Source organism: Melopsittacus undulatus, chromosome 3 (assembly GCF_012275295.1).
Source record: "Melopsittacus undulatus isolate bMelUnd1 chromosome 3, bMelUnd1.mat.Z, whole genome shotgun sequence".
Classification (NCBI taxonomy): domain Eukaryota; kingdom Metazoa; phylum Chordata; class Aves; order Psittaciformes; family Psittaculidae; genus Melopsittacus; species Melopsittacus undulatus.
The window spans coordinates 87,932,834-88,075,252 of NC_047529.1; the positions used below are offsets into that span (position 1 = coordinate 87,932,834).

The window sequence follows — 142,419 nt, forward strand, 5'->3', positions numbered from 1 at the left end:
AGCCTGGACTTTAGCATGTAACGTAATTTCAGCATTGCTCCAGGGTAAGTATTCCATTTTTACTTTTTTTCATTCCAGACTAAATGAAACAGATGCCTCTTAATACACTTCTTTGGTAAACACACTCTGAGAATCCTCCATCCAATTGTAAGTGATTAGATGGCTAAAAATGCAGTCTGTAATAGAGAAAACAGATGCAGTGATAATTATCCAAGTGCCCTGCATATCAAACATTAACTATTGGTGGTGGAAAAAAAAGAGCCTGAAATCAAAACAAAGTGGGATTTGCTGCATCAGATCAGACTACCCCTTCAGGTTGTGACATTATCTTCAGATATGGGCTGAGCTTGTCATAATTTATAAAGAAATCAGAAATGCTTCTTTATAATGCTGGGAAGAATGCATAAAGCTTCTCAGGTTCACTACTGGTTATTTGTACATGATTCTTGCTAGTCAGGAATGGAACTCAGAAGGTCTTGAGGCTTCTAATAGTAATTATTTGAGTATTTCAAATCTACAGCCTGAATTTTCCATGCAGTTTTACTGCCCCCAAAAGCAGTTATCCAGCTGTGCTCTGTCTTCAGTAATACAGGAACTGAAATGCCTTGGTTGGACGTTTGAGGTTGCATCACTGAAATAAGTTTTGCCCGTGGCTGTTGTGGAAAATTCCATGTGGATGTGCAAGCTTATCGTCTGATCTTCCAAGATGCTGGTGAGTATAGCACTAGCCAGAGTGACCAGCATGTATGCAAGACCTTAGTCCAGGCTGGAAGGTTTAGTCCTTTGACTAAAATCATTGCAGCTTTTTCTGACTGCTCTTGTTTTGCTATCACATAGCTGATGATGGTTCAATTTTAACATATAAATGTCCAACAAAGAGCTTGCAATATGATCTAATCATTTCTGCTGTTTTATTTTTTCTTCCTATTTTTTTAAAAGGGTTGCAATGCTGAAAATGTGAAACTCCTCTCTGAGGCTGACAAAGGTATTTGGCCCAGATTCCCATCAACTAACTGGAGGCATCTAACCTGAGATGCCTAAGGGTCCTCACCCAGCATTAGCTGTCTGAAAACTGGGCTGCCCCAGATCCAGACTGATAGTCTGTCTTCCTTCTCTTGACAGTCAGGACACAACAGGTATTTTCAGAGGGTAGTTGAGCCCCTCCTAGAATAGGTGGGAAAATTGTCTCCTGCAGGTGCCCGTTTTATCTCTGACTGTAAAGTGAGCCTCAAGTGGTGACATGAGCTAGAAGTCTGATTTTTGGTGGTTTGGTTACCTGAGGTGTTACGCCAGCCAGCCCCATTGTTCCTTCACTTCTGCTCAAGAAAGAGGAAAGACAGTGCCTCGCTGAGGGTTAGTCAGTTCAGCTGAGATCTGAATCTGCCCTTGGGAAGAGCTGCTTTTCCTTTGACTATTAGAAATGGGCAGCTCAGAGAGAGTGTTAGGATGGAACCAGATTGTCTTCCTGCAGTCTTATTCTGGAGGAGAGGGAGAGAGGACTTGTTGCAGAGCCCCAGAGCTCAGCCGGTTCACTGGAAATCACTCTCTCCCGAATAAGAAAGACTGTAAGTGTCACCATCTATGGGACACAAATGCCTTACCCAGAGGCTTTTGACTTACCAAGCTGGTTTCTTCATGAAGTGAAAATATATACTATATTGATTAGGAAATAATTTACTGTGACATCTGAATGCAGACACTTGTGCCTGGAGACTTAACAAAGTGGGCTGCTTTTATTCTGAAAACTAATCATAGTTATATATTGTCAGTTGCCAACACATTTCTCCATAGAAGAATGCTCATGTTAGTCCTAGTCACATTAACACAAGTTAGAAGTATGTGCCACCATCTTCTGATGTACAAATGAATGTGTTCTTGTCATTCAGTCGTCCTAAAAGGTTGGGCAATAAGATCGAGCTGCTGTGCTAGGCCTGTCATTTCAGTTCCTCCTTGGCTGGTCCTTGGCTTTGGTCAGAAGCATGCTCATGGGGTGGACTCATCGATCTGGAGTAGAGAAGCATAACGCTGTAACACAAGGTATGCAGAGGCTGGTGGTTAAAACAGGAAACTCATGTAAACCGCTTATCATTGACAGGTAGGTAAACTTTGGAAACTGAGTTGAGTTCACCTGTGTGATATGTGTGAGAAACAGGTCAAGGCCATGCTGCCTGTTTACCTGCTTTTAATCTCCACCAGGGCACAGCAATTTATCATCTTTCCTAAGTGAAAACCTTGCTCAATACAGAGGAATGGTCTGAAGTTCCATGGCTGAGGATGCTAAGGATACACAAGTGTTCAGGTCAGAAAAACCTAATGGGCTTTCTGGGTTTGAAATATGCCTGTCTAGATGCAGTTCGTTCAGATTATATTTGGCTGTCATTCTGCATATGTCAAATATACTCGTGGGATGGTCTGTAGGTAGCTCCTGGGGCACGGCTGAGGCCAGGTCAGGCTGGACCCAAACACAAGACCCTTCTCTACATTCTCCTGCACTACACACTGAGTGGTAGCAGGAGCAGCCTTTGCTTTGGTTCAGCAGTAATCAGTGGGCTAGCCTTTCATTAGTGTCTGACACTAATTAATATGCCATGTGCTCTTTCAAGAGCACCAGATAAGTACTCACAGCTTTTGCTAGGCAAACGGTAACTTCCATTACTTGACCAGATTTGCTGATCTGTTAGGTATCTCACCCCTTGCAAAACTCTGCAGCCATATCGTAGCAGGCTGCTAAGCATTTCCACCAACAAACAAGAAGGACTCTGATTTTGAAAACCACAGCCTGGGTAAAATCCCATTGCTCTTTTCTGATCCAACTTCTCCTGACATCAACTTTTTGTCTGAATTTGTCCAAACACAGCCAGAAGGACAAGCTGCAGGTTTAAGCTCACAGTGGCCAGCAAATTCCATCCCTCATCTTAAAAGCCTTTTGGTTTCCCATGACTTTGTTGCATCTTTCAGGTCTCAGGAGGGGAACCACAGGTTGTAAATTTATTTACGTGTCCTCTTTTCACACTCCTAGGAGTGAAAAATAAAATGCTGCCCAGCTAGGCCATCCCTCTGCCTCTGAATAAACATTTGTGTCAGGGTTCCCATTCTTGCCAAGGTGTTAGGATAATATTCTCATGCTGATTCCCCTGCCCTCCTTCAGCATCCCAGTGCTGGAGGTCCACTTCCGAGGCTTTGAAATGGCCATGCTCTCACTTCATCTCATACACATGGAAATCAGGTCACCAGAAGGAGTGAGCTTGTAAATCCCCCCTGGGAAGTCAACAGGGCAGGTTAGGAAATTATGACCTTCAGTATACTAATGGTTGAGTGAAGAGCTCCGTGCACCCCAAAGAGGCTGCAACAGAAATGGAGGAGCCAGGGCTGATAGCACTGCCAAAGAGCTTGGGCCTCCTTCCACTGACCATTTTGCCACTGTTTCAGCAAAAGCCAGAGCTGAGTGTTTGAAAATTTTAACTGTTTGCTTGCTTATATACACTGAGGACAAAGGATCTCCTATCATCAGTGACCATTTGTATCAAGGTTCAGAAGCACTGACAGGGGGGCCTTATTGTACGAGGCAGATGCCCAGATTGTCCTTGCCGCAGACTTGACAAACAAGAGATGAAGGGCTACAGCACACAAGTAGTGTGGGTATTGCAGCAACATATTTCTGGCATCAACCACAAGACCAGTTTGTTTCCTTAGTAGTTGTGTAAGACACAGAGAGTGCTTCCTGGTTGTGCAAACGTCTCCTGCTTATGCTGCTTCTAATTAACCAGAGGAATATACTGCCATGTGGTGCTATGGAGGCAGATAGCTCTGGTGACTGCACAGCAACAAGGAAAAGGCTTTGTTTGTGCTTCAGAGGGGATCCTAAGGTATTCCCTGAGCCCACGCTGGAAAGCCCTCCAGCTACTTGCCATCACATACTCTGTCCAGCATCGAACCTGCTCATTTTCTGGGCAGAATTAGCAATGAATCCTCCTGTTCATTTAGATACACCTAAACAGGGTCTTTTTCTGGCAAAATCACAGTGGTAAGAGAAGGAATATTCTCTACCTACTGGGTTCCATAGCTGGTCCAGGCGGAGTTTCCAGTGCAGACCTGGAAATGGGTCTGCAGGCAGGAAGAAGGTTCTGTCAGTCCTCAAGTTTCACAGCTGGGAGCCAGGCACAATTTTTCTCCTCATTACCTTATTACATAGGTAGCTTTATTTGTGAAAGGGATTTATCTTTAGAATTTCCTTGCCTTGTGTACACCAGCCGTGTTCAGGGAAGCACCTGGTCTTTGGCTTGGTTGCACCACCAAGTACCACTGTTTTCTTTTCCATAGATGCACAGCAGTTCAGGAGTTTATGTGTGAACAGATAAGTGTGTTGCTAAACCCACACCTCTGAGAGCTGAACTGAATGCTTCTGTTCACTCCTGACCTCTAAGCCAGTGGTTACATTTGAAGTGTCTCTCTAGTGACTGAAGATAAGGTCAGTGTTGCTTGTTTAGGGTAAGGCAAATTAGGTACAGTGAAAGGCCTGAAGGGAAGGAGGGAAAGCTGTTGTGAGAAAGACCATGCATTCAGTATTGTTCTGTCTCTGTAAAAGAGACAGGGGGCAGTGCCCAAAGCCCTGATCTAGATTAGATCCAGAGGGATTAGATCCAGAGGTCTTGTTGGGACTGCAATAAGATCATCTTCAAAGCTTAAACACTGACTTAAATATTTCTTTTCTAATCTTGAGTAGGAGTTGGTTTGAGGATATCGCTTCAAGAACATCTTGAATACAAAGTATCATGAAATTTGTATTTATCAGTGATCGAAGAAATAGATAGAAATAAGTTGTCAGGGAGGAGAGAACTTCAAACAACAATGAATGAAATGATGCAGAACTCCTGAGATTAATCAAATAGAGTATCTTAATTTACAACTTACTTTAACATAGTTAAATGCCTATTAGTGGGAACAATTGTCTTTTGATACATTAGAAAGAACCAGCAAAAGAACAGTTCTCTTGGCTCTTTGAAAAACTCCGGGGTTTTAAAAACTGAAGTAATAGTTGGATTTCTGCCTGAAATCCTGTGTTATGGACTGTCTCTCCCAGGTGAAACACCGTGTTCAAAAATGTGCTCATCTTTGCTGTACCCAAGCCCTGTTAGGGTTTATTTGTTTTAGAGGTCCCTGAGAGGTTTTGAGTAATTTTCTTAGGGGACACAGTGAAGCATGTGCAGCAGCACTTGAAATGGGAATGTTCCTCTTTCTGTATCAGCTGGCACAATCCCTCCGACGGGCATCTGGTTTGGGCTGTAGGGTTTTTCTACATTGTGTTTGCAGAGCTGTCTTACATCAAAAGAGAACCTAGAGAAAAGGGAACAAAATCTTAAAACCGTTCTCTTTCCTCTACCACTACTGTGAAATATGCTCCCAGGAATGACAGCAGGTCACATCATTATTCAGCGTTGGTATATAAGTGCTTTGGGAAGGGTTACGAGGGCATTTCCATTATTTGCTGTGGTTGTTTGGTGGTTGTGACATTTAGAGGGTACTTTGAAGAAAATAGCCTGGCTGGTAAATGACAGCAGAGAAAGGGGAAGGAAAGCAAATGGAGAGAAGGGAAGTTCACAGAGATTTCCTGACAAGATGAAAGGATGAAGAAAACCCAGTGAGTTCTCATTCAAAAACCGTTTTGGTGGCCTCTGAATGAGAACTGTTTCTTAGCATGCTTAACAACTACTTGGTCTTGTCCAGGAGTGCACTTCACCAAATGTCTGCTGTGTTTAACACCACAGTCAGCTTTGTAATGAGTGATGAGAATTATTTTTACAGCTGAGCTTCTTAAGAGAGGCCCAAATGTGGTGTGTAAATCCTGGCGGGTTTTAACACACCTCAGTTGCACTGAAGAGGGAAATGCTGATCTTCATCAGGATTAATAAGGTACGGAAAAATATCAAAGTTTAAACCAAATGAAAAGCAGCCTGGGAACCTGGTGACTTCTACAGTCTGTGCATGTGGAGGGACAGGGACAATGACAGGACTTTCCCTCATGATTCACAGCACAGTCTTGGTCAAGTCTTCCTTCCCATATGTCCTGCAATGTCACAACCTGCAAAGGAGACAAAACAGTAACCACTACTCCAGATGCACACTGTGGGGAATCAGTGTTTGTACACAGCTTTAATTAAGGATTTAGTAAGTCTCAGTGGCTCTGATATCAGGTGATGGCATAAATTAAATATTGCTAGGTACTTAACTGAAAAAGAGGAGTTTGGAGAAAAAGTATTAGGGTGGCCTGAGAAGAGTCTTGTGGACAAGCACATTCATATTTTGACTGTGACCTTGGGAAGATTGTTTAATCTGTCCTCTGTGTCTTTATTGCCAAACTCTAAACCTGAGACTATGTGTTACAGCCTTATTTGAAGGATTGCATGAGTAAATTAGTCAGCCTCTGAGAGACACTCAACTCCTACATTGGTATAGAGAGAGCTGGCCAGGAAACTTCTTAAATCCTTCAACTTTATTGCACATCAAGATAAAACAAACTTTCAAAGGTTGTTGAGTGGCTTGGTGATTGAAACATACATAGAACAAGCATCATTTTGGTGGTAAGCGTGTTCCTGTGGATGCAGATTAACATTCAAATTACCATTAACTTACTTCATAGAGGTACTTGAACCTAGAGCTTTCCTCTCATGGAAAACTGTTCAGAACTGGGGTGCTTGGTTTAAAAAAAAATCTGTTTGTGTTGAAAAAAGAATAAATGAATTAAAAATCTGACCGGCTCTGAACACAGAACAGGAGGAATGTGATAAATAAGTGCAAAATTTAAATATGGAGGAATCCTTTTAGAAAAGGCAAGGCACAAGAGGGAACAAGAAAAGAAAAAGAGAAAGAGAATATGAAAAGACCTGCATATCTATCACCAAATGTGTCTTTTCCAAAGCATGTGGAAAAAAGCATCACGAAGGGTGCAACACAGCAGGCTATGTGTAGACTGAATGCATAAACCTGTCCCCAGAGTGCTGAATAGTGCAGTGGTAAGGGATAGTGAGGTGTGAAACAGAGCAAATTTAGAGAAAGAAGAGCTATGTCAGCAGCAGCATCAAAACCTAGAGACTAACATAGCCTTGTTTAAGAGAGATTAGAGGCAGGGAGAGAGGGGAGGGAGAAAGTGTTGGTGCACTATAAGATTATCACACATTTCTAAAGAGGTCTCAAAGAGCTGACTTCCTGCTGTGGGGTTCCTCACATATTGGTGTGAACAAGCATCGCACTATCACCTGCAAAGTCTTTAAGTGCAAGTGGTGACACTTCAGCATTCACAGCCTGCCTTAGAAAATCCAAGGGAAGCAAAAGAAAGATGAAAACCATGCAAATCAAAAGGGTGCTGCTCCCATTGTTCATCTTGCTGCTTGGCTAAGTGGGGGCTTTGAGCAACAGAGGTCACATCTCTGCCTGCACCCTAGGGCAGAGCAGCACTACCACTGTGGAAGCAGCTCCCCTGCAAACAACGTTAATGATAACAGTACAGTGATATCACTTTGCTAGGCAGGACACAAATTGTCACCAGGAAAGCATGCTTTTAGCAGAATATATACCTGCAAGCACAAGTACCAGTAGATGATTACCCTGTGACATGGCAGCACAGCCCCTTTGACAGTATAGGCAGAACTGAAACCACCCTGGACTGTCTTGAACCAAACTGGGACTTTATGGGCAGCTGAGAGTCGGTCTGAGTTATCAAAGATAAGAATGGTGCACCTAGACCTTCTCCAGCTAGGACCTTGGGAATGATTACTGCACCCCTGGCCATGAGCTCCTGCTGGTCACAGCTCACTGGCTCAAGGACTGAATGTGCTGTGAAACACATGAAGACCTGAAGCTGAAGGAAGCAGGAGCTTCAGACAAGTATAATAGCAAGGAACAGTTCATGCACCAGAAACTGAAGGAAAATTAACCCAAGATTTTGACACCAGGTAAAATAGTTGATCAATAGGGTCACTGCAGGACCATGCTGAACTCAAGAAAGATGTTAGGCATGTCCACATGCTCCGCTGTGTGCATTTCATACCCTGTAGATGATGTAGCACCAATGAGCTCCCCCAAGGAGAGTTTTGGGCTTCTGTCTCTAGCATGGAACAATGGATTGCCACTGCAGCCTTGTTATGGTACTGTGTTACAAATGTGCAATGAGAATCTGGAATAAGCAGGACTAATCAAAGTCCTTTATTTAGATTATACAATAGGGTTAACAAAGCCTGTCTTATTTGCCAAGAAGGGATGCATGGGAGGGTTTTTTTGGGGGGTAAAGGGAGTATGCTCTGAGGATATGTTTGTCTAGTCTTAATACTTAGTTTTGGTGTGGATAACCTTACTTATTTGATGTCCAAGCCTATGAAAAGGACACAAATAAGATGTGAACTAACTTTGTGATCTGCAAACCCAGAATATCCCACAGCCATTTTCAGCAATAAAGAAACTGTCCGTGTTCTTGGTTCTTTGTGGGAGACAAGACACCTATAACTACCAACAAAAAAATCAGGCAAATTCCAAATGCCTTATTTTTCACTATTACTAAAGCCTCCTCAGCAAGTCAATCCATTTCTCTTTTGAAACAGTGAGATAGCATGCCAGGCTAACACTTAACCACTTAACTAGAGAGCTGTTTGAGCTTGCCTTCCCCACATATCAAGGAAAAAGTTTTTTCCTTCTTTTAATGAAAACTCACTTTTTTTTGTCCTTTATTTACTTCTTTTTTTGAGGCTTTCAACCTCTGTTAACTGTGGGAAAAGGCTTCACTTTGCCAGGGTGCAGCATGCATTGTAAAAGTAATTCAATTTTACACCATAGCAATGACATGATCAAGGGAATTTTGAGCAAGCTTTGTGACCAAGAGCATTTAACAAGTATGTGAAAAGCTTTCGAAGGACCTTCATGAAAGAAAGAAAGGTTATAACAATAGTAGAGGTAGTTTGATAGTGGCAAATTAAGAGTCATAGGAGTGACTCTAATCAGGATAGACTTTAAAGCAAAGCACCTTTATATCTCTTGGGTATAGGCCTGAGTACATTAAGAACTGTTGGGTTTCTGCTGGTAAGTACACAAACGCCTGTGGCATTCAGCACTTGCTTCTCCTCTGGCTGATGAATTCAGCCATGCAAGGACAACGACTTTCTAAACAAAATAAGTAAAACTACGAATTTGGACTGAGTACCTTGGAAGAATAATACTGAATCATTTTTGGGTTTAGTCAGTATCTAGACTTCTTTAGAGGTTTTTACCTTCCGTTTTGTTCCCTGTGGAAACCTCCTGTCAGTTCCAATGCAATCATGGAAACAGTCTTGTGTACAAAAGCAATGATGAACATGTTTCTTGCACATGTTACTGGTTTATAAGGCCTGTGCAGCCTGAGCTAGATTCTGTCCTCAGCTATACACCAGTGAAGCACATGAAGTACCACATGCAAGAAAAGCCATACAAATGATAAATAGTTATATATACTATGTGTATTCATATGCACATTAGGGAGAGTTGTTCTGGGCACATCATTAAAACTTAGGGTTGGTAGGGGACATGTATAGAGATGTATGCTTTAGAGGAGAATCCAGCTATCTAAAAAGGTAATACATATCAAAACAGAATTCCAAGCTGTTAGGCCTAATTTTGTTGTTTCTCAGATGTGGCTTAATCAGCACCTTTTATATATCTGTTACTGTGAAAAATGGTCAGAGTTTATTTTGCCCAGGCAAAAGGTTCCAACTTGTCTTTTTCTCTGCTAGCAAAAAAATAAGAAATGAAAAAGTAGGGCCTGACTCGTTTTTGCAATCGACAGGGACACCTACAGGAAGACAAAATTAACACATTGGCATATTGGGTGTTTTCTGCTTTATTTGTTCACAGCTTGAGCCTATTACCTAATAGAGACACAAGAAAATGGCCCATCTGTTTGCAGTGGGCAAATGTGTGAGTACTACTCTCTGGGGCTGCATGGGAGAAGGGTTGCTTTTCAAGAGCGTATTTACTTTACTCTCTGTTTTCTCAACGGTGTGTATTACTCAATACTAAAAGGCTAATTTGTTTAAGAAAACCAAACCTGACTTCTTCAGTTAATTGCTTACAGAAAAGCTGTAGGTATTGCATGGATTCTGTGTGCTTTGCTGAGTGCACTGGAGTGGCCTCCACTACACAACCAACGAGGAAGCAGAAAAGCCAACTTGATGGCAGCAAACTGCCCATTGTTCCTGGCCTGCTTGGTCTGGTGGGGCGGCAGCTCTTGGAAAAAGATGTGTAAGGAGTAGGAGAGAGATGAAAGTCTTTCTGTCAAGGAATGGAGATGAGGCAGCTGGGAAGGAAAGTCTGCTCAGGGGCACACGGGATTTGAGATATGATTAATGCTTTGGCAACACGTTAATGAAAACAGGATCTGGCAACAGAGAGGAAATGCCTATGTGTTCGCTTATAACCATCCTCGAGCCGGAAGAGGAGCCTACGCTCATGCCAAAGTCATTCCAAGCTTTTGCATGTACATGAGTGGAAACAGGCTGTAATAGAACAATGTGGAATTTAGAGACCTACATCCTGCTGAGCCCATTCCACCAGTGGGAGCTGGGTCTGCTTTCTAGCTGTTTTTATAAGAAGAGGGACAGGGATCATTTTGGCAAACATCAGCATGCTCTCCCAACAACGTCAGCAGTCTCTGCACCTTCTCCCCAGCTCCTTTGCCACTCAGGCTTTCAAAACTTTTTAAAACACCTTAACCAACCCCACTGGTGACAGAGGTAGCTTATACTTCTCTGTAGTCTGCAGGGACAGAACTGCTTGAAGGTATTAGCTATGCTAAGCCTCTTAAATAACTATTAAACACATAAAACTCTTAAATGCACGCAAATCCTGTGTAACAAATGGCAAACAATAAGGAAAAGCTGATCAACCATTATACAGCAATTTAATCTATGCAATTTGCATAATTTTGTCTAACAGAAGGAAGCCATAGCAGAATTGCTTTCTGAAGGAAGGCAGAAATGCTGTGCAAAACAGGTAAACAACTAGGAATGAGGATTTTTCAAGTTCTTGGCAAATTCTTGGCATACAGACAAAGAGAGTGTGATACAATTGCAAGAGATATGATGTAGATGGACTGGAACAGATAAAAGGCAAGTTGGGAGCATAAAGAAAATTTAGGTTTGCAATCAAACTGGTAAATTTAGAACAAAGGTTGAGCAAACCTTTAACTGTGTCCCCCTGTGTCATTTCAGTAGACTTAGGTGTTGGCATCCTGTCCTGAGCTACAGTACTCATAGCTACGACAGGCAGACTGCAGCTACCTGCAACATTTCTGCTTGTTTCATAGCACCCTCATATTTGGAGAGATCAAAGAGTTGTGACTTCTGAGCAGATTGTTTTACACATGACCACAAAGCAAACAAGCCACTGGTACCAGAACTCAGGGACACTCTATGAAATAGCCTGTACCTCGTCTGGGGCTCCTGCAGGAACCATTTTCTCTGGTTTACAGTCTGTAAGTGGTCTCATGTTTCTGGAAACATGCCTAGCACATTGTGGGCTCTGTCGCACTAATCTAAATTCACATACTGAGCATGAAGGTATGTCAGGGATGGGAGATGCACAGGAGCTTACTCCTAAGTAGGTAACTGGAGGCTGCTTGTCACTGCAGAGCCACCTGCTTAGGTACAGCCCCTGCACCCTATGAATTTACACCAGGAGCTCATTAACAACTTAGTGCTGAGCTGAAAATCACCTTTTTTATCCTCTTTTTTCTTTTTTGTTCTTTTTTTTTTCCAGGAATGTCCTCTATTATGTTCCCAGCAATCTGGTGGCCATCAACACCTTGCCGATAAACTGGAAATCTTCACCTTCTTCCATCCTCACCTCTCAAATGACCCATGAAAGAGACTTGGAGATCAAAGAAATCCTCTTCCATCCTTATCCTTCGGACAGAGAGACTGATGGGATTTAGCACCCATGTGGGAGTATGAGCATTGGTAACTGGGGAGTGGGAGAGGTGGAAAATGATTGGGGGAGGTGGTGGTGGAAGAGTGCAGAAGATGAATTATCTGGGGAGGAGGTGCATACTGAATTGTGGTCTCCATAGCAAGTGTGAGAAGGCAGAAGAGAAATTACTTCCTTCTGCCCCAAATAAAGATCAAGGAGTATTTGCATTCAAAGGAGTTGGGTTTTGCACATATCTTTGCAGTCACCTTCTTTTAACTGGAAATCCTCACTAATGAATTGTTCTGCAAATTCTGCTCCTGCACATCATTTGTCTGAAGGGTTTGCTTGTTTTTCCAGTGCTGACAGCATGTGTTCTTTGCCTTCACATTTTGCTGTCCAAAGCCAAATAAAAAGTATAAAGCCAATTAGATGAGGGAATTAGGAGATTCTATGAAATTTTCAAGAGACCTTGCAATTTCAATACGTTAAACTATAGATCTATGTGTTACAGATAACCAAACAAAATGTTCAGTAATGCTGATATTTATCTGTTATTGTTGTTCAGCAATTTTAGGCTTTATCTTGAATTCGTGTTAGCAAACTCAGCAACCTGGGAGCTTTTCACAGCACCTTAAGGCAGTCTAAAGTGGAGCTGATGAATAATCAGTGATGGAACAGCTGTTATCCAGAGATAACAGAGGACTTCAGGCTGCAGATGTGCATGAGGTCAAGGGAGACAATGTTGTGCATGAAAAAGTCATACAATGGAGTTCTGTGTATTTTCTTCAGATTTGAAGAACAAAGAAGCATCGACCTTTTGTCTGCTGCTGTCATCCCCTGCTTCACCATTAAGGTAGTTTTCTTTTCTTCTTTTTTTTTCCCCTAATGGGAGGTATTTTGCAATAGACCCCTGTCAATCATGCCCTGAAAAACATGAGCTCGTCCATGAGCAGAATCTTTTGTAAAAGTTTAAATATTCTGAGGGTCAAAACCATGGCAGGAAGGTTAACACAGCGCTTTGGATACCTGTGATTTGGATGTATTTGTTTCAAAGTCAGGTTAATTTTAATCACTGAGTATGCCAAGTTTCAGAGGACAAATAAAAACCAGAAGAAACAAAACTATACTTCTGCAGTCAGTAAAGATCTTTCCAGCCTCCAACAGTGGTCAGTAGTATGTACATGAACAATAGTGGCAATCTGTGATTTAAGGACTTTCAAGTTGAGGTTGTACCAATGTCTTTGTGTTGAATTGCATTAATGGACTATTCTTATCTACATATTTGTCCTTTTGTTGTTGCTAATCCATCCAAAGTTTCATAATTGACACATTACAGGAAGACGTACTTCCTGTTTTGACCTTGCCATCACATCATTTCAGGTGACGCCAGTTAATATTTGTATTGTGACAAATGGTGAATAACTCTTCCCGTGTTGCCTCTCAAATCTGTCACTATGATACATGTCACTGTTGTTGCCCAGTTAGAATCTCTGACTGCTTAATGTCTCCTTATAAGCTTTTAAGCATCACTGTGCAGTACTGCTCCCAACTTCCAGGGTGGCCAGGGGAGGATGCATGGAGCAAGCGTTGTGCTGTGCCATCATCCTCCAGCACATGCTGAGCTCACCTCTGCCACGGGCAGGTCCCTGGCATCTGCAGGGGAGCAGCAGCTCCTCCTGGCCCCTGTTACAGGAATGCTCAAGCCTCTGAAACATGGTCATGCCAGGGGAAGGCAGGCAGGGAGGAACACTGCAGAATGGTGTGCCATGGGGGCAGCTTGCCAGGGAAGTCAGTGTGCCTCACCTGAGGCTGAACATAAACCACGCTCTTCTTCCTGGCAGGAGCACAGCAGTGTGAGGACAGGAACACAGGAACAGAGCTCTGTGCCAGCTGCATGCCCAGGAGCAGGGCATGCTGCCACCTGCAATCACCCCAGCTCAAAGCTCTCCCCCAACACTGGCCCCAGCCAGCAGCCTGCTTTGGGTGTTTGGCTGCAGGTCCCTGTCCCACATGCCCATTACCCTCCCATGGGGCCCTTATTCACTCCTCACCTGAGAGCCTGGATGAACTAACCATGTTCTAACTGTTGGGATTTTCTTATTTTAAGGAAGGTGAGTGTTCACAGATCATCTCCCCAGCCAGACTCATCCTCTGTGGTGCATCCCTCATGTTCAGTAGAGAGAATGAGTTGGGTTTAGTTGAGAAATGCGAGTTAGAGCAGACAACAGTTATGTTCCCAGCCCAGCTTGTTATTCTTTATGGTTCCCATCCCCAACAGAGCACAATGGCTTCTGTTGCTCTTAGTCCATGGGAAGCTGGTGTTTGACAGTAGTCTCCCAGCACTTCTGTTTTGGTTTTCTGCTTGTGTTGTTACTTTACTGTTGAAGTTAAGATTCCAGTTCTTTCTTGTTGGGTTGGCTTTGGGGTTTTTTGTTGGGTTTTTTTTGTTGTTTGTTTTAATTGTTTTTTCCCCTCCTCCACACTTAATTCTCTTGGCGCAAGGCTGCCACTCACCAGCTGTTCACAATTCCTTCACCCCTTCTGGTTTTCAGTATCACACTACCATGACATAGACTTAAAGGACATTTTCTTCCTCACAGGAAGCTTCCCCTGCCTACTGAATAAATGTAATAAAAATACTTTTCTCTCTTTCCTACCTTGGAGGAAAGTTACTAAATTTGTATTCCTCATGTAATTCAGATTGGACAATCTGTCATCCTCAAATTGCCTGAGTTTGATTTCCTGGCTGGTTTTAGATCCTAGAGTGACTGATCTTCCTTTCTCCTTGATAGAGCAAGCTCATCCACCAAATGAATTACTCTATAATTACTTTTCAACTAAAAGTCCAGTCATTAACTAACAAATCTGGACTCCTCTCTCCTGCCCTTTCCATTTTGTTTTGTGTAATTGGTTTTTTTCTTTCTTCCTAGGCTGAAACTTGACCTAAAATCAGTGCATTCCTACATATCAGCAACTGGTACCCAAAAGAGGCAAACTGGAATGACATTGTGAAGCAATTGGTTACAGCAGAGTCATCTGCTTGAAAGGAGTGAGAATAGCTCTTGCTAGGCAATGTGCAGAGCATGGCAACTCTCACTGCTGCTAATGGGAGAAGAGGCTCCCGAGCTCCTTTCAGGAATGTACTGTTTTAATTTCTAATGGAGTTATTTGTTCACTTGTTAAAGAACTCATCTCTTAGGGCAGAGGCTCTCAGAGACAATAACAGTGGCCACATGCAGCCACCAGGGAATTCATTGCAGCCACAAGACAAAAACTTGCTCTGATTGTTCAGTTCTGTTTTGACTTAAACTGTCAAAACTGTGGCCACCATTAATTTACTGTGATGGCATGTGTCACAGCTGCTCGCCCGAGAGCCACTGGTTAGCCCTGTCTCTCTTTTAGGCACTGGGAGCAGGAGGTCTCAAGCTGCAGAGTAATGTACCAAGTCAAGTAGTCTGCAAAGCCCTGCTAACATTGCACACTGGTATTGTCTCTGTGATATTTCAAAGTGCTTTGAGGTGCAACAGTCTGCAGGAAACACCAGGTTACTCTGTGGCTCCAGAGGAAATGGACCATCAAACTGATAGGTCAGGTTTGCTCTCAGAGCACATCTCTGCCCATCTCCACTCCCAGGTGACCAGTGCCTTCTGCTGGTCTGTTCGTGGCTTGCACCCTTCAGACCCATCCTCTGCCTGTGGAACAACCTCACAGGCATCAAAGCCACCCCCAAACCTGTTTATTTAAGTAACTGGCCATCTCAGACAAAAAGAATCCCTCCAAAGACTCCTAATCCAAGAGCCTCTCATAGCCAAACTGGCTCAAAACAAATCCCCTCCAAAAAAAGTTTCTACTGATGAGATGGCTTTTCTTTCATTGCTGGTAGACAGGAACAAAATTAAACACATCAAACATGCTTAGTTTACAAAGGCAAAGTTGCAAAATGTCACACAAAAGATGTATATTTATCCATTACTTTTACTACTCACCTTTCAGGTCTTTTCTTATGGTCCTTATCCACTTTCTGGAGGAGCCATTGTACAGGGAGAATAAAGAGCAGATTTCTATGGTAGAAAATAAAGGACAAAGTCTTCCCTGTTTGATTGCACAATACTGTTTCCTCACCTTGAATCCTTTTATAAGGACACTATTCCTCACAGGAAACAGTTTTCTCTCCTGTAAATGAACAGCTTTACATTATTTTTTAAATTTATTTGCCAACATGACATCAAACCCCGTGTTTAAACACCCATCCCTCCTTCCAGCTTTATTTGCTTGTATGGATCAGGATAGTACCTGCATGTGGTTCAAGGCTCACAAAAAAAGTAACCAAAAAGAGCAAAAGATACTCAAGTGCTTTGGCTTTAAGAAAAAACTTTGACTATGGACAAATGTTAGTAATATCCTAACCATGAGATAAGAAGGTATTGATTTACTATTGATGGTCTATATAGGAACTGCTTGCAAAAGGTAAATATGGGAACCCTGAAATTCCTGAGACATGACCAAGCAGTCAGTTAGAAATACTCCTTGCAAAACACTGCAGCCCAGGCCAAGCAGACACCCAGGAAGGGGTCCAGGTGAGCTGAGCAACCGCTGACCAAGGAAGGCCAACAACAACACAGGGGGGTCAACAGCAACAGTGGGAAGCAAACTCTGCTCCTTGGGTTTGGGTCTCTTCCCAGGGGGAAGCTGGGCTAAACTCTGTGTAGCCCTGCAGAAGAGATAACAATGTGGGACCAGTGAAGCTTAGATAAGGAGATGTCAAAAGCTGGCATGTGAGTTACTTTGGTTCAGGAAGAGAGTTTGATCTTTCTGGCCTTATGAGGCCTTTCAGTATTCAGAGAGGCAGTACTGGTATGCATGCGTGATCTGTGTAGGACATGTGCAGGGGGATGGATATGCCCTCCATGCACAGACCTGTGGTGTAGTGTGCAGGCTGTGTCTGTTGCTGCTTGAACCTCTGTCTTCTCCATGAGTGCTGGGGAGTATCCAGGGGTATGTGTAGTGAAGGTATCCAGGTCTGCAGCATCTGCAGTGGCTGGTGGAGGTTACTGTCCTGTCTATGAGCAATGAAATATTCATGGACCACTCAGTGGATAAAGAACTGGCTGGATGGCCACACTCAAAGAGTTGTGGTCAACGGCTCAATGTCCAGCTGGAGTCCAGTAACAAGTGGTGTCCTTCAGGGATCAGTGTTGGGACCGGTCTTGTTCAACATCTTTGCTGGTGACATGGACAGTGGGATTGAGTGTGCCCTCAGCAAGTTTGCTGATGACACCAAGCTGTGTGGTTCTGTTGATACACTGGAGGGAAGGAATGCCATCCAGAGGGACCTTGACACACTTGTGAGATGGGCTGATGCCAACCTCATGAAGTTTAACCATGCCAAGTGCAAGGTCCTACACCTGGGTCAGAGCAATCCCAGGCACAGCTGCAGGTTGGGCAAAAAGGAAATTCAGGGCAGCTCTGCAGAGAAGGACTTGGGGGTGTTGGTCAATGAGAAAATGAACATGAGCCAGCTTCAGTGTGTGCTTGCAGCCCAGAAAGCCAACCGTATTCTGGGCTGTATCAAAAGGAGCATGACCAGCAGGTCAAAGGAGGTGATCCTGTCCCTCTACTCTGCTCTTGTGAGACCTCACTTGGAGTATTGTGTGCAGTTATGGTTTCCTCAACATAAAAAGGACATGGACCTCTTGGAACAAGTCCAGAAGAGGGCCATGAGGATGATCAGGGGACTGGAGCACCTCCTATATGAAGACAGGCTCAGAAAGTTGGGGCTGTTCAGCCTGGAGAAGAGAAGGCTGCGTGGAGACCTCATAGCAGCCTTCCAGTATCTGAAGGGGGCCTATAATGATGCTGGAGAAGGACTCTTCATTAGGGACTGTAGTGATAGGACAAGGGGTAATGGGTTAAAACTTAAACAGGAGAAGCTCAGATTAGATATAAGGAAGAAATTCTTTACTGTTAGGGTGGTGAGGTACTGGAATGGGTTGCTCAGGGAAGCTGTGAATGCTCCATCCCTGGCAGTGTTCAAGGCCAGGTTGGACAGAGCCTTGGGTGATATGGTTTAGTGTGAGGCAGTTGGAACTTGATGATCTTAGGGTCCTTTCCATCCCTAACTATCCTATGATTCTATGGTCCACCTGAGTAAAGCCTGTCTGCCTTAAGTCAAAACCTCTTCCTGTTCACATTCCTCCCCAACCCAAACACCATGTAATAAAATTAAGCTGTCTTAAAATAATTGTGTGTTGTTTCCTAAAATGCCCCCTAAGGCCCCACGTCTCCTATGGTAAGTCACTTGCAATGCTGAGACATATATCTGTTTTCCAGGATGCTGTGGACTAGCATTTGACTGGTGGGATATCCTTGGGTATGGAGCTGCCAGGTCAGAGTGTGAATCTTCAACTAAGCAAGTTCACCTTTAGCCAGACCAGCTCCTGCATTGAAGGCAGGTAAAATACTGTGAATATGTGAACAAAACCTAAATCTAGAGGGGTTTTGCCCTATTAAAATTTAGGTTTGAAAATTCACCGAGCCAGCAGTGGCATAAGGGCACAGAGCACCAGCGCATAAACGCAATACAGGGAAATGTGAAATGATTCAGAAGATTAAAGTTTTTTCTTTCAGAAAGATGAAGTTTTCTGATACATTAAACCCAAACCTGATTTTATTTAATCTGTTTCATCACAAATTCACTTTTTTTGTACCTCTTTGCAGCATGTATATAACATGCTGATTAGAAGAACAGCTGTGCTGGAGAAAACAAGCAGCAAAGTAACTGTGTCCCCTGTCTAATGCCGAGCAGAAGGGAGAGGCATGGCAGCTTGTTTCTGAGGTTATCCTAAATCCTTCACTCCCCAGAAGTGCTGGGGTTGTGGGCAAAGCTGGGCTCCAACTAGGTGAGGAGGGCATCAGGGTGTGTTTGCCTGCATGAGTGCAAGGTCTGCAGCGACCCTACCCTTCCATGCAAGGAAGGGAGCTGTGGGGTGCAGCCTCAGTGCTTGTGAATCCATAGCTCTGCACCATCTATTCTGTGCTTCTGTGGCAGTTCTGATATGACCAGCTTTGTTTTCAAGTACTGCTGTGGATGTTTGTCATCAATTTCTTCATTGCATTGTCGTGCTGTCCTCCTCTCCTCCCGTCCCTGCCCTCCATCCCCTTTTGGGTGCCCCCTTCACCTTCCCCCTGCTCCAGCGCACTCAACAGCACAGTCTGGATTTTCTATCTCTACTTTTTCTTTCCTTTCTTTCCCCCCCTCTTTTGTCTTCTGGTAACAGTGTTTGGCATTTCCCGGACAGCCCATACTCCATAAGGCCTCAGTGTCTGAATACGAGGACGGCTTGAACGTTGCCTGCTGAGACTGAAGAAGAACTTGAGTTAAAATAATCCTCTCTTTTGTTCCGCTTGGGTTGCTTTTTGTTTGCCTGACAGATGTTCGGCCCCTGTGCGTGTGCACGGAGCGGCTCCTCCGCCGGGCCCTCTGATCCGCCAGCTTATTGATTTCTGCCTATCTGTGCGGCTTGTCTCCAGCCCTTACAGATGCGAGGGCTGCAGCCCGGGCGGCAGCCCCTCTCCTTTGCACACAAATAGGGCAATCCTCTATTGTGAGGGGCGAGAGCCGGCCCCGCTCCCTCTTGAGCCATTGTGACAAATTCAGGCGGGTTTTGGGGGGCAGAGGGGAGATGTGTGTCAAGCACTGAGCTGTGTTTTGACATGTCGTGACACACTATCGCACAGGTGCCCAATGCAATGGGAAGGAAGAGGCTGTGGGCAGAAAGGTGTCGGAGCCATGCACTATGCCTGTGTGTTAAGTTCATATTTCAGTCGCCTGACTGATGGATGTAGGAATCAAAGCTGTTGACAGGGAAAGCCTTATAACCTATAGTACTTGCTATTGCCCTGCTTCTTCTCCATGGCTCCGCTGCTCTGAGTTTCACTGACTAGCTTAACAACACAGTCACTGTATCTGAGACTTTCATCTTGCAGTTAACAGCCTTGTAAGACACTTGCAATGCTTTTCTTCCATCTTGAGCTTTTGTTTTGGCGTGACTTTCTGCTTCCTGAGTAGTGGCACAAAGACTGTCAGCAGGAAGATGTCAGGGTGCTCTGTGAGGAGGGCACACTGCAGACCTGCATCCATATTTTGGGATACAGTTGTAGGGTCACTTTGCTGTTGACAGCAGTTTGGCTTTTGCTTAACCCCTGACATACGTCTGCAGAGGTCTGACCCATCACTGGCGCTACTGCTTTAGATGGAGTGTGGAAAATGAGGCAGTTGTTTGGCCACACTCAGCTGTCTCCTCTGCATGCCCCTAGAAAGCGGTCATCGTGTGCACTGCTCACCAAAGTCCCTGTGACAGCAGCTCTTCACTGGTGCCAGTAACACACATGGTGCAGATGCACTCTCAAGGTGTACCCTTAGAGGAGCTATAGAGGGGCAGCTGCAGGGTACGTGTCCAACGCTGCCAATCCACTACACACCTTGCACCCACAGTGAGCTCACTCTCTGCAGACCAGCTTTTCTGCTCTGTGCTGTGCTGTCCTGCCTTATCTCCCCTCTCCCTCCTTATCTCCTCTCTCCCTAAAGCATATCATGTATCACTGTGCATGTCAGAGCCTTCGGAGCTTTGACTGCGCTGTGGCAAGGAATGGGACATCATTTGATTTCACTGTTGCTCCTAACTAGGTTGTCATTTAATACCACAGTAGCTGGGCACCAGTTTATTGAAAACTAGTTAGCTCTGTGTTAATGACCTGTTGCTTGGCAAAGTATTCTACCCCACAGAAACAAATGAGGACACAGTTTATAGTGCTACAGAGTTCATCTGTTCTCCTTCTGAAGTGTTGCTCTCTGTTGGCAGGTGAGCTCGGGACTTAGCTTTGCATGTTGTATTCTGGTTGCTCCTGTCTGAGGTTGCCATGCAATGATTTGCAGCATTTGGTTGCTACCGTCTTGTTGGTATTGAATCTTCCTGACTAGGCCTCAGCTCGACTTTCATGCAGTGTAGTCGTGTTTGGCAAGTCTCTTAGAGGCTAGGCGGCTGCATCGGGAGCAGATCACAGCTGCTAGATGTGCATGTGTGCAGCTGTTTCTCACTGAGTCATGTAAGGTATGCTGATTGTTGCGCTGTGGTGGCCTTGCAGTCTGTGGTCTTGCTTCTTTGCAGTCGTATCTGATGTGCTGAACTTAATCTCTCTGTGTGCATGTCTTCTTGTGTCTGATAGCTATTGAGCACTTGGACAGCAGGCTTGCATGCAGGCTGTTCGCTGCGTGCAGAGCAGCCACCATCTGCTCTGTCTCAGTGTTTCAGTTCTGCACATATGACTTGAAGTCCAGTGACAGTCGTTTCCGCAGTATAGAGACGGGCTGACGCAGTACAGGTGAGGCAGGGTGTCATCAGTACTCAGCTCTTGAGCCAGCATGTCCTGCTCTGCCTGTGTAGTGTACAGCATCGGGCAGATGCTTCTCTGCAGGGTATGTGAGATGCATGCTCTTCGACATGCGTCTTTCCTTTCTCTCTCTATCATGTCTGCACAGTCATGCAGGGATGTGTTCTTCTTCATATGATGTGGTAGATGTTGCGATGCATCAGCTCAGGTCTTTCCTTCTCTGATGTGCATGTCATGCAGCTCATGCAGGGGGTGTGTATGAGTCTTTAATTTGGGGAATATTATGCTGACAAGACACAGTAGTATCCGTAGCCAGCAACTTTCATATACTCTATTTGTTAGCCTTGGATCTTCCTTGACACGTATGTAAAAATGAGGAAAAGGGGATAATTTGGAAAGGAAAGGAGTTTTGTAAAAGGCTCTCTGGTTTGATAAGTGGGGCCTTGCCAAGCCTGCTGGATCTTCTATTTGGCCTCTCTTTTGGTCAGCAGGAGAGGACTGTAACTTTGCACAATCTGCATTGGCAACTTTGTCCTTTATTAGCTGGCTTCTGGCTTAGTGGCTCTGTGGCATTTAAGGTGTTGGGCTCAACCTGCTAAATACAAGTGGTCTGGGGCTAAGCACTCACAGAGCTTGCCTGTAGCAAGCTGTGGGGTTGGCCAGTCTCCTAGTTCAGACCAGGAGGGACAGCAGGTATGTATGAATAATTCCTGACTGGAGGACAAAGAGGAGTGAGAATTCCAAAATCCAGATCCATTGATCCTCTGAAATCAGGGGTTGAGATGATAAAAACTTCCTCTGGCTTTCAGGTAGGAAATGCCTTGTGGGTATGGGAGGATCAGTGAATACAGCCCTGTGAATCAGTCAGTACCTGTAGGACAGGGTAACGTACCGCCTGGAACAAGTGATTTTGTACACACACTGTTTTGTGAAGGCCTCATTCTAGTTCTCTGTAGGCACTGTTAGACCAATATTGTGGGAGTTATGGAAGCAGTTATATTCCAGGGATGGTACCCGAAACATAAGCTGTGCCCATGCTGAGTGTTAGAAAGGGAAAATCAGTATTTGGACTAATTCCTTTGACTTGTTTCTGCCTTTACTCTCACAGCCCTTCCCTTGCTCTGCACAGCCTGTGGGTGATGTTGTTGTTTGCAGGGCTGTGTGCGAGCTATTCTGTGACTTTTCTTTTAAAGCAGTTCTTTGAAATGCTGCTGCTTGTGTAATGGGGTTTGAGCACGCTTGCGTCACTGTTGTGATGGTCTGTCAAGCCATCTAATTGGGTTGTCTCATTAAAGCTTACAATCAGCGCTTACAAGGCAGCAATCCTGTAGTCCAACACTGTAGCTAGAGCAACACTGGCTGACCAAGTGCCTGCGCGTGGGCTGGGATGTGAATGCAAAGGGAAGCTGCATCTCTTGTGAACTAATTCTACAGCTTCTAAGGTGAAGCTTGAATGTATGAGACCACCTCCGTCTTTACCTTCTCTATAATGAGACGACCTGGAGCAATGCAGTTAAAATCAACTTTAGTTTTAGTCTCCAGTTCAGAGTCAAGACTACTCCTGGGATCTCCAACTGTACACTCAAGTTGTCCAGTTTGAGATCCACTAGTCTCCTTGGATAGCTTGGCCTCGATGTTCTTTTTGTTACCAAGAGTGGGAGGAGGAAACGGTGCAAGAAAAGGGCAGATTTGTGAAGTCTCTAATAGAAACTAAATTCTTGGAGTAGCTCCAAAATGCTTTAAATGGAAACAGTTTATGAAAAACCCCTCTACCTGTGCAGGTGAAAATGTTAAATGTTAAATCCCTGTAAATGCATTCTCCTATCAGAAATCTACTTTTTATTTTGTTCTAATCTGAACAAACTAGGCAAAAGGACCTCACTAATTTCAGGAGTCTGATTCGCTCTTTTCACTTTAACTGCAATAGCTACTTCTCCATAGCTCCATAGTTAAATTTATCCGGGAGGATGGATTGGAGCTCAGAGCTCCAGGTTTGTGCAGAGTAAAAATGAGCGCAGCTTTTCCGTCAACACCAGCTTTAAACTAAACACAGGATTTAATCTAAACTGACAGAAATCTCTCAAATGTTTCTGTAGGCATTTTATGGGTTAAATTAGGCATGTGAATGCCTGCATATAGATGCTGCTTTGGCCACTGTGGCTCCCCAGCTGCTCAGAGAAGTGCATCTTGGGGCTTTACTGAGTTTGATGGAGAGTGTCCCTTTGATAGAGAAGCATCTTAAGAGAGAAGGGCATCGAGGTCCCTGACTTTAAAGGCTTTAGAGCCAAACAAAATACATTTGATGGTTTAGATGCAATAGCCTGCACTGAACCAAGAGCCACCTGTCTATTCAAGGCTGTGAGCTCCACAGCTCTGCACTGAGGCCTGGAGAAACAAGATGGGAAACTGGGTCCTTGCAAGACCTGTGGAAATGCTTTCAGCTCTGACCAAGTATGTGCTCTGGGTGAAACAGGACAGGGGACACTGGGCACCCAGGTGACATCTTCGGAGATTTAAGGAATTAAGGTAAACTCTGTTATACACTAGTCTAATGATTGTGCAGCCCAATCTGAGCCACATCATACTGGTCTTCATGTAAGCTTGTGTGATACCTGTCCACCAGGATCACTTAACATGCCATGCAGCATGGAAAGCAAAATTTTCCTTCCCCTGTCCCCGTGCTGGGAGTTGTATGAGAAAAATTTGAGTGTCACCATTGAAATCTTCTTGTTTGGTTGGGTTTTTTAAAGAGCAGCTTAATGCAAGAGCTCCACTAAGTACCAGCTGAAAACACTTCGCATCATCCTTTAAAGTGTTTTTACTTCAGATTTTGTGGGTTTGCTCAGGGTGAGCACTTCTCTTGGCTTTTGTGAGAAGCCATAAAACCCCAGACTTTGTGGCTTATTTAATATCCGAGAATGGAAACACACTGCATGGCTCTTCCAAAGACAAATTATCTCTAATTTTTAAAAATCCCATCTAACTGTCATTAATCAACCCATCCCCTGTGCTAATAAGATGGAGGCAGAGAATGGAATGCCATTCCAGCTCAGGCAGCTGTTGTGCATGTCAACCGGTTTCAAAATACTTGGCAAAAGTTGTAAATGCAGTTCTAATGAGATCGACTTGTCTGCAACTAGCAAACAAATACCAGCCTCACCAAAATGTTTGTTTGCCATGGGACTTAATGGAGATTGTGTTAGCCATTCTGCATTCAAGGGTACATGTCAAGAAAAGTTCAGATCAAGCATAAGGCAGCAACACTGGAATGCAGCTTTCTCCAAAGTGGTTGCTCATATAAAACCTGGGATAAAGACACCCCCTTCTCTTCTTTTCCTTTTTCTCCCTTCATGAGGCCTTTTAACTTTCTGGCATCTCAGTGCATGAGGTTCTTTGCAAAGGCTGCATAAGCAAGTTACAAATAGCAGTACGTTTTCTGCTGGAACACTGGGCTCCTGTTAGAAGACAGACTCCTGAGGCACTCTGCAGTATCTTTCACCTCCTAGGTCCCCTCAGCTGGGTACAGCTCCATCAGTAGCCCAGTTGGCTGTGAAGAAGGGAACAGCATTCAGCCGAGTCACCCAGGCTGTCCAGTAGGAGAACACAGTATTGGAAGAACAATAAACAGCTTGATCATCCACCAGGCCTGATTGCCAAGCTACTTACAGCTGGTTTTCAACTAAGCCGGGCTATACAGAGCTTTGGTCCAGAGGGGCTGTAATCCTGTTCAACTAAGCCACTTCAGTGGGTCAGGCACTGCAGATGTCACATATCGACACTTGGGTGGGCACCCAGGTGAACCAGCACATCAGTGTCTTCTTGTAGAACCACCAAGAAGATCACCAAACTAGTGTCTCAATTTCAGAGAAGTCAGGTCTCAGGTAAGCCTAAAGCATTTTACTCCAGCCATGAAATATCTGTAACACTGCAGTACAACTTGTAATCTTTCACCTCTTGTTCCTCTTCCTCAGCAAAAAATGGCAACACTGCTTTTTAACCTTCCTTTTATGCTTCTTTCTTCTTTGATATCAAATGCAAAGGACTGGTTGAATTTCTGGTACTACTCTCTTAGTAGTACCCCTTTATTGTGTGTCTTGTGCCAAACAATATTATCGTAGGCTACGGTGAAGTCCATCCCTACCCCCACTTGAGCCTACTAAAATGAACAGTGAAGTTGAACTTTGCCAGCAACTATTAGGAAAAGGGCCAAGAACAGCCTAACAGGAAAGATACTGAGGATTTTTTGTTTGTTTTTCTGCTAAACCATGTTTTTGTAATTATGAATACTTTGTTGAAATTGCTTACAAAAGGAAGTGCACATAAAACGGTCCATACAATTAAACTAACTACATATTACATTTGAAATTATATAAGGCTGCTCTCACTCTGTTGCACTCACACAGGCAAAACCTCTTCTTTAAAAGGAATTTGGCTTGAGAAGGCAGATCTGGAGACAAATCGTAGTTAGCTTCAGGCCCATGTGCCATATTGTCTGGTTTATGACTACCCCAAATGGCCTAAAAACAAAGGACATTCACACTGAACAAAAGCAATAGCTGAAAGAAAGAGGAATTTGAAAACTGTCATTTCCAAATCCCTTCTACTCAAAAGCTGGTGCAACTCCGATCAAGAACCCTGAACAATGCAGCAATTACTAAAACTATCTTCTAGTATGCTGGGGAGAAACAGGATTGCTTTATTTTGCTTAGATTCACATGAACACTGCTTTAATCATCCCACATTTGCTCCTGCTGCCTCTCCCCAAGCTTAGGTTTGTAAAATCCTGAATCGCTAAACTGAGGTCACTTGCCAGGGCAGCTTTCTCTTGCTTTCCAGGATGAATGATTCTGGGGTATCAAGAACATTTTTCCAGTGTGGGAAAATACAACTTGTCCTCTAAGTAAATAAATAACGTAAAAGAATTAGTTGCAGCAGGACCACTTCAAACTGCTGTACTTCAAATAGTGGTTTATGATTTCCACTTAAATGGTTTTCTCTTGGAAATAGCAATTAAATAGAAGCAAACTGCTCCTGACTCCCATCACACTGAGGAATATGTAGTGTTACATGCATACCTTGCTGTGAAAGGAAAATGTCATCCTAGAGTGAGCAGGCTCAGTATTTGGTTAATAAAGCAACCATTTTATGATTCAGCATTAAGAAAGTTTTGGAGCTAATTGAAGGAAAATTAAACTTCTCCTTGACTGATACAGCTAACTAAACTTTTAGAAGCATATATGCAATATTTATGTCCTATCAAGCACTTTCACTTTCCATAGTAACAAGCCCTCTCTCCTGTACACAAAATGGATTTGATGAATAAACAGTAGTGCTGAAAACATTCAAAATCAAAGCTAGGTCTATTTTAATACAAACCTAGTTTTTAAGGCTGATTCTGACCTTGTACAGTCCCTTATATAAGCAACAGTGTGCTGTCGTTTGGCTGAGGTCAAAATAAAGCCTCCCATCTCCTCAATAAACAGTACTGCAAAGCACATTATAGTGGGAAACTGGTAAAGTATGTATGACTGGTTTTACCCATACGGTGTGTAATTGCGTTGAAGCCTGTGACAACAACTAACTACTGCCATCTTAAGGTGGCCCTTACTATTGCTGCAGATGAAGCTTGAGCTAGCTGATGCTGCTACTGCACACGCTTCTCATTACCCACCCTGTCACTTGCAAGTTCTTGAACAAGATGGTTAGAAGTGCTCCCTCCAAAATTACTCAAGTCCTGCAGCACAGCTCTCCTCTGAAAACACGAGTAACATATTTAATATTAAGAAAAGGCGCTTCAAGATACACATTTTCTTTCTTCTTCCTCTCTTAGATGAAATTGTACTAAAGACATCTAATCCCTGGCCAAGTACATCTGCCAGACCCAGACCTCTGCTTCTAGTGATGCCACCTAAGTGGTATTGTTGCATTTGTTTTGCCCAGCTGTACCTCTACAGCCTACCTGCCTAGGCAGTTCTGTAACTAGATGGTGCTCAAAGTGGTTCATAACATATTAATTTATATTGTAGCCATGGTGTGAGATGACTACTGGCCTGATTTACACATAGGAAGTACAGGCACAGCACTAAGAAGAGCTGAAGACAGTCAGGGCATTCCTACCTTCCAGCCCTTGGCGATGAAAGTCACGAAGTAACTTGGTGGCTTTAAAAAAAAATAATCTTTTTATGCCTTTTATTGTAAGACACATTTGACATCTGTCATTTAAAAATGTGTTTTAATACTATTGAACAAGCCAGCTAACTTCTAGCTGAGCAGCCTCTGAACATTTTGGTACTCACACATCTTCTGCCACTCAAGCAATTCCCAACTGAGCATGAACTGTGATGATAACTACCAGGGCAGGCCATAACTGTGAAGTTAAAAAACAAATTGATGACCAAACCTTCCTACATCACTGGTTTCACATCCATTCACAGAATGAATTAATGCAACGCTACCTAATTCTGTAAAAGAAAACTGGTACTTTCAGTCCAATGGGCCTGTGAAAAACCTTCCATCCCCTGCCGGTCCTTCAGCCAGATGGACTCTGCAGGGAAATGGGAAACTGAAAAGGGTACAAAATGGCCATCCACTGCAAGTGCTCCAACAGGACAATGGCACTGACACATGGCAGGAGGAAAACTTGCATCCCCCGTACCTGCTGCTGTATCTCTTCTGAGATTGAAAATGAGACCTGAACACTTTAATCACCTTGTATTTCTCCCAAAACATCTTACAGAGAAAAGCCTAGATGCCTCAACTGGAGCAAGTAACTCCTAAAATCTGTTGGATATGCATTTGTTTTGGATGTAACTGTTACCCTTAAATATAAAGGCATCCAAAATTCTTTTTTTGTGTGTGTTTTGTTTTTTTTTTAACTGAATCACTGCAACTCTCCCACACATTTGGCATCCTGTAAGAACATTAAATTAATTCAGGTACAAATTAGACAGTTCCCTTTGTTTGTTGCCATTCTCTTCGCAGTTTAGATCTTGCATACTGCAAACGGACAGAGCTCAAAGACAGGCATGTCAATTTGTTACCTTTAGCTGCTTTTCTTTACCACTTAAATAGTATTTAGTTTCAGTAGACTTCATCAACTTCACATGAAGCTGTAACAAGCTGTTGTGAAACCCCTGAGCAATTCAACACAAATATGAAATCAAAGATAGCTGAGGTAAAAGTGCTTTAATTGAATTTTATAAAAGTGAAAGAACACACATTTCATTTGTACTTTAGGTAGACGATAGCTTTCCATTCTTACGATTATTGCAACATGTGCAGTTTGCTCAGTAGAGAACAGAACATAGCTGCGTAGTCATTTATACAACTAACCTTGTCTATTTAAGATGACTTCTACAATTACCTGAACAAGTCTGGAAGTTCTGACTTGTGTGAACAAGTGATGTCAGCCCCACTACTCAAGATTGTCTGAATACCCAGAGATGAGGTGTTCCCTCTTTACTCTGCCCAACAGTGGCACCCAGTGGTCAACAGTTTTCATGAATATTTTGGGAAACGGGCTGCTCTTGCAAGTTCCCACTCACTGGATTTCCTAAACTCAGCTAGAGTCAGTTTAAATGCACTAGCTGTTTCATTACTGAGGTTCAAAATACTACCCACTATTTAAACTGTCCAGAAAACCTATCATTGCTGGTGAAGAGCAGCCAGAGCTAGGAAAAATGCACAGCACCTGAAACAATGCACAGAAGGCAGCCAACCATGCCCAAACCAAAGCCAAGGTTACTATATAGTCATAGAATTGCAGAATAGTTAGGGTTGGAAAGGACCTTAAGATCATCTAGTTCCAAACCCCCTGCCATGGGCAGGGACACCTCAAACTAAAGCATGCCATGCAAGGCTTTGTCCAACCTGGCCTTGAACACCGCCAGGGATGGAGCATTCACAACCTCCCTGGGCAACCCATTCCAGTGCCTCACCACCCTAAAAGGAAAGAATCTCTTCCTTATATCAAATTTAAACCTCTGCTGTTTAAGTTTCAACCCGTTACCCCTTGTCCTATCACTACAGTCCCTAATGAATAGTCCCTCACCAGCATCCTTTAGGCCCCCTTCAGATACTGGAAGGCTGCTATGAGGTCTCCATGCAGCCTTCTCCTCTCCAGGCTAAACAGCCCCAACTTTCTCAGCAGAATTGTTCTTTTAAAAACCAAGTATGCCATCTCAAGCAATAAGATGTTTCATACATCCTGATACAGCTCTGCTTTTCTAAAGGTCCCAGTACTCAAGCCAATTTCCAGAGCACATTAGACAAAATCTACACTTGATGCGATTTCCCAAGAATTAAAAGCAGTATTAAGTCTAACAAAGCCCCCAGATACTAAAGGCATTCAGAAATCTCTATACTAAATTATTTTCCATCATCAGCCAGAAAAAATGCAATGCTCCAGATTTTTGGGCATTAACCAAAAGAAACATGTAGAGGTGAGCCAAGACTAAATTCTGGAAGACTTCATTTAACATTCTTCCCTCTTCCACAGAGAACTTGGTTTCAGGTGACTCATATTTATAGTCTCTGCAAGTACAGGGAGGTCAAATGTCAGGACAGCATTTCATGGAGGTAAAGGAGAAAATCGGAAAAGCAAGTTACAAAGCGCAAAGAAGGCAGCACAAACAGAACAATGCTTTTCTCGCTAAACCAGGCTGAACCAAAAGCATTATCAAGAAAGTCTGTGAACCTAAATTTTAGTAAACTAAACTACGCCATATTGTAGAAGGGGATTGAGACTGGGATTAGATCAATCAATAGATGAAGATGAGATGAACAAAACTGATTTATAATTCTTAGCTGCTTCCTTATCATGAACTGCTCTGGTTTCTAAGACCACTATCCCTTCTAACAAAGAAAATATTCACCATTACAGCAGTCAAGCTTCTTGAAAAATTTTAATAAGACAGATGTCTCCATAATACAGGTAAATAGTACATCACAGATTACATGTTTATAAGCAAGCTGAGTTAGTCTTTTCGTAATTGGACAATTTCCTCTTTAATTCCATCTTTTGTGACAATGCAAATCTTAAGCGCATCCCCAGTGTACACATCTCTCTCAGCAGCAGAAATAAAGACATCTTTAACCAGCTGCAAAGCCTTTTCCAGGGTCAGGGGGAGGTGTTCCACATTTTGCATGTTCTTGAAGCCAATCTAAGAAAAGATGAAAATGCGTTTTAAGGGAAGTACAATTCATCTAGCATGAAAGCTGCTTCAGTCTCCACTAGACTGAGCAGATTTAGACAACTTCAAAAGTGGAAAAGGTTGGCCTGTTTTAGAAATCCAAAGCTGGTAAAAGTTCACAGCTGCATGATCAGCATCAGAACTCTGCTACTCCTGATACTCTTACAAAAGTAACTAGAGGTAGATTCGGTATACAGCCAGTATTGCTCCTCCCACCCATTCAGCATCTACAAGATCACAATGAACATTCAGAACTGAACCCATCTAATTCTTCAGACACTGCTCACTGGGTTAGCAGTATCAGAACTGCACCCAAGCCTTTTATCTGGTCATTGATAGCTGGGAACATTTCTTAAAAGCAAATATTCATCAACATACCTAAAGTTCAAAAATAACAGACTGGAGCATAACTGGTCCTATTAAGCTGCATATATAAAAGCAAATATTCATCAACATACCTAAAGTTCAAAAATAACAGACTGGAGCATAACTGGTCCTATTAAGCTGTGTATTCTAGCTGACAAACTCAAGTGTCCAACTTAAGCACCAGAACAGGAAAAGAAGGAGAAGAGTCACTTTCTTGCCTCAAACTCATAAGTAAGAAAAAGTAACTATGACAACTTCAATTCCACAGAAGATACTTTATTTTCCTCAGTCAATAAAATTCAAAACTAATTCAAAGCTGAGAATCTGGAGTTCTTTAAATAATAACAGTAAATCATCATCATCAATCATCCTTTCTCAGCTAATAAGAACTATAAGAACACTAAAGTTGTGTTGGTATCAGGCTCAACTGACTAAGTACCAACACCAATGTCAGCAAGTAAAATTAGTAAAACAAGCTTTGGTATTTCTCTCACTCAACAATTACCAGCTACAACTAACTGTTCTTCAAGTATTTTAGACAAAATTTTCTATCAGTGTTATGTAAGAACATTCTTAGATAACAGTGTCTAAGTTGTACAAAACTTAAGACTTCTAAATAAGTATATGTTTAGTGATAAAACCTGTTATATACACCTATGAATTCTATCTTCGTAATTTAGTATTATTTCATGCTAAGTAACAGGCATACTTAGGCTGTCAGCTAGAAAAAAAAAATAACCAAATCAAACACACACCACCCCCCAAAAAACAACAAAAAACAAACAAAAAAACCCCTCTAAAGAGAAAAAAACCTGAACTGCTTCAATGGGAAACATAATTCCCCAATTAAAATATTTATCTGTATTTTAAACACGCAGCCCACTGTTTGCAACCTACTAGAAACCTGAACAGATTCTGAAGCAAAACTTTGATTTCTGCTGAGAAGTCCCAAAATTTACAAATGTATGGAGATTAACAGGTCCTACCTGTAATACATTTAAAGCTTTTCCCAAAAGTAATATTCCCCAGAATTAAAGCTGCATTCATTGAGTGTTACAACTGCTTACTGAAATAATGAAAGGGGTGGGGGGGAAGAGAACTATTTTACCTGGTTATCAAGCAAGGGTTGCAGCATTGCACTTGCTGATCCAGCTGCTTTGAAAGAATCTCTCTCGTATGAGCCCACAGGATCAAAGCTATATACTGCTCCCTTCCCTGGGAAAAAAAAAAAAATTAATCACAGTCCAAACATGTCCTCCATAAGCAGTTTCTGGAGTAACGCAGATGTCATCAACCTTTAACCAAACAACACTACAGTATGTCCAGACTGCTTTCTATAGTAGGCTCACCATGGTTTTGGCCTGATACTATATGCAAGGCTATTTTCAATATTTAAATCACAGCCATGCTCTAACAGATGTTTTCTACAGTACTTACCACAGAAAAAGTGCTGAATAATCAAAGCAGGAGAATATACTAGAGCACAGTGCTGCACAAAGGGCTCTGCTCATTCTAAAGTGAACACAGAGGCAGTTTAGCCATCTATACTATCTAGCCATTTAACTACATGTCTTGAATTATCTCCAGAGAGCATGCTCAGATGCCTCTGAACTGCCTTCCCAGAACCAGGGATGATGCTTTGGTCTCTTACACACTCACCTCTGGAGTCAGGCCAAGTTGTGCAAAGTTCATTAGCTTGTGCTGACGTGAGAGATGCAGATGCACTGCAGCTCTGAAGCTTCAGGGTTTGACGAGGACATGCTAGCCAAAATACAGCACCTGGCTAAGCTCAGTTTTTCTATTCAGATGGGCTGCACCCTATTTAATAAACTGGCCAGTGCACTTGCCAGCACAGCACAGGTGGCTGAACAGCCCTGAGAAAGCTAGCAGAAATCCAGAACGTAACGCTAAATCAAAACAGTTTTGCTAGACCCAAATTAAGCCCATGCATGCAAATCTGCACTCTGATTCTTATCAATTGCTACAGCACCCTCATGATCTGAAATTCACCATTATGCAGTACAGACTAATCCCCTTCCAGACTCTACATATCATAGACATGTCTTAGCAAGACTGGGAAAGCAGTTCAACTCAGTAGTAACAAACTGCAGGGAATGGCAGAAATTATTCAAACAAGACCACCTCTGAGCTTCTGCTCAAATCCAGAGACCAGAGTATTTTAGCAACTCAACCAAATCATTGGCCAAGAGCCCAGTAAGTCCCACAAGATCTCTATGTTAAACTGTAGCTTCCACATAAAAGTCATTATTTCATTAAAGGTTAGTTAACACTTAAAGATATCTTCATAGAAACACACCTCTGGAGTAAATCTTCGTATTTAGTAGCTTCTACTACACTCACAGACCTGAGTAAGATATATACAATTTTGCCCCCAGCATCTCCTTTGAAGACATAATTAAGAAATCCAGAAGCTGCTATACTGTTCCAGTCTACAGTAAAGTATGAGAGATTAACAAATTTCAATTGTTATCAAATAATAACATAGTTTTTAGACTTTCAGACATTCAGAAATGGAAGATCCAGTTTGTAGCACAAATTAGATAACAAGTTACACACATAACTTGGATTTGACCCAAGTACTGTAATGCCTAAAGGCAGGTGTTAGGAATAGGAACACAAACTTTGTTATTCCATCAGCACAGCACCCAAGATGTAAAAGGATAGCTATTCACCCACAGGAATTTAGCCCTTCTTTCTTGTTTTGTAATTAAAGTCCTACCTTCTTCGTCAAGTCCACCAATTATGTTGTAAACATAGTAAGGGAAGAAACGCCGAGAATACAGAATTGTAGACAGCATTGCCGCAATAGCTCCAGTAGTCATGGTCTTGTTATTGGAATGCTTGTACATCTGCAAGTGGGATAGCATGTTCAAGAAGAAAGTCAAGCACTAAATCAAAATCACATTTCTGCAACCTCACTACAGAAAAGTCTTATGCCAAGAGTAACTAGCATGATGACTGAAAACACACCAGCCTGCTTAGAAGCTCCAAATTAACATTAACATTTCTCCAAAGATTTGTAAAGAATATATGTTGCCTCATTAACACCTTCCTCTCCATGTCTCCCAGTCTTTCAATTTGTGATGTTACACTTGGAAATACTAGAGCATCTACTTCCCCTGCCTGATCTTTCACCAGCAATACTCTCCACACACCAGGAACACAGCTGTGATACAGACACTTGAAGAAAACCAGCAAAACTTATATTTTAAAACATACCATACTATTGGTCTCAAATGTGATAATAACAATGTAAGTTCTAAAAACAGTAAGATAGATAGTTAGCTACCTTTAATCTTGCCTCAATGATTTTAGTGAGGGTAAGGCAGTCGCCATGGAAACCAGTGCATCCAATGACCGTTTTGTCTGTTCTGTAAAAGGTAAAATTTTGTTGTGATTTTAGATTTAGTATGAACCACGCCACTTACTTACACAGTAGATTGCTATGAATACACCAAATGTACTTTCAGATTCTCTAATGCTGTCAAAAGCAGTTGTCTAATATGTAGTAGTAACAAATATTTTGTTTATGAAAGGTAATGGCAACCTACATCTTGGACAGGACTTGTTAAGTGCAGGACTTCACCGATGTCTATGGATGCTGTAGGTGTTTTTTTGTGACACCAAACAGAAGTTACCTGATTGCGGCTGCATTACAGAAGATCAGCTCATTGCTCAGTTTCCAAATGTTTCATGAATGCTAACTACAGGAGTGCATGTTTGAAATTTAATTTCCAGTAAATTGGTGAGAGTCTACAAACATTCACACACACTTATAGACTAACACAAAGCAGTCATTCAAAACCAGTATAAACTGAAATGTTCTCTCAACCAGTCACTAGAATTACACAAAGTCATCATGTGCAGTATACAGACTGTACTGCAGTAATGTTCATCTGGACAGAATCAGAGGCAAAGATGCAGTAAGGAGGTAGCCAGGAGACATATAAGTTCACATGATCCTGTATCATCAATAAAAATTAAAACACAAACATAACCAAAAAATATTTACATAGCTGATGGCAGCCTAGGTAAGCACCTGCTACAGTCAAAAGAATGTAAACAATATTATCTTTAACTATGTGGATGCTATCTAGGTGGGTTGAGATAAACACAGAATGCGCATAAAAAGTTCAACAATGGAACTACTGAGAGGTTCACCTCTCCTAAAACAAACACTTCTTCAAAGTGCCAGATGGTTGACTAGAGACACAGCACAACTGGCTGCAGTGGGCACATCTGTGTACCAACATCAGCTGTCCTGATAAAGCAGAATGAGTTACCACAGGATGAAGTTTTGCTACTGTTAAGACAAAAGTACTTCTGTTTAACCAGAGCAGACAGATAGATAGATAAATTGATAAATAAATACCAAACAAACAAGAAACCTACTACCCTTATGTGCTTAGTTAGCATCATACTGAATATCCTGTATCACGCTAAAAATATTGTGTTATCAACTAACTTCAACAGCACGAAACAAGAAACCTGGCTATATTTACAACATCACATCACATCTTGCATTACAGCAAGAGTGCCCATAACTCCAGAATCAATTTTCTAACTTATTTTTTTCCTGAAAATTCTGCTTAAAAAAAGCAACAGATCATTACAGGCAGGTGACATGCTCAACACTACAGCTCTTTCTCCATGTTTCGATTCTTACAAGATGTGGACTTACAGTCTGTAGCATTTTGGACTGTCCCGGCAGTGAATTGCATAACCTTCACTCAGTCGTGTGTCAGAGGCAACGATAGAAAAGTCTTCTCCAGCAATTGCCAGCACAGTCCTTGAAGAAGAACATTCATATAATCATGACTTTAAGCACAAATATTTTCTTAGGCACCAGAGGAATACATTATATAGTAGTTTCATACCCAGACTCACATTTTGTCACACATCATATATTCTTTGTTATGTTTCCCACTAAGCACATCCCCAGACGTGACTCAAGACTGGAGAAAGAAGATACTAGACACTGAAGAAAATATACGTATGTGATTCTCTACTTGAACTAAACACTGTATGGAAACTTGATAAAACAAGCCTTCTTCACAATGCAAGAAACATACTCTACAGACTAGTAATTTTAGATGCTTGCTAACGAAAGATTCACCCTTCTGAAAGAATTTGCCTCTCCAAGCAAAAACACTCCAGTCAAGTAATAAACATCAGTATCATTACACTTATCACTTTTAAAATCTGATGTTACTTATTTCCAAATAACTAGTTTTGTCATTGCCACATGTGTGCTACCATTAAGTAACAAACAGATGACCTAAAGGACAACTAGGTATTAGAAAAAAAAACTAAATTAAAAAATCTAAATAACACTATCCTGGCCAAATCCTGTCACCAACTCACTGCAGGTGCCTGTAAAACATCGCCTACCTTTAACAGTTATGACAAGGTAGTTTTCAGCCCAGTTGCAGGTTTAAAGGCTGGTAACACCACCAGTGCATGTGTTTCCTGAGCCACTTACAAACAACCATACGGCGAACGGAAGGTGGTTATTTTAGCCCACGGAAGTTCAGGAAGCCATAGCGTCAAGCAAGAACATGCCCAAGAGCTGCAAGAACTCGCGGGACGCTCGGCCCAGGACAAGGGCGAGACCAGTTCTCCCCGGCACTACCCCTCCTTCTCTACCAAGAGGCGCTCGTAAGGGGAGACGAAAGGCACAGAGAAGAAGCAAGAGCAAGACGAGGAAGATCAAGTGTAACTGCCACCCTCCTCAGGGCCCCTTCCCCCGGGAAAAGGGTGTCCCAGCTTGCCTCGCCCCGCGCCTGCGATTCCTCACCCTCCGTTAAAGGTGTAGGGAGAAAAGCGCTGCTGCACGGGAGCGCCGAGCTCGTAGGCCCTCTCAGATCTGAAGTCCTCATAACCAGCAATAGACAACATCTCGGCGACGCCACTCGCTGCTGTCTCACGGCAAAATGGTGGCACCGGAAGCGGAAATGGTGCATACCGCTCTAGGATGGCAACCGCCTCTCGTCTGCTCTGGAGGACACGCAGGAGGAACAGCACACTCCCCGCCGGCGGACGACTTAAGGGTGTCGCCTGGGCTGGGGCCCTTACAGCCCCTTCCGGGTGGGGTTTTCGCCTGGTCCAAGCGAGTGCCTAGTCACGGCGGACCTGCTTGTCAATTTGAAACTCTGTTGGCGAGTTTGTTCATGGAGTTTTCTCCGAATCAATTTGGCACCCCAGATGGGACCCTCTTTGCTCGGCTGCAGGATCTGCTGAGGACAGAGCTCCCTAGGGAGTTTTGCCGGAGGGACCCCTCGACTCATTGGGATCACTGCGGGAGCAGACAAGGACCATCTTCATAAAAGGTATTCTTTTATATGTAAGGGGGGGTCCTGCAAGACGCAGTGGCAGTAGGCGTCTTGTAGAAAGCATTGTAAATTGGTTTGGTAAGCGTACGTATGGTGAGGAAGCCTTCCGTAAATCGAGATAGGAAATCTCGTGTGTAAAGGCGTATACCCGGCTGCTAGCGTCCGTTTGGTATACACCCACAAGAAGTAGTGGGCATCTTGTGGTATGGGCCCTGCAAGATGCAGTGGCAGTGGGCGTCTTGTAGAAAAGGGTTTTACTGGTATACAGTCACAAGAAGCAGAGGGCATTTTATGGTTTGAGTCCAGCAAGACACAGTGGGTGTCTTATAGGAAGGGTTTTGGATTTTACTGGTATTTGACTTCTATTGTGGCTTGTTACAGTTGTGATTTTGGTCTTGTGATTTTGGTATTGGTGACAGACTGCTATAAATACTTTGTTAATTGTCTCTGTTTCAAGTATTGTAACTGTGGAGTGTCTATTCTGTGGCTTGTTATAGTGATGATTTTGGTCTTGTGATTTTAGTGTTGGTGACAGGTTATAACTATTAATTGTTAGTTTGATACGAATTTAGTCTCTGTCTCAAGTGTTGTAACTGTGGAGTATGTCTGTGGGATACCGTGCGTGTGTGTGAATGCGAGATTGATAATGAGAAATCGGCAGAGTGGAGAGATCTTGAGAAGGAGTCCTTTAGGGTGTATTTTGGCACATTGGAAAGAACTGGGAGGGTTTCCTGGGGGCTCGGTAAATGAGAAAATGTTGATAAAATATTGTAACCAGTGGTGGTCTTTGTATAGTTTGGAAGACCAGGAAAAATGGCCTAAAAATGGAACTTTGAATTATACATTGTTATAATGTTTTTGAGGTGGCAAGGAAAATGGAATTAAGTAATGTATGCAGATATGACAGACGGAATGCAAAACTGATATACCTCCGCCAGATTCCGTAATTTTGGCTTTGGAAGAGGACAGGGAAAAACTTGAAAGCCAAGCTGGAGAGATGTTGTTCAGACCGTGATACTGGGGAAAGATGTTTAAAGTTAAGGAAAACCAAGAGGGAAAGTAGGGGAGCTGGGGCAGCTCCTGTGGTTGAGCGTGGGATGAGTGCTGGGGAGGCAGAGGTGGAGGGATGTCGGGCGGAGGTGGGGGAGTGGGTTTTTCTATGGAAACGGATCGGTGTGTGTTGTGGGGAGTTTGGACGTTGGAAGTGAGACTGCCCTGGGGGAAGTGCATGGGGTGGCTCCGGTGGCTGAATTGGAGCTAGACTGACGGGGACCTGGGTAACCTACTCTAGTAGATCCACTGGTTAAATTAAAACCGGGGACTAGAGGAAATAAAGTGGAATTTTAGTGGATACGGGAGCAACTTGTTCGGCGTTAAATCAGAGGGAAAAGAATTTGCTACGGATGTGGGAGCTACTGGCCACCAAGGAAAAAAAAAATAAAAGAAAAAATAGATTCTTTTGATACAGGGGTAACCAATGTATACAGGGGGGTAATACAGAAATTATACAATGGGGTTAAAGGAATTCCTTTGCTTAAACAAAAGTATTGTCTGTCCTAAGTACCTGCCATTGCCATCTTGCCAAGGCATTGATTACTGCTGGAGGGGGAGAAGCGGATGCTAGTTCTACTGACAAAAGCAGATGATTGATCCTGCTGATAAGCCGGGGAGAGGCAGACTGGGCGACCAAGCCCTAAGACCATGACAAAAGCACAGGTGTTTGGTCCTACTGAGAAGCGGGGGAGAAGCAGACTGGGCGCCGACCAGACCCTAAGGCCATGTCTGAAGGTTAAAAGGTGTAAAGCTTAAGAAGAGGAAGACTCATTTACTTCATCTTGAAGACCCCTACCCACAAGAGGAAGACTCATTTACTTCATCCTGAGACCCCTGCCCATGACCAGAAGGGGCACTGCGCAGGTGCGAAGGATTTTCCGGCTCATTATAATACGAAGCGGGGATAGATAATAAATATGTATAGGTGAACTGAGCAACCTTATGTCTATGTATACCTTAAGAGAATAATTGTAAAGGGAGAACAACCCTGAGGTGTGTATGCTTTGGAGGAGCTATCCCCACGCACCTCAGCGCTGAATAAAAGCATACCTACTTTACAACTTTAACTAGTTGTGGAGTCTATCCGCGCATCACTTTCTGAAACCCTTTCAGTACAAATTTGAAAAACAAACGGGAATGCATAAATATTTATGCATGGTAAGTTCTCCGAAATCTATATTAGGGCTAGAAGAAGCATTTAAAGAAGGTAAAATGGAATTGAGAGTTAAAAATCAGTTAATTTCAGTTTTGAGTTTACATCTTCAACAGAAAAGCGAACAGGAGGACCCCCCTGAAATAGAAGAAATCCTTAATCAGGTATATCTGGGAGTATGGGCATCTGAAGTTCCAGGTAAGGCAAAAAAAAATAAAATAAATGCTCTGCCTGTTAAAGTAGAAATAAAAAGGAGGGCTCCTGCCCAATTAGAATAAAACAGTATCCCCTAAAATTGCAGGGAAAGGGAACTAAAAATCATTGAGAAATTTTAAAATATAAATTATTAATTGAATGTGAATTGGGATACAATACTCTTGCCAGTAAAGAAATAAAGTTGCAGATTGCTTCAAGATCTCAGAGCAATCAACAAATTTGTAGAGGATATTAATCCACTAATAGCTAATCCATCTATGAATTAGAACTAGAATGACAGGATACTAATAAAAAGCTGTAAAGAGAGTTTATCCCCTCGTTGGGAAGGACCTTTCTTGTTCTTTTAACTACAGAAACGGCGATAAGAACTGCTGAAAAAAAGGTGGACACACGCGTCTCGAGTAAAAGGACCCATAAAAGAATGGAAAGTTGTGACTGAACCCTGAGACGCCAAGCTGACCCTCTAGAGGACTTGGATAAGTAACTGAGGGAATTCATATTGACTCCTGTAAATTTGAAATGGGAAATGCAGATATAGTTGAAATTATTTTAAGAGCCAAGTGTCCCAATTGTTTGAAGTATATTATTACTCGTAGGGGAGACCACGAATAATTTTTGAGGAATCAATTAGAGTTCTTTTGCATTCGGTGTGAAATCACCACCTCGTTGGAACAGTTGTTGTGGGTCAGATACTATTGCAGTAATAGCCGACGGGGAGTATACCTTTAACCTACCAGAGAGGGCAAGACCGGAGGGAGTCGGTGCTGCAGCTGAAAAGGTCTGCCGAGGGCTGCAACCCCTGGGGCTGTGACCGCTGAGCACTATGATCCTGACCGGACCTCTTTTGGTGTCGGTTCTGATAGGAACCATATGGGAAAATGCCGTGGCTTCTAAAAACATTCACAACAACTGTAGTGAATGCATTACCACAACTAGACAAGGGAGAGTAACCTCTCGAACGCTGATCTACCACACCGTTTATGAATGCAAAGGAACAAAAATAGGCAGTTGCATATATAATCAAACTCAGTGAGAACAAAGTCATTAGAAGGAAGATTAATTGGAATAAGTTATAATGAAGTTATAACCAATTTGAGTACCTCACTGTCAATAATTTTTGATTTGTGGAAGTTTAGAGTGGAGACGGTACTATAGTAGACAACCAAAATATATTTGCCCAGGTTGGATACCAGCGTCACATAAATCCTGATTATGTACCTAGTCAAACAGCTAGGTATCAGTCATCACACCTGTGGAAGAAAAGGATGGTCTTGTGTATGCTGGAATACTGCAGGCTGGGGATCTGTACAACCCATGCCTGCAGTCCAGTAAATTTAACTCTCAGATTTGAAAAATTGGAAACAGAAAGAAGTAACTAAAATTGAACTTAAGATATATGGAACTGGAGAAGACCCAGGTGTGATTATTAGTATTAAGATCAAAGAAAAATATAGAGAGTCAATACAACATAATTTATTATTCAATTCCTTCTATCATGAAATGGAAACTGGAGTCCAGTATGAAATTCCCACAGTTGCTAAAAATCTCTTTAAATCTTGCTGAACATATAGCTAAAGCATTGAATGTAACTAACTGCTGTGTTTGTGGGGGAACTAACCGGGGAGAGAGATGGCCCTGGGATGCAATGGAGAGTAATATAAGTGACCCTGCAATCTGGAAAAATCTAAAAGGGAACAAATGAACCAGGCCAACAATGGCAAATTGACTTTCTGAAACTGCCAAGGAAAGGGGGGTATAGGCATCTGTTACTAAATTGAATAATAATCAAATGGTTTGCCGTCTTGGATTTAAAGGACTCTTTCTTTTGCTTAACATTGGCCAAAGAAAACCAGAATTTATTGGCTTTTGAATAAGGAAAATCCTGACACAGTAAGGAAAACAACTAATTTGGACAGTATTACCTGAAGGGTTTAAAACCAGTCCAACGAGTTTTGAAATCAGTTAACACTGGAACTAGAAACATGGAATCCACCCACTCAGAGGGACTCTGTTACAATATGTGAATGACCTATTAATTGCTACAGAAACAAAGGAAAAATATGTCTAGTTAATGGTGGGATTATTGAATTTTCTGGGACTGAATGATTATCTGGTATCCAGACAAAAGGCCCAACTAATTCAAACCCGAGTTTCCTACCAAGTGAAACAACAGGAGAACAGAGAAGTTGGAACTGCTAGAAAAGAAGCCATTTGTCAAACGCCATGACCATCAACCATCAAGGAGTTCTGTACGTTCCTGGGAATGACTGGATGATGCAGACTTTGGATGCATGATTATGGTGTTCTGGTAAGACCACTATATGAACTGTTAAAGGAAACCTCTCTCTCTTTGGAATAGACTGATTCTGTAGAGGAGGGCTTTAAAACAGCTAATGAGAACTGCAGCTCTGTGACTTCCGGATGTGACTAAATCATTTTGGCTATATTCCTATGAAGAAGAGGGAATAGCTTTGGTTCTTGCTCAGAAACTAGGACCCTATAAGAGGACAGTGGTGCATTTTTCAAAACAGCTGAATGAAGCAAGCAAAGGATGGCCCAGATGCCTAAGAGCTGTGACTGCAGTTGTCATGAACATTGAAGAGGCTTCCAAATTTACCTTGGGACAAAAGATTACTGTACTAGTGTCCCATGTTGTATTAGCAGTTCTGGAACAGAAAGAAGCCCACTGGTTATCTCCTTCATGTTTTTTAAAATACCAGGCTACCCTTGTGCAACACAACGAATGTTATCAACCCAGCATCCTTTTGCAGGAACAACCAGCAGAACTATTAACACACGTCTGCTTGGCCACTATAGAGACTGTATATTCAAGCTGACCAAATTTGAAAGAAACCTCTGGAACATGCTGAACAAGAGCCCTGGAACTGTCTAAAGACAAAAGGATAAATATTTGGACTGATGCTAAATATGCATTTGTGGTCCATGAACATGGTGACATCTGAAAAGAAAAACACTTGAACACACAGGAAAAAAAAAAAAAAGATTTAAACATGCTACAGAAATTCTATGACTACTGGAAGCTGGTGGTGACTCTGATCAGGAAATTGGAAATAATTTGGCCAATATTGAAGCCAAACAAGAAGATGAACAATCTAAAATCATTCTTTTAATCCCTGATGGCAAACTAACAATTGAGAAATCTAAACCTAGATATTCAAAGGAAGATAGAAAATTGATTGAAGATCTCAAAGGACAGGAAAACAAAGGGAGTTAGGTTCAGATACCTGCTGGGCAAATTGTAATTCCCTGTAATCAACTCTGGAAGATACTTCAGGAGGAACATAATAAAACTCATTGGGGTAAGACAAGCAAATTGTAGGAAGAAATCTATATACCATAGTTCAGTTAGTGACAATGTCAGCTCTGTCTCAAGAATAATCCTAAAAATTGAAAAGAGAAATCAAATTGGTACAACTGTGGAGGAAGCTACTTGGGACAGTACTGGCAAATAAATTTTCCTGAGTTACGGAGAACAGAAGGTTACCAATATTTGTTGGTGTTAACGAATAGCTTTTCAGGGTGGCCAGAAGAATTCCCTTGTAGGCAAGACAAGTAATTGGAACATTGTTGAATGATATACCTTGTTTTGAAGTACCAGAGGCAATTTCTTCTGAGCGAGGCTTGCACTTTAGAGCAAAATAGTTACAAGAAATTAGCAAAAAATTAGAAGTTGATTGGCAACTACATGTACCATACAGGTCTCAGGTCAGTGGGCAAGTAGAAAAGACAGTTCATCTGATCAAACACCAGACTGGTAAAATATGTCAGGAAATAAATTAGCATTGGTACCAAGCCTTACCACTGGCTCTATTAGGAATTTGAACTAAACCTCAGTCGAAAGAAAAGGCTAGACCATGTAAAATTTTATATGGAAGACCATATCAGTCCCAGTTTTAAGGAGAAGGTCTTCTGGAAGTGGGAGAAGGCTATCTCTGAGAGTTTCTGGTCAATTCGGGAAAACAATTAGCAGAAATATTAGGGACAAGAGCGAGAGGTTTGGATTATCCGATTCACACTTTTAGATCTGGAGACTGGGTTTATGTTAAGAATTTTTCAGTAGATCCTCTACAGGAGAAGTGGAACGGACTGTACCAGATATTACTGACCACCTTTACAGCAGTGAAGATAAAGGAACAACCTGCTTGGATACATTATTCAAGAAGAAATAAAGAAAGCACCAGAACCAGAGAAGACGTGGCAGATCAAACCCTCAGGCTCCTTGAATATGAAATAGTGTCGGTCACAATTTGGACTTACATGATAACTGGCATACTAGTTTGGGACCAATACTTATACATTAAATTAATGCAGAATGTTGCTGAAATTGTTAATTGTAGTGGCTGTTGAGTGTGTGCACAGTTGCCTGAATCAGGAGATCAGGGCCTTCCATTAATTTGGTATTCCAATTTCCAACACTATCTCATGGACAAATTTGTGGGTGATAAATGGTATTACAAAACCAAATGGCTCTAGACATGTTATTGGCTTCACAAGGAGGGGTTTGTTCCATAATCAGTGAAAGTTGCTGTTCCTGAAACAAATCTGGAGGAAATTTGGAAATAAACTAAAATCTTTAATAAAATGGCCAAGGATGTTACCTCCTGGGGGTTTAAAGAAATATGGGAAAAGTTAACTTCATGGTTACTTGATCTCTCCTGGTTAAGGCAACTGGTTGCAGGATATTAATATTGTCTTGATTACTTCTGGTATAACAAAATTTTCTTTCTGGCATTGTAAATGATCTATGATAAGTTATGAAGATTGGAAAAAGAAATGAAATTTAAGTATCAAGTAGAAACAGGAAACTATGTCAAAAGACTCTAGATGGTAATGGTATTATATAAAATGTTGCAAAAGAATTTGCAAAAGGACAGAAAAAGGGGGGATTGATACAAGGAGTAACAAAAGCACAAAATGCAATCAGTTCTAAGTAATGATAAGTTTAATGGCTTTGTAATGGAAAATAACCGTGGTGCCTGAGGGTAGTTGACATAGTTTCAGGTCCTCAGAACCTCAGTACAAAAGGTGTGAGAAAAGCAGAATGGAAAACAGGACCTGGGGGTGGGGAGTATCTGGGATTAGCTGAGGGCCAGGATGGGAGCAGTTAAACTAGCTGATAAGTAGAAGGACAGGATGATTGCTATGTCTGTAATGTAAATTGAGCTGGGAAAAGCAAACGACCCTTAAAGACCACCATCACATTTCTTGTATGAATGCGGGAAACTTTCTGGAAATGATGTAATATGCCCGGTAACCATATACGGATGGCCTGTGGAGCAATACGGGGACACACGTTAGGAGGAGCTATCCCCCTTGTCTCCCGGCGCCGCAATACAGAATACCTGCTTGTCAACTTGAAAACTTTGTTGGCGAGTTTGTTCATGAAGTTTTCTCCGAATCAGGAGCAGTGTGGCCCCTGCGCTGGAAAAGGGAGCGCCTTGAGAAACACTGTAGAGAGCAAAGGTCAGAAAGCCCAGGAGGTCCGTAAGGAGGCCTACGGGCGCGGTACCAGGCACCATGGCACCGGTAGAAAGAAGCAGGAAGGGGTTAAAGCGCCAAATAGTGCCGAGGGAGCAGAGGGATGCGTGCGGTCCTCCTCTGCAGGAGGAAGTCTCCATAGGAGCAGTGCACAGCGAGCAGTGGCACCACAGGGTCCGCGACTGCGGCAGAGAGCAAGGGGCAGCGATCTGTACAGCTAGAAAATGGGGCACATCCTTCCAGCGCAGAAGCCTGCGGCCAGGCCTGGCACCGGAGCCGCGAGTGGGAACGACAGTCCATCCCAGCCCCGTCTCACCCTGCCCTGCCAGGCCAAGGAAAGGCGCCAGCCAGCCCCACTCCTCCGTCCCCAACTTATGCCACCCCCTCGCCCTCACTGAAGATGGCGGCGGGGAAGGCGGTGGTGGCGCGCGGCGGAAGTGACGCTTTCGAGGCGCGCCGACGGCAGCTTGTGTCCCGCGGGCGCTGTGCGGCGGCAGGGTGGCGCCGGGAGCGGCAGGTACAGACCGCACCGCGCCCGCCTCTCCCGGGGCCGCTGCTCGTCCCGCTGGCCGGGGCAGAAGGCAACGGGTGCCAGGGCCACTGGGCCGGGCCTGGAGGGTGGGGGCCGGTGCCCCGGGCCGGGCTTGCTCTTCATCTCCCAGCCGGCGCCGCGGCCCTCCCTGCCGGCCTGAGCCGCGAGGGGTGGCGCGAGAAGCGGTGAGGGACCTGCTCCCGCTCACGGGGTCAGCGGCGGCCGTTGGTGTCGGGGGCTGGGTGGCTGCGGGCGGCTGCGCAACTGCAGCGGTGATCGCTGTTCCTTTTGAGGGTGGGCGGGAGGGCCCGGGGGGTCGTGGCGGTGGCTCGGCTCTACTGGCGGGGGTCTGCACGCTGCTGGGGCCGGTGTGAGGGCGGGCCGGGACCTAGACGGCGCAGAGAGGCAGGAGGGGTGACCTCAGCCCGAAACTGGCTCTTGCCGAGAGCTGCTGGGTGTTAGGGGAGAGCTCCTGGAAGCGGGCTCGGAGGTAGGGCCGGGCCTTCTCCGGGGTCTCTTGCCTCTGGACTCTGTTCCTTCGACAAACACGTTCCTCAGCGCTTGTATTGGAGCTGTGAGCAAGCTGTGGTTAGATGGTTACAAGATGGACCTCTTTGTAGGTAGTGTCCTGGCTCCTGGTTCTGGCATGCCTGGTATCTAGATTTATTACTAAACAGCGGGATTGTATCGAGGAGTTTATTTTATTTTAATAGGGTGATGTTCAGGCTTCTATTTATCCCTGCTCTAGGTTGTAAAATTTGGATGCTCTGTTTGATACCTTTGGTGAGGGTAAAGATGATAATATCATATTATGATGGGGGAAAAAGCATGGTTTTCAGCTGCAGTATATTGATGTAGTTCTGAGCTCTCATATCTCACCAGAAAAGGAGAAAAGATAAATAGGCTTTCTTCAAATTTTAAGGTGGTCTATCTCTGACCTAATAATGACATTGAGTATTTCTGGGCAATAGGTCTAGTTAAGAAAACTGTAAGTTGATGGAAAAATATTTGATTTCAAGGTGTAGCATTTAAATTCTCCACTTGTGTTTATTTCAGTAACACAGCAACAGAGGTATAGTTAAAAAGTGATAAAAAAATCATGTGTACATTTCACTTGTGTGCCTGAAATTGGCTTTCACATATTTTTTTCCTCATAACGTGCATGTCATTGTTTGAAAGCTGTTAGTGCTTTATTTTGTGGAAGTGGATGGAAAGAGGGATTCCTAGTTTGGATTTGATCAGTGATGCTTTTCCTATGGAAGAAAACATTTTTGTTTTGTAAGCCCGAGCCTTTAAATTGCCAGGAAGAGACTTCCAAGCAATGTGTCAGTAAGCTTGTTGGTTCATAGTCAGGGGAAGTAAATTCTAAAAACTGCTTTTCTGGCTAAAGCGAATCTTGGACAAGAATGGGCATTAACAGCTTGAGTTGTTTGTGGAGGAGGGTTCAGTAGACAGAGGCCTGCTCATGTGTCAGAGATTTCAGCAGAAGCACGCTGCAAAGTTGCTATAGAATGTGCCTGAAAAAGGTTATATTTATGGATTGTACTTGTGTGTGTGCTTGTGTAAATGTTCTTATATGTATTTGCATGTGGGTGTCTCTTTTGTAACCCAGCAGCTGATAGTTTCTTTGGTTTTGTGTTTAGACATTATTCTCAGAATACTACTTTTTCTCTTTTCAGGTTTTAACTGGGATCCTAGACTCGTAACACACATTTCTCTGGAGCTGATGTCTTCCTAACATTTTCAGCTTGGCTTAAAAAGCTACTTTGCTGGAATGTTTTAAAGGGCTAAAATCCCGCTAGGATTTGAAGTTAATTTAAACTAATTGAAGAAGATACTTCTGGCCATACCAAAGAATAATGGATCAGAACAACAGCTTGCCACCCTATGCTCAAGGCTTAGCCTCCCCTCAGGTAAAAACAAATGATTTAATATGTAATTATCATCTGAATTTCTTTGTGAAAGTGTTTTCTGTTTCTTTCATGTAATTTAACATTTTTTTGTTTGCACATCTGAAAAGTTGTACAAGGTATTGCATAATACTAGTATAAAGCAGAATTTTTAACCCATCAATTTGTAAGTCCAGAGGTATAAGTAACATGAGATATATAGGGTTCTGTTAAGTTGAAACATGACTGACAAGTTGGAAAGAATAATTTAATTTTGGTGGTTGTCCTTTACATTAACATACATAATGGAGTAACACTGTGCTATGAATGCATTTGGTAGGATGGGCACAGTCTTTGTTGAAACAATCACAAGTTAAATTGAGGGTCAGAGTTGAGGCATGCTTGCAAGGTAGTGTGATAAGCATGTTGCATCACTAGCTTGAGATGAACAGTGCTAGAACTGTGTCGTGGTTTAAAACCAAGTCCGCACAGCTTGTTCACTCACTCCCCCCCTTGCTCCCCCAACTCCCAGAGAGTTAGGAAGGAGAATCCAAAGAATGTAGCCCCCACAGGCTGAGATAAGAACAGTTTAATAACTAAGGTATAACACAAATCACTACTGCTACCACTAATAATAGTAATCATGATAAAGCAAATAACAAGTGAAGAGAATACAACATCTCACCAGCCACCGACCCGTAACTCACCCCACCCTGCCCGACCAAGCACCGACTGATACCTCCTCCAACCCTCAGAGCTCCAGCCTTTCCGGGTATTTCCCGGTTACATCCTGGGTATGACATGCTGTGGTATGGAATACCTCTTTGGCTAGCCTGGGTCAGGTGTCCCGTCTCTCCTTCCTCCTGGCCTCCCCTCCTCCCTGGCAGAGTATGAGGCTCACAAAGTCCTTGGTCAGTCTAAGCATTTGAGCAGTAACTCAAAACATCAGTGCTATCAGTACCGTTCCCAGCCTGAAAGTCAAAACACAGCACTGCACCAGCTACCAATAAGGAGAAAAATGACTGCTACTGCTGACCCAGGACAAACTGACAGATCCCGGAAATAATATGTTATCTATAAAAGAACTGCATTTGAAGAACTTTCTGGTTTTAACTAGTCACTACCACATGCATCAGGTTTGATGTAACTTACGTTAGTTTATTTGTAAACTCCTGAAATATTTTTTTTTCTTAAAACCAACATGGTGTCAACAGGACCTGTTGTTTTTATTTCATGCTTTCTTCTGTAGGGTGCAATGACTCCAGGACTTCCAATTTTTAGCCCGATGATGCCATATGGCACAGGACTGACACCACAACCTGTCCAGAGCACCAATAGCCTGTCTATTCTAGAGGAACAGCAGCGGCAGCAGCAGCAGCAACAGGCAGCGCAGCAATCTACATCACAGCAAGCAACACAGGGAACGTCTGGTCAAACTCCTCAGCTCTTCCACTCACAGACTCTTACCACAGCCCCTTTGCCAGGAACCACACCTCTGTACCCCTCTCCAATGACTCCAATGACTCCAATAACTCCTGCAACACCAGCATCTGAGAGCTCTGGAATAGTGCCACAACTACAGTGAGTGCCCTGTGTGTTAGTGCAGCATGCTCTTTTTCAGATGGCCCTTTAAAGGCTTGGGACTAAAGCCACATCAGGAATTGGGTGCTGCATCTCGGTGGGAAGGGAGTTCCTGAGAATTTGTGACTCCTCTAGCATTATGAGCAATTTTTTGCTTTATTTTTAGCTTAGCTTTATTACTAAACCACTTAGTAATAAAAACCGTTTCTTAGTGATTTGTCAACATGCATCTTTTAACCATACCAGTGGAGGATGTTGTTTGTGTCTTCATTTAGCACAATTGTAGCTTTCAACTCCTCTATGTACTTCAGGAGTTCATTATGCTTTAGCTATGAAGTAGTCTGGGTTGATAATCTGGTATTTCAAAATATGCATACTTGGAAACATTCCCATTTGTACTTTACCGGATACTTGCAACATGTTCACAGAAAAGCAAATAGCTCCACTGTGCATAGAACTTTGTTAGTGAGATATTAAAGCAGAAGACAGGAACTGTCACAGCTGAAAGTAATTGGAAGGGTAGAGGGGAAGAAAGTAGTTGCTAGTCTAGGAACTAGAGCTGAGTTATACTTAATATTCTATGTCCCGTTTTCTAGTTCATGTCTATAGCTGAGTTTGTAATGAGAGAGAGGAAAAAGCTAGAACTAATTCTGGGTTTAAGTATGAAAGTACTTGCACTGGACTTCAGTTTAAATAGACTTTTACAGCCATTTATGCAAGGCCCAAAGAGAAGTGGTTGATAACGTGAATTTGTCACTGAGAGAACAGTTCCTCATATTTATTTTTTTCCCCATTAAAGACCTTTATATCTTAGGGTTTTCCCAGAAAACAAATTTTTAGTTAAATTTTGCACCTAGGAGCTTGTTAGACTTTCTAGAGACCTCCTACCCTATTGCCTAGCAATGGGCGTACTTCCCAGGTTGTTCCCACTTAGTCATGCAGCTGTTCTTACCGTACCAAGGAAAGTTCCAGACTGTACTATTGCTACCTTACCTTCTCCTGTCTCCAGCCACTTCCTTGATTGTGGTGGAGGCCCTTAACATCAAGAATACTTCCTGCTAAACTGAAATAGAGCATGATATCTGGCAGATCAGGAGGAATCAGCAGTCATGCCTTAGGAGCTACTGCCCTACAAAAGGTTTCTGAGCCACAATACTCTTCAGCGCTGCTGTCAGTAGGAAGGGTGTCATTCAGACCCACTTGGAGAAACAAATAAAAAGTATATATCTATCTATAAGAATCAAGCTTGGTTAAAAATGCAGAAGACACATCAATTCTTTACTGTATTTTAAATGTATTTTTCTGAACTGTCTTCAGGAATATTGTGTCCACAGTGAATCTTGGTTGCAAACTTGACCTAAAAACTATTGCTCTTCGTGCCCGAAATGCTGAATATAATCCCAAGGTAAGAGAAATGTATTTGAGTTTATCTTATAACACCTATGTCAAAGGCACAGGTTGTGGGTGTACTTTGCTATAATAGATGGAAGAACCTTCCTGCTGTAGGTGCATTTTTGTACTATAGTTAAAAAAGAAGTCTTTCATAGACTTAGAATATTCTGTCAAATTGGTAAAAAGCATTTTAATACTGATGTGGCTGTGTGTTACACCACGTAATTTGGTAGATTTAGACTAAACACAGCACATTTAGGAAGAATCTAACCAACAGTGTCATACACTGGCCAAATTGCTTGTTGTTGAGCTGGCCTCTGCCGCTGCTCATATGGACATGTTTGTTTTGTGGTGCTCAGAAGAGTCCTTTCTCGTGTTACTATGAAATGTCTGATGATGAAGTCTTGTTTCCTGTCTCCCAACAAGGAGAAAGGAATGAAGAATTCAGCTCCTGGGCTCCTGCCAGGGCCATGGTTGTGGCTTCTTCCACTGGGCTGCTCCCCTGGAATTCCTGTGGTCCCAGCACGCTCACACATTTTGTAGTCTCACTTCCCCTCAGCTGTGTTCCTTTATGTTTTCCCCCCGGTACTTGCACCTCCTTACTTCTGATGGCTAGGTTTGGTGGAACAGCAAAATTCAATTGTCTGCGTTTTTTTGTTTGTTTGCTGACTATTAAGTTGCCACTGATTCTAAAGAGGAGTTTGTTAAACAGAGGGATTCTTCTATCTTGGGAAACTAAGCAACAGTAGAGGGCCTTTAGTGTTGATTCAAGAAAATTAAGTCACTTCATTTTTCTTTTGGGTGGCTCCTCTTTGCAACCACCATAGTTGGACACTATTTCTAATAAATGTTTAGATGTTGCGTATGGAATTGAATTGACTTGCCTTGGGAACGCTTCAGTTTTCCTCAGCTGTGGGTGGATGGCTTTGTTTTAGTATTTTGGATTTTGCTGCAGTTTATCTAAACTCTACTCTGGAAAATTAAAGCATGTGTGCAGGTGTATGTGATAAATAACTTACTGTAAGTTTGTACCAGCAATGCATGTAAGATATTAGCACAGCAAAAAATCTGAATATGCCATGGTAATTTAAGGTAGGGGTAGGTGGCTATGAAACTTGTAGGCTAGAATAACCAACACAAAATGCTGTTTTCCACAGCAGAGAGACAGAAGGGTTATGTAACATGCTCTTGACATTCAGTCAGTACATTCATCTATCAAACACGTTGCTTGGCTGTATTATTTCAGCCATATTTTGATAAATGTGCTGGTGGGTAACCCACGTTACCGCCTTGGTTGTGTCAGCAGAACAGCTTATGGGGCTGCATGGTGAGCTGGTCCAAGTTAAATATAACAGACAAACAGGGGTGTGTCCACATCAGTTTTCAGTATCTCTTGCTTCAAAGAGTTTAAGAATGTTTGGAAATGCAGGCAGAGATGTTACAGTACTCAGAATAAACAGCTAGAGCTAACCAGGCTGTTGTGTTCTACTGTGATGGCTGAGGTGGCTTCTGTTTACACAGAACTTTGATCTCCAGCTGTTCTGTTTGCTGGTATTTCACACTGTCTGTTTTTTTAAGACAAAAACAGATCATAAAATATTTGCACATAGTCTTCCATCCTGCTTATAACAGGTCTGATTTCAGGAGATGTGGAGGATTTTAAGATTGTCTCTATTGCTCTGTTGCAAATGTTAACATTATTTATATGTTGCATATAACTTAATGAGAGATGAGCTTAGTAAAATAGGAATGCAATTGTAGATATTCTTCGTGTCTGACTCTACCTCTCTTGTGTGTTTGAAGCTACTTATGATTTAAGCATTTCAAGTAAATTTTCAGTGATCCATAAGTATCTTTGAACTTAGTATTTTTTGGCAATGCAGTGTAACGTGCTACTTAGATTATGGCAAATTTGGTTTTAATGTAATGATCACAACAGTGTATCATCACTAATAGTCTCAACGCTCGCATTTCAGCGTTTTGCTGCTGTTATTATGAGAATAAGAGAGCCACGTACTACTGCACTTATATTCAGCTCTGGAAAAATGGTTTGCACAGGAGCAAAAAGGTATGTTTGGGTATTACAGGTAAACTAATTTAGGCTGTCTATTCTGTTGTACCATGGTGCTTTAGAAATACTATAATTTGTATAAGTACTTATATATATACAACGAGGTTGTGCAGGTATAACTGAGCTTGCTTCCCAGCTATTTCTATTTCAAGTAGACTTGTACACATTGCTACACAAAATGTCCTTTCATGGATGAAAGGGCTTCATGAAGGGGGAAATGGTAGTTCCATTTCTGAAGTTTTCATACAGTCTGATGAACTGGTTTGTGGAGGTTATTGCATTCACTTCTTTGGCTTTGCAGTTATAATTTTTTTTTCTAATTTAAAAATTGCAGTGATTCTGCAGTGGAACTGTGTCAGCTGTGTTAGCTGTAGGGCTGGTGGCAGAAGAGTGATTTTTGTATTTGAATTGTTTAATTCATCACAGACCAACAGCTCCAAGTCTCTGCTCCCTGTAGTCTGATCTCTTAACACGATCATTGAAGCATAAGAATTGAAAACTAAATATAAGCTTACCTCCAGTGGGTGGAATAGAAAGACTGCTCTGAAGAAATCCGTTAGGAATCCAGAAGCAATAAGTGAATGAGCAGAGATGAATGAATAGAGCTGTACAGGAAACGCTTTCTCTGCCTGGTGATACTTGAAATTCAAGTTGTCTTATTCTGTTAGAAACAACTATATCCTGAGTTATTTACAAAACTGAAGCAAACTGAGTTCTGCAATAACACACTGTGTCAAACCCATATTTGAAAACCTGGGCTGAATGAAGAGGAGTGTTTTGGCATTTCACAGATTCTTCTGGAAACACACATTTTCTAGCAGTAGTAGTTCAAAGCTGTTCTGCTTTGAATATTTAAGTAACAGTTTTCACATCCCATTAGGAGACTAAATCAATATTTTAAAAGTGTGAAATGTGTGGATTTGTAATGCTATTTTCTGTGTAAATGAACATTGTGTGTCTAGACCCTAGTATGAAAATCAGCATGCAAACCAGTGCGGGTTGTTAATTTTGGATGTAAAAATTTTGCATGTGACCCTCCCCTCCCCCTCAACACGGATAATTTTTTTTTCCCAGTTACATATTTGTGGTTTAATGGTATTTGTTTTGAGTGATACTTAACTGAGGAAATAATATGTTTATCCTTTTCTCACTTCAGTGAAGAGCAGTCCAGACTGGCAGCAAGGAAGTATGCAAGAGTTGTTCAGAAACTGGGTTTTCCTGCAAAATTTTTGGATTTTAAGATTCAGAACATGGTGGGTAGCTGTGATGTGAAATTCCCCATCAGATTAGAAGGATTGGTACTCACACACCAGCAGTTCAGCAGGTAAAAAAAAAACAAGGCTTGTTTAGGTTTATTCTTGTTGCATATTGACTGTCTTAGAGAGTGACACCTGCTCAGGTTATTCCTTTGCACCAGAGGGAAACCTGCATCTTTGTTCTTGTCACTGCTCTGCCTCAGGTTTAACTGAGGTTGCCCAGTAGGAACTCATCAACATGATCCCTGCTGTGTTCTCCCAGGTTTCAGTGCAAGTCCACATCTGCTCTGCCCATTCCTGCAGATGAAAGACTGGAACATGTGTGTGCAAGCATATTTGAATACTGTCACTCTTTTCTCTTACAGTTATGAGCCAGAATTGTTTCCTGGCTTAATCTACAGAATGATCAAGCCAAGAATTGTTCTGCTTATTTTTGTTTCTGGAAAAGTGGTTTTAACTGGTAAGTGAAGACATTACCTTACTCCAGTAGGTTAGATTTAGACTGTATTACAGAGAACATATAATGACACCCAGAGATATATAGGTTATTTCCTTTTAAGGTGACAGTACTGAGAAAGAACAGATAGTACAGCATTCTGTGGATGAGAATGCACAAACCAAAAGACACGTTTGGCTAAATTCATATAAGCAGCGATCATGAATCCTTATTAAGCATTCAAGTGCCCAAAAAACTGTAAAAGCACAGGTAGTGTTTCCGGCAAATCTGAAAGTGCATTTCTCTGGGCTGGATGTTTATGACTGCACTCGGTGTTCTTTGACAGCTTGGCTGGAGGCTGCTGCTATTCTCTTTTGATATGGCAGCCAAAGAAAGGAAGATAGCCATGCTGTAGGACCACCTCAACCTCAAGCACTTCACCTACACTCTTCCTTTTCCCCTCATACTGAATCTCACGATGGAGGAAAAAAACCCACAAGACTCTCAGGAAAAAGGAGCATGTCCCTGCAGTGTGGCCAGTGGCAGGCGTCTGCAATGGTCTTCAAGGCCAGATCTTGCTTCCCCAGGTTTCACACTCTCAAAAAAAAGTTCCACCAGTGGAGTCTTTTTGCAGCAATGTCCTGTGGGCTGCACTTTGTGGTTGGGTCTCCTGTGGAAGTTGTGCATGGAAGAATCCATTTGCAAATGTAGGATGCACACAAAGATGCTAGTGAAAGTTGTGTCATTTACCAGCATAAACAGTGAGAAGCCTGGTAATACATGCTCTATAAAATGTGTGTTAAAAACAAAGTGATAATAAAACCAGGGATTTATGGATATGCATCAGTTTTATATAGAGTTGTGTACAAATAAACATTCTAAAAGCTAAAATTATTTGGTGAAAAGTACAAGGTAACTTGGTTCCCCCTCTCTTTCTAGGTGCTAAAGTACGAGCAGAAATCTATGAAGCATTTGAAAACATCTATCCTATTTTAAAGGGATTCAGAAAGACAACGTAACAGTTTCTGCATCTTTCGGAGAAATCAGGGGTATATTTTACAAGGTATTGTGTATGGCACGGCAGTAACAAGAGATGGACTTCCAGTGAAGCTGCAACACCAGGACTTGGACTATTTCCCAGTTAGTGCCTACTTTCCCTGATGCTCAAGGGGAACTGTATTCTTGATAATGTCTACTGAGTTACTGTGAGTTGCTTTACTGGGCTGTTCCTGGAGCAGTCCCTCCAAGTTTATTTATATTCTAGCTTTTAGTTTTAATGCCAGTTCTATTAATAGGAAATCCATAAGTTGGTTTAAAGACAAATGCGACTGTGTCACTCAGCGTGTAAACCACTTAAATTGCCATGTATATATGTTCTAACTTCCTTCCATAAGACCACGGTTTTTATAATTTTAAGAACTTAAGCTTTTCAGTTTCTTCCAATTTTAAATTTCTTTGGTGCCAGACACATTCCCTTTTTCCAGTATTAAGCAAGACAGAATAAATTTATTAATGAAAATGGCTCACTGTACATATATAATATATGCCTTCCTTCTCTTTCCTCCTTCAGCTCCACGTGTACAATAAACCCTGTTTATACAACTATGGGAACTGTCTTAATGAATTTTAAAATTACCCAGCTGGTAGAGTGAAAGACATTGAAAACTGTTTTGGGGGATTTTTTTGTTTAATTTAATCTGGATCTTTCACTAGCACATGCACTACTCCAAGTGACCTGTCATTTTGAGTATCTTCACAATGCTCTGGCTTGCTTACCAGCAGTGACATCCTTGGCAATGTCTAGCTTGAATATTTCTTGTATGCTAAAGCAAGAGATGACTGGTTGAAGAAGTGTGTGTCCCAGTATGTGTTGCCTTATCTTCAACACATGCGATTTATGCAAGTCTTAAATAGCTACACTTGACTGAATTGAACAAAAATCCCTGCTTAGCTTCCAGAATTTTTTAAAAATACTACTTTTGTATTTTACCAACTATGACAGCCTCACTATATTAGTATTCCTGTATAGTGTCAAAGACTAGTCAGTATGTACATGATCTTCCCTCTGAACTGTGCTTGACGTTTATAGGCTGAGAACTAAAAATAAACCTTTTCTCCAGTAAATTTCCATAATAGTAACCTCATTTCTATGACTTGCACATTCTTTCACATAGCTTTTATCTAAAACTAACCCAAATGTAACTGTGGTCTCTTTGTTTATGAAGTTGGTCTTCTATTCCAGACAAAGTGAAGTTTTGGTTGGCTTTGCTACTGCTGCTTGCAAATCCTGACTGACCTTAAGCCACAGTCTTCTAGAACTCCTCCCCACATAGCAGTGTACACCACTGTTTCTCCAGGTGTTTCAATAAGTGGTTTCACAGATCTTGCCAGAAAGGTGCTGTTTAGTAATGCAGCTTTGCCAGGGTAAGTTCAAAATAGCCAAACCCTGCATCCCCTCTAGTGCCACACTGCTGTGAGCTAGTGAATGTTACTAAGTGCTCTTAAACATAGCTGTATGGCTGTCCATGCTTTTGCAGGAATGGTTTGGGCAGGACAAGGGAATACCTAAATGAAGTAAATTCTATAGAAAAATCACCTGACCCCCCAAACTCTACCTTCTGCCCCTGCCCATCCTTTCTGCAAACATAGCAATAGCCAAAGGCATAAAGCTGCTGCCACAGTAATTTCAGCATTATGATTTAATTTTTTCTTGCCTCAGCTATATTGCACTCAAGGAGCAAAAGAATCCCTGCAGAGGGCACTTACTTTTAATCTTCACCAAAGATGGCAGACTTAAGGTACCATTCAGCTTGAAAATCTGCTGCTACAGGCAATATGTACCAACACAGACACATTCTGGTAAGGCTGGCTGTGTTTAAACTGCTTCTGCATTAGACAGTCCCATACAGAAATAGTTTAGCTCAGTTAATAGTTTTAAGTCTGATAAAACACTTTTTGTGCATTTTACCTTGAATAAGCACTCAATCACAACATGTAACAACTGCTGAGTTACATTCTGTGTACCTTCTGAGAAACAGAAGTACATTTAAGTTGTATAGTGAAAGGCTACATATCTCTTAGTTATGACTTCCATACTCCTCCTGAGCATAAGCATGCCAGAGATCTTACAGTAGTCTGCTTCTCTCTGTGAATGAATGTTAATTTTTGAGTAGCACAAAGAAAATCCTGGCAGACAACAACCTAAGTTCTTGAAATCCAGTCAGAACAAAAGATACTTTGACCAATTCAAAAATATTTCATCTTTATTTGAACTTAACTTAAATTCACTGAATAAATGCATCTGACTTCATTACTAGGTTGGAGTAAAAGCTCCTGTGGAGTGCAAGAGAGAGGCCATCAAGGTCTTACTTTTAGTTTCTATCAGTCAAAAGATCCACAGCCATCAGCAACTGTAGTTTAACCTGTCTGCAAAGCACAGATGCACTGAAACAAGGCAAGTATTCTATTTAGAAGATTTGGCTTCGTAACCTGAGGGAAGGCAAGCAGAGCCTGCAGAGAAGTCTTGTTTCCATATGAACTCCTCCATGTATTTATTTTCCTCACCACAGTTGTTAGCACAGGTGTACACCACCAGCGTTCCCCAGTCAATGCTCTCTCCAAGGCTGTCAACCTGAAGGTGGTTCAGGAGCTGTGGCATAATCTTTCATAAAGGAAAAACAAAGGTTTAGAGGTAGAGCACAGCCCTCTAGCCTCTCCCTGCATGTCTTCTCAAAGCCGTTCCTGCCTTCATTTATGTTCTCCTACACTAAAATCCCAATCAACTACCTGGTAACAGAGCAGCTCAAATACAATAAATTTGGAATTCCCAACACAGTGTAGTAGATACACAGGGAAACAAAGGCAGGGCCCTACTTGAGATACAGAAGTTTTATCTAAGTGCTGCCTATCTTGCAAGCCTCCTTCCATTTGAAATTACCTTCATAGTTATGTTTTGTCTTTGCACTACATTAAGTGTATTCACCAAATATACACGTTCAGCATTCGAAATTCTACAGCCAAGTGTTTCCAGCCAGATGCATTTCCAAGTCACATCAGGAAAGCTTTTTTATTTTTTAATACACAATAACAGACTCCTATGACTTAAGAGATGACTCCATATTCACCAGTGCACCATTTTATAGATGGTGCAAATTATCAGATGGGAACCTACCTACTGTATGTGAAAGTCTTCAAGGAAAAAGCAGTTACAGTAGTAAATGAGGGTTCTGTACCATTTAACATAGTTAGCTTGTAGCAACTTCAACCACCCCACCCTAAATCAACACCTATGCAATTAGAGCCTGTTAAGTGTCAACTACATTGTCTATATTATCTGTAAATGAATCTACATACCTGGAATTCAAAAACCCTTCTGGCACCACATAAGCAATTTGGGATATCTTTTTCTTCAGGTATATTTTCACCTGATACCCAAATTGGGCCTTCTCCCTCCCGGCAATATCTTATAATCTGAAATAGAGCAGAAGTTAAGTTCTTGAGACTGTCTTTTCATCTTGGTATAGAACTGGTATTTAATGACAAAGCTGTAAGATGGTGCAAAAAAGGTCACTTCCTTGAAGTAATACTGATGGCAAAGTCTATCTGTTGCAAATGTGGTACCTTAAATAAGACAGGCCCTTTATATAAATTTTCTTAACCATCTGAATGATGGAAGTATTCATACAGTTTTTTTTAATGAACCAGGGATAAATTGCAATGATTTGTACTGCTCCTATGATTCTCATTAAGGGACCCAGAAGTGTGAGGTCATGTATTTTATAGTCTTGGGACAAAGGAAGAGCAGATTGATAATTAGCACACAGAAGTGTGCAGAGAAGTCAGGAATGCAACCCAGCTCTTCCTGTTCCCAGTTACTATCTAAGGATTTATACAGGAAATCATGCATTATAAAAATATGAGTCAAGATGGAGATGGTAGGAGTGATGCATCTACTCCAAGCAGAGGTGGGAACAAAGTCTCCTACTTTCTGGTGTACACCTTAACCCCTCAGCTAAACTCCAGGTAAAACACAGAGATAGTATCTTCTTCCTCCACCATGTTAATGGATTCAGCCTGTGTTTCCTCTGAATAGAAGAGAGCCATGTTTCTATTCGACAATGAGGCTTTTTTTCAGCCTCTTGTGTTAGTAAGCAATAGCATGGGGGGAGATTTCTGGTTTAAACAGCTGACATTTTAGAGCCATCACCAATTTCTTCAACCTTAAAAAATCCAAACCACCCCTCCATGCAGCTGGTGACAGTGACAGAGCTCTTCCCTACAGTTTTGCTTCAGCTGAAAAGGGAAGCCAACAGGGCCAAAGGCTGGGGAAGGGTGCAATGGCTCACTACCTCCTTTGGTTAAACTGCCTCCCAGGATGGCAGGTCCCAACCCCACCAATGTTGGCTTCACCCCCCCCCCCCCCGTGCCTGCTCATCCTGACCAACTTCTGTTTTAGACAGGTGAGTAGATGCCAAACTCTTACTTCAGCATGAATCAAGTTCTACCCATAAGGAAGATGAGGGAATACTTCATGAGGGTTAAGGTGTGGGAAGGATGAGGGGCATCCCCACTGCCATATCTAACAGTAGGTACAGAAGGCAGTGAAACATTGTCCAGGTATAGCACAATGCTGGGCCAGAAACTCTTAAGATCTACAGCTGCCTCATCTTCTGACCTGCTCTGGTTCGACTGCTATTCGTTCTTTAAACATCTGGAAAATCCTGTCATCTTCAGTCTCATGTTTTGCCATAGCTTCCAGTGTCTCTTCATCTAAAGATTGACACGCTTCACCTAAAGAAAAAAACCCCAAAAGTTACAGGCTAATGCAAGACAGCCAGAAACTAAAAACAATACTGTACCTGTGAGTGCATTTTGCTCTCAAGAATCATTTCCAGTATTACAACACCAAAATGATTCCAAGACTTTCCCCCAGCCCACTTTTTGTGACAGTCACACACAGATCCATTTACTAGTGTTAGCTGCAGTTTTATACACAGATGTCCAAAGTGGAATGCCTGAAAGGGATGGAGTTGATCTACCACAGTTTGTGGCTCCTAGTGGGTATCACAGAGAATGCTGAACCTTCAGAACGTGACCTCTGGAAAGGCCACCTGTGCTGTGCGTGTGCCCGGCTTCAGTTTCTAGCAGGCAAGAATGCGTCTGTTACACTCCAACATTCACATCAACCTGGTGTACTGAGCAGTCTGAAGATGAACAGCTGGGAGCCCAGCAGCCTTCCCAGTACCACCACAAACAGTGCCTGGGTGTGTTCAAAGCTGCATGGTGAGCTGCAAACACATCATGCATTTGGGGGGAAGAGGGGAAAGTGCCTGCAACTCAGCTGCTTAATTGAAGATCAAATAAAATAGCCTCAGAACAGCTTTCTTTAGCGCAGATAAGCAGGTTTGTTATACATTTTCCATAAAATCAGACAAACTGAACTAAGTCAAGCCAATGTAACTTGTCATGTCAAGCCATGTAACTCAGCCTCCCAATTCCAAGAGTGTCCAAAAGCCCATGCTCAGGGTCCCCTATTTCTCACTTGTGTTGTTTCTTAACCTGCAGGAAGCACAAAGGGACACAGCGTAACTCCCAGCTACCTACAGCTTCACTGCAGCAACAGCCACTTCAACAGCTCCTGGGGTTGGGGCTTAGTAAGTCTCTCCCCTAAAAGCAACTTATATTATGGGATGTCTACCAAAAATGTAAATTACAAAAGACTGTAGATTTAGTCTTTTGGCACCACTAATTTACAATGAACACTTAGTATTTTGTATTTTAAAGATATGATGCAGGCTTTGTTAGGAAGAATTATATCTTCCTACCTGCACTGCTTGTGACACGGAATTCCTTTTGTTCTTTCAGGTCCTTTGATGTCTCTACAGCTCCTTGTTCATCATGGGGATTTACGGTTCTATCAGCAAGCAATTCTGGTTCCTCAGGTTCTATCAAAATTTCATATTCTGGAAAAAGGAATTCGTTATGCTCTGGAATTGCATCCGCTGAGCCATCTACAAAACAGAAAACAGATACTATTTGTTATCTCAGATTTCACGTCCTTTTCCCCCAAACCACGCAACAAAAACAACAGTGTAAACACTGCACAAGCAAGTGTGGTTTTGTCCTGGGTTCAGCAGTAGCAGTTATTTTTCTCCTTCTTAATAGCTGGTGCAGTGCTGTGGTTCTGACTTTTGGCCTGGGAACAGTGCTGATAACACTGATGTTTTTAGTTGCTGCTCAGTAATGTTTACTCTGACCAAAGACTTTCTGAGCCTCATGCTCTGCCAGAGAGGAAGGGAAGCCAGGAGGAAGCAGAGACAGGACACCTGACCCAGACTAGCCAAAGAGGTATTCCATACCACAGCACATCATGCCCAGGATATAGAACTGGAAGCAGTTACCTGGAAGGGCTAGATCACTGCTTGGGTCGGGCTGGGTATCATTCAGCGGGTGGTGAGCAGCTGTATTCTCTTCCCTTGTTATTTTCCTTATCATTATCATTATTGGTGCCAGCAGCAGTGGTTTGTGTTATACCTGAGTTACTGGACTGTTCTTATATCAGCCCAGGGGAGTTACATTCTTTTGATTCTCCTCCCCATCCCTCCAGGAGCCGGGGGAGGCATAAGGGGCGGAGTGATCAAGCAGCTGTGTGGTTCTGAGGTACCAGCTGGGCTTAAACCACAAAAGGTTTACATCCCTGACCTGACTGAAAGACAGGAATGGTTTTACATTAATAACAGTAGAAAACCACAACAGGTGACACGTTGCTCTGATTCTCTGTAAATCCACGAGACAGAGAAGACAGACTGTAAACAGTGTTAGCAGCCACATTTTTAAAACCAAACCCTGCAGTTCAACAGCTCTGTGTATTTCCCACTCTAACCAGCATATGCACACTAGTCAAGCATACACCAGGTGCCCCCAGGCAGCACTAATTTAATGCTTTTCAACTGTATACTCCAAGTAGGCAAAGCTTCCACAAACACATCAAGTGTTCCTTCTGTGACAGCAGTGTTAACTATGTGCTGGTTTGTGCTTCAGGTTTCCACTGTTTCAATGAAATGTTTTGATTATCTGCCTCATAACTTGATTTGCACAAAACAACTTCTTATGTTCTCCTTATTTCCATTTCCTACAGAGTCTTCAAGACTAGCATACTGAACAATGGAGGACAGGGGCTACATTGCACACACCAAGTTTCACTGCTCCCTATTCATATATTTCTGAAGACTAAAAAACCACTTTAAAGATCTTGTAATTGTCCTTTTAGCACCCAGCAATCAAACAGGTGTATGAACGGGACACAAGAGCAGCAGAAGGGATGGTGTATGAAAATTGTTGCTAAAAGAGCACACTCGTAGAAGCCTCTCTTTTCACCTATTCATGGTATCCCGTGAAGGCAGCACCTATCTACATTCCTTCACAATTTCTGAATCTTAAAAGTATCCTGCAAAGCAAAAACATTGGTCTGCATCCTCTCAGCATTTGAAAGCAAACAGAGATCTCTGGAAGACAACAAAAGTGCATCTTAGTATCAGCTTTCCAGGAACAACACGCTCTTAAGTTAAATGATAAGTAAACTTCTAAGAGAAACATCTTAATTACTGAGGGCTTCCTCGCAGCTTATCAAACAACACAGAAGACACAGCCACCTTTCCTGTCTCCTCTACAGGCTCATATCCCAGTAGCAAGTTGGGGTATCGGCAGTTGCATCGTCAGCGCTTGCAGGCGGGCACCCTGCGGCCAGACCGAGGGCCACCACAGCCCGTCCAGGCAAGCTGTGGTCGAGCCCCCCTCTCCCCCGACAGCCGGAGACCCACCTCCCCTATCGGCGTGCTGCTCGCAGGAGCGCCGGTGCCCTCGCCGCCAGTCCAGCACCTGGTGCTCTGGGCCGCAATAGCTGACTCGGCGGCAGCGCCCGCAGGCGTGCGGCCCCAGGCAGCCGCAGATACGGCAGAGAGCGGCGCCGCAGCGGAGCCTGCGGGGAGGACCGGCGGCGGCAAGCTCCGGGGGCGGCTCCTCGGGGGGCGGCTCCTCGGGGTAGATGTTGTTCCGCCGCGGGAGCTGGTTCCGGAACACTGCGGGCGACAGGCGGCGGTTAGCGGCGGCCGAGGGGCCTCGGCCCGTCCTCACCCACCGCCCCCCGCCTCACCGCGGAGGGGCCCATGCGGGCCCGGGAGACCGTAGCAAGCAGCGCCACGGCAGGCGAAGACAAAGAGAGTGCGGTGGAAGGCGTCAGGGCGGTCGCGCAGCGGCGCGTACAGCTGAAGGAGGAAGGCGCAAGGCTGCTGGCAGCGGCCGCAGCGCAGGGCGGCGGGGCCCGGCAGCCCTTCCTCGCCCAGCCACGCCGGCCGCCCCCCGACCTTGCTGGGGAAGTAGGCGCTGCGCAGCCGCCAGGCCTCGGCCGGCCCCACGGCCTCCGCGAAACCCAGCTCCACGCCGGCCGCCATGCTGCCGCCGGAAGTGCCACCGGCCGGCTTCGCCTCGCTCCGGAAGCGGTCTCCCACAGCGGCCGCCTCGTACCGCCCGCCTCATACCGGCCCAAACGGCCGCGGCGGGCGGCGCAGCGGCACGGAGCGCGCTTTCCGCCGCGGGAGGGGCGGGAGCAGAGGTGACAGTGCCGTTAACGGCACGGATTTAGTCAGGTTTTACATGGAACAGTCATGAAGTAATTAAAACAATGCCCAATTGCCTAAAAATAACACAACAGAACCTCAACCAAATCCATCCCAAACAGCAAAACCCAATTAGCCTTTCTGGTTATTGCCAAAGGTTTGATTTGTGCTGTTCCTAAGGGCTTCACATTACATTTAGCCAGCGAGCAATATATTTTTCTAAATATTAATTTTAATAGCAAGTCTTTTAATTCCCCATTACATTTTCATATCCATTAAATACTTGAAACGAATCACACCTTTTGTTACAAGTCTAGAAAACTGTACTGAAGTAGCCATTACTGTGCACATCTCTTGATAAATATTTATCAAAAGGAAAGAAAAATACCAACAAAAAAAAACCAGCAATGTTTAATCCGTGTTAAAAAAAACAAAACACGGTGAGGATACAAATACAATCTAAGCCTCATGGCAACAGTTTCTAAGTGACAATGGTGCTGAAGAACACCTCCAGACCCCTGACACTCGCAGGCCACCAGGCAGGAGGCAACCTCCACTTCCCTGCTCCCATCCCTGGTCCCTGCTCCAGAAGGAAGTGGTCTGTGTTCTCAGCAGGCGCTCCCATCTGCTCACAGCATCGGGAACCACTCAGAGTCGTGCAGCCACAGGTTTCTGTACAGGTATCCTGGCATCTAATGGAAAGAGTTAATACTCATCAGCAAAATGGTGAAAATGCCACTCCATAAAACTAGTTTTTGCCTTATTTTCCTTGATCACTGGATTGCACAGTGTTCCAAATAAAGAAGGGAGATTCAAAGCTGCAGTCAATGACACCAGAAAAAGTATTGTAAAATAATAACAAAAAAAAATCATGAGTATTTTTATACAGATAAATCTAAGGAACTAGTAGGGGCAAAACACTACATCTAATCTATATGTATTGTCCAAACTAATTTATAACTCGAGGAGCTCTCTTCAAATTGAACTGAGAGCACTTACCAAACATATCCAGGATTTTATTAATAGCTTCTTGATTTACATTGTAAGTGAATCCATTGGACCTACGGTTAAAAGGAGAAAAAAAAGTTTCCTCAATTGGTATTTCTTATTCCTGTCATTTCTATGCAAATAATCTGAATTAAACATTTTAATAATTCCATCGTAATTTTTCATCCTACCAGCATACACATTAATTTTAATGACATGGCAGACTCCTAAGCAGACTGTACTTAAGGACAGTTACAGGTTTTTTTATCCTTCCTCTTGTTCACAGTGCTCATGTCTCTCTGTCTTGATTTTTATTAGGGACAAGTGCAGGAAGAAAACCTTTTGTTTGTTTTCAGTCATATAATTTTCAAGACTATCTCTGTGAAACTGAACCAAACCTTCAGCTGATGACAAATTCTGTTGCACTTGATTTATTCCTTTTACTTGAAAGGGGAATTTAGCTACAGACATGTATTTAGCACAGTCAGGTGGCTGGGGACATAACAGCACTTTGCATACTTTTCAAGAGCACTACAAACCTTAATTCATTACCTTAATAGAGGCACAAGCAAATAGCTTGGGGTCATCAGCTGCCAACTACGTTCTGTGAAACACTCAAGACAATGTGTGGATTTGTATCAGGAGCTTTCATGGTCAGACTTTTAAATACAGTAAGAAGCTCTATGACACACATCAATTTGATAACAGGAAAATTGTGTCACTGTACTTTTGTGTAATAGTTGGGTTTTAATCTTAGGCCTATAAACTATGAACTGTGTTAAAAACTTTAATGACTAAGCTTTCAAATTGCTTTGAGATGTCAGTGCTGAACCCCCCCAAAATTAGTAGTATTCCTGATTATTGCTTATATTGTCCGATGAGGCTTATTGTAACACAGAGTAACTCTTCTATTTAAAATAAGCAGGACTGTTCTCTTTGCTTACTGAAGCCTTGAGAAAAACTTTGAAAACCAAAAGATAAAGAGAGTCAGAAGAAACATACTAGTGAGTTAGATGGGTCTCACAGGAGTCTTTTCACAATGAGGGGATGCCATTCTGCACTTACAGAAAGGAAGTACCTGGGTCTTCATCACAACTTGGGTGAATCCAATTAACATTCAGCTGACTGATGCTCAGGCAGGCACTTCACACTAATAGCTCAGCCATTAAGAATTGCCAGTAAGACCACCCACTGACTTTTATACACCAAAAAAACAACCTTACTCACATTTTCTTCTTCTTTGCTGCACCTAGTTGCACAAGAGCTGCCAAGGCATTTTTCTGCATGTCAGAAGACAATGCTTCATAACACTGTGTATTCCCTACAGAGAAAACAGAAACATAATTAAAAGTCTTATCACTGACCATTAACAGGCTACACTTGTAAAATTCTATTGCAGAACAGCTGTACACACCCTTTTCAAGAAGTTGAAAAACAAAGTTGCGGACTCCAGGTATAAACTGCTTCTCAGTAAAGGCTTCTTTTGCTTCCTTTGCAAGGTATCTGAAAATTAACTAACATTTTACAAAAAAAAAATACAAATTAGCACTTCTTTCCTTTTGATTATCAGCTGGTTATGAATTACACACAGATGTGTCTTCATAGGTAAGTCATAGTTACACTTTGAAAAGTGTAGGAGAACAACTCAAAAGGTATTATTACACAGAGCATGAGTATCCTAACATTAAAATAAGGTTCTGTATTACTGTAGTAGTTACCTTAGACATTAATTTACCATCCCTGTTCTCACAATCAAAACTGTTTGTTTTTTTTTCTTTAAAGCAATACCTGTTTTACAGATGGGAAAAACTGGGCAAATCAGTACAGTTCAGCTCAGGTCTTATACCAGATCATTAACAGCTTCCACTAGGTTCAAACAGTCTACAGTCCCACCAATCTTACACTGACATACCAGAGGTTTTAGCCTCCTGTTTTCGTATGCATTGCTTATTAGAGGAAGTTTAGTCTTATTAAAACCTTGGAAAACCAAAACAATTAAAAGATACAGATGCAATTAATGTGTCTCCAAAAAGCTATCACATAATAAGATACAAACTCATTTCCGCACCTGATAGGACAGCCCACACAAAACGAATTAAGCAAGAGTTCCTCTTAAGAAAGCGCAATGAAACTATTAGCAGCACACTCCCCATTAAGCTTATAAACCCACAGTGGGCCAGCACATAACAAAGCAGTTACTGTTAACTGGTAAAGCTTGGGCCAAAAGCTTAAATCAGGATCCTGGGGAGAGGGTGGTGTTTAAGATCTTTATCACTGCTATTTCTCAACTCTTGCATTCCCCAGCCATGAAAACAGTCCCTATTTATACTCCAGAAGTATCACAGCTCTCCTGGTTTCCCCATAAAACACAGGAGAAAAAAGAAAATTTCCAAAGAACAGCATACCTGATAACCTTCCACAAAAGGTCTGAACATAGTTGACAAGAAAGATATTATAACACTTCCTTTGTTAGTAGGGTAGATTTCCTGTTGATTTGTTTGAATGGCATCACATTTTGTAAGTAGAAAACATCCTTCCTCAAAATCCTGGGGAAGAGAAGCATAACTGAAATTTTAGTACCTACAATAAGTGCAGTTACCTTTTCCCATGAAATCAAACCACGAAAACTATACAACAGGACACCACTTCCATTTCTGAACCCAGTTCTCAAGAGACATGAACCAAAATTTTCCTATATACCAGAAATACCCTTACAAAAAGGCAGTGAGAATGTCTTTTTAAACACAGCTCTATCTTGAGGCTCAACAAGCCTAGGAGCAGAGAAAGTGCCTGTGGCTGTTATTTTAACAGCCACACTAAGCTCCCACAGGATTTTGTCAGAATAGGGTCAGGTTCTCTGGCTTAGGGCTTTTTTTTTTCTGTGGGTGTTTTTTATTTATTTTCCAAGTCAGGTTTGCCTTTATCTCATGTCCACTGTTTGCAATAGATGGTAACATAGTTCACTGACCTGCCGTCTATAAGAGAGGCAACACAATGGCCAAAAGTTAAAAATTACGGAAACATCAGTGACAGAATCATTTTATTGCCCGTTTTGGCATAAGGAGGAGGAGACACAGGACACACATGCAGAGAACACAAGGGGATGGGACACAGACATGGCAGATAACACAAGGAGTTTGGATGCAGTCATGACAGACACATGGATGACTAGAGAGTTAGACTGCTCAGATTGCTAAGAGATCACTAAGAGATCCGTTAACATAATAGCAACTCTTTCATTTGACTGCAGTAAAGTCAGCCATGGCCAGTCACCTTCCTGTTCCCTGCTTGGGTTTGGTACTTAAGAAAAGGTGCAAGAGGCAATGATTGCTAACATGAAAACTAAACACAATGGTGCCAATAAGCCTTTTAAAGAAGGCCCAATTCTCTTCTATATAAAACAAAATTCTACAAGATTTTAATATAGTTGCAAGTCTTGAATATTCCTGTGAAAATTATACTTATCTCTTTCTTAGTGCAGGAAAGATCATAAATCTTACCATCAGATACATGGCCTTTGCATTGATAAAAGTCACATTTGATCAGTCTTAAATCCAAATAAAAACTACACATGGACATACCGGTTGATACTGGGTATGACATTGAACCAGGGTTTTTACTGATAAACTTGTGCTCACCTGCAGTTCTCTCTGTCTGGACTAGAGCCAGGTCCAACCCAGCAGGACGTGTACAGACCAACATAGCAAGTTCTGCAGAGAGCAAAGTTCTTTCCTTCAGTTTTCACAGCTTGCCTGTGTCCAGCTGTGTTAGGAGAGGAGGCAAACCTACTGTGCCCTATTAATAAAGCAGTATGCAGGAACAATACTGGCTTTGTCTGAGTAATGGTTGTATGGGGTGCGGGGTGAAAAGAGGGAAAACTCTTTTCAAGCAAATAAGATGCAACTGAAGCTTCCATAAGACTCTCATAAGGAACACAGTTATGCCATTAGGAAAGTTCTCACTTCAAAAACCTTCACAAGCTGCACCACCACAACTCTGTATAAGATTGTGGCTGCAGAAGTTTAAATCACTTCCCTCAAAGGGCTTGCAAAGTACTATATGCATCGACACAAGATAAATGCCAGCAATAAAAAGCTACAAGGGCTCAACACCACGAAAATAAAAACCTTCAGAGTTCACGGTATCAGAGGAACGTTAGCCACAGAATGGATACTGCCATGCTGAGTAGTCAAGGAGAAGTGGGTACAGAGGCACACTTCAACAATTGGGGCACTGGGTGTTGGCAGAGTCCTCTGGTAGCTCTACCACCAGACCACACACATGGAGCTACACAAAACAACTGATCACAGCTGCACTAGGAGGAGTATAATCAACCAGAGAACAATAGGTACTTAAATTTCGAATTGCATACTCTGTCTGTCAAAGATAACAAGGGCACACAATGGTTGATCATTAACTGGTATAATACCTACAATTTAACTTTATGAAATAGCCTAAGTGCCCCTCTGCTATATGGTCTGAAAGCTTTTAGGAAAAATCCTGGTGTACCCTCAATGAGAATTTTCCCTGTTTTGTTTCTATATTGACAGAACATATCCACAGTGACAGAATTCAATTAAATCTACATTACCGCTTGTTTTTCTTCACAGCCTAAGGTCTCTTTCGTAACTGCAGAGCAGGAGGACTGTATTTAAACTTCATTAAAAGACTGCCTTTCATATATTTTAAAGTTTGTGCTGGAAGACTGATAGCTTTATGACAAAAAAAAACCCCAAACTTCTGCCACAGTTAATTTTAATAGTTCAGAATTGTCAATTTCAGGATTTTTAGGGTTTTAATGGAAGGGATGGGAAGATTGCATATGCAACCTTGTGGACTTAGTCAAGGTTTCACAACTAACCCAATAATCCCCCTTTAGGCTCTCCCTCCCACTTACAGATCAAGCTGATATCACTTCAGGTGCTTATCACAAAGCACTTGTTTGGCAGAGCCCTGAAATCAAACACTATTTTAGTTGGCTGTATTGGTATCACTGTTTTTGTATAAAGGATGCTTTTACCTTCAATGAAATGCCAGGAAAGAAGATGAACTCATCAGAAAAAACATCTCTCAAGAAGCTGAAGCAGTTATAGACTTCCTCTGAAAAAAATATTGTAAAGTACTATAGTTTAAAAACATAATTTAAAACACACAAATGAAAAGCCACTTACTCCTTATTTTAGTACCTATTTCAAATAAAATGGACTTGATATTAAAAGCATACATACATACACAGCAGAAACTACTACAACACAACAGAAAGTCCCCTAAGCACTTGATTCAGTTGTTACCAAGTGGAAAGAACTGAGGGTTGTAGCTTCTCAAAACATGCATAAAATACCACATAATCAGATGCTGCACAGCATGTATGTGTTCTGAAAGTTTAAGAGCCAAGTATTGGAAAACACTGAAATACTTCAGAAGCAGTAGCGGGAAAAGAAGACTGAGAACTAGCTGCACTATGCCTGTGTAATTTGTAACCCAGAAAGCTAGCCTGCTGAACACAAATAAAATTAGACACTTGGGAACTGGGACCTGCTCATCTTAACCCTACCCTCTCAGGGTACTTTCAAAAGTACCAGAGGGTAAAAAAACAAAAAAGCCAAACAAAATACCTCTGTCCCTTCCCAGCATATCCACCTGGTGCCATGGGACCTTATCCAGGGTAGCTGCCACTAGTAGCTGCAGGAATCTCGTGCTTCTCTGACAGCTGACAGTATACAGAGCACAGCCCACAGATTGTTGGAGCTACTACCCAAAACGTACCTTTTCTGAAGCTGCGTGTCATCTGCAAGGCAATTGCCACCAGAGATGGACGCACAAACACATTCAGCAGCTGGTTTCTGTAGGTGGCACACATGAGGATGGCCAGGGCATGCTTGAAGACGATCTCCCCTACAGCTCCATCTTCCACTCCTTTGTCATTTAGGACCACGTGGCCATCGACAAGGCGAGCAATGTTGGAATGCAGGGTGAGGCCAGACATGACTGCTTTTTTGGCACACAGGTTATCTAGCAGGAAAACACAACACTCGGGAAGATGCAAAAGGGAACATAACTCTATTGAAGGAAGCTAAAATGCACCAGTATTTAATCAGATTTTATCACTGAAGAGTAATTATTACACCAAACATGTTCAGTTAGAGAGATGTTCTAAAATAACCCACAGCAGGAAACTGCAGCCTATGTGTAGTATGAGGTGGAGAGAACAAATTTCAGAGATTTCTGTAATTAAATCACTTCAAATTCTTCCACTTGCTAACACAGATTTCAGATAGAATCACCTTGAATCTTTTTTGTTCCTGCAGCCTATTTTGTTCCAGTTTTGCTAAAGCTCCCAAGTTTCTCAATGCAATAAGAAGCAGAAGTTTGAGCAAGTGATTTTGCAGTTCCCGTTTTTAATATAAAATTTCTAACAGCCAAGCAAACGTTCTGCCTGTAAACACCAAGCAACATGACAAAGGCAGAAACAACGAGCTGTTTGGAGACAAGAATGGACAGGGTACATGTAGTTGCTGACTTAGTGATGTCTCCAAATTAGCCTTGAAAATGTATTTATTCTTTCAAGTTATTGTCAATCGAAAACAAAACAACGAACTCTGTTTCTATGCAACCGATACCTAGAGCGGGGCCAGCACACTCCAACAAAATCTGCTCAGTAGTTGTCATTCCTCTATTTTGTTATCATGCCTGTTTGCTATTTTGCGATTACAGCACAATTCTACTAAAACAAAAGCTTACTCATTGTTGCTAAGAAAATAAACACAATATATAACCAAACCCAAATGTGGTATGTTTTTCAGTTTACTGTGCAATAAGATTCAAAATGATGTTTAAATATGGCCATTAAATTGTTCATTTTAGCAGTCTGGCAGAAGCAGACCTTGTCTGCATTCAGTGCAGTGCAAATCCCTGCAAGAAGTGGTTTTCTTCCAGAAACAAGAGAACTTTGTTGTAACTGCAGCCTGCTCCTATTTCTTATTGCAGTAGTGAGAGAGATCCTTGATTATACACAACTACAGAAGCAAAGATCCATGTTAAATCTACCTGCGCTGATAAGATAAATGTACTTGCACTACACAGTATTTTTTCTTTGCTGTGTTTACCACTTATGTCCTGAGGCTCTAAAATTAACTACCTGTGTCACCTTGGCTCACACACGGAAGTTTAAAACAACTGTTAAGAACGTTTGGAAGGAGACTCAACCTTTCAGGAGCCAATATGCATGCATACATTGTATACATAAAAAAAGAGTGTATGTGTGTATATAAATAAAACCACCAAAGAAGCCTACTTCCCAAAGTCACCACTGTTCCTGGGGATAAAGTAAAATTTAAAAATAAATAGACAACTTATAGTTTTGATTTTCTCTAACCTATTTGTTTCTGTTAGTACTTTGCCACAGTAACAACTTTTACCACAGTCAGTATCAAGCAATAAACATAGCATTCCACTAAGTTAACTGCTGCAGATCATGGAATTGCCCAGGCTGACATGAGGTTCAAAAAGACAAACACTAAACAAACCTCATACTCTAATACAAGTATATTTTAATTTCTTCCTCATTCCACACTTCGGGATATAACAATAAAACATCTGTTCTGTTTCCACCAAGCTGGTTTTTAAAGTATTATCTTCTACAAACTAAGTCAAACATGCCATGTTTTAGCATCATTTTTAGCATTTCATAAAATCCATTTACAATTCTAAGAAAATGTTCTGTAAAGCTGTCACCATACACTGACTCCACAGAAATACAATTTATCTTTCATAAGCAACAAAAGCAATAGAAATAACACGTTCTTTGCCTACCAGGCCATTCAATGAATCCTCCAAAAGTCTGTGTTAAGCCTTTAAGCCATAGGGTCTTTTCTATCAGAAGCTCAAAATCCATGGCTGGCAAATTCTGGAGCAGGACAGCAGCAACTAACACCCATGGGCTCAAAACCATGTTTTCTATTTGCAGGAGCTCCATTTTATAAGCTACATCACTGACAAATTCTTGAATATCCTCAGATGGCTTTTGGGGAAGATGCCTGGAAAGAACAATGCAGTTCAAGGTAAAGAGCTCAAAAAAACTGAATATAAATCACACTCATCTTTCTTTCTCTTGTGCTGCTCCCATATCCGTAACTACTTCATAGTACCCAACATCTATACTATTGAGAAGCACAGAGAAAAACATCAGCAGCTTTCAGACAGTATTTGAAACAGATCTCTATTGATACTGCACACTTGTTAGCTTCAAATAAAAATCAAAAGTTTAATGTTTTAGGTAACAAACTGCAAAACAACACCCAATCCAGTCATAGCTACAGCTCCCTGGCACACAATCACCTAACTGTTTGCAGAAATAAAGCAATAAGGGAAAGAAAGACGGAACTTTCAAGTAGTAAAATCACTGAAATCTCCCAAAATAATTTTGGTTGGCTCATGCATCATCATTAAATTTAAAAATGGCATCTCCTCAACACAGTACAAAGCTATGTAAGTAACAACCTGTTTCAGAAACACTCAATCACAACCATGATAAACCTCTGCCCAGACAAAACAGGTTCAGCAGTCTATAAATAGTCAGATGGAGGGGAGGTGAGAGCAGTTGAAAACAAAGTACAAGAGAACACCTTAATTATTTCACATAGGTGAGGACTAAACAAATGCTTTTCATGTGTATACACTATGGAAAGATGTGGTACCTGGGAACCAAATTGTACGGGCACCGATTTATTCTTCCAGATGCCAAGGTTCTAAGTGATACTGGCTGGCCAACATAGATATGTATGGTACCAAAATTGTCACTGAGGATTCTTCTGGCTTTTAACAATCCCTATGAAAATGGGAAGAGCAAAGTTCAAATTTTGGTGCTACAGGGTGTGTATACATTCATCTATGTTCCGTTCTTAAGGAATTTACATACAGATGTAGATTCTTTGGGCTTTGGGACTCCTAGGAGTTCATACGCATAGAGAGATTCTTCTAATATCCTCTCATAGCTGATGCTGATGGGAACAAGGTACGTGTCAAAGACTTCACGTTTAAAAAACGGTTCCATCACAATGCTGAGAAGACCTGCAAATTGGAAAGAAGTGACTCACTTGTCTTTTTCAAGGAGGGAAAAGAAACTGCAATTTACCTTTGAAAAAGGTATCTTCAAATTTTAAAACTGCTAATGAGTGTGCACTGTGCCTGTTCTCCAAGCAAGCAGAAACACAAGACACTGCCCAAGCTTTAAACCAGAAGGTAAATGTAAGCCATGTATCTGGACAGCCATTTGTGCTCTTGTCAGCAGCACTGGTCTACGCTCTCTCAGCATCTTCCTTCTAATGATTCTCTACTACTTTTACAGTTAGCTTACAACATTTCTCTGCTTCTCAGGGGACACCAATTTTCCAGAAAGAAAAGGGTGAACAGTAATGCAGTTAAGTACACAATGGAGCAAAGGGCAAGAAAGCAGTAGAGTGCAAGATAATTGTATTGCCTTTCTTTGTATGGCCTTGGAACTCCAACCACAGTGTTTTGCACTACCCTGACAGACCTCACCAATTTCCCACTACTTTAACATCCCTTCCTGTCTGAAGGACTTATGAAGCACATAGCCACTGATGAAAACACTAATAATGATAAAAAGTTCTGAGTTTTCAACAAACCTACCAAACTTTGGAGGCAAAGTCTTGGCGGTGCGGCTTCTAGTCCCTTCAAGGAAAAATTCAACTGGGGCATAGCCATTCTTCAAAAATAAAGCAGAAGAGCTGGTCAGAAAAATAACTCCCATGTCTTCCTTACTTCCCTCAAATAGTTTTAAGCACTTAAAACGTAAGTAAGTTGTTTTTTCTAATGGAAGCCATGCCTGTCTAACTTCAGTCATCTCAAAGCCTATACTGAGTTCATTGTATTTGCCACATATAGATAATTAATTAAAATATTGTGTCTGTCATGAGATACAGGCACATGAGCCAAAGCAACTGATGAGCAGCAATTTGTTTACTGCCTACTGCTGAACCATAATACCAATAGAGTGCACGCAAGCTCTTCATCCTCAGCAGTTCTGAGGCAAAATACATTTAATCAGATCACAGTGAAGATTTTCAATCACACAGCTATACCATTGTGCATATTTCGCAGGAATCATTCCAACAGAGTATTTCTCAAGCATACATTCTGAGAGTTCAGTAATTTATTTACCCTTAACATCATTTTAACATATTCAGCAAACACTGCCCAGTAGAGTCTGTTTCCACCAAAGGAACGTCGCATAAAAAAGGCGCCTGCCCTTCGTAGCAGCTCACCAACTATTTTCATTCCTAGGAAATCTGAAAAACAATCAAACAAAAACCAAAATCACACACACAAAACTTACTGATTAATATCAACCAGCAGAATCAATCACTTTCTCTAACACACTGATACAATTACCAGAATAAATATCTCTTTCAAGGATTCTGTTGTTGCAAATACCTTTCTTTGCTTTTGTATTGTCCAGCAAGACCTATGTAGACAGAAAAGGCATAATATGCTTTCATTTTTTTTTTAAGCAGCATTCACTTAAAGCAATTTATTTTCATAACTTAGATGGCCAGATATCAACCATAACGAAGGGTAAGTTTCTGAAGTACACTGTCTCACTCATCTTCAGAAAAATCAGTTACCACAGAAATTAACTGACCAATTACACTGTACGATACCTCTTACGATGCTGACTTACTACTTTGGGAGATGTACAACAAACCACATCCAAAATCTTTTATTATTTTCTAGTTTCAAGCAACAACAGATGTTTAACTTGTCAAAACCAAGAAAATACTTAAATTTCCTAGGGAAGCATTTATAACAAATCTACACAGCAGCTGGCCATGCACCACTTAAACCTCCTTGCAACCTCAATCCATGAAACCCTTGAGAACAGATACTCAGTGAGTAAAATAAATACCTATTTCCAATGGCAAAGCTGACAATGACTGCCTTGAAGATGTCATATGTCACACACACACATATATCTGACATGTGTGTGTGAAAAAGGATAAAAAAAGTTGGCTACAGGACCCTAGGCAGTAATAGCAGCTGTGAGAGCTTCCCATGTGCAGAGGTCCAGCTTTTTTCCATACTCTCCTGCCTTCCCTCTCTCACCACCATATGGACTCTAGCCCCTTCCTTACTTACACCCTCCTGCTGCATATTCAACCTTCCAGCCAGGATGGTGGCTGCATGTCCAAGGCTTCCCACCACCACACACTGCCATCCCACAAACAGGAACTGAAACACATCCTGTCACAGACCTCAAGCCTACACCACATCTGTGCCTCTAATCTGATTTGCTCCTGAGACCTGAGACACAATCACAGCATCACCCAGATTCCTGCTAATGTACTATATAAGCATGTATTTTGATGTGACTGACAACTGTTTACCTTCCCTTAGCTAATCCTCATAGATCTACCCATATGCTACTTGAAGCAGAGGTGCCTACCACTGATATTAGGAGAGCATCTCTCCACTCAGCACAAGTACCACTTTGAGAGTTAGTTTGTAAAATGCATCTTATGAACCCGTAACACAATATGCAGCAAATACAACTACAACCATAGAGAAGCGTGTTTTCTCCGGATGAATTTAAAATACACACATGCAGCAGTATAATCAAGCTGCAAGTCCCTAATTCTCAAGAACACTTAGAAAAATGTTAATCACTAAAGAAATCCCTCTAAGCTAAACTAATAGTATCTTAAGAGACTGTTTTGAGGCCCAAAACTCAAAAAGACTAACCCAAAATTCAGGAAAAGATTACACCAATACCTGTGACAGCATGTGAGCAGACTGCAAACAACATGTGACAGGTAAGCAGCTGTGACACATTGATTGAGGAAGCTGCTAGGCATCATCTGAATTCACCAGAATCTAACCTTCATTACTCAGAGGGAAGGCACCACTGAGTCAAAGACAAGCAGAACCTTGTATCCCCTAGAAAGCACTTTCTCCCAGCCTCCGCTGATTTTCTAGTGGTCTTCCTAACCTCTTGATTCCTCTTCCTAACCTATCCTAACAAACCAAGAGACAGAGTAGTAGAGTAGTGGGTTCCCAGATATTTGCTAGCATGCCTGTGCACGTTACAGTGCTACACCAGACCTGAGCTTGTTATCTGCCTGCTTAAAAGACCTGGTTTGATACCCAGGACTTCCAAGATCAGGAAGTGCTCAGTTATCTCAGTTAAGTGTTTCCAGAGTCTAGATTTGCAAAAAACACATTAACTCGGAAAATATTTACTCTTTAAGTCTTCACGAATTGTTTCCTGCAAATATTCTGGCTTCGTCTGCTTTCGAATTAAGTATGTCCAAAATTGTGACCTCTGATGTGAAATTTCGTTTCCCAGCCAGCTCTGCTCTCAGCACTTCATGTAACACAGTTCTACCAATGCTTCAAGGGAATCAACAGTATCACCACCAAGCACAAGGTGCTGGCACTTCATATCTGGCTACTGCGGATGCACTTAAAAGTGTATAAAGGATTACAAAAGGTTTTGCATACATGAAAGCTCTTGGGCAAGTTTTTACCTGCTCGCAGGCCAAAAAAGCAATGCAGACATTCTTCACAATACCTGTCTTTGCCCAAGCTTCAGGTCTACAGATCAGGTACTTCTGGGCAAACTTACTATAAAAAAAATTCATCCTGATTGGACTCAGAACCAATGAGAAGATTTCAGACACAGTAGGAATCTCATCCAAGGAGATCTTAAGATGACATATTTGGAACAGAAGTTGAACAAAAATACCTCATAGCAGCTACCAGGCCCCTTGCTACCAATTGTCTGAATCCTGAAAACATTATTGAAAGAACATACTTGCCTATTCCTGCAGCAATGACAGGCAAAGCCAAGTCATACGTATATAGCAAATAAGACAGCATCAAAAAGTCTACGTAGCTTCGATGACTGGGCAGCAGTACAACCGGATGCTCCTGAATGGCATGTTGCAACTAAAACCACAACCAAAAAAAAAAAAACCATAACATTATTTCAATATTTACTGACTGTTGAAATTGGCAAATACAGAACTTCACAGGACTTAAGATAAACAGAAACTGACATGTTTGAGGGTAGTTTTTCTGTCCACATACTTTCTACCTGTTTCAGCATGGAACCATAAGAAGCTTGGAGCAGTAGTTTCTAGACTAGCAATCTGTGGTTCACAAACATCAAAGGACTCAAATACCAGGGCCACCTCATTATGTGATAGTCTAATTCAAACCTCTTTTGATGGGAATGGGAAACCAAATAGGGACTATCAAGGCTGACACTGCTGTCTTCCAGGGAATGCAATGCACCTTCCAGAACAGCAGCATTCTGCAATGACAACAGCTCCACAGGAAACTGATGGAAACTTAAGGCACCTCCTGCCTCAGAGCACACAATGTTTCACCACTCTTAGCTGTATAAGGGTTTTGCAGAACAGCCACCCCACTCAGCTGCATAACATGAGGTTTCCACACCCAATTCAGCAAAACACATTGTCAAATGTATAATATCAGATAGAAAAGCTCTCTCAGTGTCTAACAGAATCACTGACACATGGTATTCATTACCATAAGAAGCATTTGGAAAACATACAAAAAGCCTTGCTGCTTGCCTTTAAACTACCCATCTATCATCTGTCTTTCTCCCTACACTAGCTAAGAAATGCAGTAATAAACACAAGTGCAGTCTTTTTTTCCAAACAATGCTTTTCATGTTTCTTACTTGGAACAAAAATTAAAGTCTTTGTCCAAGTGACTGGTATGAAAATATCAGAACTAGAGTTTTATTTCCTCCCCCCTCCATGAATACTCACTCTCTGCATTCCTTCTTCATTCACACAAACTCTCTGGAAAAGTTGTTTGAATATTTTGCTCAGAGTAAATGCAAAAAATCTGACAGCTCCTAATTGCATGTTGTGGCCCATCTCATCCAGGATTTCCATGGCTTCTTCTTGAATAATATCTGATGATTCTCCCATCTCTTTTGCTAACTAAAGAGAAACAAATCAAACAAAACAGCAGTGAGATGTTGATCCCTTTTAACTGCCCATGCACACTGTTCTATGTGCCACAACAATTACAGAACTACTGCCAGTCAGTAAGATTTTATTTTTTATGACAGGCATGGATAATACATCATACAGAACCTGTTTAGCGTCAGCCAGCAATAGAGCACCAAGTTACAACTACTTAAAATAAAGAACGAGCTTAGATGCCAGTGGTGAGGTAGGGGTGGTGGTGGTATGTGTGTGCAACAATTTCCCATTCCTAAACACACCACCTGGATGTTTTAACCTGTAGCAACTTCAGAGGAGATTTAAGTTTGAAGGGTATTTCCTGCCTGAAGAAGGCTGTGTGCCATTTTCTTTGACTCGTAAAATGAAAGCTACGTTTGCAGAGGTATTCACAAGTAAATCTCTGAAGTGCACTTGGGTTTAAGTGCATTAGATTTTAAGACTTGGCTGAAAAACCTCAGCCCTATTACGCTTCAACTTCTTTGCAATGTATTACTTTGGCAACTGCTAGCTGAAGCATACAAAGCACTGTCTCTACAAAGTTTGCATATCAATGATGTTTTTTTCTGTTGCTATGCACATTCCCTTTCAAAGTTTCTAAAAACAGACTTAAATAGTCGTTGTCCCTCCTATTTGATACTTTGAATCTAGAAATAGTTAATGGAAAAGTTAGCCTTTTATTGTTATGGAATGAGGATCATGCCTTTTACTGAACACAGAGGAGGAAAGCGGAGGAATGGCAGAACAAAAAAACCTTCCAAAAATCACAGCTCCGTTTAGAGGCCAGCAGTGCCTAGCTATTATTTCTATTTTGTGACACAGGAGAAAATCCATCTCCTCCAATCTACTTCTATATGCTACCCCAGTATCATATCTAGTGGTTTAACTGTGTTTTAATAAATGTGTTATCCTTCATCCTGCGGAGCTATAACTGATTTTCTAAGGTTCAAGTGGACACGTTTTTTTTGCTTCATTAAAAGGTTAAAATAACCACTCTCAGGAAACAAAAAAAAAACTTCTTCTCGTTGATCAGTAGGGAGACACTTTCTCATTCACCAGTAACAGGATTATGACACAATAAAAGGCTTACCACATAGCTGATCCTGCATGAATTAAGTACACATCCGCTATACAGCTAAACATTTACTCCCCCAAATCAGAAATCAAAAAAAACCCAGGCTAGTCACATACAGCAAACTAAACCAAATTTACTTGATTTCCCACACTGAACATTAGTAACCCCAGCAATTTGTCACAAGAACAAATTCTAGTATGCGTTTTTAAACCTTGCCCAGGCAGGAGGCACACTAATTGCAGTGTTGGGCGTATTGCCCAAGATAGTCTCAGTTAGGTACTTCCAGTAATCGCTAGTGCAAAGCTGGTAAGTAGATTGCAATGGCAGGTCTGCTAAACTCCCTTTACCCATTTGATGCCAGCCAGGAAAATATCCATCAAAATAATTTTTCATCAAAAAAGCAGCACTTCAGAAGAAAAAAAGTCACACAAATGTCCTTCTGTCAAAACCTCTGGAAAATATGTTCTTTCAGTAAATGTTTTAGTGCTTCTAAAGTTGAAAGATTCGGGTTTTTTGATCTCATGCTACTTAGCAATTCATGATAGCAACAGGACTACTTTGTGGAACATGGTCCAGTTTGTCACATTGTAACAGGCTTTGATATAGCATAAGAAACACTGACCATTTAAATTAAAAAAAGGAAAAAAGAAAAACATTAAGGTAGCCACTCAGGACTCACCACAATATGTTACATACCTCTACTGGCCTGGAATTATTTTTCATTAATATTGGAAATAATTACTCTGCTAACTAACACACACTGTTATTGCAGCCACTTCAACACAATGTAAAATATAAGCCTGCTTGACTATAAAATATTTTATTAATTATAAAGTAGTAGTTGCCTTTCATATTTAAATAAAACTATGGTTACACCTTACTGTTTCTCACTCAAAGAATTCCCAGTGAAATCTAACTCTCGTTTTTGGGGGAAGGTGCATTCATGACTGATTCATAAATGCATCATTAGCCTACAGAATTTCTACAAGACATCCTCAAAGTACAAAAGCATCTACTAAGAAGGAGTGTGCTTATGTCTTTCATAATGCTGATCTGTGGCAAAGACAGTGGAGAAGGAAAAATACCAGTCAAGCACATCAGATAAATCAGATGGTTAAGTGTTGCAAAATCAAAACACTATTTCATGAATCAGCTATCTAACAGCTTTAGTGGCAACACCACGGTAAATTTGCATTTGTTTTTCCTGCCAAAAGAGTACAGCTCTCAAGTTACTGATTTATTGGACCATCTTTCAAAGTACAGCTATCATGCTTGACAAGGTCAGCCATAATCTTTTTCCCTGCTGGCACACAAAACTTGGCTGTGTTAAATCCACCACATCTTGCAGCTCAGTGTCCAGACTCACCTGCTTGATAACATATTGAACTTGTTCTGACTGGAGAACAGCACTTTTAATAGCATTTGGCTTGCAAGGTGAAAGCCCCTTATAGATCACAGGAGTATAACATTTCATTGCGTATCTCAAGTCACTGGACAATCGTCTTTCCTCCAAGATATCTTCAAACTCATCTCTTTTCTTTGACGTGAGCTCTTTCTGCTGGGAACATACAAACAAATAATGAGACACTGTCTCAATCCATTCGGTGGTCTGCTTGGCTATAGTACCAAAATAATCACAGAATAATAGAATGGTTTAGGTTGGAAAGAACCTTAAAGATCATCGAGTTCCAACCCCACTGCCAACAGGCAGGGACACTTCCCACTAGACCAAGTTGCTCAAAGCCCCATCCAACCTGGCCTTCAACATTTGCAGCGATGGGCCATCCACAACTTCTCTGGGCAACCTATTCCTGTGCTTCACCACCCTCATGGTAAAGATTTTTTTTCCTAATATCTAATCTAAATCTCCCCTCTTCTAGTTTAAAACCATTCCCCCTTATCCTACCCCTACATGTCCTTGTAAAAAGTCCTTCTCCAGATTTCTTGTAGGCCCCCTTCAGGTACTGGAAGGCTGCCATGAGGTCTCCCCTGAGCCTTCTCCAGGCTGAACAAACCCAGCTCTTTCAGCCGGTCTCCACAGAAGAGGTGCTCCAACATACAATACTTTTGCAATGTTTGGGGTTTGGGTTTTTTTAGTTTTCTGTGTCTGCATTCCACACTCAGAGTGCATGAACAAGTATTACCTGCTTGGAACAATGATACAGAAAGAAACTAAAAAATCCACAAAAAAAAACCCCACAAAAACAACAAAAACACAAACAAAACCCCCAGCCCTTTCCAATGGCAGGTATCCGCAATACCCCATGCCATGTTTCTTAATCCTGCCCAGCAGGAGGAAGTTGAGAAAATACCTGGGCTTGGAAACCTAAAGTGCCTTGCCTCCAGCCTCTCCATGATTAATAGGTATTAACTAAAACACCTTTGATTCCAGCTTTCACAGCTTCATGAATACAATGCCACAGATGACCTTATAAAAACATAATCATCAACACAAAAAAATAATCCCTGCTACTTTAAGTTATTCCAGATCTTGGTGATACGTGCTGGCTTTCAGCAAGCTTGGATATAGGTACATAAAACACAGCCAGTCAGGAGCAAATAAACAAAAAAGCATTATCAGCCACATGAAGATCAAAATGCAACATGGTGCACATATGTAAGAACAGAGCACAGCCTCTGAGTAATCAACACCACTAAGGAGGAAATTAATGGTCAAGTGATAAAATGGTACATCAAGAATTAATTGTAGATCTGTCCTGCTGCAGATACCTCAGTCAGTATTGGTTATGATCAAGAATATTCATTAGAAGAAATTAAAACGAAGAATTCTCATGTCTTCTGCAGCACCACCTGAATGGTAGCACAGGCATCCCTTTCATTCATTTTGCCTGCCTCCCCCTGCTGTATACAACCTGTGCAGAATCAGTCTGACAATGAAGGATAAACCATGCTGTTCCATGGGCTCTACAGTGACATTTTCTGGTGCTGAAAGGAATGCCTGGCCTGCAGTCATCAGGGAGAACACCGGGAACAGAGAAGTGCCCAGCAGTGTTTTCAGCCTTGGGAGAGGGAGTCGGGTTTCACTGCCAGCTGATGACAGCCACATCAGCAACACTGTCAATGCAGCTGACATTTAATGTAAGTAGAGAGCAACATTCACTCCCTGTTCATTCATCAGGACAAGATAATTTGCCAAAACAAAACCCCAAAAGCAGGAGTATCTCCACTCGAGAACCACAAAAAGTCCTTCAAAGCCTCAATTGCATTGAAAGCCAATTTCATTTTATCAGAGAGCATAATCCTAACATAGTGTTTGACCTTCTCATATTATTTTCCACACACAGTACAGTAAATTTGGATACCATCCTTATCCGCCAGTAGCATTTGGTAAATCATCTAACTTTTCTTTCCACTACTGTAGCTTAGAGAATTGTCCCATAGTAACAGCAGAACAAACTCCCCAGGGACTTTTAAAACAGTCCTATAAAAGGTATTAAGCCCAGACAATATTAATTCAAAACTTTAAGGTTTGGGGTCTTTCCCCCCTGTATGGTTTAGTATCAGTTTTCTATCCTTCTTCTTCCACAGCTTTCAACTAGTTGGCTTTGCAAGAGCCAGGCATGCTAAGAACTGTTAAGAAAACTGGGAATAGTTTGTATTAGCCATCTGTTGGCATGGACACCTTGCATCAACCACCTTGATTAAAAATAAAACAGAAAAAAAAACCCTCTTGTGCTCTATAATAGCAAAAAAAAAAGTATCTCAGAGCACCAGAAAACATTAACTGGCTCTAAGAACATTCCTACATCAGTATGTGACAAGTCACTGCTCAGAAAATCTACACGACATTTGAGTCAATTACCAAAGTTTAAACCCTGCAATGTACAACTACACAAAAGGCAGCACTCAGCCCAGGATTCAGCACCCGATCAGCCATCACTGCGTTGCTGTAGCCGCTGTAGCCGTTCCCCAACGCAGCTCTGCTGAGTGGAGCTTTGCAAGGCCATGACCAACTGAAAGGTCACCTCGCTATCACTGCTCTTCACTTGAGGTTTACAGATTTGATGTGCAACTGATTTCTCTCCATGGCAATAGTTATTTTCACGCCCTGTCCTGAAGTAGGACTGAGGGAGCCAAAACACACACTTTACCAACCACTACGGAAGAACTACACTTTCACATATTACAGTCAAGCTGCTGTTCCAGCTTCAGGTGCTGACTGGTAGAGAGCACACGGAGAAGATAGGCTGCTGGAAGCTTTAACATCACAAAATTCAGTTACATGTACTGTTACTGCAACACTGGTTAAGTATAAAAGACAAACAGCAGGAGCCTGGCACTCCTCTGCTTCTGAAGAACCTTTGAAAGCAACAAAACAAGGTGCTCATGATGCACTTGGGATACCGACATACAGCCAAGAGACACTAGTTTGGGAATCTTTGGTTAAGTCAGGAGCTGTTTCCCTCTCTCCCCAGTCACCTCCTCCAAATGCAAGTACCCAAATCTCCTTCTCTGAGGCTAGCACAGGAGCTCAGGTGAAACAGCAAGGTCAATAAAGTAATTTCCATCATCTAACACGGGACAACACGCTTCTGCCACTCCATCTCTACGGCAACTTTGTAGTGCTGAACTCATCGCTTCTGGCAGGTTTGGTTCCACAGGGAACCCTCACAGCCCCGACCAGCCCTTTCTCCACGTCTGGCTGCAGTGCTGCTGGACATTGCTGCTCTCAAGAAGAGCCCCAGCTATTACCAGCCCGACCTTCTTTAAGCCGGTTACCGTTTCACAGCATATATATGGGGAGAAGCAGCGCTCCACGTAGGGCTTCGACTGTTGCGACTGACACTACAGGTACTGGGGAAGCAGTCAGAGAGAAGCAGGCCGCCTAGGGAAGGTGAACTTGCAAGGGGAAATGTCCGGTTCCTGTCTAGCCACGACCTAACCCGCTGGGGCCCGACAGAAGCTTCGTCCCCCCAAATCCCGAATAGAGGAGCCCCTGCACTGAGGCCGCGCCGCCGCTTGCCCCCTCCCCGCACTGGGGATAAGGCCGGGGAAGCCGTGCGCGACACACCCGCAAGCCTCCCTGCGGAGCGCGGCCCCCAAGCCGGGGGTAAGAGGGGCTGCGCCGAGCGCTGTTACTCCGCTTCAGAGTGAACGTCACCGGCACGGGGGTGAGCGGGCAGCCCCTTCCCTAACGGCACCGCACCCCGCTCCTCGACGCTGCCTACCGAGTACATGGGCGCCCCTCGTCGCCCCCGCCCAGGCGCCGCTGCCGCCGTCGCCGCTGCCATGGTCCTGCGCGCTCCTCCGCGCCGCCCCGCGCCCCGCTCAGCCGCCCTACCCCGTCGCAGGGGCCTCCCGGCCGCGGCCACTTCCCGCGGTACCCATTGCCCCGCGCCGCCCCGGCTCGGCTGCCCGGAGCGCTGCGGCAGGCGCGGAGGAGGGCGGGGGCACCTCGTGATGGGCGGCGCCATCTTGGGGGAGACGGGAGCCGCTTGGGATCAAACGCCCTTCCGCCCGCCGCAGCCATGGGGTCGCGGGAGCCGTGCCGCCGGTTGGAGGCGGTGCTCGGTGCTCTCTACGACCTGGGTGGGTGAGCGCGGTGCCTTTCCTTGAGGCTGGGGTGGGGACTGAAGCGGGGTCGCGCGTCTTCACTCTGGAGCGGAGTGACGGCGGCCGCGCACAGCTGACCCGGAGCATGTGTTCCGCCCGCAGGTGAGGAGACCGGTGCTCGGCGCGCCGCGGACGACAGCGGGGCAAGCGCAGGGGCGGCGGCAGCAGAAGAGAGCCGGGGACTGCAGCCGGCGGCGGCGGGCGGGCGGCGCGGGGCCCGCGACTTCTTCGGGGAGCTGCGGGCCGAGTTAGGTGATGCCGCCGCCCTCCCGCCGCCCGCGGCCGCGCCGCCGGCTGTGGAGGTCGTGGTGTTTCGGGGTAGGAAGAGGAAGGGGCCCCCGACGGCCCCCATCGGCGGTGCCCAGGTAGGGCTTGCAGAGGACGGGCAGGGTATTTCTTAAGCCACACCAGGTACTTGACACTGAGGAGGAGCCGGACCGGGATGCCCTTTCGTCGTGACAAAATCAGACAAACGCTTCTGTCTGTTTGTGATTTAGTTTTTCTGTCTCCCAGGTCTGACACTATAAACTGCGAGATACTTTCCATAATTCCTACTCCCATGTTTGCTTTCTTCTCTCCTGCTAGTACAGCTACCTGGAAATCCGAGGTCCTTTGGCAGTTTGTGTGGGGAGCTTGACAGCATCCAATCCTGAGATTTCCAGTACTGCTGCTGATAGGGGCCATCTGAAGAAGGGGCAGGACTTGAACAGTTTTTTTTCTTCCAATTTTAGAAGATCTCTGAATAAGTATCCTATATTTGAAATAGATTTATCCCAACGAAATAAATCAGTCGGCAGATAGGACTCTTGATAGCGAGAAATCAGTGAACAGGAAGCAAAGCCTCTTGGCTGCTTCTGTGCCTAAGCACTTTGTGTGCTGCTCTGTTCTTGTCAGTAGGTGTGGATGTGAGCTGCCAAAGCATTCTCCTTTTCTCTAGTATCACACCACCATTTGGCTGTTTACAAGGAACATGCATCTTGGAGGCTCAAGTGCAAGGTCCTACACCTGGGTTGGGGCAATCCCAGGCACAGCTACAGGTTGGGCAGAGAAGAGATTCAGAGCAGCCCTGCGGAGAAGGACTTGGGGGTGTTGGTCAATGAGAAAATGAACATGAGCCAGCTTCAGTGTGCACTCGCAGTCCAGAAAGCCAACCCTATCCTGGGCTGCATCAAAAGGAGCATGACCAGGAGGTCAAAGGAGGTGATCCTGCCCCTCTACTCTGCTCTCCTGAGACCTCACTTGGAGTATTGTGTGCAGTTCTGGTGTCCTCAACATAAAAAGGACATGGAGCTGTTGGAACAAGTCTAGAGGAGGGCCACAAGGATGACTGGGGGACTGAAGCACCTTCTGTATGAAGACAGGCTGAGAAAGTTGGGGCTGTTCAGCCTGGAGAAGGCTGCATTGGAACTGAAGTAGGCCAGTAAGGATGCTGGGGAGAGACTCATTGCTAGGGACTGTAGTGATAGGACAAGGGGTAATGGATTAAAATTTAAACAGGGGAATTTTAGATTGAATATAAGGGAGAAATTCTTTCCTGTTAGGGTGGTGGGGTACTGGAATGCGTTGCCCAGGGAGGTTGTGAATGCTCCATCCCTGGTGATGTTCAAGGTCAGGCTGGACAGAGCCTTGGGTGACATGGTTTAGTGTGAGGTGTCCCTGCCCATGGCAGGGGGTTGGAACTTGATGATCTTAAGGTCCTTTCCAACCCTAATTATTCTATGACTCTGTGATCACATTTGGCTGGTCAATGTGGGAAGTCATTAGATCTCAGTCCTCTGGTTTGGCTTGGTGATGCTGAATTCCCATTGTGCTAGCAAAACCTGTGGCTGAGTTTTTTAAACAGCACGAGGCCTGGAGAGGTTTTGCTGAAAGTTGAACTGCCTTTCACGCAGAGCAGAGGGTATCTTGCTGGTTGATTGGCCACCAGATTTTATAGTTTATGGCCATAACATCAGAAGTCTAATTCTAAAATAAGCTCTGAAGGGCCAACACAGCTGTTTTGAATTCAGGGAGACTTCCTGGTATCTGGGGTTTGACCCTTGGAACTGGGAAGTTTGAGAGACTGACCAAGCAGTTGGTAGAATCTATACACCTTTGTGGTTTTTGTTGGGTTTTTTTTGGCACATTTTCTTCTCCAAATTGACATCGATTATTATTTTTCTTACACTTTTTAAAACTTAAATTATTCTGCCTGAAAAGACTGGTGTTAGGCTTGTTAATAAAATGCTTTGAAAATAGTAATTTTTTTTTCTGATTGAAATGGACAATTTTATATCGAAACTTTGGCAGAGTAGAGAGAAGTTTGGATTTGGCTCTGGTGGGTGCAGATGGAAGACCTGATATAAGCCCGGGATGTGAACATGTAACTCAGTGTGACTTAATGTACTGGAGAGTGAAAAAGAAATGCATTAAAAGCCTTTAGGTTCAGTTTTAACACGTATTTAATACTCATGCTTCCTTAGAGAGAGGATAGTGTCCTTGAGAGCAAGCAGGAAAGACAAGTGCATGCTACTTTTGGACAGACCACTGTTTCCCCACCTGGATCAGCATGCTTGGGAGCAGGCAGAGCATCAGAGCATCTGTTCAGAGAGGGGGTTCAGCACATCCTCCATGAAGTCAGGAGCTGGGCACAATCCAAAATATCCCTGGGATATTTGTTACTGCTCTGAAGTGTCCCATGTGGGCCGTTCTCATACCAAGCAGGTGTGGAGCTATCCCTGGGGATTTTGCCCTTTTTTTTGATTCTTAAGATAAGGTCTGTCCTCCCTGGAGATTTCCTCTCCAAACCGAGAACTGCTGAGGGAAGGTCTCCTTTTAAGTCAGGGAGTAGAAAAGATGTAGCTTTCATTGATCTCATTTTGAGCAAGTAGTTCCTTTAAACAGCATTAAGTGGAGTTTCCCTTTGCTGAGATTGCGTCATTTGGAGCTGTTTCTCTTGCATTAGTTAAGCTGGATATATCTGGATATCTGTCCTTGCAGTTACAAACTAAGCTTGTTCTGCATGTCACCACCAGCTATCAGTACATGTGCTATTACTCCTGTGCTTTCCATCTCAAACAGAATGACTTAAAATTCATGCCCTGGCCTGCATTAGCAGTTTGGTATGGATTTGGAAATGGAAATATGTGTGATGCTTAGCTCATATGTGGCAGATTTTCTCTCATAAAATGTAATTTGTAATTGAAAGTATAAAAGTTAATTACAGCTGTTAGTATTTTTCTGAATTATGAAATACTCTGAAAGTGTTAGCACATGATCCAGGCAAGAAAATGCAGGACAAAGCTATATGCACTGTGCTATTATAACACCCTATAAATTGTGCAAGGTTGTTTCAGTAAAACCTTATAATACCTATATATTAAAAAATGCCATTGAGACTGTGTCTTTTGATAAATCCAGGTGATAAAGCTAGAAGAAGATACTGCTGGAAAGCTGTATGCTCTTCCTTACAAATCATTTAACATGTCACTGCTTTCCAGAAGACTATTACAATCAACATTTAAACTGGTGTTAACTGTTATATTAATTCAGAATTATTTATTTTGTTTATAGACCAAACCTGTGGATGAAGAGAAAAATGCAGACAAACAAGAATTTAACTTTGAAAAAGTAAGTCAGCAGGGCCTATCTAATCTCTCTATTTTAGTGTGCAGTAATATGTATTTGTATCCTTGGAGAAGCTATGGTGGGACTGATGGGAAATGCTTCTGGAAAAAGTTATGTCTTATAGGTGAGGATTTCCTTATAGATAATTCTGGCTGCATGTCATGGCAAATGCTGGCTATTGTCAACTGTTCTGTGTGAAAAGAGGCCTGTTACAACTTTGTGTCCTTTCTTTCTAATCTTTCTATGAGAATTTGAGGAGAATCATTGTATGTTACATATGAAAGGCTGTGCAAGTACCTTTAATGTTTAGCGGAGCTCTTTCAGGCCATGGCGTTAATCTTGGATTTCTGATCTCATGTGGGAAGGTCAAAAGTGTATTTGCATCTATTTGTGAAACAGCAGACGAGTTTTTTCCATTTGTTTTTTTAGCCTCATCTATAACTAGCATTGTCCTTCTTAGTGATTTGTTTGCAGATCTGTGCAAGTTGTTTTGTATGCCTGGTCTCTGCAGGGATGTGCTGTGATCCAGTGAAATCTGTCACTGGAGATTCTGTCTGGAGCTCTGTACTGCTAAGAACAGCAGGGATTTAACCACTGCCTTTAAAAAGATAATGAATTCATCACTGGTTTTGCAAGGGTATTCTTGTGCAGTGTCAGGTATATGTATGTACATAGCCAAACCACTCTACAATCTGCCCATTTATGTTTTTCACTGGTTAAGTGCTCTGCAGCCAAGGAATGAGGACATTGTGTAAATGTTGGGTGCTGTGGGTAGAGCATTTCATTGTTCTTTGTGCAGAACAATAAAATTTATTTTTATATGGAGGAGATCTGTTCCATATTATTTTATGTGAAAGGAGAATGGAAAATTGTCCTCCTGACAGTCCCCACCACCCAGAGAATAGGTAGTGATTAACTGTTCTGCAGGACAGCTGTAAATTTAAATTCAGTTGTATTTTATAGCACATTGATTTCAGGTATTAGCCAGAGTTTCTTTGGGAATATGACCTTGTTGTGGTATGTCAAGAGTTATTTTACAACAAGTTGGACAGATTATGAAGTGATCACAATTTTCTGTAATGTTTTAGGCTCGTCTGGAAGTGCACAAGTTTGGAATAACTGGCTACAAGAAGCAGGAGCAACGCATATGGGAACAGGAGCGTGCTATCATGCTGGGCGCCAAGGTAATTGTCACTTGGTTTGTGCAGTCAACCAGCTGTTACAGTGCAGGAAAGCAGTAAAAGCACTGGAGAGGTTTGCCACTATTTGTTTGAAACAAGATCCCCTGCCCTGACCCTTCTTCCACTCCATCCTTACTTTTATATTTTCTATTCTGTCTTGTCTATTTTATGTAGATGTTTGGAAAATGAGTGTGATTGTGTTATCAGAGATGTTGTATAGATGAAATATGGCTGATGGGGCAGAAACCAACATTTACTGATTTTTTTTTTATTTTAATTTTTTTAATCAGATCATTCAGAACTCGATTGTTGGAGGGAGGGGATTGCTCTTTAAAGCTTCAGTCTTCCATTGAGTTAAAGATGGGAGAACTTCCCAATTTTATTTATCAACAGTGGTGTAAAAGAAAAAATAAAATTGTAGGGTTTTTGAGGGTTGGCGCGGGGGTGGGTTTTCTTTCCAGTTCAGTGTAGAAGCCTTGTAGGACGGATATAAAGCATAAACATCCCTCTTTCCTGTCTCTGTGTGTCTACTGTCTCTATGTGTCTACCTTGCATCCCTTAGTCCCTTCTTCTCACTCAAAAGGAAATAAACCATTTCTAATGTTCTACCCCCCAGCACGTGAAGAATATTGTCCATGCAAGTGTGTGAATACTTTTTGAACCTATTTGAAAATTTCATCAGTGCTATCCCTCCTGCTCTTTGTTGCAGCCCCCCAAAAAGGAACACTGGAACTACAAGACTTACCAAAATAAAATGAAAGAGGAAAAACCATCAAAGGATGACGATAAGGGAAAGGTTTGTGTTACATTTTCTGTGTAAAAAGGCAGCATGTAAGATCTAGTCCAAGACCCTGACAGGTAACACCTCAGGCGCAGGAGGAGTACTGAGTTTGACACTGGCTGCTCCTCATGGAGTGGGTTCCTGGCTCCAGCAAGACTAACCTCATTAGTAAAACTGACTGTGTGCAGTGTGAAGGCCATGGAGTTAGGCTTGTGTTGTGGTGGGTTTCACTGCTTAATCCTTTGAGGCTGATAGACTGACCAGTTGTTGATTTGTTGGTTTTTTTTTTCCTTTTGCCTCTTAAGGGGGAAAAAGTGGCCTTCAATGAAAGTTTGTTGCATGTTGTCTGATCACAGAGAGACAGATCTTCAGCTGCTTTTATGTCAGCACAATTCCATCTAGGATCTTGCTCATTGTTTAAAGCAAGGGTGAGGTTTCTGTTGCATTGGTCCTCTAATATGGCCCATCTGGCTCTGAGCCTACTCCCTGCCTCTCCATGGAGCCTTCTCATATAGGTGGGAGCAGAATGTGGGTGGGTAATTGCTCAATCAGCCTGTTCCATGCCACCTAGGGGACCTGCTTCTCCTCTGTCATGTGGCTCAAAGTGCATCCAGTTCATGACCAGACATGGTTGAACCCTGTTATTTGACAGGTATGCTCAGTCAGGTGACAAGACACACCTGCCGGAGAGCAAGTCTATCTTTTGACACAACGATCTGTCACATGCCGAAGAAGCAAGCTTCTTTCCTTACATAGCAGGGGCAGCATGTTAGTCATGAGAGGGCTGTACTTTCCATAAGGTGACAGGAAGAGCTCTGGGCACTCCTAGTAGCATCTTTGTAACGCATTTCATCACTTGGCCTATCAGAAGGTCTCTCAATCTGCTTTAAATGTCTGCTGCTCCATGATGCAAAGGCTACCAACTATGTGTTTTCTGTGCAGATGGTTGTTTACCCAGTATGCTCTGTTCCTTTTCCATTAAAATATGTATCTTTAAAAGCAGGAACATAAAGGTGATTCTCTTAAGAAGAAGAAGAAAGAACAGAAGGAAAGGTGAGCCATTTTTAGCATGGTTAAAAATAACTTGCTTTTGTATAGCCTCCCCAGTGTATTGTCCTAATGTAACTATGCACAGTCTTATACCAGAAGTCATGCATATCACAGTGGAAGGAACTTCTCCAGCTGCAGAAGGGCTCAGTCACAAAATGGTGATGTTGCTCTATGTCTTCACAGTTTCAGAGGCTTTAGTTATGCAGCCTAACTGAAAATGCATCAGTTCTGTGCCAACATGTCTAAGACTGAAGCCAGAGGTGAGATGGATGGAAATCCTTAAGTGCAGACCCACGGTATACCACTTACGCAGAGTATTCTCCCTGAGAATTAATCTGTGCAAAACACAAGCTACAGTATACATAGGCTTGAAAGGTGAAGTGACATTCTTAATTGCAGCGTTGCAGGTTCACTGAAATGTATTCTTGCTCTTTCCAAAAGTCTTTGTGTTTCTAAACTCTTTAAAATATAAATCACTTGGTAATGTGCTGCAAATTTTGAATGTCTATGCAGGCAGTAAATGTTCTGGGGTCATTACTTACTATGATGAGGTATTCCACTACACCAAGCACTGATTGCTTGAATGTTTTTTACCATATTAAGAGTTTTCATGAGTTTCTGTTTTTTCTCGTACTACTTTGTTGTTGTTGTTCTCCTGTTTCAGGAAGGCCAAAAGGAAGAAATCAGTGCCTAGCATTTGGCCTGCAGGACAAGTTGGAAAATTCAGGGATGGGACCTTGATTCTGCAAAGCCGTGATATAAAGAAGATTAAATCATCTAAAGTTATCAAATGAACTTACAATACAGAGTGAAATGGACAATATGCATAAGAGTTGCTACCAAGACAGACTTACTAACCTCTCGCCTTCCCACTGTTTTTTACTTTATTTGTTGTTGCAGGGTTTTCTGTATTCCATTCTGGCTTGGGAAGAATACGAGACTGTACCATTTTATAAATAAAAATAAGCCTTTTTGTAAGAATGTAACACAGACTATTTTTATTAGTCAATACACGCTAAAGAAAGCATTTCACTTTCTAGAATCACTCTATTGACTGTAAGTAAAATATTAATCTAATCCATTAATTAATGGATTGAAATACATAGCTCTTTGCTTTCATCTGGAAAAAGTATGGAAAAATCAATACCTCACTTGCTCTGAACCTGAAGTGGTATTGTCAGGCATTTCTCAGGCATATATCTGTGTCTGTATCTTTACAGATTGTTAGTGGATAGTGGAACTGCTCCACATTTTTCTTATCCAGCAAAACCTCTTTACGGTTTCCAAATTTTCTTCTTTGGAATGAAAATGAGATTTTTTTTCTGAAGTTTTGTCCCAGGTAGAGTTCCAGACTCAACTTGTGCATCTCTGCAGCGATCTCTACATAAGCACTGTATCAAATGGTGGTGTGGTGGCTTGGTTGGTTTTGTTTTGAAAACAAGATCATGCAAGACTGAACCAAATAAGGCATAGACACTCAATAGTTTCTGGTTGTTCATGCTTAGCATGTTTGTTTTGATCGGTGTTCCCATGCCTCATAAGGCTGTTCTATGAAATCTTTGTCAAAGCTGAAGTCTGGATTTCAGATGTGATATTTCTGAAAGAACTGTTTTTTTCCTCAGAGGCTATTTTTTGTTTCTTTGGTTTCAAGGTCATGTTTTCATTAGAAATGGCAGTGGTTAGTAGCCTTGCAAAATGTCCTCTTAACCACCCTCATAGTAAAGAATTTCTTTCTAGTATCTAATATAAATCTACCCTCTTCCAGTTTATCCCTTGCTCTCACTCCATGCCCTTGTAAAAAGTCCCTCTCCAGATTTCTTGTAGACCCCCTCTAGGTACTGTAAGGCTGTTGTAAGGTCTCCCCTGAGCCTTCTCCAGGCTGAACAAACCCAACTCTCAGCCTGTCTTCATAGGAGAGGTCCTCCAGCACTCTGAAGCAGGTGTATATGAGAAGGAAAACAGCCCTTACTGGAGAAACATCTAGGTCCATTGGTGAAATTAGGTGTACCCTGCACTCTGGTGAAGCAAGGCATGCTTCCTGGCTGCCACCTGGGAGCCCAAGTAAGATGGACTTTGACCCTGCACGGGCAGCAAGACCTGTGCTAGCTTGCAGCAAGGAGAACAGCAGCATGGTCCTCTCCCCCAACAGGGCTGCCCCCTTCACAGGATAGGGATGTATTCTGGGGTATGGAGAGCCACACCACAGAAAGGGATGTTTTCTGGTACACCTCTTCCTGCACACCTACCTTACTTTCAGGTCCTGAGAAGTGCCTTGCCAGCACAGAGAGGATTAAGAGGAGGGAGACAGCCCAGGGAGAATAACAGATGGCTAAAAAATGGGAGTGTTTCTGGAGCTGTATGGGAAGAGGGCTGTGCAGAGTTTGGTTGCTAAATACTGTTATCACATTTCATAATTGCATAACTTGATTTATTACTGGTTGCAGATTCAAACCGGAATTAACAATCCTATCCGGTTACCAGCTTAGAGAAATACTAAATCGTAATTGCCTGTGAAGATGTAATCACTAAGCAGAGTTGAGCACAGTCAAGACCTGTTGAGGCAACATATGGGCTTTGGATGTTGTGGGATAACCTGTATTTTTTAATTCCTGGTTAATCCTTGAGCTTGTGTTTTCACTGCTCGCTTCTAGGTAAAGTTTTGTTCAGCTGGCTTTGGACATAACATGCTGTGGGAGTTTATGTCCTCAATCAGCTTTGGTAACTTAAAGGATTCACTTTCCACCTCCACAGCTCCCAGAAGCTATTTAAGTGTGAAACTTGGTCAGAATGAAGTGTCCCATTTTTGCAGTCTCAAGCTTTTAAGCTGTGTTAAAGAACAGTTGAAAAAAAAAAATCAGTTCTTATAATGAAAAGGTTGAAAACTGCAATGCGGAGCTGGCAGTGGGACATGGAAGCTTGGGGGAGAGGGGAAAAATACAAGCTTATTCAAGTTTTGTATTTTCTCACTCGTTTAACATACAAAAGGTTTCTCTTACAGGGTGATAGGTTGGGGGTTTTTATATCAAATCCCCAGAGTGCTCAGGTAAACTTGGTACCAGCTGACCTATTTTGTTACTAGATGGATTAACAAAAATAAGGACAGTAGACATTTGGCAAACAAACTGCTGAGAACCTGTTGTGCACCTACTCTTTCTTTGGGTTATTAATTAACAGGGTATGAAATGCATGTTCAGGCAGCAAGCTGTCTTGCTTTTAGAGCATGAACTGATAAATTAAACCCAGTGTTGACTGAGTAACTGATTATGGGTGAGGGAGAGCAGGGACCATTGTATTTTGCCCTCTATCTGCAGCTGAATAGAGGAATGAGGGATAAAGGAAGAATATCTGGTGTCTTTCACATGTCTTTTCCTGTGACAGTTTTATTCCTGTTTCCCCACATGCTAAAATCATTCTGATTATCTTTCCTCACAATCAAACCCTTTGCCATGAAGGAGTTGACACCAAATTGCTGTCTCTTGTAGGAAGACAGAAAAAACAAAGGCCATGATGGATGGTGTCTCCTCATTCTTGTCTGCACTTACTCCTGATTGTTTTGGCCAGGTTTCTGTTTCTTACCTGGTGCTGCTGTTAGTGTGTTGGCATGTTTTTTTCTGCTTTATTAACAGACATTTATGAAGGTTGCAAAGCTCTAATGAGTGCCTTTTGCAGAGGTGTGTTGCCTCTAGCTTTGCTCAGTACCTCACAAGGCATTTGCCTGATAGAGGCGTGCAGCTCCAAGACGGTATGTCATGTTAAATTATCTCACAAAGTTTTATCTTCCCTGCCCTGACAAGCTTTCTGTCCAGCCTGACTTTTACATTCATCTGAAGGCCTTTCCAATCAGTCACAGTTATTTCCAGCCTCTGCTTACTCTGGTGTCAGAAATCTCTGGAGACTGGGAAATCACCTGAAGTGCCTAAGATAGATTGGAGCTAAATAACACATCCCCAGGTACGCTGTAACCAACATGAGCCAGAGTTAATGGAGTGGTCCTGAGGAAGAAAAGTGTTCCATATGTCTGAAGCTGAGGCACAGACAGTGGCTCTTGGATTTCTCCAGGAACCGGGTTATTTTTGACTGTGGTAACAAAGCAGGTATCGACAAGAGTTACGCATGCATCCTACAGAAGTGCCTCATCTACATTATGATAGAATATTCTTTTATAGTAATTTTGTAATAATAAAGAGGATATCAATGCTGAATTGTTGGCAATGTTATAAGAATTTATTTAGAAACTGTAAAACAGCATAAACTCATAGATCAGGATTTCCAAAAGGGTAATAATAATAATAATAATACTAATAACAGTACACAAAGTTTTAGTTGGACCAAAAGACAAAGAGCAGTTTGTTTCTAATTCAAAAAATACAAACATTTGCTGCAGGTACAAAATTATAAAAAGTTTGTATTTTCCTCTTGATCTGGTGACAGACACATACAGCAGAGATGTATATTTCACCAGCTCCAAATTCACATAAGCAATGGGAAATGATGATAAAGAAAGAAATGTCTTGATTAAAACACAGGAACAACTTCTCATCTTTCGTTTAACCAGAAGTAAACACCGTTATCTTATTCCTTTGCACATTTTTGGTTGCCAACATTTAAATTAGTGTTATTCATGCTTCATGTAACAATCAGAAATAACAGCAGGTTTACCTCATGCATTTATTTTTAATATTCATCACATAATTCTTCTCACCATGCTACCTAGAAAAGTTAGTGTTTTTATTGACAACATTTAAGGGAGTTGAAGGATGAAGGAATGCAATCAGGATCCAGGAATATTTCTATCTACTGTTTTGTAGGAAAGTGGCAGAAACCTCCAATGAGCATTAAAAATAATTCTGTAATGAATTCTGCTTGGATCTGTCTGCAATAATAAATGTGACAAAAAGATCACTTTTAACAGAAGGGGAAAATGCTGCTGAGTGCCTCTGTCAGTAAAACACATTCCTGTCCCCTCTATTGTGCAAAGATGTGGAAGCCCCACACATCTAGTCTCTGTGGCTTGCATATGGGCTTCTGCATGTAAGAAGATCAAGTGTGTCTTAGTTATGATGGATTTGTGCTTCAGGCTGTCACTCCAGCCAGTTGTGTGTGTGCAGTGTTCACTAGTGCTGGGCAGAGGAACCACCAGAAATGTTGTCAGTAAAAACCAGAAGCAGCTCACTTTTCATTAAAAAAAAAGAAAGACTCTCCATCTTTGCTTGGTAATCCTCAGTGACAAGTGTCCTTCACACCTGCAGTGTGGTTGACTTGTTACCTTAACCTGTTGGACTTGAAACTGTAATCTCCCTTCCAAAGCTGATCTAGCCAAGATGCTTGGGGTTTTCATATTATCTTGCCTGGTCCAAAGTTGAATACCTTGACTTAGCTATTTAAGCAGAATGCTGCAAAGCTGGTCTACTTAGGTCTAATGACTCTTCCCTTATTTTTCTGTTTGTGAGCAAAGGATATACTAGATGGCACCAGAAAGCTACCGGAACATTGGTACTTTGCATCCCTTCTCACAGGAGTAATTGGAATTGTGGTCCAGAAATGCACCACCTCTTGTCGGCAGTTGCAATCACAGTGTTTTTCATGCGGTAGCAGTGGCAGCTTAGCCTTGATCTCATCTCTCTCTTACCTCATTTAAGAAATATTAGTATGTAAGAAAGAAACAAAAAGCTGCATCTCACATTTTTCCTTGCTCTAGAAAAACTCGGAAACCAGAGTATCGGGTGCTCTCTGGCATGTTTACTAAATAGACTTTGGGGGTGGGGACAGAAAATATATATATAAAACACAGCACTATGACAGAACTCTATCACCAGCCAAGAACAAACTACGGCAATACACTATCATAGCATTATTTACAACATGATGGAACATTATGTATATAATAAATTACATTTAATACTTTTCCTCTTAAACTGATCTACATTATGCTTTTGTCTGGGGGGTTGAGTTTTTTTAGTCCTACATATTTTCCCTTACATATCTTAACTGACTAGGCAAGTATAAGAGGTGACAATGCTGTTTGCCTACGTTTTCTATGTTTTTAGAAGCCAAATTGCTTTCCAAATTCATGATACATCACAGTGTAGTACTCTCCTCACTGACATCTGTTTTACAGCTCATACCTTTCCACAGCAGTAGTAAGGGATTGTCAGCTAGGCTTGTGCTCATATTTACATCAAGTCTTAGTAAGAGATCATCTTGTGAGCTCTTTCTGAGTTTACAAGGGAAAAGAAGGCAGTGGAAGTAGTGTAGGATTGCACACCTTGGGAATCCTGACAGAGCTCCTGCGGCACACATCTTCTGATTGTTCCCACTAAAATTAGCAGAGAAATTGGCAGCAGAAAAAGCCAAGAAGAAGGTTCACAAAGGCTAAGATTGGGGATCAGGGGGTCGATAAAAACTAAGAGTCCCTTGTTGCTTTGCCAGACAGAAAGTTTGCCTGCTGTATTTATTTAGCAGCTCTGCAGGGGTTTCCAGATTAGTGTATGCAGAAGTCAAATGTTATGTTTATTGGAAAACGACTCTTTTGGTTTTGGTTTGGGTTTTTTGTTTTTAAACATTACGTCAATTTACAGCTACCTTATGTGGGCTTTGTACCATAGTTGATGGGAATCATTGCAGTGCGAAAGGCTCTGCTCTCAGCTTCTCAGGAACAGCCTGGCCTTTAGGAGCAGAAGTCCCATGAAAGGCAGCTCTGTGCAGGACAAGGTGACAGAAGATCTTGGAGTCCCAAAGAGCTGCACAAATACCTCAAGGAATCAAAAGCAAGCAAGGGCATCCAAAGTGCTCCCCCTGGGCACCTATGGCACTATTCAGGCCCCTGGGTTCTCCCTGGACAGTCAGCAACACAGTTCCTGCAAGGACCATAGTGCAAAAGGCTGAGTCTCTCCTAAAGGAGGGATTTGGAGGAAACAAAAACTGGCACAAGAGATGCTGTAGATGAAGAGCATGCAAACTGCTGGGTTTATACAGAGAGACACCTCTGGGAAGTTACCTGCAGAGAAGCAAACTACCTCCAACCTGAGCACAGGTGGGAGTGTCCCAGCTCTTCCACTAGATGCTGTTCTGCAAAGGGAAAATTCTGCTCTGCTTATGTTCAGATGGCCAACACCATCTGGATGCTCTGCATAAATATTTATGTATGGAGCCATTAGTTTCCTAGTGTAATTCTGACTACTTGAACATTATTTCTTTTAATCAAACTGTCAAAATGTATTCAGCTGAAGTCATGAGACTACACTCTATTGGGGTAATTAGTTTATTGCTAGGAGCCATGCCAAACCCAAGTCCTTGAATGTGTACACAACTAACACACACAACCACTTTGTTTAGGTTTGACTTGGGCTAAATTATTCTTACTAATGCAGGTTACCTACTTCTAAATGTATTCTGTTTATTTTAAGTGCATTTCTCCTAGGCTAAAAGAAGACTCATGTTAGCTAGCCTGCACCCTACTTTTATTAACATGTACAGGATAACAAATGAGCTTCTCCACAGCTCTGAAACATGTCTCTACCTACTGTCCATACTTCCACTAGGAATTAGTAACCTGTACCACTCACTGTGTTCTCCCCAAGGTATAACATAGCAGGAACCAACACCAAAGCAACTATGAAAACCAAAACCAAGTACTGCAAATATTTCTAAAACCCATTCAGAATTAATTTAAAACATCTGGCAATGGTTGAACATTGGAAAGATTCATTTGAGTTTCCTTCACAGAAGTTGGGAGTAAAGACACAGATTCAGTCCCAAACCAAACAGTACCTTTTTGTTTCTAATACCAGTGAAAGTGGAGTGCCTTTTCCATTAAAATTATCATGGGATGTTTCCCAATATAAAAATCTATGTGCAACTTATGTACAGTATTCCCATACACCGCTCTGACTGACAATACTCAAAGCCAATGCTATGATTACAACTTTTATATTCAAAGAAGAGCACACTCAAGAGGAAATTCGGGGTCTGGTAGCGTTCTAGCTGAGGTAGGTTAAAACAGACCCACTAATCAGAAAATCCTGCACAAGTTCATATGGTACTAAACAAAACCAAACTCCATAACACAGTCAATCTCTGCTACTCTTCAAGAAACCAGATGAGCACAGCACAGTTATTCCAATGTCTACAAATTCACTAACACAATCTGTTCCAGACTTTGACGAAAGTACCGTTGCTTTCCCACTTAAAAGCTTATGTTATTTTTTTCCCATCATTGGTATATTTCCTATTTCAGTCTTGACATCACTGAAGGTACACTGCTTTCTGCAGGAGAGGTGGGCTACAGGATGCTTGGTTAGCTACATGCAGCACGATGGCAGACTGCTTTTTGCCTGTGCAATAGGCTGGGACTGTTTCACTCTGGGCTGCTTCCCTCCTCCTCTGCTTACATATATTGGCTGGGTTTAGAGGAAAAGCACATACACAAATCAGTGTGTTATCTGTCAACAGCATGCAGGTAACAGTGCCATGGCTGGGGGAAATGTTCCCATCAATCAGTCTCCAGTTTTCTTTGGGCAGCACCTAAAACGGCTGCTTGTTTTCATGGGAGATCCAGACACAGGCAAGTCTTGCAAACGATTTACGTCCCAGTGCAGAAAAATTCTTAGGGACACATTTCACAGTAATGCTGTGAATCTGTCTCACTCAAATGCTTCATTAAGCAAGATATTAATTAGCTTGCACTAATCTAATAGAAAATTAAGGCTTGTGATCTCAAAGCTACATTGGAACTACAGTTGCCCAGGGCTTATCAAGGCTGGAAGGCAGTATTTCTTTACATGGGACATCTTGCATGTGCCATATTTCAGCAAATCTCTTATCAATTCAATTGAAAGGCCCTGCAATGTTTTTTGAGAGTTGTGCTTATAACCACAATGAGATCATCTGTATGTGATAGTCTCTACTATCACACCTAAATATCAAACACTAAGAAGTATCAAGGATATTTTTCTTTCTACTTTTTGTATCTGAATTCTGCATATATCATGGTGTTAGCTAAAATGAGCACTACTATTACATGGCAGTGTTTGGAAACCAAGCTTATTCTTATTGAAGATAATGAGATAAGTTCTGCCACTGAATCACAGGGGGATATTATCCCATAGCTTACTGCAATCTAGAGCCAGAAGGAACAGTTAATGGTCATCTGAGCCCCTGAATGTAACAGACAACCAGGAGTTCTTGAGCACACAACCCCCACTTCAGCTATCAAAACATATTCTTTCTTGATTTAAGGACTTCAGATGGCAAGGGAATCCAGTTCACCTACTGGCAAATTGCTCCAACACCATCGACCCTCAGGTTAGTCTAACACATTTTTTCCAGCATCCCTAATATCTTCTAAGCACAAATACAGCCATAAGAGAGAAAATACACATATTTAACCTTTTGCTTTATAATGTACATGTGTGTGTGCACATGTGTGTACATATGTATGCAATACAGTGTAGATATGTTCAGGTACCCATCTGCAATCGAGTGCCAGTTCAGTGGGTATGCTTGCTATGGCTGTTAAAGTAAAAATGGAGTGGGCTAGCTGAAACCAGTGGGTTATTCAGTGAGCAACATGCTGTACAGTATTTTAAGTCAGGGAAGAGAATGATTTTTTTACCGACTTACTAAAAAGTGCCAAATCACACTGAGAAAGCTTACAGAATCCAGGTCAAGGTCAGGCAGGGATTTCATTAGTTGTTGGGCAACTTGGGCTGTTTCACACATTGTGGTACTTCCAGTCCTGTGTGTAGGGTCACCTGGACAAAGAAGAAACATGTACATTCAAAACTGGGACATCCTCAGCAGAAAGCATTTGAGAAGGCCAGGAGCATGTAAATGACAGGGGAAGAGCTGTGGGATTTCAGATCAAGGTTTAAATCATCAATAATATTAATGGGGATAATACTAAGCTAATGAAACAAGCAAGTCTCCTTCCCCCTTCCCTTCTTAACACCTTGGGGGCTAGAAGCCAAGTGTCCATATCTCTTCCAAAATCCAGACACAAGGTGTAGGTCTCCAGCAGTGCTGCTTGCAGGCCACAAGGTGGATGGAGTCTTTTTATGAGGGACCCCCTGAATACTTCAGGAGAGGAATCACACAGTGCAGCCCATGTACTAACTATAAGGAAATCCTTTTATCTTTGCTGTCTTGGCAGGACAGAGCCCAGGACATTTGAGTACTCCTTCTATAACCTGATGTTTCTAACAAGACCAAAGCTCTCACATAGACATACCAGAGCACCATTCAATGACAAATACAAGCTTAGTTTCAGAGCTCCCCCTGCCCCTTTGTTGACCATGCTCAGCCTTAACTCTATTGTGGCTAGAAATGAAAGCCAGGCACTTAAAAGATGTAGGTAGCTAAAACCGAAGGTAGGCTGTGAGTAAAAAATCTGTGTTGAATATAGCAGTGAGGTGCCCCAAGAAGTGCCCACATCTTCCACATTGGTGCATCAAATACAATAAAGCTATGCCAACTTCTTGTAAGTTTTAGATGCCACCAGTAATGAACACTAAATGCTCATGTATTAATAAGGCCACATGAGGTTTCTGTTTTCAGTTTGGGTGTTTAAAATGATGAGTGTTCCACCCTGGCTGCATTGGTCCTGCCAGACCTAAGCTGACCTCCCTCAGCCCTCAGGCTTCAGGGTGTTTACATAGGTTCTTCCTTACACTACATCCTATTTCTAGCCATATAGAGTGGTCTTCAAATAAAAATGCACTTTATTTAAAGAGGACTCTTCCAGGAGGTGATCCTCTTAAGAACAGAGACCAATCTTCAAAATTCAGAACGAGGAGGAATGATGTGCTGAGTCCTCTCTGTTACACTATTATTCTGCCCTATCTTGTCTTAGCTCTCATCACTGCTGTGCTGCTTGCATTTCTGCCTCTTGACAATGTTAATGATCTTCAACTATGAAATCTAAGAGGAATAAGGGTACTTATGGTTTTTATCCAAACTGGCAGAGGAAGCCTTAGCACTGCTACTTTCTAAGCGGAGCACTGCAGCAAAGTGTAGGGATTAATGCGTGCAGGTACTTTGACTTGTTTTTTATGGCCTTACTCCTCACAGCTGCAAAGCAAGGCAGCAGGTCAAATGCAGCTTTCCAAAAAGCATGAGTAGCCTGGGTGTCAGTCTGAGAAGGGAAGAGCCCCCACCCATATTGACTGCCTACAGAGGACGTGATCAGCCCTAGCAGCAATGGCTGGTAGCATATATTCTGCTTTAGCTGAGAAGGGTAAGTGGGACTGAATTGCAGAAGACTTACCTGGACGTTTCGATTGAGGCTCAGTGCAGGCATGAAGACACCCTCAATGTTTTCAAATGCTGGAGGCCCTTGCTGCTGTCCATTTATGTAAAAGGTCAGGTTGTGCTTGTTCAGATCCAGGAGAACACCAACAGTAGCACCTTTAGAAACTCCTCCTTCAGTCCTAAGGTGAAAAAGGGACCACACTGTTAGTGAAGGCAGTGTTACACTGCCGCTGCTCTCTCTTAGGGATGAGGTAGTCTTACTAAGAAAAGGAAGAGTAGAGCAGTACGGTTAAATGTTTATCCCCAGCATTTGGCAATGACTGATCTACACCTTCATCTGAAACATGTGTGCCACATTCATGGGAGTTTAATGGGAGGCTCTTAAAGAGAAATTAGGTCCACCTTTCCTCCAGCTGCAATCCATAAGCTGAAAATGGGGTCTAGAGCTAACAGGTTCCCACATCTGATAAGAGATGGGGAGATGAGCAGGTCACTTCGAGGCATGTGGAACAGGAGTCTTGGAGACATGGCTTCTCAGAGCATCCCTGCTGTAGTGAGTGATGCACAGCAGAGAATTAAAACACACAAAGCTGGTTCCCTAGGTATTAATTTCTAATCATTATTCCTGATAACAGCTGCAGTTCAAGTGTTCACCTTGGCTTTCTCTAAGAGGACTCAGCTTTGCAGAGATCAGCGAGCCAGCACAGGCAAAACATACAGTGGTTTTAGGGAGAAAGGGAATGTGGAGCTGGTTAAGGATAGGTATAGCTCTCTGAGAAGTTGCTCAGCTGTAGGTCTGGGAGCTGCTTCAAGTGTGTAGGCATGGTTATTAATACCAGTGATAATTGGTTGTGTCAGGAGCAACTGCTAGGAGATACCGTGCTATCAGGGCTTGCCAGGACAGACTCAGCCAGCCGTTACACGCTTGAGTGGCTTGACAGTAATGCACTTTGATTTGGGGGTTAGTCAAACCCAGTATTACTTTAGAGAGTGCTGAGCAAAAAAATCTACTAGATATGCAGATTGGCCACAGGCACTGCTGCTCTGTTAATATCATGGGGGCTCTGCGATGGATTTACAGCCTGACACAGTTTGTTCAGGGTAAATCAGATCTCAAACAATTTGCAGTAGGAAAGGAAGCAGCTGTCTTTTGTCTTCCCATCAGGCACAAATATTGTAAGAGTAATGCAATTTTAACATAACATTTATCATAATAGGTAGGCAAAACAAAAATAAAACCCAAACAATAACAAAACCCAAACAAAAACAACCACCAAACCCAAGCAAACAAAAATCTCAACAAAAACAACCCAACCAAACGGAAAAAAGATCAGGGAGATCAAAATAGGATTAGAAAGAATAAAGTGCAGGGTAAGAAATTCTTATCTTGTCCACTAGGTGTCATAGACTGGTTTCCTTTGGACTAAATGTGGCACATGGCATTTCCTCTGAAGATAAAGGGAGTTTTGTCTGCGACATAGTAGTATATAGCATACTATTATACTATTCTGACTTCTCCATTTAAAGCTATTCAAACAATAATAGTATAGCTGAGAATCACGAACCATCTCTGAGATGCATTAGACCTCAAACTTTACTGTTCTCAGGTTCCCTTTATTTGCTTTCTGATCCTATATGTATTAATAGGTTTCTCTTCCAGCTCTTCTCCAAAACCATAAAGTAAATTATTTTCCAGCAATAGCTAAGGTGCTTACCTGCCCTCAGTATCTAGACTGCTTTTGTTAAAAGCACTCCACCGTAAAACTCATGATGAGGTTGTGGGAAGCAACAGTACTATGATCTAGAGCTATTTACGCAGAGATTTATTTTTCTCTGTTCAGGAACAGCTTTGATTGTAGGGCACCATGTGTTATATCCTGCAGTGTTTTAAAATAGATGTTATGACATCCTTTTAAGTGACATCATTGATTCTCTTAGGGAAACAGGAACAGCAACTTTGCCTTTTTGAGATTATTATGCTCCTTCCTATATGATAAGCTAATTTGCTTCTTGTGGGCTAATTAGCTGTGTGCTGCACTGTGACATTGAATGACTCCTCTGTAGCCCCCTGGGGACAGCCCACTGCACAGGAGATGGATGCTGCCTGCAGAGCCCAGGCAAGGCTAGCACAGGACCCAGCTGCAGGAGCCAAAGGGGCATGGGGGCAGAGCAGAGGCATGGGGACTCTCTCCCTTCCTTGCTGCCACAAGTCTTACAGCCCTTCAGCACGGAGATTGCCTGTTACTTGACTGCCACCTCCCACAAGGAGCAACCAGCTCTGTCAGGATGAACCCAGGGCAAAGGCAATCAGGGGTAATTTGCCATGCTGCTGCCAAAGAGGCTGCTTTTTTTTTCTGAGGCTGAACAGCTGCTCTTCCCGAGCATCCCATGGTTTCCTTGGGAACAGTACTTTGAGGACTCCAGTGCCTTTTGGACTACAGTCACAATCACTTCCTTTTGGAAGAGAGGTGGGAAAGTCAAAGTTTCTCACGCCTCTTTTGTCACAGTCCTGCACTCTTATTTCTGAGTGCAGCTATATATCTTGAGCGTGGAAGCTCTGTGCAATGCCTGGAAGGTTGGCTACCATGAAAAATACCATTGTCTGTGGCAGTGGAGGCTGTTATTCTAAGGTGCTCACGACATCTTGGACAATATGCAGAACAGGATGGCATGGATTGGCTTGAGGAGTTAGGGATAGTAGTAAGTTTCACTAGTACTGAAAAATGAACAAGTGTTTATGGACACTTTAACAAACCAAACAATTAGTTTAACCCTTTGTTAACAGTGTTTTAATCACAAGCTTTACAGTAACTTCACAGCTTTACCATATCTGTTGTCAAGGAGAGTATTTTTTAGTCAGCTATGACATTTTTGTGTCATGAAAACCTGGACTTGATATCTCTGAAGGCAGTGAAGAGAGTCTCAGGAGAGAGCAGGTGTGCTTTAAAACTACCCTCCAAGTTCTCCAGATTTTTACTTCCCACTGTCTTTCATTATAAAACGTTTCAGTGCAAGTGGAAATTTCATTTCCATATCTTTCTTTAAATAACCATGTAGTGGCTAGAGTATCGCCTACAGCATCAGGTACTGCTGCTCTTGGCAGCTTTGCCATTCTTTGCAATGAATGCCAGTGCCTCTTAGCAACAGGCATACAACATCTCTGGTGTGAACTGATTACTTCATAGAATCACAGAATCATTTGGTTTGAAGGTATCTTTCACAGTCACCTAGTCCAACTCCCCTTCAATGTGCAGGGACATCTTGAACTAGATCAGGTTGCTCAGAGCCTCATCCAGCCTGACCATGAGTTTCTACTGATGGCACATCAACCACCTCTCTGGGCAACCTGTTCCCCAGTGTTTCCCCATTCTCACTGTAAAAAATGTCTTCCCTATATCTAGTCAAAATGTACCCTGTTTCAGTTCAAAACCATCATCCCTTGTCCTGTTGCAACAAACCCTGATAAAAAGTTTGTCACCAGCTTTCTTATAAGCCCCCTCTGAGTACTGTGAGGCTGTGATAAGGTCTCCCCAGAGCTTTCTCTTCTTCAGGCTGGAGAACCCCAAATCTCTCAGCACTTCTTCACAGGAGAGGTGTTCTATCCCTTTGATCATTTTCATGGCCCTCCTCTGGATTTGCTCCAACAGCTCCATGTCCTTCTTATGTTGGAGGCCCCAGAGCAGAATGCAGTTACTCCACGTGGGCTCCCACCAGAGTAGAGCAGCAGAATCACATCCCTTGACCTGCTGGTCATGCTCCTTTTGATGCAGCCCAGGATGCAGTTGACCTTCTGAGCTGCAAGTGCACAAGGCTGGCTCATGCCCAGCTCTTCATTCACCAGTACTCCCAAATCCTTGGCAGGGCTGCTCTCGATTCTTTCATCCCCCAGCCTGTATTGATATCAGGGGTTGCTCTGACCCAAGTGCAGGACCCTACACTTGGCCTTGTTGAACCTCAAGTGTTTTACATAGGCCCACTTCTCAAGCTTGTCCAGGTCCCTCTGGATGGCATCCCAACCCTCAGGCATGTCAACCACACCACTCAGGTTGGTGTCATCAGCAAACTTGCTGAGAGTGCACTCAATCCCAGTGTCTATATCATTGATGAAGATATTAAATAGTACTGGTCCCAATACAGACCTCTTAGAGACACCGTTTGTCACTGACCTCCATCTGGACATGGAGCTGTTGACTGCTACCCTCTGAATGTGAGCATCCAGCCAATTCTTCATCCATTGAACAGTCCATCCATCAGATCCGTATGTCGCCATTTGAGAGAGAAGGATGTTGTGAGGGACTGTGTCAAAGGCCATACAGAAGTCCAGATAGATAGGCAACATCCATAGCTCTTCTCTTGTCCACTAATACAGTCACTCCAATATAGAAGGCCACTACATTGGTCAGGCAAGACTTCCCCTGCTTGAAGCCATGCTGGCTGTCTCAGATCATGTCCCTATCCTCTGTGTGCCTTAGCATAGCTTCTAAGAGGATCCGTTCCATGATCTTCCAAGGCACAGATTTCCAGGAAAAAATAGGGCTGAAAGGTACTTCACAAAACCATATCACTGACCTAAAGTGTTTTCTTAAACACTTTGCTCAACCTGTTCTCAAAGGTTTTTAATAGCATTAGAGTCTTCTCTTCCTGCATATTCTTCTAGTATTACCAAAGTGATGCTAGTTTTTAAGGACGTAAACAGGTCCAATTTTGCATGGTGTGAGTGAAAAGAAAACGAAAGTGCTCTGAATGTGACAGGTCCCATGTACAGGTCTTTCAAGCTCCACCTCATCTTACCCTTGAAGCTAGTCATTTATTTATCACCCGAATTTATTCTTATGAAGATCAGGAAGCATGAAATGACAACTAAGACATAACCTCTATCACAATAACATCTGAGAGGCTAAAATCTGACAATAGATTTCCTTTGGACTGTGACACTGTGCTGTCATGCACTTGTCTCCAGTGGGGAAAAACAACTAAGCAGAAATAACAGTTTCCACAAGACTATTACAGCTAATGAGTTAAAAACCTGACCTAGTTGACTGTCACGGTTAAAAATATAATGCCTAGACCCAATTTCATTGAAGCGCATCTGATTTCATAAGACTACATGTCCTGTACGAATGTGCTTCCTCTGAAGAGCTATTCCATGGGTCTATCCATGCCTTGAATGTGCATGTGAAGCCTTTGTGTTTTATCTTGTGTTTAACTTGGAAACTATCATCAACAGAAAGCTCTTTGTTCTCTTGTTTTAGGAGGATGATTGGAAATACAAAGTGTTTCTATTATTTGTGCTTCCCAGAAAAAACAGCTTTTGCTTAGCTCGTGTGTTACTTGCTGGTAGGAGCATGCTGAGGACCAAATCCATAAAATAGGTTTCTGGGACAGTAGTACACAGAATGGTTGCCAGTTTTTTTCCAGAAAACATAAGCTGTTTCACAGAGCATTAAAATTAATACAGCTTAACATTACTTCTGCCCTAAATCAAATCAAGATATTAAAGCAACAGAGAACCTTTTGATATATTTATTATACTGATGTTGTTTTATTCTGTATTGTCTGAAGGTCTTTGGAATTATTTAATACATTCCAATTGACTGCAGGTAGCTTTTGATCCAGCTACAAGGTTCCTTCACCTGTCTGTAACAAACTACAAAATCAAAGTATGCTTCAAACGAAAACTCACAGCAATTGCAGTATAGTTATTTAAAATACTTTAGAGTATAAATGATTTAAAGCATAAATGACCATTCAACAGGAGATGTTACAACCAGCTTTAGGATACAGTGCACATGGGCATAAATTTACCTCTTTAAGGAGATGATACCTGCATTTGAGCATTTGAAAATCACTGCAAGCCTTTGTTTTAATTATTTGGTATAACAAACAACACCTGAGCTAGTGAGTGTGGAATATTCGCTGGGACAGGCAATAGGAAATTAAATCAAAATTGATTTACTCTGTGCCACAGACCTGCTACGTGTCCCTGGTCAGTCACTTTATTTGTACATCAATCTCCTATCATTGCCTTTAATAAGTTTTCAGGACTGGCAATAAACACCTGCATTTTGGACAGTGCTTTGCCTAATTTGCCTAATTATTGTGCAACCCTGCAGCCAAGATTTCTTCTAAGGAAGAGAATGACAGAATCATTGAATCACAGAATGGTTTGGATTAGAAAGGGCCTTAAAGATCATCTAGTTCAAACCCCTCTGCCATGGGCATGGACACCTCCCACTGGACTAGGCTGCTCCAGCATCTTTCCTGACATCCAACACCTTTCTCCCTGCACTTCTCCAGCAATGAGAGAGAAATACCATATCCCAGTGTGCTGCACTCCTGTCTGCTGATGCTGTGGGTGGGATGTGCAATAATGGGTTTAAATCACAGCAGGAGTGATTTAAGCTAGATCTCAGGAAAAGAATTGCTAACAGTGAGGATAACAAACACCAGCACAGATTGCTAAGGTGCGATTGCTGTCACTAGTGATTTTAGAGAAGGAATAAAATAACTACATTTAGCATGGAGATGGACCACATGGCTTGTTAAGATCCCTTCCTCTGATGCAAAGCAGAAAAAAGGATCAGTAACGAGAAAAGCACGCAAGTAGCACTTACCTGTTGGTGTGAGAATTGCAATGCATGAACCAGCTGCGGTTGTTGTCAACATACATGGCCCATGCCTTGTCGTCCTTGCCTAGCATCATGTCCTTGATGACGTTAATCCTGGCAATGCCAAAGGCTGGATCTGGATGGTTGTCATACCTATCCACATGCAGTTCCCAGTAATGCACACCCTTGGAGAAGGCTGCCGTGCCAAGAACAACCCGGTCATCGTAGCTGTTGCAGGTGGCAGTCTGGTTGTCGTTTGACAGCACTATGTCTCTGTGAGCTGAGGAGGGGTCGAAGGTGAACCATGCCACTATGGAATAGGAAAACAAAAGGCAGAATTATGGCAGAACAGGCTTTGTTCTAGGGTTGTCTGCTTCACTTCAATGAGGAGGATGAGATTCTGCCTTCCTAAAGGCCCTGCTGCACTTTCAGGTAATAAAGACAATCTTTCCTTGTTACTGTAGACAGCTACACAAGATTGCTTTGAGCCCTTACCCTGCTGGTTTTTAGCTCAGAATTGCTTTATGTTATCTGTGCTTGTTCCTCTGAACAAGGGCAGTGACTTTCTGTTCTGACACAGTAACAAGAAAGTGGTTGAGGAGACAAAAGCTTCTTTATGGTATGGAAACTGCTCACATAGATGAATTGGTTCAGGCTTGCCTTTAATGGAAATGGAATTCCACTGTGTCCATGCTGGTTAGGACTGACTTCACTAGTTTAGCAATGGGGGGTGGAGGGGTGGGGGTGGAATAAAAACCAAACAAAAAACCCAACAGAAAATGCTTTTAAAGTATAAATATTTTATACTGGCCTATTTTGGCAACATAGCATGAAAGTGGAAGTGATAATAGCATGCACTTCTCATTTCATTACGATAACATTAATAAAGATGAACTTCTTGTAATGCCCATATGGATGTCAAGTATAATTACAGAGGAGCAAGCATGAATTCCCATCTCTGTATTATCAAACCCTGCTGTGAAATTGAAGGAGTACTGAAGAAAAAGGCACATTCTAAAGATGCATAGAGAAGAGGAGATGGAATGGTATAAAAATATCCCATGTCTTCCATAACTGTTTCTGTATGCTAAAACAAATAGGAAACTTAGTTAAACCCCAGACTTCTACAGCCAAATAAAATTGAATTATTAGAAAAGTAAAGTGTTACTGATAATTAAAAATACCCAAAATTGCTAGGAAGAGAGTCCTAGTCCCTTTGCACACTCAATTCCTGGCCTCTCTGCTCAGATGATCCAAAATCTCCATGCCAGTAAGTGCCAAAGATACTAGTGGGTATAAAGGGATGCAAGTGTCCTGTCACTGACACCTGCAGCTTTTCACTTAGAAACTGGCAAAACCCAACTCACCATCTGATGTCTGTAAAATAACCATCTTGCTGTAAGGACCAACTCCCGACGAGTTGAAAGCTTTGACTCTTGCATTATAAGTACTGTTGAAATGAAGGCCATCGATGGTGCAGAGAGTCTCCTTGCCAACATATACTTCCTAAACATTCCAAAGAGAAAAAAAAAGGGACAGAAGGACATAGTTTAACTGTTTCTCTGTGCCTTGTGAACGTATGTTAAGACTTCTAAATACAAGCCATAAGTGGACAGCTTCTCATTGCTTCCCAGGATGTAGAAGTTATGCTGTTATAACACAACCACAGCAGTGTTGACATCAAGGATGGTTAGCAGTGGCGACCCTAAGGTGAAGATGAAGCTGGAAGGGTACAGCAAAAAAAGAAATGAGGAGGTCCATGAAGATGATCAGAGGGCTGAAGCACCAATCCTATGAAGACAGGCTGAGAGAGTTGGGCTTGTTTAGCCTGGAGAGAAGAAGATTCGGGAGAGATCTGATAGCAGCCTCCCAGTACCTAAAATGGGACCTACAAGAAAGGTGGAGAGGGGCTTTTTATAAGGGCATGTAGTGACAGGACAAGGGGGAATGGCTTTAAACTGACAGAGGGAAGATTTAGATTAGATATTAAGAAAAATTGCTTTACTGTGAGGGTGGTGAGGCACTGGCACATGTTGCCCAGAGAAGCTGTGGCTGCCCCATCCCTAGAAGTGTTTAAGGCCAGGTTGGCCAGGGCTTTGAGCACCTTGGTTTAGTGGAATGTGATCCTGGTCATGGCAGGAAGGGTGGAACTGAAGGAGCTTTAAAGTGCATTCCAATCTGAACCACTCTATGATCCTATGAAACACAAAAGGTCTTAATATTTATCCTCTTTTCCTAACCATCTAGTCCAGAGCACTGGTTTGGATAGTTGTCCCAGTGTCTGACTCACTGTGGCCATTCTTGTATTTATGTAGCACCCAAAACAGGGGGCATGGAAGAATAAGTAAGCACAGTTTTATTCTGTTGGAAAGGTTGTCTCATGACCGTGTTAAAATAGAAATTTGAAACCTGCAGACATGGACCGAGAAGAAACTGATCTCCTAAAGATTAGGATCACATGCCTGACATGATGAAACAGCAACCAGGCACCAGAGACATCATCAAGGTCTGCAAAGATTTATTAAACAGCAAGCACTTGCCTAATATGAAATATTTCAGGAGGAACATCTAAGCAAATGACTGGAGAGAATCAGATTATTCAGTCTATAAGGAAGGAAAAGAGTCCAGAAACATCATGTTTGTTGGAAAACTGAACAGAAAATAACAGAAAAGGAAAAAAATCCTGTCTTGGCAGCAGGTTGAAAGACACAATTCTTTTCCAACTCCAATTTCTCTGTTTCTGTAAAATCCATAGATTTGTGGTAGCAAAGGCCCTAAAGAGCTTATGGCTGTGACTGCAGACCTCACAGGCTGCAGTTCAGTTAAGACTATAAAGTATATGCCTATGAGTAGATCTTTTGACTGAGGCTTTTTGATATGAACCTAAAGTGCATTAAATATGTGATGAATAAGAAAGGGCTCACTTAGTTTACAGTGGGCCATGTATTTGTCCACTTTGCTATCATGATGGCTGCTACAAAGAACAGAAACTCTTGGGTCCTGAGTTAGCTGATAACCTTTCATCGAGAAGAGTTTTAATAAAATAGCTTAATTTATCTCCTGATGTTAGAACATGTGCTGTCCGTGAAAAAAAAAAAATGTGTATTTGTAGAAGTCTCATGTTTTCTAATCCATTTTATATTTTTACCACTGTTCACCTCTTGTGTTTATTCAGACAGATGCTCCCTGTTACAATGGAAGATAAAAACCGTTCTTTAAATCCATCCATTAAATACTGATAAAGTGCAGTTGGTGTAATTGCTTTTAGATATATAATACTTCATTAAAAGGTTCAGCAAGCTTATTGAGATGACATTGCTAAAAAGACTGCAGTTTATTGTTCGGTGGGTAAAACTGAGGGTCTAACACAGCAAGCAAAGCCTTCCCCTGAGAAGCTGTCACCCTAGATTCACAAAGGTACCTCTTCACACTTGAAGTAGTAAAGACCAGCCTCTTCAAAACCCATGTGAAATGATACTTGGACCAGGGAAATGAGCAGACCTTCCAGAAATACAGTGCCCTCTTCAAAATGCCCTGCTAATATCTCTGTCTCTTCTGATTAGGTACCTTTGCTGGCTATGGGTGTAGTGGTTTGGCACAAGGAGGCAGTTCCTTTGGTGGACCCAAGCCAGGCCATTTTCAGCTTGAGAAACCTTTAGATTTCCAGTGAGAAGCTCCCAAAGAAACACCACCACATGTTTTTGGCACAATTCCCCCATTTGGGAAGAGAGCAGCTGCACTCCACAATAATCTCCAGATGCTTTCAAAGCACTAGCCCCTAGGAAATGCACTGGGCCAACCTGGTCCTGGAGCAACAGGAGCATGAAGCCTGCCTGAGAAGGAAGTGACACAGCTTCTAGCAGTACATGGCTGGCAGAAAGCTGATGGAATTATTCCTGTAGTTTGTTTATTGGGCCATGTTGAGAAAGCAATGGGAGCCTATAAGTACCCTGTACTTATAGCCAGGAGCAAGGAGTCTAGAAGAATGGCACTCAGGATGCCATCCCATACTTATCAACACCATCATGGTGTGTCTGTGGAAAGCTTCTATCAGCCTGGTCTCATCCACTCCCAGAGAAAAGATTTAGAAATACCATATTTTTATGCAGGATCCCATTTTTATTCATAAAATCAGGAAAAACTGAGTTGCATTTCTGAACTGAGAATCTCAGCAGTTGAAATGGGGTGCTATGGACAGACAAGAGCAGGGGCTTTAAAGAAATCTCTGCTTTGTGGAATGAACCACTTTCAAGTCTTGTAGGCTAGTATGGGATTTTCTGTTCTGGTACACCCCAGGGGGACCTCAAGGCTGTCTTTGCCAGAGCCCTGATCATAACCTCAACCAAACTTCCCACCCAAGCTTGGTGTCCTTCTAATAAGCAGCATCTGCACTGCTTTCTACATCCACATGATGGAAGTGGGGATGTTTTGACAACCCGTATTTCCCTACACCCTCTCCCCACCCTCAGACAGACACAAATCCATATCCTGAGGAAACTCACATACAAAGAAACACAAATAAATGCTGAAAGAAATCCTCACTCGGAATTGGCCTCCATCTCCATCATCAAGTTCCAAGATATAACCCTCCACCGGGTTGTGGGTCAAGGGTGGCATCCTCCAGGCCAATGTCACACTGTTGTTTCTGGTGCAACACTTCTCCAGCTGCAGTAATGGGACGGGTGGTACTGTAACAGGAACTGGGTACAGATTAGTGTAATTCTGCCCTTCCCCATCAGTCTGTGCCTTGAGCAGTGTGGTAACAGCTCACCTCCCTCCCCTTGCAGGGGAGTCAATATTCATTAGGAAAAGGGTCTGTTCTCCTCCTTGAAACAAAAGGCAGTATAAATGATATAACAAAATGTCTTTACTTGGTTAGACAAATCATTTTGCTGAAATACATAAACAGAAACATATCTGGACATGCTTTTGGTGCCTCATAAGAGCTATAGTCTGGGGACCTCATGTCTGGTTCACTTTCCAGGGGTTAATGGCTGGAAAAGCTTTCTCTCACCCCAGAGCTCTTGCTGTCCCCCAAAGGAAAGAGGGAGCAATGGTGGCAGGGGGTGTCTTGGGCCATGGGGCAGCATGGGAGACGCAGTGCTGCCAGGAAGCTCAGCTCAGTAATGAAGAATTGGGTTATTAACCAACCTCCAAGCACAGCGGCAAGATAGAGCCTGAATTCCACTGACAGCAGGAAAACAGTTCTTCACAATAGGGCTTGGTTTTGTTTGCTTGTTTTTAATCTAATTTAATACCACTCACCCAGTTTTCAATCAAAACTACCATAGATATGATATCTTTATGGCAGCAATACTTAAAAATGGTTGAAGAAGATTGTTCCGTTTGCAAATTTTATCTAAATCCCTTGATTCAGGTAGAAAAATAAGACTGCTTGTGGCTCCCAGAAAACTGCAAGTGCAAAGTTCTCTACCAACATTCCTTTTTAATGACTTGCTTAGGAGAAACACCAAGAGACTATTGACCAGACCAGCATCTTTAAAACAAAAAAAAAAAACACAATAAAACATTCACTACACAGTGAAAATCCTGTCTTCTGGAGATGTGGAAATCGCACAGGTTAAGTGGGGATGTAAGTGATGCATAGACCATGCCACATCTTCCGCCCAAGGCTGAATTTTACCAGTCAGGATCATTTCTGCAGAGCTCAACCATGTCTTACAAGGAAATGAGTGCTCTGAGCATTCATTGACTTAGCTCTTAACAATGTCAGTTTGCTCTTCTTTTATCTACTCTGCTTTGAGCCTCTAGTTTATTTTCCTCCCTCTGTCTGAGTGAGAGCTAAGCCCTTGAGCTGTTCCTTTTGTACCTCTCTGGATAAAAGAGGGCTGTTCGCATTTTGTGTAGCAAGCAGTCTGTGGGAAAATGAATGCTGCTGTGTGACACGGCTAAAGCTTCACCCCCACTTTGGCAGTGACACAAAAGTCAGGATCACACGTGATAAACAGTGCAGAAGCTACCATGGCTTTCTGCTGGCTTTGTCCATCACTGCAGTGAACGCATATGGTTGGTAGCACAGAAGAATAGCTGTGCTCTAAGCCAAAAGAGCTTTACAAATTAGCTCTTGAACATTTTTCTGTGGAAAGAGAAAAAAAAAACACCTTGTTCCTATGCCTTGATATTTGATGATGATTCAGAGCATGCCATAAATAAAAACCTGCTTGTTTTTCCACATGGAAAGTTTAGTCTTTCCTCTAGGAGACTGTGTGTCTGGAGAAGTTAACAGAAATAAGACAAGAGTCAAAAACCTGAAAATGAGGAATTCAGAGGTAATGTTTTTTTTTTTAAGTGAACCACTGTAAGTTTGGGGTTTTGTTTGTGTTTGTTAGCATCTGTATTTCCAGTGATTGATGACCCTGGGAGAAGATGGGGCTGTATCTTCCATTCACACTCCTGCCACTTTACCTAACCAGTTAACCCTCCCAGGAGGCATGCACTGGGTCCTTCCCGTTTTGAGACTCCCGCTGGCAAGACTGGTTGAGAATCTAATTCCCAAAGTTTATAAAGTACAGAACAACCCATCACCTCTGAATAAACCCCTAACCTCTCCAACTCCCTACAAGAGTCTCCTGGAAACACTGCCTGGAGGCATTCAGGGGCTATTTACATAAAGCACAATGTCAAAAAAAGGAGTAGGGGAGGGTACATGCTTTAGGAGTCCCTCTTTATTATGGAAACAGGAATCCCATCTAGGACTAGATTATGTTTTCATACAGTAAAGCACTGTTGTTCCCACCTCCCAGGGGCAGTTTGAATTTTGGCCCTACGTGTGAGAATCACACCTACTCTGGGGAAGTTCCTGGGCTTCTTTACTGTGTCACTGGACATTTAAATTTATCAGCCTCCTACCACCCTTGGGCAGGCACTGCACAGCCTGCAGTAGCTGAAGGAGAGGTAAGAAGCTCCCACCAGGCAGCTGTGCAGTTTTGCTGGATGGCACTTGCTGTGAACATCCTTCTGCCTCGTTCTCTGGATGCAGATGGCAGAGATTTGCTTTGGTCTCAGATTCCCTCTGGGAGAAGAGAAGGTGAATACTTGTAAAAGTCATAGGAAAGTGTGAAGTGAGTTGAATAATTGGGACACTGACATATACTTCATAGTGAAGGGCAATGGAACAGGACTAAGAAAAGAAAAATACATGCTAAGTGTCAGGAGAAAAAAGAAGACTCGGACGTTAAATTATGGTTCTGTCCCACTTCTTGTTTAACTAAAGGTCCTCTAGAGAGTTTTTGAAGGAAAAGATTAAAAATATAAAGGGACAAATGATACTGCATTGGCACAGCAAGATCTATTAATGAGTCTGAATGATATCCTGCTATTGAAAAGTGCTTCATGCACTTAGCTAAAAAATGTGGTACTGTCTCATGTCAGCTCAGCAGTTTCATAAACACATTGCACAGTGTGTCTCACAGCTGATCTCTCAGGATAGAGTAGGGCTGCTCTAAGATGCTGTCTGCTATTTGTCCTCTTGACAAGCAAGTTGTGCAAGGATGCCCTCCACTTTCCCAGGTTAGTTTTTAAAGGACTAAATGCAGTGAAAGAAGGGGACCCTCAGAAACATGAAAACCTCCTCCAAAACTGCCATATGAACCCTCATATAGCATGAGTCACTGCTGTAGGAAGTACCCTACAAATAGTGCTACAGAGAGAGAAAGAAAGACCACAGGGAAAGATCTGTGTCTACAACACAATGCGGTCAGAACCAGGGACAAAGCCTACAAAGGAACAGTTACTCTTTCATTGTCAGGGCTGTGCAGCTTATGGTTGGAAAGGCAAAGATCTGCAACAGGAGATGTGTCATGGACTGGTTTGCAGAAGGAGTCACTCCTGACAAGGAGAAGCAGCATATCAGTGAGTACTCAGAGATGGTACAGAGAAGTGGAGAGAAGCTGTATTTTTTCCTACTTTGTACCAGCCTCTGTTTTGTAGCTAAACAAGATTGCATGAAAATGAGAGTTCCAGCTGTTTGAACAAAACACACCTGGAACACATATTTGCCTGTGCCCATAGTCTGAACTGAGGAACTGTGCTATATGCATTGAGCCTATCATCAAAGAGGACAGGAATTTCGTGCCAAAGCACTCGAAAAAAGCAAAAGAGAAGGGAAAACTTGGACAGAAGAAAGGGATCTGGGAAAGCTTATAATGCCAGCAATTACTAGAGCTGTGTATGTGTTTCAGCCTGTCAGCTACCCTGGTGAGCATGGGGCTCTTGCCAAAGGGCTATCAGTAAGACCCTTTGGTCAACATAACTGCTTAAATGTTACTTCTGCATGAATCATATTTCTGCACATTTAATTTGTTACCAGATTGCTTTTTCTTTCTGTAAAAAAAGATCTTTATTTATTGAAATAAGCTTTAGATAAGGGCTTATAGAGTCCACCAGTAAGGTAGATGAACAAGTCATCAAAGCAAATGCAATGTGATTTGTTCTCATTTTCATTCTTCTTTGTCTACCACAGTGAATCAATGTTTACTTGCAAGCATGCTTTCACTCTAAATGACCCATGCAAGCTCACTGAGGTTGAATGAGGCCAGAGTTTGAAAAAAAATATAGACATTCACTCATGCACTAAGCATCAATAACAATAGTACAGACCTTATACTGCAAAGCTTTTGGAACAAAGCAGCTTGCAGATGGAAGAGCCACGCTGTTCCTATTCTCCTAGGCTTCCCTAAAACTCCTTTTACAGATAGTCTCATATGTCTTTAATGCATTTACTTTTGTCAGATGAACCAGTATAGTGACTTAATATCACTCCCCTTAACACCCAACATTTGGCAAAGACTGATGACCTGTTGGTGTGCTAGGGTAGGTAGGATTGGAAAAAGAGGGGCATATGTGAAGGGACACACAGATTTTTCTTTCTAAAATTGGAGGCCCAGAAATACACAAATTCTGATGGCAATAAATAGCAAAACAGTACCCTGCAACACCAGGTTCTCCTCACAGTCAGCAAAGTGATGCTCCCAGTAAGTCTGGTGCTCACTGCTGAAACGTTGAGTTCTCTGTTGTACCTGTATTTCTAGGTGCAGGGCCACTATGCATGAGAAGATAATGCAGGGCTAGTTGAGGTCACAGAGGTAAAATTTCAGACAAAAAGTGCCAAATATCCAGACTAAATAGTGCAAATGCATATAGATTCAGTGACAGAAACCGAAAAAATATAAATACACCTTTATAGACTAAACAGTTCTCAATACCTGTGAATGTATGCTTGGGACGCTTTAGTGGCTTGTTCTGCTTGGGCACACAGAGGTGCAAGAGGGAACAATGCCATTGCTTATGCAACTTCAGGAATTGTGGCCAGGTTAATGCCATTTCCATCATACTTTGCATGGTGTGTACACGGTCACACCAGTTGTGTTGACCAACTGAATGGGACATGCAACAGGCAGTCCCTGGTCAAGGTCAAGATAGATCAAGGAAAAGCCCTTCATGAGGGCTAACTGTTAAGGTGCCTCTGGGGGGCAAAGCCCAAGGGTGTTCAAGCAGTCCTGTCCTCTCCTCTGCTCTTCACATTTTGTCTAGCTTAGTAACACAGCTTCACTGTGATCGTATGATAAATGAGAGTGTAGCAAACAGCACTGTCTTTCATAAAGCTCCAGTGAATTTGGCTCAATTGAAGTCTTCAAGCTTAAAGACAGATGAATGTCCAAAAGCCAAATACCTAAGCTGCTCTCACCTCAATTGGCCTCTGGTTAATTAGCAATCTAACTGGATAGTTTAACTGCATTTTTATACTTTTGGGAAGGAGAGTGGCATAAGATTAGTATTAACTCTACTGAACAATTAATATGGCCAACATGAAATCTAAACTGAATAAAAAAGACAAGTGCAGACAGTATTTGGAGAAGTTTCATCAGTGATACTCTTTTTCTCTTGACTCTGTTTTCCTGGCTGTCAGCATTTCAAAGGAGCAGTTTGCAGGTGTTTTTTGAGTAACTTTACCACAGCCTGTTTATGCCGAGATACAAACCATTCTCTGTGAGCAGACTTTGGCTCTTAACATTTTATCCATTGTTTCTCCACATATTCATCTCCCGAATTATCCACCCTAATTACTTCATCTTGGGTCACATAGATTCAGAGTTAGGCCCAGAGAGAACAGATAAACTGAACAGAAATCTTTATGCTTACTTGGAGTCAAAAAAACCCAGAAATCCGACATCACAACACTATTATCCTTAACTCATTCATTGGCTTCTGGCAGCCTCTACTCTGTCACCCGATGTCTAATTAAGGCTTGAATCAGCACTGAGGAAAGCTAATGGCATCATTCCCAGGGACCACAACAGTCTTCAAATCTAGCTGGTCTATGGATCTATCTAATTCTGATGCAGTTCTCATCCTGCTCCATATAAAACCAAGCTCATTACAAGTGCATGCTGTTAGTATCTTTTTTCTTTGCCAGTGGCATTTACTGTTCACCAGCTTCTGGTTTTAAATACTTTTTAAAATATTCTTTCCCCTTAGTAGGTCTCTTGGAAATATTCAGATACTTGGAATCAAGGAAAGATTTAGCCATGGAGTTACTTTCCCCTTGGGAATCTCTGCCTCATTATTTGTTTTAAGCCAGGCACTGTTTAGAACACAATCCAGATATAAGTCAAAGGATTGGGGTTTTTTTCCCCTATTCAAGCATATGGGGGGGGTGGGGATGAATATTTATTTACTACTTCAGCTGTTTCTAACAAGATTGGGGTAATTGGTATTTTGAATTAACTGTGTTAAATGAAAGAATGCTGTAAAATGGCATAAGCTTTCATGCAGCTGATGTCTTTTTAATCTTCAAAGCTGATAAAAAGCCCTTCTCTGAAGAATTTATATATATTCTCAAATCTTTAACTGCACCTAGTATCTCTGCTGGGCTTCTTCAGTGAGGTGAGCACACCTTTCTAGGAAACACCCAGGAATCTGAACTTGCTTGAAAACCTTTTACAACTACCCAGGAATTTCAAGTCACTCCTTTCTCTTCTCTCGGCACCCCTGTCCCTCCCAGCACCAATTCAACATATGCATGAAAACCAGAAAAAAGAAAATAATAAAAGCTCACCCCTACATTTCATCTGAATAAAATCCAGCTGGTGAATTGACTGCAGCAAAGGCTCACTATCCAGAGTCAAGTCAAACTCAGCAGACACTTTTGGCTCCAGGGCTCCTTTGACCCACTGTTCCTGAGATACCTGAACACGCTTGATTAAAGCATCTGAAATCTGAAAGAGAGTTAGCAGGCTTATATTACTTATATAATACTTTATACTTCTATTATTTATTTATATTTCTATTATGTATTTATAATACTTTATACTACATAATTACTTTTATAATACTTTATATTACTTATAATGAAATGGCAGATGCACACATTAAAAGTGACGGAATGTCTGGGAAATACAGCACAAAGAAAGCAGGAACACCACAGAACAACAGCTGAGATGGGATTTGGTTATTTTGGTGTAAGGTCCATTTGTGTTGCATCCTTTCATCTCATCTTTTCAAAACAAATCTCATCTTAGGGTAGGAAAGTAAAAAATCACATTTATAAAGCCTGTTAATATTGTGTTATGTTTCATGCCTCTGAATGCCACATATACTTCTGCACTCTGTTCTCTGATCTGCACAGTCTAGTTTTGTTCTCCTGTATAAAACACAGTTGCACAGAGGCTTAAATGTTAGAGGGTCTCTCCATTCAGTACAGATGATTCAGTGGATGAAAGCTGAAAGGAATTAAAAAAATCACATGGGAAGGAAAGTGTATATTTCTCACAGAGAGGGTGCTAAGTTGTCAAAGAACATGATGGTTTTTCTATGATTACATCAAAACGGAATTTCATTTTTAAAGCTTTGCTCTAGCTAAGCCCACAGACAACTAGGCCAAAAGTCAGACTAAGAAGATTGCAATGGACTCTTCTGGAAGTGAAATCCTGGCTCTGTGGAAATCAGGAGCTCAACTGTCCTTGAATTCAGTGAAGCTGCCATTTGGATATCTGGACACCTTCCCGGTGAGCTTTCCTTAAGTTACAGGGAGCAGAATTTTCTTGTGGCTATGTCAGAGACAGTTTTTCTTTATCACAGGACTTCAGATAGCTTTTCTTATTACTGTTACTGGAAGACACTCTGGTCTGAGCCCCTGCATCAACAGCTCCTAATCAGTATGTTCAGTAAGTGGAGAAGCCTCTCATAGCGTTCTTACATCCTTGGAGTCACTTACAGTGATCCCTTAGCTGTGTTCAACATGCTGGCTGCAGGAGTGGTTGCTTTACATAATGCAGTGCCTCAGTGTTTGCTTGTTGCCATGAAAGCATCATTAGATAAACCAGGAGAAGGTGAAAATGAGAGTATTTTTTTATAAAAGGTGACTGCAAAGAATGAAACCAAAAAGGTTACAGGAAAAATAAGCTGAAGTGCAAATGAAGCATGTATCTAGGCAGTACATAGATAAGATCTAAAGGTTTCATTTGCCCTGCAGTATCCAACCAACAGCCTGCTAAAATCTGTGTAGTCTTGAGATTAATAGACATCACACATTCCCCACTCTTGCTTGAGACCAGACGTGACAGTAACAATCAATCTGGAGTGCTAATAGGTTTAAGTTGGTTAACTCTCATCCTGGTTTTTAGGGATGCAGTGATAGCCCCAAACACTCATGTATTCATGTGTGCAGTGTGCCCTGTTCAGCTGACAGACACAGATCATTTTGTTTGATGTGCCTTTCTTCTCAGGCAATTAATAAGGCAACAAAACTAACGGGGCAAAACAAAATAATTAATAAAACCAAAGGTATTAATTAGGCAAAATAATTTATTGGATAGTAAAGGTGTTATGATTTCTCATCAATAGACAGTTTCACTGCTTGCACCTAACAATATCCTGCAAATTAAGACAACAGTTGGCTAGGCCATATTTTGCAAAGAGTGGGTAACAAGTCAGGTTTTGTTGCTCTGTGAGGTGAAACAAATCCAGTAAAGCAAAGCTACATGGAAGCCCTTAAGGGCTTTCCACACAGGGTAGGTATTGAAGGGACTCTTTCACATGGGAAAGAGTAATGAAAAGGGGAGAAATACTACTTTGCTGAGTCACAGATCTTTCCAAATTGATCAGAGAGCTCTGTGAGGCCCTGTGTTGGGTTTCTCAGATGAGAATAAGATAATATGCTGGTGAAAGCTCTCATTAACTGCACCTCGGTCAGAGTGCGGCTGTTCAAAACCATCCCTTTGCTGGGACATTCATGCAGCCACCAGCCTATCAGAGCTATTAGACAGTACTAACAGGAGTTGAGGTGAACCTGACTCAGCTGTGGAAGAGGCAAATTAGCAAAGCCATCCTTTTTTAGGTCTAACTTTAGCATCTTTTCTTTTTCCTCCCCAGAACATCAGAAAGAAAAATACCTGTAAAAACCCAGAGGGATCATTTTCTTTGATAACTTCTAGGCAGTACTCCATAAGCCCTGTTGACTGGCGTAGCTTCAGAGTACAGTGATTTATCTGGTCCCAGACAACCTGGAAAACAAGCATCAATACAGTTCTGATAATGCCTCAGCTTACAGTGAAATGTATAAGATTATTTCAGAAGAGACAGCGAATAGAAGAGTGTGTTAAATCTATGCTTAATTTAGCTGCCATATGGCCATTGCCATGTCTCCATCAGCTACACTCACTCGTTCTGTATTGTAAATACTGATAATTAGCTTGGCAAAACGTGCACAGGGAATCTTAATTTTCAGAGCAGATTAATTGCTCAAAGATCAGGCTTGCTTGGGGCAAAAAGAGCACAGAACATGTTTCTGCATCTGCAGGATTCACATTTACAATCACACTTTTGCTAAAATCTGAGCTTTTAAAAATCCTTTACTTACAAGGCAAGTATAGAGAATAAATGCAGGCGTGGTTTCTTGTAGATTATACTCTACTGTTCTTTTCACAATTCACCATTGATCCTACTCTGCTTAAGAACACATTGCTGGGATTAAGAAATAAAATGCTACATCTCATTTTTCCACATATTGGACCTGATTCTGTTGCCACAGGCCTGCAGACTAGGCATAATAGCACTGCACTCAACAGCATAAGTCCTGGCAGGAATAAACTGCAGGATTAGTTGTGCCGTTATCACTATGTCCTAAGTGTTGGTTCTTGTTAAGCATGGGTGTCTTCAAATGCTGATCTCAGGTAGATTTAATTCATTGTTTGACATGTTCAAAATTTCACTTCCATTTTTCCTTTTGTCTTAGACATCATTAATGTTACTGGCACTATAATACCTCAAAATCACATATGCAGTTCAACATTTCAAGAAATGTGTCTATTTAAACATTTCTTGGCTGCCGCTTTGTTCAGCCATTTATAGCTTTCTTCTCCCCACCACTCTTTAATGCATTCCTTTATTATCTTTTGAGTGGCACATGGATTTCTGGAGGGGGCTTGCCTGAATTTCAAAGATTTGATGAGACACCAAAATCCCAACATTTTACTTGGGCAGAAGGTCCCTGAATGCAAACCACACACAGGTTTCACTCTCAAAAGATAGCCCCAAACCATCAAAGAAATAAAGACTGATGGCCTAATTCAACAAACTGTTGAAGTACATGCCTCATTTTAGGTGTATAAATTACAAAGTTCCATTGAACTACTGAACTGGAACCTTCTAAAGGACTTTAAAATTTGATCACTAAGAATTTTCACTGTGTAAAGGGCTGGGGACCTGACAAAACACAGTAACAAGAGGTATCAGCAGCTGTGCTCAGCTGGTGAGACTTGTGCTCACCTTCAGCTTGTGCTCACGTTCTTTGGTCACCTTTGTGAGCAGTTTTGCTTTCTGTCGTGTTAACGCATCAACCAAGGCATCACACTGAGCAACAAGGCAGGCTTCATAATCCAACCCATTCTCCTAGAAGAAAGTGACAGTTATGCTCGTCAGGGAAAGCATACTTCACATCTTAAGCTTTTGCTCATTCTTACCTCTTTTTTTATTCAGAAAAGATTTCCTTTCAAGACCTCAGCATTTCTGTTGGCTTGCTGATTTCATTACAGCTGTACCAGTAATAGCTGCATGCTATAAAATGAAATAGGAGGATGCTATGCCACAAATAGGCTTATTTAAAAACTCGATTTACTGGCACTTTGTGGACAACAGACATAGTACAATATAATGTAAAAGCTAAATGTAACGTACACAGTGCATGCATATACATAAGAGGATTCTGCACCATTCTGTTTAACTATTCCACTGCAGCAACTTTGAAATCACTGGCTCTACACCATAGCAATTAGAATAGAATTATGAATCTGGTCTACAGGTTTATTACAAGGAAATCAATGAGGTACAAAGCCTTGATATTTGTGTACTGCTTCAAGTACTTCTTTAAAAATAGCTAGGACTTGGCAGTGGAGACATGTATTTGATTAGCTTTAAAAAGAAAAAAAGGTAATACGTGTCAGTTTTTATTCATATTGTGGTCAAACTCTCTGCTAGGCAGAAGCTAGCATCTGAGGTATACAACACTGAGCTTTGAGTAGCTGGATATCACTTATCACTACATAAACCCCTGTCCTATCAATAGGGAACAAACCATAATAGCACAGAACCCCATGCAGCTGTAGGAATCTGAGCAGATGGTGCTACAAGGTGCTGAGTTGACCCTCCTCCAGGGGATGCCTTTTTCTGGCCATGGAACTGATGCTGCAGTTCACATTCAGGGGGAGGCTCTCCCTTGCTTCCTCTCCTTGTGAGACTAGAAGGAGAAAGCTTTCAAGCTCCTCTTCAGAGGAGATGCTCATGTTCCTATCAGCACTGCATTTGCCTCTCTCACTGCAATCCATGCATGCCATACTCCAGCTGAGGGATGCAGGGTTGCTCTTCCCTGAGAGGTCCCCATCACTGTCCTAGACCTGCCAGAAAAATGGGTGGGTGCAGAGGCACCAGACAGCTCAGTTACTGTTCACAGGTTTGTCTTAGGCTCTTCTTGTTTGCATCTCTCCCTCCTTGGCTTATATCACACCCAATTCCCCCTTAAGCCCATTTCCATCCAGCTACCCTTGAAATGCAGGTTTGCATACAGAGCCCAAATTAGTAGATGACTGTAGTGCATAATTTCTCTCTTCGTTCTCTATTCACACATCAAACATTTGGCAATATGCCTCTTCAAGTGAGAAAGGATGAAATTGTTACAGCAGATGGGAAAATGTGAAAATCAGATCATAACAGCAACAAGGAAGAGCAAGGAAGCAGCAGGGGCAATGAGGAACAGGCAGCTTCTGAAAAGAAGAGGCCAAAACATTTAAAAGTGACCTCAGAAAGAAGAAGGAAAGAAAAAAAGAGGGAGAAACAACAGGTCTGCAAAGCATGGAGAAGAAAAGTAGATTATGAATTTACAGACTGCCCACGGCAACACAGAAACACAGCTCCTTGTAGCTGTGGCAAGCTAAAGAGGGGAAATAGAGTGCAGATGGCTGTCTGGTCTGCTGTGCATTGAGACAGGGTAATAAAATGTACAAATTACCCCTTTGTGTAACCATATATTTTAAAGATATTTTTGCTGAGGAGTAAATGTCTGTATGTGTTTTAGGCAACCACCATAAGACTTATTAGAAATAATCTGCTCTGAGATACATGATTCTGGGTATAAATCTATGCATGAAGGCTACACCTATTCCTCCACAAGTAACTGTCCAAGAACTGTTTTTTTTGGCCCAGGTGCCAAAAGATACAGATCAGATCATCAACAGATCTTAACCATTTCCCCTCAAATAGTGTGCTTGTATCAAACCTGCCTACCAGGAGCATTCTGTGGTATGTGCTATCACCAAATGCTGCTTGAGCATCACCTGAGAAGAGTGCAATTTGCCATGGGAGAAAACCATGCCAGGGAGCTTGCTAGGGGTTAAAGTGTGTGGCTGATGGTCTCAGAGCTCTGCTTTAGCCTTGTTTTACTTAGGAATACACATGCAGTTGATTAGTCCTGCTGTTTCCGTCTGCTGAAATTCCGTGACCTTACTCAGACTCACAGTGGAGTCTGGTTCAACATGTGAGAACCAGATTCAGCTTTGTGCCCAGACATGCCTAAACGTCAGTGGGTAACATTGCTTCTTCTGACTTTTCTTTTAGCAATCAGCAGAATTAAATAAATGGCTTGGTCTTTTGATCTAATTGTAGCAACCCCCTTATGAGAGCAATTTGGCAATGATTTTATTGAAACACTTCAAAGGATTTTACAACATAGTCATAAATAGTCATAATAGACTACCTTTAGGTTTCAGGAGGAAAAAATATATTTTTAATAGAGCTAGATGACTCAAGACAAGATTGGTGATAGATTACTCTTTTGGATTAGTTATTCCATCCTAAATTAGCCATGCATACCTATTGGAAGGACTACTCTCTGAAGGTGTGTATGTTTCTCCTTCGGCAAAGGAAGAAGTCTAAATGATTAGGTTAGATCAGCTATGTAACTTTTAAATAAGTAAAGTCAGTTGAGAAACTTTACACTGTGTCCAAAACATAGCACTTGACAGGTACCAGTTGATGGCTTCACATCGGTTTCTTTCAGCTAGATGTGCTTTTTTTTCCACCAGTTTCTCAGCCTTGGTTTGTTCCCTTTCCCATGTGTCCACAGAAGACTGTGAGGGTGGGTAACTATGCTGCCCTGTGGCAACCTGAGAGCTTGGTCAGCATTTATGGTACAAATTCATCATCAAGAGTGTTAAGTGGAATATTTTATTAATTAAATTCTAAACGAAATACAGATTTTTTGAACTTCTACTTCATTTTTTCTGTTACTAGCAGGCACAAGACTTGCTTGTTGATGGAAGATGAGTGAGCAGCACAGTGAGCATGTCATAGAGCCGATGATGTCTGTCCCACAGAAAATCCACCACCACAGAGCACCACTACCGTGGATAGCAAGTGTCCTCTCCTGCGCACTGTGCCCATAGCTCAGACTATGGTGGCACATTCCCAGCCATGCTCTGCAGGGTAAGAAAGACCTTGAGGATCATCTGACCTCCAGCAGTGAAGAGTCTAAATTTGGTTGAAAATAGGACAGGTTTTGTTTTGGCTTTATGCCTTCAATTACTGCACTCACCATGAGCCTCTTCTGACTATAAAGCTGGACAATTACAGGCATGAAAACACCTCTACTACAGTAAATGACCACATTGATTTAGCAGCATTTGTTTCTTCTATTTTTGACTTCATACAAATACCCTAATATACAGGTTGACTGGATTTTGTCCAGAAAATAGTACATTTTTAGAAAATGCAGGATGGAAAGAAAGCAGTAAGTTCTGAATGTGTTAAAATGAGAACTTATCCTAAATGCCCAGTTTGAGCAATTTTAGTCAGGAAGAAGTCCAGACACATGACCGATGGATTCAATCAAATACTAATCAACACAGCTTAAATGTCCAGTATCGAGTACCAGCTTCTTGCAATAAACAACAAATAATTTAGAAGCTAAGAGGGGCTTGCAGGCATTATTTGTTGAATAATTTGCCTAGAAAATCCATTCAAGAAAGCTTAGATGATTCCAGGAAATATGAGAATAGCACAGGAGACAAAGTCATCAAATGAATTATTCACTCAGTTCTATTGATTACTGTATTATCAAAACAGCTAATATTCTGCAGTTACCTGGATCTGCTGCAATAAATTTTTCAGCTGGACCAGAAATTCTTTTGCTTCCTTTGCTTTATCTGAAACACCATTTAAAGCCTGAGAGAGCTGTGCCTGCAAGGAGGAAAAAAAAAGGGAAAATTAGAGATAAAATGCAAATGTGTTTCTTAGTAATCCTTGGGTTTGATGATTAATAATGTGCTAAAAGACTTACTTGCTGTCGCATGTATTCTTTATGTGCTGTGTTTGTGCTAGAAAAGAATAGCTAAGATTTTCATTGTAATAAAATTTAATAAAGGTGAAATTTGCGTGTGGGGGCAATCGAGAATTGTGTCTGCACATTCCACTTTATTGCAGTAACTTGGTAAGTCAAAATACCTTTTTATAAGTCAGCTACCCACGTATATAAAGAGCTAACAATCTTACACAGTAGCATCTGTCATGCTAAAAAATCCCCGAGTGCTCTCCAATCCATCACTATTTTTTTTTTCATCAAAGCATTAATTCTTTCTAAATGTGGTAGACCTTACCAAATTTGAGATACACTATAGGACTTCAAACATAAAGCTGCATTTTCAGACTTCATAGTAATATCCTTTTGGGGCTCCATTTGCCTGTGCTCCAATCAAACAAAAGGGTGAATATTCCTGGAGAATTTGGAAAAAAAACTTCCTCTTGACTTTTTACTGGTGAGACATATGGAATATGCCTTTTGTATGTACATACTGAAGACCGAATTTCCCCTTTCCTCAGCTGGCACCTGAGATCCCTAAGCCAAACTGGAGGCTCTCAACGGACTTCCAAGATGGGAAGGAAACAGTGGTTCTGTTCCCCAGCAGACCCAGAATCACCATGGTCTGACTGGAGCAGCCCTCGTGCAACTTCCCTGGAAGCCTGGCTGGGATTACAGAAACCATACTGCTCTGCTTATCAGCACATGGCAAGCCCAGATCCAGCATAACTTCTCTGTACAAATGTAGGTGACCAGGTAGGTCCCATTGGGAGTGTCCTGCCTGTTAGACACTCTCTTTGTGGGTCTACCTCTCAGGCAGACTTGGCAACTACCATATTGCCAATGCCTACTTAATTATCCTCACCAAACAGATACAATAACTGACAACTGGAAATGGAAGACGGAGCACCTTTGCTATCGTCAGGCTCTCAGGAGGTTGCCATCTCTTGTTCCCTTAGGTCTAGGGTGTGCCTTGAGACAGAGCCTTGTAAGTAGGAAGACACAAAGGTTATGAGCCACTAAGAGGAGACCTCATTGAAATTCATTAAATCACCACTCATTCCCTGTTTTTGTCTCACTCCTGGAAGGCAGTAAATCACTCCACCCCTGAAAAGGGCACAGTTCACTTCTTCAGGCTGCCAAAGTTTTGAGCTTACCTTCCACCTGAATGTCTCCTACTCATCCTTCTCTTGTGCTCACTTGCTCATGCAGGACAGCAAAGAGCAGACCCTGACAGCTCCTCATGGGCATTTCACACCCAGCTCTGGCAGCCTTATGCAGGCAGAGGTACTGCCTAACTCCTCACGCCTCTCTGGCAAGTGGGTACAAACCCTGAGTGGGATCTCGGATTGAATTAGAAAGAAGACACCCTAGCGTTTTTTCCTCATATTCACACAAACTTTTGCCTTTTAGCCCAGTTGTAGGTATTACATTTGTGCTAAATTTGAAAACAAAGTATGCTCTACTACAACTCATCTGTAACAAATGTGATGGGATGATACATCACAGTGTCTATTTCTCAGTATTTGAATATTTTGCATTCTCCGAAACAAACTCCTGTCACTGCACAAAAACACAAAGTGATGATCTTTGGTATGAATGCTACTGGAGATCATAGAAGCAAACTCCAGATCCTTGAAAGGGTTCCAGTCATGGCTGGGGAGGAAGCGAGAAAGAAATAGGTAGCAAAAGCATGATATGCTCTGCCATTGACTGGCCCAGCTAAATTGGAGACAAGGGCTTCTTTCTTTCAAATCAAACCCAACGGCTGGTCCAGACAAAAGTAATACTTCCACTTTTCCCACATCTACCCTAGCTCTCAAATCACCTCAAAGTGCATTTCACCAGACAAGAAGAGCCAAAAGCAGAATGCAGGCCCATGGCAGCCATAGAAAACTGAATCACCGCGGACAAATTGTAACTGGCATATGTACTGTTGGCAATTCATGCAGTCATTCCTGGATCCCAGCGTGAGCACAGCACTCCCAGCACAAAGAGCTGCAATAGAAACTCAACAATGTCATTGTGCAAAGGGCTCATAAGTGAATAGCCTTGTTCATTAAAACCTGTGGATGCATTAATGCAACTGCAGGATGAAGCTGAGGAGAAGACCAGACCTCCATTTGTGAAACCCACTTAGAGATAATAGCCTTGTTTTTCCAAGCATTTGTAACGGATACCTTACAAAGCAGTGGAATTTAGTCATGCACTCTGCATTCAAATCAAATGGAGTTACATGACTAAGCCCCCAGTAAACCAACCAAGCCATAGAAAATGCCCTGCACCCTCAGAGCAATCTTTCATACTGCAGAAATATTTACTGGAAGCCAAACTGAAAAGTTACTGGCTCCACTGACTGCGACAATTAATAAGTCCTGACGAACAGTATTCTAGCTGGTGTTATCTTTACTTGAATACCTGGTCTTGGAACAAATAATGTGAATGCTGGAGACGGATACCGAGTCTCTACTTCTATCAAATACAGAAACACAGAGAGAGATAACAAGGGTGAGTAATTAAACTCAGGTGAGCATGGAAGACAGATGCTTCCTTTGATTTTAGAAAATGAACCAGATAATGCCCATGTCCTTTTTCAACCAAACAGTTCATGCTCATTTAACTTGTTTTCCTTCTATCTTTCTTTAGTAGCATACTATTGATTAGATAAGCTCACTCTGGTGCTGAATTCTGAAACAGCCCACATTCTGAGGGGAACACAACTCTTTAGGCCAGCAAATAATAGCAGGTATTTGGACTCCAACACTTGCCTTCAGTCGCCTGCTTGCCTGCCTTTCACAGACCTATCCAACTATGGCTTTTTTTCAGTGTTTCAACAGATCATAAAATCATAGAATGGTTAGGGTTGGAAAGGACCTCAAGATCATCTAGTTCCAACCCCCCTGCCGTGGGCAGGGACACCTCACACTAAACCATGTCACCCAGAAATATATTCTAGCTTTGCCCAGTCTAAATGGGCAGTATGGAAGCACTGTCTGAAGTGTGTCCACTGTCTTGAAGCTGAAATGTGTCCACCATCATTCCTGTTACTGGTAGATCAAAAGGTCTACCAACTTAAATCTGGCAATAGTGTCACTGTTCCTGCTATGAAGACATAAAAGGACTTATCTTTGGCAAAAGACTTACACAGTTTTACTTGATAACCTTAAACTGGTGGTACAGATGCACTTTTCATGCAGATGAATGTAATAGAATCCAGCTAAGTTAGTAGATTTTCACAATTTTATGCCACTGGCACCCTGTTGTTATTTTACATCATGTTTAATTTCTCTGTAAGAGAAGTTACATACAGCAGCTCCATGGGGAACCTGCGCCATTAACAGGAGACAGCCAGTCCAGTTCAGCTTTCATGCCAGCACTAAAGTTGAGGGTAAATGACCATTTCATGGTGAGACACTGGAACAGGTTGCCCCAAGAAGCTGTGGCTGCCCCATCCCTGGCAGTGTTCAAGGCTGGGTTGGATGAGGCTTTGAGCAACCTTTGCTAGTGGAAGTGTCTCTACAGAGATGGCAGAGGACTGGAACCAGATAATCTTTAAGGTTCCTTCCCACTCAAACCATTCTATGATACAATGATTTCATTGCATGGTCTGCAGCACTGTATAGACAAGGCAAAGCACTCTGAGATTTGCCAGTAGATCACTATATAATGCCCAGACAAAGAATCTGTCAAACAGTTTGAACAAAAGGCTAACCCAGAAGTGGAATAGAAATGGATCCTGAAGCTGAAGGTGAGCAAGGATTCTGGAAAAGCAGTTCCACACAGTCAGTAGAAAAAAAAAGTTTGAAGTTTGGTTGTGGGATGCAACTGTGTTCTGAAATGTGGGGAAATGGCTCTGGCAGCCCTTCTTATGTGAAGAATACCAGCCTCTGGCCGTAAAAGGAGGTAAGCAGGTGCTTATCAGCTGATGGTGAACAACTGTTCAGATCTACTGAGCTAAGAATATTCATGGTCAAGCCCTTCCAGCTGTCTCTACCAGCTACACCTGGAGCATCTGGAGAGAACACATAAAAGGTGAATTACATTTGGCAGGTCACTCAATGTAAGTAATTTAGGGTTTGGATGAAGTAACTACAGGTAATAAACTTGTAGAAATTGCTGTACTTGAGAACAATTTCTAAGCAGAAGTATGTAATTCTAAACCAGTTTTTCTGAGTGGATGTGAGCTGATGATTTAGGCTGTCTGGTTAGACAGTTCCATTATATTTATTTTCTTCCAAGTGCATTGTTCTGGCAAAAGTAATATTCACAAGAGCACAATTTCAGAGTTCCCAAATTAGTTAATTTTGAGTAATTTTTTCTTTCACTAGATTTTTCACCCTGTTTGAGTCTGTAAATCAGGAGAAAATTACATTCCATGATACTTTAGTCCCAGAAAAAAGTACCCACCAGGGCACTGTTCATTCTTTTGACAATATTTGATAGTGCAAAAGAGAGAAAATTACTGATTCTGATTACACCAGAGTTTATCACATTGTTCAAAAAGGTGTTAAACAGTTTTAACTCAAGGTAGAACATAATACTCACAGGCTGATCTCTCACACTCTCCAGAACATTAGCCACACTTGAACAGTGAACTCAGTCCTTGTTCATCAAAGTAACACTGCTCCAAATTGGGTTCTGCCACTGGCATAACCGGTAATAGCTACGACTTCACAACTTGTTCTTCCTGGGCCCAGATAACTTCTCCTCTGCACAAATACCCCTTGCGGTAGGGAGGAGATGGCTGAGCCTTTGGCAGAGCATTCAAACTGAAATATGTCCTGAAGAACTTTGCTTTCTCAGATGGACAAACAATGCAAATAACCCAAGGGGCATATTTTTAATATCTTAAAAATCAAAAGTCAGTTTTCTGCCTTGCCAAATGTCTTAGCCTAGCTTGTTCTCAACCACCCCAAAGCTGAGAGATGGTGAGACCGCTCTTGATTTTATCCTCTCCTGCAGTATATGAAATGATCTCTTGGTGCTTCCTTTACAATCTACTGCAGCAGGAAGTGAGAAGAAGGTAATCCTGCAGGCAGCAGCACTGGCCAGGTGCTCTTTGCTCAGCTGTGGGGGAAGTCCTTTCCTCCCAGTGCAGCGGGATGCTCCAGAGGACTGCTGTCAGCACTCAGGTATTACAGTCCCCTCTGTACATTCACATGTATTAACCAATCATTTTTTCAGATACCACCATTTTTAGCCAGAGAGTGTTAACTTCACTCATTCAACACCAAAGATCATGTCCTGCTCTTCATTCAGATGGTTGCAAAGTCTTATTTTTGACAAGGAGAGCATGGCCAAGTGACCTAGCAGCTCTACCAGAACTCGGCAAAGATCCTAGGTGGCAAAGCAGCAGGCTCTGGTGTCTCCTCAGGGGCTCCGGGGTGGGCTAAGGTGCACTGTTTTCAGGGAAGCATGAATCAGACCATGACATTATGTGAATCAGAGAAAACTCTACTTGTTCCCAAACCACATCCACCCTATGATTCCTTACTCATCTTTGTGTCATGAAGGTTCCGTCACCCACTCCTCTTGGCCTCTTTGGGAGCTGAGGGAGAAGTAAAACCTCTTTGAGGCCCAGGAGACAGCACAATATCCCACTATCCTTCTTACCATGCTTTCCTGCCTAAAATCTGTGGGTGGTTCTGGGCCACTCTCCTTCCTTGACATGTGATGGGGAATGCTTGTGGCAGCTTGCACTGAATCCCAGGTGAAAGGGAGGTGGTGCAAGGAATAAATGTTCATCCCATCTCCTTATAGGCAGCTGCTGCCACCTGTAAGAGGATGGGATGGCCAAGGACCCTGTGGAAGGCAAACAAGTTAGTGAAGCACTTGCTAATCCCAGGTGTCTGCTCGAGTCCTGAATGAGCCTAAAGTTTCCTGGCTACAGTGAGGCCAACATGGGAGGGATTCTGGGTTTTCTAACCCTGAGCAGGGGTTGTGGGGTCAATGAGCAGTCAAGGAGGACCAGAGACCTAAGAACACCATGCCAAGGGAAGAAAAGTCAGGGAGGGCGATGGATGTGGAGGATCCTTATGTCCCACAAACCACAACCTGACATCAGGGCTTTGGGACAAACCCCAGTGCCAAGCATCACCCGGCTCCTCCGGGCTGACTGTTGGGTCTCACCTTGTGTTGCTTCCACATTGCGCCCAAGGGTTTGACGTCGTGCTTGCCGTGCTTGCCCTCCTCCAGGCACTGGTAGCACACGGGGCTGCGGCAGCTCACGCAGTACATGCTGTAGTTCTCCAGGTCGTGCTCGGCGCACGTCGGCAGCTTGCGGCCGCCGCCCGCCCCCTTCCCGCCGTCGCCGCCGCCGCCGGGGGCGCCCGGGTGTGAGGGCGGCGGGACCAGGCGGTGCTTGGCGAAGGGCCCGCGGGCCGGGTGGCAGCGGAGCTGGCAGGCAGCGCAGTACAGCACCTCGCACTGCTCGCACAGCACCGCTGCCGGCTCGGGCGGGCTGCGGTCGCAGAGCTGGCACTTGGCGGCGGCCGCGGCGGCGGCGCGGCCCTGCTGGTAGCGCTGCACGATGGCCTCCAGCAGCCGGTTGCGCTGGAAGCCGCGGAGGCCGCGCTGGTCCAGGGAGGCGCTCCTGTGGCACTGCGGGCAGGTGAGGGACGAGCTGGCGGGGCCGGCGCCCCGCGGAGCTGCCGCCGTAGCTCCCGGGGGGGCCGGCACTAGCGGCAGCACCCGCACACCGTTGGGGGACTTCAGGCTGGGGGTGTAGGAGCCGTACCCGCTGTCGGTCTCGCTGTGCAGGCTCAGCTTGTCCGCGTGGTCCCCGCCGCCGCCGCCAGCTGCGCACTCCGAGTCCGGGCAGGCGGTGGAGCCCGCAGCCGCTCCCGGCCCCGGCGCGGCGGCGGCAGCGGCAGCGGCGGCCGGCGCCGGGCTCCGCGGATGAAGCAGGGCCGGGAGGTGCTGCTCGCTCTCCGGCGTCTGCACGGCGATGGTACGGGCGCAGGGCAGGCAGACATTGTGCGAGCAGGGCAGGATGATGGGCTCCCGGAAGAGCGAGCCGCACACCGGGCACTTCAGTTCCTCTTCCATGGCCGCTGCCAGGCTTTGTGTGCGGGGCGCGGGCGGGCTCAGGCGGGCTGCGAGGGGTCACCGCCGGCTTCCCCCATCCTCCGCGGCTCCCGCCGCCGCCTACCTCGGCTCCTGTCTCCGGGGCGAGGCCGGGAGGACTCCGGCCACCGCTGCCGCGTCGGGCAGTTCAGCACCCGCCGTGGGTGGACAGCTCCCTGCGGCCAGGCCGGGGCCGGGGCGGGGAAGGGTCCGGAGGAGCTGCCCGGAGGGTGCGTGCTGCGAGGGCAGGGCTGCCTCGCACCCGAGGCGCGGGCAGGGAGCGCGGTGGGGCTGTTTAACGTTGGTGGCATAGAGTAATAATATACGGGGATGGGAGGCGGGGGAGGAGGGAGGGCAGGAGTAGGAAGGGGCGGGAAGAGCCCTTTCCAGCAAATAAGTGGTCGCTCTCTCTCTATGGCTGGGGACGGCGAAAACATTTTTTAAAGGATCTCTGTACAGCGAGGTCTTTATGTGTTTAAATAAAGCCATTGTTTGGGTAGTGGGCTGAATGCAGGCGGGGTTTCCTTATCCCTAGTAGCGCCTTTTCCCTCCCTGGAGAAAAGAGGATGCTTGCCAACAGTGTGCGTCTGCTTCATATACATGTCACCATGCAGGAGCACAAATGAGGTGCACTAAATGTCAGGCACTCTTCAAAGGAAAAACGGAACTAGGGTTACCAGAGAAGCACAAACCCCGGGTACAAACGTTGTGGCTGGAAGGGAAGGAAGAGTGGCGAGCTAGGACCCGTGCCTCACTGCCCCAGCTTGGAGCCGGGTAACCCCGGCAGAAATTTGTGGTGGAGATAAATCAGGGATGACAGCTGAGAGTTTATGAACTGAAAATAACCGTCCTTAGAAGAAAGGAACCAGCAGTGGGAAATCCTCCATCTGTTTTGTTTACTCTACATATGCTTAGCGTAGATGTAGCAGTGGTTTATTTTTGTAGTAGAGAGAGATAACACATAAGAGTGATTTCACGGCTTTATTTATTTATTTCTTCATCTATCTTGTTTAAAAGCTACTTCTGTATTAACTTTGGTTCCGTAAGCAGACCCTAATTTTTTGTTTGTTTTAAAATGCAAGTTGTTTGTTTCAGAGCAGCTATTTTACCAATGTATAACTAAAGAAAAAAAAAGAGAATATATTAAATGCATTGCCTCTCATCATAATGTTTCTCAGTAGATGATGAGCATTTTGTGACACTGGGTAGGAAAAGATTTTCCAGTTTCAGGTTTTGCTTTTTCCAGCTTATTAAAACTGTTGATGAATGGAAAAGGAGAAATTGGGATGGAGAGTAGGAATTTATTAAAGCTTCCAGTTTTTTTCAGTCTTTCCACAGTTTTCCTTCCTGTATCTTGCCTAGCCACTTTCATGACAAGCTGAGGGGAAAAAAAGTTTTGAGGGGCTTAAAGCTTTGTAGTTCCCCAGTTCAAGGTGGAAAGGGCAGGAAGGGCCCGTGGCACAAAAAGAAACAGCTCTGACCCACATAAAGCTGCCTGTCTTCTGGCCAGGAATCTTCTTTTGTGTGACCTCTGTGCTGAGACTGAGAGTTTCTAGACTGTGTCTGGGCTACCTCCAGCCAGAAATCTTAGCAGTGCAAGAAACATTCTGAAACACCGTTGATTTCACAGCAACCTTATGCTACTACAGTGCAAGACAAAGCTGTGGGTGAAATGCTGTTATCTTCATAGTCTTCTTTCTCTGTTCTGCCATCTGTCAGCAGCAGGAATGGATGAATGCTAAAGATTCCTTCAGACCTATAGGTGAATCCAAGTCACAGATTTTAAGTCTATGTTGGAAGACATAATCCTAAAAATTATTAAGGAAGGCACTGTAGCTTTTTCCTCCACTTTTGCTTTTTTCTTTACCTGTGTTGTGGTTTAAACCCAGTCAGCCATAAATCACACAATCACTCCTCATTTCCCCCTCCCCCATTCTTCCCCAGCTCCCAGAGGGATGGGGAGGAGAATCAAAAAGAATGTACCTCCTACAGGCTGATATAAGGACAGTCCAGTAACTAAGGTACAACACAAATCACTACTGCTACCACCAATAATAATAATGATAAAGGAAATAACAAGGGAAGAGAATACAGCTGCTCACCACCTGCAGACTGATACCTCGCCCCACCCCACAATGAACTAGCCCTTCTAGCTAACTCTCAGTTACATCCTGGGCATGACGTGCTGTGGTATGGAATACTTCTTCGGTCAGTTTGGGTCAGGTGTCCTGTCTCTGCTTCCTCATGGCTTCCCCTCATCCCTGGGATAGCATGAGGCTCACAAAGTATCAGTGTTATCAGCGCTGTTCCCAGGCTGAAAGTCAAATACACAGCACTGCACCAGCTACTAAGAAGGAGAAAAAAAATGACTGCTACTGCTGAATCCAGGACAACCTGACCAGTGTGTTAGCCACCAGTGATCATAACATTTGCAATGGTAGCAGCAAGTCTGAGACATCTGAGCAGAACTGGAGATATCAGACAGAAGCTAGTGGAAATGTAAATATATGAACACCAAAACAAACCAGCTCACCTTTATACCTACTTCTTAGCTGGGGCTTACAACTTCAAGAGTTCTAATGTACTGAATTTTACATTTCTGTTTTGAACACTACTCCAGAGTTTATGTAAAGACCTGGAGCTGTTTGGGAAATGAGAAGAGAAACACCACCTCTGAAGTACAACCACCCTCTTTCACACTGAGCTTTACTTGTCCTCTCCACAAGCTGATTTGGCCTGAGAGTATATTGCCATAACAGGTGACGTTTGAAACAGAGACAAAAAAAAAAAAAGCAATCTGGTCTTCTCAGTACTGTGGTTTGACTTTTACTTCATTCAGGGTCTCTTTTCACCTACTTCAGCAGTATGTCAGAAATGTTTATGCCCATGATTGCTCTGGCTCTGAGAGTAGGGAGAGCTGTGTGGCCTAGTGCACTTGTTTACTTATCCCACTCATCCCAGAACAGCTCTTGTTTCCAAGGAGTTATAGAGTTTGAATGCAGAAACCTTCAACCCCATGGCACCAGGGACTGCTGGTGGAACTATCACCTACTGTAACAATACTTGATGGTCTGATGGGTTTAAGTTGCAGAGCACAGATTTCACTCCTTATGACAAATATTTATCTGTATAACTAACTGCACTGCTGATGACAATGGAGGTGACCAGCCAAAACACTGCTGTCATCCTTACTGCTCCAGAAGCCAGAACAAAAACTGATTGAAATGCTGAAAAATGCCACTGAGCTTGAGCAGACTGACTTTGGAAACCCTTATTCTTGCTGAGAAGCAGATCACACCAAGTCAATCCCACTAATTTTAATGGAGCTATTCATAAAGCACTGCTCACCCTGAGCCTGAGAGAATCAGGCCTTTATTGTGTTTTGTAATCGTGCCGTTTTTATAATGGAGATGATCCCTATGATTTTTCATTTTTTTATGTTCAAACAAGTCTTTAATCTTTTAGAGCTGTAATGGTATATAGATAACCTAGAAACCCTATTCTGGCAGTCCTGGCTTTGATCTTTATTTTAATACTTCAGCATCACTAGTATCATCCCCTTAAACTATTTACCTTCTGTAAGAACTTATTAACATCTTTTATATCCCCCCTGACAGGAGAAAAGCTAATGAAGTTTATTTATAAGTTCATATAAAAAAAGATAAGGCAGTACAACCTCTCAGTAAGGAGCGAGATTTGATTCATCTTTTTGCGTCTCTTGTTTTATTGTGTATGCTTACGTTTGGTGTTTGGTTTTTTGGGGGGAAGGTGCGTGTTTTCATGTTCCATTTCTTGTACCCATTTATACGTCATATTGCCCTCACATGTTAACCCCTTTCCAATCAGTTTTCCCTGTTTCTTTTCTCATTTTTTATCTTCCATGGCTGTCCACCAAGGTCACTTCTCTTTCTTCTGTTTTCTTCTTTTACCACTGCTGTTTCCCAATGGGGAACTTTTTTGATTCTAGTATTCCCTCATCGTTCCTGCTAACAGGCATCACTCCAAGCACACATCCTCTCATTTGAAGGGTAACAGAGAGAATAAAAGGATCTTCTCTCCACAGGTGCTTATTCCATTGCAAAAAGGATACCAAAGAGATAGTTCACAAGAGCAGAGAAGACAAAATGGGCTAATGTCATCTGTTTGTGTGGCAGTGGAAGGTGAAGAGTCTTGCTGCTTCCTTATAAATGCATGGTGCTCAATTACCTTGACAGCCACTGTCGACAATGCAGCTGCTGATCATCTCTGAATTTTAGACTGGAGCACTAACCAGTGGCTCTATCTTTTGATACATGCACCCCCTCCAGATATTGTTCTTATGCATAACAAACGATACACCACACTGTTATCTCTCCTCTCTACTTGTTCTTCATCACATTCTTTACCCAGACTCTTCTTCCCAACATTACCAGCTCTGGCTGATGCTGATGTTGCATGGTCTGTTTGAGGGGTGATGTGGCAAAGAGGCATGGGAAGGTGGGGTCCCACCGTGGCTTAGAGGAAAAGCTGATGTATATGAACTGTGGGGCAGGGCAGCTTTGGAAATGGTAGGTATGTGCAACTGCTTTCCCTTCTTTCCTTGGTTTTGTAGATTTGCTTTAGGTATATTGTGTTGATGTAGCAGTTTTGAAATCGGTTTGGTTCTGGGGCTTTTTTTGGGCATGCATTCAAGTAGCTATTATGTTATTTAAGGTTTTCAAATGTTTGCACATTGATCTGTTCATGAAAGGAATGAAGGCAGAGCTTGGCAGGAGCCCAGAAGAGTGCCACAGAAGCATGGCTGCTGATAAAAAGCTTATCTGTTGGCTAGCAGAAGACTGTATCTGTAATAGAAATACATATTGAATTTTCTCTGTCAGAGGCATAAATTTGCCATAAAAAATATAATTCATAAAGGAGAACAATTCTATACAATGCAATTTTATTCATACTGTCTGCTGAGTATATGCTTGTTATGATGGCTAAATGGCAAAAAATGATGCTTGCTCTTAAACATTGCTTGACAAATACTCCCATTTTAAAATCTATTTTAGCTATCTAAGAACAAAATTCGGTACAGAAGGAAATACTACTTTAAACAAAAAAAGTGGTAGGTTGGCACAAATTTTAGTAAGAGGTTGGTTTCAACACTTCTTAACAAATTTGTATTGAAAAGAAAGAACAAAGGGCACTAACCTACAGTGAGGACTCTTGAAAAATAAGATGTCATGTTTCTGTGATGTTGTAAAACTACCTCAGCCTGCAAGCTTCTGGAATTCCTCCAGGGATATCTTGGCTTTTCTGCTGTGCGAGGAGACCCCTCTTTTTGCTGTGCTTGCAGTGGAGTGAGATCCTTTCCTCTGCTTCTACAGTTCAACCTGAGGCTGCATCCTTGGAAGGGTGCTTCTTTTTTTGGGAGGGTGAGAGTGCTGGACCCTGAGCAGCTGCGTGTAAAGGAAAGCAGGAAATTGTACCCTGCTTTGGACCCATTTCAGAACACCACGTGGTCAGCATCTTCACAGTATGATTATAATAGAGAGCTCTTGTTGAGTTTGCTGCCCCTTTCTAAAGTAAGTGTGTAAATGTCTCAGAGAGCTGATTTGGTTTCAATGGTACTATGGCAGAGACCGGGTTATGCTTCTCACTTTGTTCCCTGTGCACACTGGAGGAGAGAATCATAGGAAGCTGACCTGAGCATGGACTTGTGTTCTGTCTCAACCTTCTGCACCCATACTGCTGTGTTTCCTTGCCCTCCCCAGCTGTCCCCATGGTCATCCAATTCATGCCTATAAGGAAATTTATCTAGATTTTTAAACCAAGGATTCTATAAAATCCAAACCAAAAATCAAAAATCAAAATTTATTTTCTTTTGTTACAAAGGCTGAAGAACTCAGGAAAAAATCGTGGCACCCTAACCATTGCAGGATGGGAGAGAAGAGAGAAAAGGGACAAACACCTGCAACAAAAACAAAGGAAGAACAAGTAAGCTTAACACGGAAGTGCCAGCATTTCCTAAGAGCACAGGATGGGCTGAAAGAAAGCAGGAATTTGGAGAAGAAGCTCGTCTTGTTTCGGAGCTTGTATATACAGTTGTAAAGTGGAGGTAAATTGCCACCATGTGGCAATCTCTCCACATGTAAAGTAAATCCTTACATAAAGGGCATAAAGAATTTTTGTCCCTGAAAGAGCAGGCAGTATTCTGTGAGCTGCACTAGGGAGCTGATCCATTTGTGACTCACTGAGAAAGGTCTTTTATCAAGAAGGGAAGCCCACTTAGCTCTGCTACAGATTAGATAAGAAAAGGAAAAAAGCAGTGTCATTGTTTAGCAGAAGACAACTAGTGAGGATGTTTCCCTGAGCCATAGAGGATCTATAAATACCCTAAGAGGTGGGCTTTGATTTTCTATTCTGAGATCAGAACCTCTCACAAGGTGTCCAGAAACCATGCCCTGAATGCATATTTGAA

The 142,419-nt window shown here is 42.5% G+C and overlaps 6 protein-coding genes and 1 long non-coding RNA gene across 13 annotated transcripts; 3 read left to right on the plus strand and 4 right to left on the minus strand.

Annotated features, from left to right (window-relative positions):
- Window positions 1–589: 589 nt before the first annotated feature.
- On the plus strand, window positions 590–15,226 carry LOC115946429 (uncharacterized). Its single transcript, XR_004080508.2, has 4 exons — window positions 590–712; window positions 11,776–11,975; window positions 12,715–12,778; window positions 14,856–15,226. It is a non-coding gene; the product is annotated as an uncharacterized lncRNA (long non-coding RNA).
- A 14,973-nt stretch (window positions 15,227–30,199) lies between these two features.
- PSMB1 (proteasome 20S subunit beta 1) lies at window positions 30,200–36,852 on the minus strand. The gene is made up of 6 exons (XM_005148599.3): window positions 36,691–36,852; window positions 35,575–35,682; window positions 34,183–34,264; window positions 33,613–33,742; window positions 31,981–32,087; window positions 30,200–30,476 (listed from the first exon to the last, which is right to left on the minus strand). Exons 1-6 carry the CDS (start codon window positions 36,789–36,791, stop codon window positions 30,291–30,293), a joined length of 714 nt encoding a protein of 237 aa, XP_005148656.1. The 5' UTR covers window positions 36,792–36,852; the 3' UTR covers window positions 30,200–30,290.
- TBP (TATA-box binding protein) lies at window positions 36,575–56,431 on the plus strand. Of its 4 annotated transcripts, none has more exons than XM_005148597.4 (8): window positions 36,575–37,222; window positions 47,358–47,591; window positions 48,817–49,148; window positions 50,466–50,553; window positions 52,517–52,608; window positions 53,768–53,935; window positions 54,233–54,327; window positions 55,243–55,764. In XM_005148597.4, exons 2-8 carry the CDS (start codon window positions 47,538–47,540, stop codon window positions 55,320–55,322), a joined length of 909 nt encoding a protein of 302 aa, XP_005148654.1. In that variant the 5' UTR covers window positions 36,575–37,222; window positions 47,358–47,537; the 3' UTR covers window positions 55,323–55,764. The 4 variants fall into 4 exon arrangements, with proteins under 4 accessions (XP_005148654.1, XP_030904360.1, XP_030904359.1 ...); XM_031048500.2 differs by lacking the exon at window positions 36,575–37,222 and adding an exon at window positions 45,609–45,663; XM_031048499.2 differs by lacking the exon at window positions 36,575–37,222 and adding an exon at window positions 45,629–45,863 and having other exon boundaries at window positions 55,243–56,431.
- Window positions 56,432–57,543: 1,112 nt separating this feature from the next.
- Window positions 57,544–63,784, minus strand: PDCD2 (programmed cell death 2). Its single transcript, XM_005148674.3, has 6 exons — window positions 63,455–63,784; window positions 63,123–63,380; window positions 61,128–61,313; window positions 59,978–60,093; window positions 58,657–58,773; window positions 57,544–57,964 (listed from the first exon to the last, which is right to left on the minus strand). Exons 1-6 carry the CDS (start codon window positions 63,750–63,752, stop codon window positions 57,767–57,769), a joined length of 1,173 nt encoding a protein of 390 aa, XP_005148731.2. The 5' UTR covers window positions 63,753–63,784; the 3' UTR covers window positions 57,544–57,766.
- Window positions 63,785–64,131: 347 nt separating this feature from the next.
- On the minus strand, window positions 64,132–85,432 carry GNPAT (glyceronephosphate O-acyltransferase). 2 transcript variants are annotated; one of them, XM_034060331.1, is made up of 16 exons: window positions 85,187–85,432; window positions 81,364–81,555; window positions 78,722–78,898; window positions 77,741–77,870; window positions 75,087–75,214; window positions 74,556–74,631; window positions 73,822–73,973; window positions 73,601–73,731; window positions 72,717–72,940; window positions 70,671–70,916; window positions 69,925–70,004; window positions 67,310–67,450; window positions 66,319–66,418; window positions 66,132–66,225; window positions 64,917–64,978; window positions 64,132–64,609 (listed from the first exon to the last, which is right to left on the minus strand). In XM_034060331.1, exons 1-16 carry the CDS (start codon window positions 85,430–85,432, stop codon window positions 64,566–64,568), a joined length of 2,223 nt encoding a protein of 740 aa, XP_033916222.1. In that variant the 3' UTR covers window positions 64,132–64,565. The 2 variants fall into 2 exon arrangements, with proteins under 2 accessions (XP_033916222.1, XP_033916223.1); XM_034060332.1 differs by having other exon boundaries at window positions 81,364–81,552; window positions 85,187–85,358.
- FSAF1 (40S small subunit processome assembly factor 1) lies at window positions 85,428–93,175 on the plus strand. 2 transcript variants are annotated; one of them, XM_034060333.1, is made up of 7 exons: window positions 85,428–85,547; window positions 85,674–85,936; window positions 89,124–89,180; window positions 90,266–90,361; window positions 91,068–91,154; window positions 92,140–92,192; window positions 92,854–93,175. In XM_034060333.1, exons 1-7 carry the CDS (start codon window positions 85,487–85,489, stop codon window positions 92,981–92,983), a joined length of 747 nt encoding a protein of 248 aa, XP_033916224.1. In that variant the 5' UTR covers window positions 85,428–85,486; the 3' UTR covers window positions 92,984–93,175. The 2 variants fall into 2 exon arrangements, with proteins under 2 accessions (XP_033916224.1, XP_033916225.1); XM_034060334.1 differs by having other exon boundaries at window positions 92,143–92,192.
- Window positions 93,176–101,875: 8,700 nt separating this feature from the next.
- TRIM67 (tripartite motif containing 67) lies at window positions 101,876–135,956 on the minus strand. 2 transcript variants are annotated; one of them, XM_034060976.1, is made up of 11 exons: window positions 135,834–135,956; window positions 135,039–135,752; window positions 128,696–128,791; window positions 124,832–124,954; window positions 123,457–123,567; window positions 121,122–121,281; window positions 114,587–114,732; window positions 111,412–111,550; window positions 110,051–110,354; window positions 103,453–103,615; window positions 101,876–101,941 (listed from the first exon to the last, which is right to left on the minus strand). In XM_034060976.1, exons 1-11 carry the CDS (start codon window positions 135,954–135,956, stop codon window positions 101,876–101,878), a joined length of 2,145 nt encoding a protein of 714 aa, XP_033916867.1. The 2 variants fall into 2 exon arrangements, with proteins under 2 accessions (XP_033916867.1, XP_033916866.1); XM_034060975.1 differs by having other exon boundaries at window positions 135,039–135,956.
- Between the last annotated feature and the right edge of the window lie 6,463 nt (window positions 135,957–142,419).

Coding starts and splice junctions, on each gene's coding strand:
- FSAF1 (XM_034060333.1), top strand. CDS start 85,487: ATGGGGTCGCGGGAGCCGTGCCGCCGGTTGGAGGCGGTGCTCGGTGCT. Junction 85,937..89,123: donor CCCCCATCGGCGGTGCCCAG/GTAGGGCTTGCA, acceptor TTTTGTTTATAG/ACCAAACCTGTGGATGAAGA. Junction 90,362..91,067: donor CTATCATGCTGGGCGCCAAG/GTAATTGTCACT, acceptor TCTTTGTTGCAG/CCCCCCAAAAAGGAACACTG.
- TRIM67 (XM_034060975.1), bottom strand. CDS start 135,956: ATGGAAGAGGAACTGAAGTGCCCGGTGTGCGGCTCGCTCTTCCGGGAG. Junction 110,355..111,411: donor TATTTTACAGACATCAGATG/GTGAGTTGGGTT, acceptor CCTATTCCATAG/TGGCATGGTTCACCTTCGAC. Junction 103,616..110,050: donor TGCAATTCTCACACCAACAG/GTAAGTGCTACT, acceptor TTTTCACCTTAG/GACTGAAGGAGGAGTTTCTA.
- PDCD2 (XM_005148674.3), bottom strand. CDS start 63,752: ATGGCGGCCGGCGTGGAGCTGGGTTTCGCGGAGGCCGTGGGGCCGGCC. Junction 60,094..61,127: donor CCGTGTCACAAGCAGTGCAG/GTAGGAAGATAT, acceptor TTTTTTCTTTAG/GTGAAGCGTGTCAATCTTTA. Junction 58,774..59,977: donor TAGCAGTCGAACCAGAGCAG/GTCAGAAGATGA, acceptor GCTCTATTTCAG/ATTATAAGATATTGCCGGGA.
- PSMB1 (XM_005148599.3), bottom strand. CDS start 36,791: ATGTTGTCTATTGCTGGTTATGAGGACTTCAGATCTGAGAGGGCCTAC. Junction 35,683..36,690: donor CCCTACACCTTTAACGGAGG/GTGAGGAATCGC, acceptor TTCTTCTTCAAG/GACTGTGCTGGCAATTGCTG. Junction 32,088..33,612: donor TGGTGGACTTGACGAAGAAG/GTAGGACTTTAA, acceptor TTTTTTTCCCAG/GGAAGGGAGCAGTATATAGC.
- GNPAT (XM_034060331.1), bottom strand. CDS start 85,432: ATGGCGCCGCCCATCACGAGGTGCCCCCGCCCTCCTCCGCGCCTGCCG. Junction 66,419..67,309: donor CTTTTGTGGAAGGTTATCAG/GTATGCTGTTCT, acceptor GTAAAATGTTAG/TTAATTTTCAGATACCTTGC. Junction 64,610..64,916: donor TAAAATCCTGGATATGTTTG/GTAAGTGCTCTC, acceptor TCTTTCCATTAG/ATGCCAGGATACCTGTACAG.
- TBP (XM_005148597.4), top strand. CDS start 47,538: ATGGATCAGAACAACAGCTTGCCACCCTATGCTCAAGGCTTAGCCTCC. Junction 47,592..48,816: donor AAGGCTTAGCCTCCCCTCAG/GTAAAAACAAAT, acceptor TTTCTTCTGTAG/GGTGCAATGACTCCAGGACT. Junction 49,149..50,465: donor GGAATAGTGCCACAACTACA/GTGAGTGCCCTG, acceptor AACTGTCTTCAG/GAATATTGTGTCCACAGTGA.